Source organism: Triturus cristatus, chromosome 7, assembly GCF_964204655.1.
Source record: "Triturus cristatus chromosome 7, aTriCri1.1, whole genome shotgun sequence".
NCBI lineage: Eukaryota > Metazoa > Chordata > Amphibia > Caudata > Salamandridae > Triturus > Triturus cristatus.
Genome location: NC_140590.1, coordinates 1,230,006,468 through 1,230,150,646, shown reverse-complemented (window position 1 = coordinate 1,230,150,646; position 144,179 = coordinate 1,230,006,468). Strand labels below are relative to the sequence as shown.

Genomic DNA, 144,179 nt, shown 5'->3' with positions numbered 1-144,179 from the left:
CCTACCTGAAACATATTTCCTAATCAGACTCTGAGTTGAACATTATGCACCATCTCCTGCTATCGAGCTATGTAACTTGGTTTCCACCCCTATAGACATTGCTTCCAGAGCTTGAGCATCACCCTAGTCCCCACCTTTTCACTGTCAAGTGTTCTACCTTGGAAAACCAGAAGGCTGGAACACACTAAGCTGGAAACATAGTTTAATGTACAATTTCAAGTCAAGTGGGTCAGGTCAGGTCAAGTGGCTAAAACTTTGCCTTGTTCAACCCATAAAGGGGGGCGTTTCCCAGCTTTGTGAGTGAAGGGTGAATCTTCACCTCCTTCTATTTTCACCAAATGGAGGTCTGGATATAAAGTTCATCCCAGTGCTTTAAATAACTTTACACCTACTCACCCACCAATTACCAAGCACTTCACTAATCTTACCACTGCTTGCAATCAATACTGCATTTTCTATCTTTCACATGGAAATAGTTAGTCTAAATCATGTATTTGCACATGTATATATAGGGGAGTGCAGAATCAGATGATTTTTTTCACTAATAAATATACAAAAAAAGCAAGATTGCACAAAATTGCGTTAATTACATGAAATGCAAATCGCTCACTTTGTACTATGTTGTAGTGTGAAATATGTCAGTTATTGGTGCAAGTACACATTTACACAAATTTAATGTGAACAAATGCTGCTCGCATTCTGTTGTTCACATGCATTTGTGGGAAATTTGTACCACAAATTACAAATTCAAGGGTGCATATTTTCATGTATCAGTCGGGAAATTCCCAAAAATACGTAAATTATGTCATTTTAACTTTGCCCTTGCCTAGTATACTAGTCTATATATCTATATATATATAGGGTAACTTTGCTGTAATAAAATCACGCTTAAAGGAAATATGGACCACGGCGTGTTGTCTTTGAGAGTTTGAGACTGCGCTCTGTTTGTTGGAATTATGAGGGCTTGTGACCCTACCTTAGCCCGCCGTTGCAAGTGGCGCGGGTTCTATCGCTACTGAACTGTTGGATATATATATATATGCACTAATAAATCCGAATTGGGATTAAAATCTAACCGGAGTGCTGGTCCTTTGTTCTGGTTGTGGAACTTTGGAGCGTTATATATATATATATATATATATATATATATATATATATATATATATATATATTCACTGAAAAAACCATATGTTTCAGGGGTGTTATAGTTTTCTGGACTTTTCACTCGTATAAAACCATTGAAATTCCCCCGTTGTTCAGCGTTTTAAGGTTTTTTAAATGCTAATTCCTAACTATAACGTGCCTGAAACCTATGGTTTTTCAGTGAATTTCAAAGGTTTTTTAAATGCTAATTTCTAACTATGCCTACAGAGATAGGACATGTGAAAAAAGAAGAAAAAACGCACAGAAAGAAAAAAAAGAAATGCAGCTTCCGAATCCCCTCTACTTCCACGGACGGAATGATTTCACAGTCACACACGCATACACACATCATACGCTGGTGGGGCCCATTACACCAACATTCACCCTAAATCACACTATCCGTGCCCTGTAAAGGAGAAACACCTTTCACATATGCTCTATCTAATCTGCCTGTATTTTGAGGTCAATGCGACCAGCTGATTGCTGTGGATCTAGCAAAATACATTTCAAAGAATACACAATAAAATCAATAAACATGACCAGAAATAACCACCCGAGACAGGAATTCAAACAGATTGTTCATTTATCTAATATTTCAAGAAAAGCCAATTAAATGTAAATTTCATTTCTCTCATATTTACCTATTCTGTCTAAATGTCAGATCCTAAGTCAGAACCGGTCCTCTGGAGAAAAATTAGAGTCTTCTGTTGTCATGTAGAGTCATCGTCCTCTCCGTCAGCATAGGGACCTCGCATCATCAGCTCGGGAAGAAGTGGCGCTAGACCTCTCTAGTCTACTTATATTTATACTGAAATTTACATTCTAAAAAGTATCATTTCTTTATTCAGAACGGATGAATGGCGGAAATAATGTCATCTTGGTACTTTTTCGATATTTTACGGAAAGTTCTCACATAGATTGTCCCAACTAATGAATAGCAGAATTGAATGTTCATGACTAAATTGCAACATCCACGGATGTCTCTATTAGGTGAATTTGTTGCAAAAATGGGTTCACTCTCAGTTCGTATCAACTTTTCCGTCTGTCAGGGGCTTTTGGCTGTCATCCCAGACTTGTCATCATGCTTATGGCTTTTCAGTTCACCGGAGGTGCAAGGTCACAGGCAGAGCGAAGCCTTTCTGTAAATTTCCAGCAACTCCAATGCAGGCTGCAGGTGGCAGCCATTTTGTGGCAGGCCACAATGGACAACTTAAAGCAAAATAAACATAAAACAGAATTACTGCATAGAAATGATTGAACAGTGTTATTCCCCTGCTAATACCCTTATGTGTGTGTATTTATCTAGCCATTTGCGACATCAGAAACCATTAATGCATATTAACCCCTTCGACGCGCATGACGGAGCGGTTCCGTCATGCACGTCGGTTGGGCTGTGCTTATGACGGAACCGTTCCGTCATGGCCCCGCCCGCGCTCAGAACCTTCAGCGTGGCGCGGAAATCCGCGCCGCGCTGAAGGGGTTAATTATAAGCGCAAAACATCATAACATCACATAAGCAACATCGTTTTCTGTCAGTTCACTCACCAACTTAGTTCACTTATTATTTAGCCATGCAATAGCATTCCCACGTGTAGTTCTCTTGTTAATTAAGTTGATTAGTCAACATTTGACAAACCTTTAATCATTAATAATTAATCAGTTAGTACTTTTAGTTATAACATGCAAAAATGAAACCGGTATTCGGTTTTAGAGTAAAAACCCTGCTCCATCAATCCCCCCTTTGGTGATATATAATCACCACAAAAATCAAAACCCCCCAAAAAAAACTTTAGTTTCCCGTTTTGGAAGAATTTGAAATGTCTTCTTGTTCTTGCTTTTAAACCCTAGTTTCCATCTCATCTTCCTTTTTAGTTTCTATATACATGCTTTCGCTTAGCTCTTCTAGTTCTATTTCTTGTGGATCTCTTTCTGATTCTTTTGTCTCTTTTTAACATTTTCTTTTATGATTTTCTTTTTATTTCTTCTATATCTGCAACACATACATCCTAATCTAAAAATCAATAATGCAACTATTACACAAGTTAATGGAAATAATATCTTACCAAATATGGTACTACCTATCTTAGCTACAAAATTCTTAATAGCAATCATCTTATTAACCATTTTAGTCCAGATACTTTCAGCTTCCAGTGGTACTAATTCTTCATGCAAATCAGTAATATTTTTGATGTAAACTTTTAGATCTTTACTTTCGTCAGGAATGTAAGTGCAACAATGTTGAACTTTCAGCATTCCACAGACTCCACCCTCTTTTGCCAAAAGAATGTCAAGGGCAAGTCGATTTTGCATCGCCATAGCACGTAAAGCAACCATTTCTGTATTAACCAAAAGAAAGCCTCCAGCGGTGCTTGTTGACAAGCGATCCACCACTGTTGACAGTTTTCGAATGCCATATGCATTTAAAGAAATTCCCACTGCTGGAATCAAAGCTCCAAAAATATCACCTACAATTTCTGTCCATGTTTCTCTTCTATAGCGTGTTAATGTGTTAGAATGTTCAGCATCATCTACTCTATCCATGTGAAAAATCTTTGGAAAGACCAGGCCAACATAACATGTACCAAACCAATGGTCAGGCAAACGGTAATAAGCCTTGTTCCCACAAATATAATACACTCCCGGAAAAACTGGATCTTCTCCTCCTCTAAATCCCCATCCGGTTGCAATAAAGTATGTATCATGGCACTCACTAGTCCCTATGAAATAATAATCATATTGGGATCTCTTCCTGGTAATGCACAGTTTTCCTTTCTGTGGGGCATCTATAGCCATGGTTGGACTGGCTCCATTTTTCAACTCCTTTTCTTTCTCAATATCCCACATTGTATCACTCATTTTATGCCCTTCTGCTTTCTTGTGCATGTTCAATCTTCTTCTCTCAACCATGTCTAGAAAATTCTTCTCTTCTCCTTTCAGTTTACAAGTTAAATTGTTTCTAAAAACATAATCTAAAGTTAATTCTTTGGTTTCTAGAAAAATGTCACCTAAAGTGTTAGCATCCTTTGCAGGATTCAGTGCTTTATTCATAGGCAACTGCCCAAGAATATTATCTACATTAGACATATTGTAATCTAATTTCCCTAATTGATAAAAAATACTGATTAACACACTACAGGAAATTCCAAACGTAGCGGGAAGATGATGATAAGTCACTCCTTCCGAAACAGAGGCAGGTAATTGCATGCAGACATAGCAATCCCTTACTTCCATTGTCTTTACGTACTCATACAACAATTTAGAAAAAACATTGCTAGAAAAATCGTTAATTGGCCTATCTTTATGAATATGTACATTACTAGTTCTAGTTGGAACTACTTTTAACGGACTCTTCCCTATATTAGTCTTGTTCTCAGTATGACCTTCTAAAGTGTCTATAGTGACTCTAAATGAAATCAGTAGAGCAAGCACGCTCCAAAGCAGCATTAATAAACCTGTACAGCAGCAGCACATTTTGCACCATCTTTTCAGAAAGGTACATCTACTTTTATTCTCAGTGTTAGCCATCTTGTTAATTTGACCGTGTCTTTTGACTTAGCCTCTTCTACTCCTTTACTGAACTTTTAAGGGCAGCAAGTACCCACCAGATTATTAAACTCTACTAATTTTAGTACTACTTCTTCTTCTCTTTTCCAAGTGATTTTCCTTGGATTTACTCAATTTAGGTTTTCATCACTTTTCACTGTTTCCTCATCATCATCAAACTGTATTAGGTCCTGAACATCCGTCTCTTCTCCAATGTCGGACAAGATAACTCTCAGGATTCCCACAGCTTCTTCTTCTGCAACCTCCTTCAGTAAAGCCTCCTCTGGACTTTCTTGGCTGTCCGCCTCTTCTCCTTCTTCAGGCAGAGCCACATACGTCCATTCCAGGTGACTTGTACCTCTGGTTTGGTTTTCTTATTCTTTTTGCTCTTTCAGGTATCGTTGTTTCTTCTTCTTTGGTTGGGTTTTGACTTGACACTTCGTTCACCTGCTCAGCTCTCGAAGAGTTAACTCGTGTCAGTCTGTACCTCAGTCTCTTTATCTTATTCGGCCAAAGATCTCCTTTAGCATTTCTCTTTTGCTTTCCGTCTTTATTGTTTCTTTCCCCAAGCCAAGTTCTCTTTCTCAGAACTCGTCCTCCATGTATCTCGTTGTCACTTTCATCAGACTCTGTTTCAGTTGCTTCTTGTTCGTCAACAGCTTTCTTTTCTCCAACAACTTTCTTTTCTCCAACAGTCTCTTTTTCCACCACTTGAGATTTCCCTACTTCTGTCCCTCCTCGGGTCTCCGACACGCAATCTTCTTGATGTCTACTTGTCCCTTCACCTAGCTTGTTGTGGATTTTCCCTACACCTCCTCGGGGTTTTTCCGCAATCTGTCCCTCTCTGTCTTCGTCTGTCCCTTCTTCTTCAATATTTATCTCAGGTGGAACTTGTCCAATTCCTTCATGTGACTCAGGTGTCTCTTCTGTTGGAATGTTCTTTTCTTTCTTTCTTTCTTTCTTTTTGTATTGGTCACTGTCAATTGGAACCTCAGGCAATTCTTCTGAGTCTGAGCTTGCTTCTGCAGTTTGCACTGTTCTCTTCAGAACCTCTTCAGGTGGGATGAAAGCTTCTCTTGACTCACTTTCCCAAATTTCAGGATTCTTCTTCCTTCTTACTGCCTCACTGTCTGCATCATCACTGGAATCTGATTCTTCAAAGTATTCTTTTCCAGTACCATCTCTTGGATTTGGAACTCTCAGTGTGTGCCTTGCATGTATCCAATTCTTCACACCAGCGCACATCACAGCAGTCGTTGTGGTCAAAATGACTTGTCTTGGCCTTCCCCACATTGGAACCAGGCAATTCCTTCTTCTGTGGACTTTTATCCTTACCCAGTCCCCTGGGCTCAGATCATGGGCTGGTTTCTTTTTAAGTGTGGTGGCGTCTTCTCCAACCTGGTGAAACACAGAATGAACTGCGTCAGCCAGGCCTTTGCAGTAATCCAAAATCATGTCATCAGTTATATTCATCAGCTTGTTCACTGGTACATATGCATGCCTCATAGCACGTCCCATGATAATTTCATGTGGACTCAACCCTGTTGTTCTATCTGGAGTAGACCTAATGGTCATCAGAACTAGAGGCAAGACATCGGGCCATTACATTCCTGTGGCTAAGCACATTTTGCCAATTCTGTTTTTGATAGTGCCATTCATCTGCTCAACAACCCCAGAAGCCTCTGGTCTGTAAGCACAATGCAACTTCTGCTGTACACTTAATGCTTCACTAATTAGACTGATGATTTCATTATAAAAATGTCCTCCTCTGTCTGATTCAATGGTTACTGGGAACCCGTACCTTGGGATGAACTCTCTTAACAGTAATTTGGCCACTGTTATCCCATCATTTCTTCTTGTCGGGTACGCCTCCACCCATCTTGAGAACAAACAGACCACCACCAGGACATACCTCAACCTGTTGACTGGGGGCATTTCAATGAAATCTATCTGCATTCTTGTGAAGGGTCCCCCCTCTCTGCCTATTGTTCCTAGGCTCACCACTGTTTTCTTTCCAGGATTGAATTGCTGACATATCAGACATCTCTGACAGAGACTTTCTGCTATCAGTCTGAACTTTGGACTGTACCAGGTTTGCTTAAAGGCTCTTATCATAGCATCCCTCCCCAAGTGTCCTTGGCCATGATACATCCTTGCCATTGTTGACAGCATGCTGTTTGGCATGACTGGTCTTCCATCCCTGTAGACCCACACAGGATCCTTTTCTCTGGGTGCACAACCTGCCTTTACCCAATCCCTCATTTCATCATCTTCTGCCTCATCCTGCAGCTGTTTTACTTCCTCCCATGTCCCCACATCATTAGTAAACATTAATGAACAAGAAGACATCTCCCGTTCTTTGCTCCTGTTAATTGAGTGATTGTTCCTTGCACAATATTGTGCTATGTCATTGGCAAACTTATTACCAACTGTTACAAAATCATCACCATGACCATGAGCAGCACATTTTACAACTGCTAGTTCTTTAGGCAGCTGTATCGCCTCTAGCAGTTTTCCAACCACTGCAGCATTCTTTATGGGAGTTCCACTTGAGGTTAGAAAACCTCTTTGTAGCCATAGTTGGCCAAAATCATGGACAACTCCAAAGCCATACTGGCTGTCAGTCATCACAGTCACTCTCACACTCCTCCCAATCTTGCATGCCTTTGTCAGTGCCACCAGTTCTGCCACCTGAGCGGATTTAACTCCTTTCAAGGGTGATGCTTCCACAACCTCTGAGACTTTGCACACAGCCTATGCAGCACTCAACACTCCTTCATCTGTTCTCAGACAAGACCCATCCACGAACAACACATGATCACGTTCAGGCAGTGGCAGATCTCTTATGTCTGGCCTTGGTTTTGTGCAGTAATCAAGTACATCCAAGCAGTCATGATCAACATCATTTCTCACTCCCACACATTCAGCATCAGGTAACAGTGTCGCTGGATTCACATTCACACATCTCTCCAGACTTACATTGGTTGCACCAAGAATGACTTTCTCATATTTAGTCAGCCGACTATGAGACATAAACTGTGTCCGGCTCCTTGTTAAAAGGATTGCCACATCATGAGGTACAAATACCCGTACAGGGTATCCCATTATGATTCCCTCACTTTGTTCCAAACTTTTGCAAGTAGCAGCTACTGCTTTCAGGCAACCTGGCAAACCCACAGCTACTGGGTCAAGAGTTGCTGAGAAGTAGGCAATTGGCCTTCTCAGACGTCTGTGTTTCTGGATTAACACTGAAAGTGCACATCCATTTCTCTCACTACAGTACAATTCAAATTCCTTTTCATAATCAGGCATCTCTAGGGCAGGAGCTTCACAAAGTCTGTCTTTCAGCTCTCTGAATGCAGCCATTTCTTCTGGGTTTAGTTCCAATGGATCTTTCACCTCACTTTTGGTCAATTTAATCAATGGTTTGGCAATCAGGGAAAAATTACTTATCCACTGACGACAGTAACCCACCATTCCCAGGAACATTCTCACCTCTCTTTGTGTCATTGGGGCTCTCATTCCCCTAATGATTTTGATTCTGTCAATAGTCACTTTTCTCAGGCCTTTCTCAATGTTGTGTCCCAGATACTGGACTTCTTTCTTACAGAACTGTAATTTGGCTGGAGATACCTTTAATCCTCCATCTGCCAAGTGATTCAGCAATGCAATGGTATCTACTTCACAAGCTTCACGTGTTTTTGATGCCACAAGTAGGTCATCAATATATTGGACCAAGACTGAATTTTCAGGCATTGTCAGACTTTCCAGAGATTTCTTTAGCAACTGATTAAATATTGAGGGGCTCTCTGTATACCCCTGTGGGATTCGGCACCATGCCAAAATCCGCTCTCCAAATCTAAAAGAAAATATTGGCTGGCTGTCATGATGCAATGGGATTGAAAAGAAAGCATGACACAAATCAATTACCGTGTACCACTCTGCATCATGGGAAATCTGATACAAAATCACTGATGGATTTGGTACAATCGGACAACATGGCACAACAATCTTGTTAATCTTTCTTAAATCTTGTACTATTCTGAACTTCCCATTCGTTTTCTTCAGTCCCATTATCGGTGAATTACATGAGCTGCTCAATATTTCTCTTAACACCCCTTGCTGGATAATTTTTTCAATTAAGGGTGTTATTCCTTCAATTATTTCAGGTGTCAATCTGTATTGCGGTATATTTGGGTAAACCACTCCCTCTTTTACAGTAATCTTTACTGGATCTACATTTCTCATCAGACCCACATCTTCTCCAGTAAAATCCCAAACTGCTGCTTTCACTGTCTGTTTCAACTCTGGGGGTAATGCATCAGGATTAAATATTGCATACGTTCCCAAAGCCTCACATTCTCTGTTATCCATGGTCATTCTGTATAGCACATCCTCATCAGGTGTTTCAAAGGTTATACCATCTGGAGTACAGAAAATAGTGCAATTCATTTTGCACAGTAGATCCCTGCCTAACAAGTTCACCGGACTGGTGTCACACACCACAAATCGGTGCATGTCTGAAAATTTCCCTATTCTAACCCTTACTGGTTCAGTAAGTAGTGTTTTGATCTGTGTGTTGGATACACCAACCACTTGGATTGCTTCATCCGAGAGAGGAAGATTCTTTATATCTGCTGACCTGACAGTTGATCTCGTGGCCCCAGTGTCAACTAGGAAAGTGATATTTTCACCATTAATTTTTCCATCTACAAAAGGCCCTGCCTGGTCTATTTCTAGAGTTGCGCCAAGTACGCACTCCTCCTCCTCTCTTCGGCACCGTCAGAAGTCTCCCTCAGTCACTTCCCTCATTTCTCAGCCAGTACTGAGATACAGCGCTTGCGCGTTTTGGTTTGATTACCTGCTCTTCATCGTAGAACCCTGATTCTTGGCTGTACTTCTGGGATCCTTTTCTCTGTGGCAAGGGTGGTTTTGGCACCTGATTCTGCTACTTATCAGCCTTCTGCTGTTGCCGATGCTGACCACACCCCTCGCTCTGCACCTGCGAATTCAATGATGAATTATCATCGTTAGTGGACGGTGGATTCTTACACTCGGATTTCCAGTGCCCCAATTTTCCACAGTTGTGGCAGGGGAACTTCCTCTATATTCCCTTTTCCTTTTCCTGGCCCAAACCTAGGTTTATTTCCTGGGTTATTTGCCCGTTCAACCAGCTGAGCTTCCTGTCTTTCTGCAACTTTCACCTGTGCCCACATTGCCTTTTCTTTCAGCTTTCTTTGCTTTGCCTCAATCTCATCACTGAAGTATTTTGCATGTCTCAAAATCTCATCAATCTTCTTACTCTGCCAGTCCACGGTATGCTGCTGTATCATTTCACTGATTTCAGGCCGCAAACCATACACAAATCTGTACACAAAATGTCTTAGATCCTTGTCACCCAGGTGTTCATCTCCACTGAACTGCTTAAAAGCTAGTATCAGTCTTTCATAGTAAGCATGGACTGATTCTTTCAATTCCTGATGTGTTCGGTCTATTTTAACCCAGTCTGTTTCCTTGGGGGGTACTTTATTTTTCAAGAAGGCCATAACCTGCTCATACTTTTTCATCACCTCCGGGTCTGGAGCTCCTGTCTTTTGGTCTCTCGGGTATTCCTTAGTGGGCCAGTCTATGACAATTTTACATTCTGCCCACAGGTCTGCTGGTACAATTATATCAAACAGACTATTCAGGTCAATCCACAGTACTTTTGACAGCTTTACAAATCTGTCGACTTGTCTGTACCACTCCACAGGCTTTTCCCTTAATCGAGGGAAATCATTCGTAAATGATAAAATATCCTGTCTGGTCCATGGGACATGTACATACCCTCCTCCTGGAATCTCTCTCATGGGGTAAGCTGTCACTGCCTTCTCTTTTTCTGTCAGGGGAAATGCTGAGTAGGTTCTATCCACTCCATCCTCTCGCTTTCGATACCATCTGTCTTTCCATCTTTCTACATCTCCCCATTTCCTTAACAAGGCAATCATTTCCTTAATCTGTCCTGTTCGGCCTGCATTATTCAGATTCTCAATATCTTTGTCTGAAAAATCCACTCGGTATGTTTTCTGTAAAGCTTTCACCTTATCCATGTCAATTCCCACTTCACTGGCTATTCCTTTCAACCTGTCGTGTATGTTCTTTGCTCTCCATGTGATGCTCTTACATAAAAAGAGAATCTCCCCTTCCTGATAATTCTTCAATGTGTCCGCAGGTATGGTTCCTACTATCAATTCTTCCATTTCCATACGTAGCCTAGCTACATCCATTCCCTGTGACTTTTTCTCCTTTTTCTGCAATGTTTTCAACCAGTCATTCAAATCTTCAGCAGTTATCACAGATTTTTCCGCACCCCCTGGTTCTGCCACCCTCTGCGGTTCCAAAATTGATCCTCTGTTCCCTTCCATACATCCAGAATTCAAACTTGAATTAGTCTGTACACTCATTTCCCCTCCACATACGGTATGTCTCCACTGATTTTCTCCTGTTCTCCACTGAGTTTCTCCTGCTCTCATTTCTGCCTGCTCTGGAGGTACAACTAATCTATTGCCCACGTATGGCACCGTCAAACCATTTTCACCCGTCCTCTGCTTGTCAAAAATCGGCATAATCGGGCCTATTGTCACAGGCACTGTAACAGCCTCCAGATTCTTAGTCAGCTCCCTGATTTTCTCTGTTAGTTCAGATGTAGTTCTTGCTAGTTCTCTGGTCTTTTCATTTTCAAGTTCATTCTCTCTTTCTATCTCTCTCTCTCTCTCTCTCTCTCTCTAACTCCCTTTCTCTCTCTCTCTCTCTCTCGCTCTCTCTCTCTTTTTCTCTCTCTCTCTCTCTCTCTCTCTTTCTCTCTCTCTCTCTCTATCTCTCTTTCTCTTTCTCTCTCTCTTTCTCTCTCGCTTTCTCTTTCCGCCAGAGAACAACCGCTTTTCAGTTCAGGGGCTGTAGCCTCTGTCTTTATAATCCGCAGGGTGTTTCTTATTGGGGTAACTGCTGTTCCTACCTCTGGTTCTCTTCTATACGGGGGTGGACTCTTGTAGAGCATGTCCTCTAAGATATCATCATCAGACTCATTTGCCCCATATCTTCTGGTTCTACATTATGTTGTTTCTCTGTACATTTTCTCCCTCCTGATTCCTCTGCTGTTCTTACAGGATATAATCCCTCAGTCATACTGGCATCACACCATCGTCTCATTCGGTCATGATGGGTTTCGCGATCATATTTTCTACCGAACATGTATCGGTAGTTACCTCCACTCCTCTGCTTTTCTCGCTCATGTACTTCATCTTCCCATTCCACTAATGCCTCGAATTGCGTCGGCCTAGGCCGAGGCTCTAGATTAATCATTTTCTCTCGTAAATTTCTTAACACGGCCAAATTAAATGAGCCCTGTTCCGGGAAAGCCAGAACCCCATCCTCTCTAGTATACTTCGCCCAGTTGTCTAACCAAATACAGATATGATACCCATATTTTGCAACCATAAAGGATGCGGGGGTTCTGGTCGGAGGAAGTAACTCTTCTTCCCTAGTTATGATACCCTTATCCTTGTCGAACCAGGTCTTAACCTTACTGAACAAGGATTTCTTTTTCTTTTCCTCAGCATGGTAATACATTTTCTTATTTTCCACAAGCTGTTTACTCTTCCTACAACTGTACGATCTTTTGTCCAATTGTAGCGTGACTCACACCAATGCACCAATCCTAGAGCGTCTACGTCACTGACTCAGTCCGCGAATCCCAGCGCGACTCACACCAACGCACCAATCCTGGAGCGTCTACGTCACCCTGTAAGTCTCCCAATCCTTGCGCGGCGTACACTAGCACACCAATCTCTGCGCTTCCTCCGTTCTAACCCACTGTCCAATCACAGCGCGGTCTTCCTGACGTCAGCAGTCGCTGCAGTCGCTTCTGCTCCTGTCTCCCGTCTCTTCCGTCTACCCCTCCTTTACAAGACTACTTGGTAGACTTTGTTTCAATCTCTACGAGTCTGTTAGTTACAACATACAAACATCTCCTTTGTCTGCTTCGCTAGCTACAGAACAGCAAAAGACCTTTCCCACGAGAATTCTGCCTTTCCCGAGAACAGCGCTTACCTCTGCCCTACTACAGAATCGCTACTTCCGTTGATAAAGTAGCACATCCCTCTACTTTACCCTTCTAACAAGCATCAATTAACTGTTTCCCTTCGGAATGCTCCTAAGAGTTTTACAATTAACCAGAATGCCTTCTCATTCACGCACTTATACACTAGAAAATGTAGTACATTCACACAGAATTCCGTCTTTCCCGAGAACAGCGAACAGTCTGTCCTACTACAGAATTATATCACACGTTAACAAAGCAGCGCTTACCTCTGCCCTGTCCTTCTAACAAGCTCCGAGAATACCTATTACTTCTCCAGCGGTAAGCTTTAACGGAATACCTTACGGATCCCTGGGACTTAAGACCAGAGTTTCACAGATAACCTTTGCTATCATATACACTTCTCTCACACAGAAATACGTTTCTAATGGCAACACACGGCGATGCTACCTTGTCGAACCCAGACAATGCGACGCGCAACTTCAATTGTCACACGTTTTCCCCTGCCTGCATACAGGGCCAACAATCCCGCCTTTTCCGAGAGCAACACTCCCTCTGCTCTACTACGGAACTGTCACCGACTCCCTACGTCCCAGAAGCCGTTCACAATACATAAAACTCAACACGACTTCAACATATAGTGTTAGTACAAATATCAATCAATAATCAACAAGCCTATATACACGCAATTTCGCTAGATCAAGACAATAGCTAACCATCATTCTGCTACCAAGAAACTGGTGCAGATCAGAGCTTCCGAATCCCCTCTACTTCCACGGACGGAATGATTTCACAGTCACACACGCATACACACATCATACGCTGGTGGGGCCCATTACACCAACATTCACCCTAAATCACACTATCCGTGCCCTGTAAAGGAGAAACACCTTTCACATATGCTCTATCTAATCTGCCTGTATTTTGAGGTCAATGCGACCAGCTGATTGCTGTGGATCTAGCAAAATACATTTCAAAGAATACACAATAAAATCAATAAACATGACCAGAAATAACCACCCGAGACAGGAATTCAAACAGATTGTTCATTTATCTAATATTTCAAGAAAAGCCAATCAAATGTACATTTCATTTTTCTCATATTTACCTATTCTGTCTAAATGTCAGATCCTAAGTCAGAACCGGTCCTCTGGAGAAAAATTAGAGTCTTCTGTTGTCATGTAGAGTCATCGTCCTCTCCGTCAGCATAGGGACCTCGCATCATCAGCTCGGGAAGAAGTGGCGCTAGACCTCTCTAGTCTACTTATATTTATACTGACATTTACATTCTAAAAAGTATCATTTCTTTATTCAGAACGGATGAATGGCGGAAATAATGTCATCTTGGTACTTTTTCGATATTTTACGGAAAGTTCTCACATAGATTGTCCCAACTAATGAATAGCAGAATTGAATGTTCATGACTAATTTGCAACATCCACGGATGTCTCTATTAGGTGAATTTGTTGCAAAAATGGGTTCACTCTCAGTTCGTATCAACTTTTCCGTCTGTAAGGGGCTTTTGGGTGTCATCCCAGAGTTGTCATCATGCTTATGGCTTTTCAGTTCACCGGAGGTGCAAGGTCACAGGCAGAGCGAAGCCTTTCTGTAAATTTCCAGCAACTCCAATGCAGGCTGCAGGTGGCGGCCATTTTGTGGCAGGCCACAATGGACAACTTAAAGCAAAATAAACATAAAACAGAATTACTGCATAGAAATGATTGAACAGTGTTATTCCCCTGCTAATACCCTTATGTGTGTGTATTTATCTAGCCATTTGCGACATCAGAAGCCATTAATGCATATTAATTATAAGCGCAAAACACCATAACATCACATAAGCAACATCGTTTTCTGTCAGTTCACTCACCAACTTAGTTCACTTATTATTTAGCCATGCAATAGCATTCCCACGTGTAGTTCTCTTGTTAATAAAGTTGATTAGTCAACTGTAGGACGGAGGGCGACTCGGCACGGCGGAAGTATGAAGATCCGGACGGAGCCGTGCGGGAAACGCCGGAAACTGGACTCGTTCTAGTCACCCTGGGAACAGGTGACGTCAGGACGCCTGCAGCGGACAAAAGGGGCGGACCCCGGAACAAGGACGAGAGGAGCAGGACGGAGGACGAGAGGAGCAGGACGGAGGATGAGAGGAGCAGGACGAAGAACGAGAGGAGCGGAGGAGAACGGACAGCGGAGACACCGGAAAGGAGGACCGAAGGCGCTGGAGGAGGAGAGACGGAGGTCGGAAACCCAGGCGTAGGAGTCCCAGAGGCCACAACAACCCCAGAGGAGGGATACACTGCGCTCAAGCCCGGCAGCTCACGAGGAGGAGAGGACGCCCCGGGTACGACTGCCACGGCCCGGTACACGGGTCGTGGCCTCAGGCAAGTGCCACTCAGAGGGTCTTTTTGGTGGGGTAGCTGGGACATCCGTTAGGAAGTATACACTACCGGAACCCCTACTCCCTCACACCCCTGTACAAAGTTCCTTGCTTGATAACCCCATACCCTTCCCTCACGTCGTTATGGTGGAGGTGGCACAACCAAGACTAGATCAGGACAATTCCTAACCGGAGTGTTTCTGTTCTTTTATTTTCTTTTGGTGGCCTGGTGAGGAACCCTGGAGAGAATCCCAAGACCCCAGAAGAGGGCGGACCAGGATAACCAGGAGTAGAAAGTGGTAGTGGGACAGCTACTCCTCGCAATCACCAGAATTCAGAAGCCTGATTTCTTGGAGACTGTTATCGTATTCCTTTGAAAAACACTTGGTCACATAGACTTCTTGCCTATTGCTGTGGCGAATAAACAGTACCCCGTATGCAAAGAATAAATTGACTGGTTTCTTCCATACCCCTAGTCTGCCATCGACCATCCTTACAAAGTGGTGTCAGAAGTGGGATAGTTAGTCCCCGTCCCGGTGTGTCGACGCCATTACACAACCCGTGCCTATTGAGGATGTGCTGACACAATTGGCTGAAGGACAAAGACACCTACAGTTGGTGTTTGAACAACAGCTACAGGCTGCTAGAATTAAGAGAGAGGCGTTACAGGGAGCTCTGAAGGAGCAGGCAACAGTGGCTGCCTCAAACCAACAAGTACAGGACACGGCGATCCTACGACTCACGGACGCTATAGTCCATACTCGGGTCCACCCCACGGTACCAAGCACGGTCCTACAGAAGTATAAGGAAGGCGAAGACCCTGACTACTTCTTCCTGAATTTCGAACGAGTGGCGTCCACAGCAGCCTGGCCACAAGAAAGGTGGGGCCAATACATTGCCCCGCTCCTTTCTGGAGAGTTACAAGCCGCCTATCAAGCCGCTAATCCCGATGGAACTACTGCCTATGTGGACGTAAAAAAGGCAATCTTAGAGAGATTAGGGTTCGATCAAGATCACTATCGGAACAAGTTCAGGAAAGAGAAATGGACTGTGGGGGATAATCCTCGGGCTTTGTATTACCGAATAAGAGACTTAGGGAACCGGTGGCTGACCCCGCATATTTCCACCATGGAAGAAGTCGTCGAAAAAGTATTCCTAGAACAGTTTCTGGATGCCCTACCACCCACCACGAAGTCATGGGTGAAACAACACCCGCACCTCACTGCAGCCTCAGCAGTGGAAATAGCGTGTGCCTTCCATAGGGCCCCTGATTTTAGAGCAGGCACCATACGAACACAGTCTCCATTTCCTATCTCACGACCCCAGTTACAGACCTCTACCAGACCGCCCCTAAAACCCGAGCTGAAGCCCTTTTCACCCCTGCGAGTTAGTCCAAAGCCCTCCCCTACTTCTACGGGTACTAGTGGACAAGGCCCTCAGTGTTTCAGCTGTGGTGAATGGGGCCATATAGCCAGACTATGCCCCCAACGGGTATCACCCGCTGAGCCCATGGACGTAGGGTACACCAGAGGCAGGATTTTGTTAGCACAGGGGGGCTCTCAACGCTACAGAACAGAAGTTTATTTAAACGGGAAGAAAAGACAGGCCCTGTTAGATACAGGGTGTCACGTCACAGTAGTTGACGGATCCCTGGTTGGGGAACAGCAGTTGCAGACCACTGAGCAAGTAAAGGTAACTTGCGTTCATGGGGATACAAAGTCGTATCCCACGGCAGAAGTCGTCCTGGACGTCGATAACGACCCACATCTTAAAAGAGTGGGGGTGATCCCCTCTCTACCAGAACCCGTTATCATAGGGACCGACCACCCAAAGTTTGAGATCTATATAGAGGGAACGAAGAAAAATACCCACACATGGCTAGACGAAGCTCCTTTTCATACTGCAGAGATAAAAGCCCTAGAAACTCGAGAAAAGAAAAGTAAAAGGGAAAAGCGTAATGAGAAAAAACAGTTTTATTGTTCGCAAATATCAAGGAGTGCCTTTCCTCTTTCCCTAGCAGATACCGATGGGACACCTCCTTATAGCTACCGGGCAGCCCAACGGGATGACCCCACGCTCATACATGCCTGGGAGCAGGTCCAAGAAGAGCCTCCAAACCAGGTAGGACCCTATTTTCTCCTAAAAAGGGGATTGTTATACAGAGCTGAGCAAAAGGACACAGGCGAAAAGACACAACTGCTTGTTCCCCTATCCTTTCGGGAACACGTGCTCCAGTTAGCCCATAACAAAATGGGGGGTGGGCACTACGCCAAGGAAAATACCCTGAAGTATCTGTTAGAAAAGTTCTATTGGCCAGGGGTCTACAGGGATGTTGCCAGACACTGCACTGCCTGCGTGCGATGCCAATACACGAGCTCAGGGCCCGTTGCTAAAGCACCCCTACAACCACTTCCCATCATAGACATCCCCTTTAAACGGGTAGGAATGGACTTAGTCGGGCCTTTAACTCCCTCATCCCGGGGCCACAGGTACATACTCGTTATTGTCGATTACGCCAGTCGATACCCCGAGGCTTTCCCTTTGTCAGGTATGACTACCCCAGCTGTGGCACAAGCCATGATAACATTGTTTTCCAGAGTCGGTTTTCCCTCTGAGATCCTGACCGACCAGGGCACCCCGTTTGTGTCACGAATGATGAGCCAGATTTGTGGCCTACTCGGAATCAAGAAAATAAGAACTTCAGTGTATCACCCCCAAACAGACGGCCTTGTGGAGCGGTACAACAAAACTATCAAAAACCTGCTCCGCAAGGTCGTCTCTGACACTGGGAGAGACTGGGACCTGAAGCTTCCCCTGGTTCTCTTCGCCTTACGGACGCATGAGCAACGATCCACAGGGTTTTCCCCGTTTGAACTGCTGTTTGGGAGACAGCCACGAACCTTAATGGATATGGCCAGTGAACAGTGGGAGGGGGAAGAAGAGGAAGGGAAGCCCCTACTGAAATATGTTACTGACCTAAAGACATCATTGAACCACATATGGGGACTCGTACATGAAAATCTGCAGGAAGCACAGGGGGCACAAAAGAGGTATTACGACCGTAACAGTCGACTCAGGGTATTTCAACCCGGGGATAAGGTCCTTTTACTACTCCCGACCACAGAAGATAAGTTGTTAATAAAGTGGCAAGGGCCGTATGTGGTGGAAAAACGTATCACCCCTGTCACCTACAGTATACTACTGCCGCATAGAACAGGGGGGAAACAAATATACCACATAAACCTCCTAAAAAAGTGGGAGGATCCGCAGCCACAGGGAGGGCCGAACCCCGCCTTGATGGCCTGCAGCTCCCCACAGCTAGATATACCTCTACCATCGGTGCACAACCCCTCGAGTCCCTCCGTTCCCTTCGGAGAAATACTAAATACTGAACAGAAAGCGGAGATAGGCTCTTTGACACACTCCTTCTCGCACTTGTTTTCCACAAAACCCGGTTTAACATCCCTGGTCCACCATAAAATAGTACCACTGAACCCGACAGTCATAAAGCAGAAACCATACCGTATTCCAGAAGCCCGCAGGGAGGCAGTGGAAAAAGAAGTAGAGGACATGCTCCAGGCAGGGTTCATAGAACCGTCCCGGAGCAATTGGTGCTCTCCAATCGTTCTCGTACCAAAGCCAGACGGCAGTCTGCGCTTTTGTATTGATTTTAGACAGGTGAATGCGATCACAAAGTTTGACACATATCCAATGCCCCGAATAGACGAGATGGTAGAACGCCTGGGATCTGCCTGGTATATGTCAACCCTTGACCTAACAAAGGGGTATTGGCAGATCCCATTGGAGCATGCCTCCAAGGAACTAACTGCGTTCTCCACACCATCAGGCCTATACCACTTCAAAGTACTCCCGTTTGGGTTGCATGGGGCCCCAGCCACATTTCAGAGACTAATGGACCAGGTACTGAAAACACACCAAAAGTATGCAGCCGCATATCTTGATGATATTGTGGTTTTCAGCCACACCTGGGAGGAACACCTAGTACACCTCAATTCCATATTTTTAGCCTTACAGGACGCCGGCCTTACAATCAACCCAAAGAAATCCCTCTTAGGGACTAATCAAATACAGTATTTGGGATATTCCATACAAGAAGGACACATCAGGCCCCAAGTTGACGAGATTGAAGCCATTCGCACCCTTCCCAAACCAGTAACCAAGAAGGACATTCGATCCTTCTTGGGATTTATAGGTTATTACAGGCGGTTTATTCCCCACTTTTCATCCGTAGCCAGCCCACTCACCGAGTTACTGTCCAAAACACATCCCACACGCATTCAGACATGGCACGCAGCACAGGAAGCCAGATTTGAGGCCCTTAAACACGCTATTTGCACCGCCCCAGTCTTGCGCTGCCCTAACTTTGGTCGTACCTTTGTCCTTCAAACAGACGCCTCGGACTGTGGGTTAGGGGCAGTCTTATCCCAACCAGATTCAAGCGGAGAACTGAGGCCCCTGTTGTATCTCAGCAGAAAACTGTTTCCCCGCGAGAAGAACTACTCAACAGTGGAAAAGGAATGTCTGGCTATTAAGTGGGCTATAGAATCATTACAGTACTATCTGTTAGGCCGACACTTCTTGGTCCTTACTGATCACGCTCCCTTGACGTGGCTCGCGCGGAATAAAGACACCAATTCCCGCATTCTACGATGGTTTCTTGCTTTGCAACCCTTCTCATTTCAGACCCTCCACATGCCGGGAATGAAGCAACTGAGTGCGGATTATCTGTCCAGACATCCGAGTGGTGAATGGCCCCATCGTCCATTCCTAAGGGGGGACGACTGTAGGACGGAGGACGACTCGGCACGGCGGAAGTATGAAGATCCGGACGGAGCCGTGCGGGAAACGCCGGAAACTGGACTCGTTCTAGTCACCCTGGGAACAGGTGACGTCAGGACGCCTGCAGCGGACAAAAGGGGCGGACCCCGGAACAAGGACGAGAGGAGCAGGACGGAGGACGAGAGGAGCAGGACGGAGGACGAGAGGAGCAGGACGAAGAACGAGAGGAGCGGAGGAGAACGGACAGCGGAGACACCGGAAAGGAGGACCGAAGGCGCTGGAGGAGGAGAGACGGAGGTCGGAAACCCAGGCGTAGGAGTCCCAGAGGCCACAACAACCCCAGAGGAGGGATACACTGCGCTCAAGCCCGGCGGCTCACGAGGAGGAGAGGACGCCCGGGTACGACTGCCACGGCCCGGTACACGGGTCGTGGCCTCAGGCAAGTGCCACTCAGAGGGTCTTTTTGGTGGGGTAGCTGGGACATCCGTTAGGAAGTATACACTACCGGAACCCCTACTCCCTCACACCCCTGTACAAAGTTCCTTGCTTGATAACCCCATACCCTTCCCTCACGTCGTTATGGTGGAGGTGGCACAACCAAGACTAGATCAGGACAATTCCTAACCGGAGCGTTTCTGTTCTTTTATTTTCTTTTGGTGGCCTGGTGAGGAACCCTGGAGAGAATCCCAAGACCCCAGAAGAGGGCGGACCAGGATAACCAGGAGTAGAAAGTGGTAGCGGGACAGCTACTCCTCGCAATCACCAGAATTCAGAAGCCTGATTTCTTGGAGACTGTTATCGTATTCCTTTGAAAAACACTTGGTCACATAGACTTCTTGCCTATTGCTGTGGCGAATAAACAGTACCCCGTATGCAAAGAATAAATTGACTGGTTTCTTCCATACCCCTAGTCTGCCATCGACCATCCTTACATCAACATTCGACAAACCTTTAATCATTAATAATTAATCAGTTAGTACTTTTAGTTATAACATGCAAAAATGAAACAGGTATTCGGTTTTAGAGTAAAAACCCTGCTCCATCAGTGTTACTTCCAGAGCTGCAAACTTTGCAACTGGGGAACCAGGTTGGAGTTTCTGCTTCAGCTCAACATTCTGTGATTCTGGTCAAATCACTTAATCTCCCCATGTCTACAACCAAAATGAATTTAATCTTGTGTGATGTAACCAAGGCTCATGTAAAGCACTCCAATACCTGACAAGTCTGCACTATGTAAAACTGCAAATACACAAAAAATAAGTGTTTTGCACACTTCTGTCACTGGGCTACATGTGGGCTACATCTGGGTGATATTTGTGCTGCATTTGGGCTCTTTTGTCTCTGGTGGCCATCTTGGGAGATTTATTTGTTATGAAGTTTCCTAATTTCCTCATTTACTGCAGTCTCCTCAGTAGGAAATGCTTTCAGTTTTTTACTTTGATTCGATCAAGAAGGTATTCAGATATGCCACACATTTGCCATAAATTCTGAATGTTAGCACTCTATTTGCTCATTAGATCACTGTAGTAAAGCTACTGCTCACCACGGACGTCTGCTGCTGGTATTAAAAGTGCATGTTTCAGTCTGCATATCAGAATTTTTTTATGAAATAGAAGAGGATTTGAGAAGTCAAAATGTGCCCTAATTTTTCTTTCTGCAGCACTAATCATACTTTCTATGGCAAAATGAACCCCCTCATTTTGTTCCTTTTTAAATTAAATGTTTTAAGAGTTACCACTTTATTCCAGTCAAGATGGCTTCAGGTGTGCAATACGTTTGTCATTAGTAGGACTGTTAGCGCTCTAGTTGTTCTTTAGAACACTCTGGGAAGCTGCAGTAGAACACCAAGGAATCAACTGACAGTCTCTGCCCTTGTTGGATGTACATGTTTTACTGAGAATGTCAGACTTCATTCTCACATGACTGAGAAAGATAATGTGAATTTACAGAAAATATGCTCTCAGTTTAGCTTATAGATCACCTTCCAAGCCTCTGTGGGAAAAGCATGAGAAAATAGTTTTCTCTCAAACCTGATTCATGATATCACAGCAGAAGGCTTTTTCACATGGTAAAATCACTTTAGAACACACCACAATTCCTAAAATGAGTATGGTACCATTAACAAAAGATTTATAATGTAACTAAAGTCTTAAAACCTTCTATTAACTGCAATGCTTTTAACCCCTTGAGTGCCCCGCCCTTTCCACGCCCTGTGCCGGGCGTTTCATTAGCGGGCGGGGCTCATGACGAGATAGTCTCGTCATGGGCACAGCGCAACCGCGGCCCATGACGAGACCATCTCGTCATGGGCACTCAAGGGGTTAATGAGGTGCTATCATGTAAATTGGTCCCAAGATGGCTGCCAACACTTCTTGGGCGAAATACTGACAGCCAATCAGATCTCACGATGAGATGTGTGGTTAGGCTCTGCCCAGATATATCTATCTTTTTAACTCTAATTTTCTCAGGAACTACTGAACTGATTTACACCATTTAAGCAAAAGGCACAAGTCTGAACTGAGGACTACCTCTTTGCCAAATTTGGTGTAATTCCGTTCAGCAGTTCGGGCTGTAGCTGCGTCAACAGGTCCTATGGGAAAATGCATGGGGAAAATGCATTTTGGGACCCCCCTTTTTTCTCGGCCCCCGCTTGACGAATCACCGTGAAATTTTCAGGATAGGAGCGGACTGGAGCTGGCCAAAAGTTTCGAAAATTTCACGAAGATTCGTCAATCGGCGCCAACGTTATTCCAAATAGAATGTTGCGGATTTCATATGGAAAATAGGTCCTGACTATAACTACCTACTGGCGACTGCCAGTAGGTAATATATATATATACACATATATATGGTATTTTTATTTTCAAACCTGGGCAAAAGTATGAAAGGCAAAAATACAGTCAAAATATTGTATTGGAGGAAAAGCTGGCATCTGGTACTAAAGGTGGACTGTTATCATCATGTAGTTTTCTTTAAAGAGGTGTGTCTTCAGCTCTCGCCTAAATTGAAGCATGGTTGGAGTGGTTTATCTGGTTCTAGGGATGTAATTCTAGGTATTGGATGGATAAATGCAATAGGCCTGTGGCATTCTTTTTTTAACACCAGTACATGTCTAGTTGTATGATGTATTGACTGCAGGTGTGTAGAGAATAATTGGAGGTGGTGAGCATGTCGGCCAGATAGGGGGTGATTGCTTTGGAGATTATTCAGTTGACTTTGAAAATGGTATGCTACCAATAGTAGACTATCAGACTTAAATATTAGATTTACGCGTAGACGTTACCAGTACTAAGCACAGCTTACATCGCTAGATTTCAGTAAGTCTCCTAGGAGGGTCATTATTATAGCAATTAGAGGTAGGTCATGATTATAGTATTTTAGCTGACACATGATAGGAAATAGAAGATTGCCTGTACTAAGAGACTGCAGATGCAGCACTAGGAGGCCGTAGATACAAGGTTCTGACATCTACCAAACTATACGAAAGAGTATAGTTAACACTCCTTAAAACTCAACGGTGTTCTAACACAATGTTGTTATATGACTACGAAATAAGGTTCAAAGGTTTCAAATATTTAATGGTTTACTGGAATGCATATGTCTAGCATGACTGCACGGCCTCACAGCTACGTGTACTTCAATATCTCTCATGTTAGAGACAAGTATCTTGTATTAGCATGTATTACTTTATACTGGTACGTAATAGTTCAAACGTAACAGGCGCTCCTCAGAGGAACGCTTTCCTTTGATTTCGTCATGCTTTTTGCTTCAATGGGGGGAGGGGGAGAGCGGGGGATGGGGGATGTCAAGAAGGGTTTCTGTTCCTTTATCTTGTTTATGCTTTACTTTCCTTACTTTTGCTATTTTCGTTATCTTTTTCTTTTTTGTGCTGCCAACCCTGATTTTATCCCAAATCTTCTTTTTCTTTATTTGGCGCCATTGGAACACACACACTACTATGCCTCACTAACATTCATCAAAGAATGAGGGTTCTCCTTAGGAAACCACTACAGACTATAGTCCATGGAAAATATAGCCCAAGTATGATTGCACAGACCACAGGCCCTAGATTAAAAACTTTAAGGATTACGAATTCAAGAACACTGACGTACACGTAAGATGATGAACACAACCCAAGAAAATATTAAAATAATATCACTTAATGTAAAGGGCCTAAACCACCCAATCAAAAAAAAAAGTCCTGGACTACATAAATAAAAAAAAGGCAGACATTATTCTTTTACAAGAAACCAAACTAGACACCAAGCTATCAGAATCCTTCCATAACAACCAATCTACAGATATAGAATTCTCGCCAGCAATTGGTAAGAAAAACGGAGCACTCGCGCTGATAACTAAGAAAGCTAGGACAGTGATAGATTCATCCTCTACCGACGCACAAGGAAGATGGGTGATCTGAAATTGACACTTTATATAGCAAACATATATGCACATACAAGTGATGAACCGGAGTTTTGAAAAGATCTGACAAAACAACTCCATCCCAGACTCTGAAATGCTAATTATTTCAGGAGATTTTAATCTACCTATGGATCCTAACCTGGACAGAAAATCCACATGTCAATTTAGACCAAACAAGTCACATAAGGCATTGAAAGTCCTATGTAGCAAATACATAACACATGCATGAAATTACAAAACCCAACAGAGAGAGATTACACTTTCTATTCCTTCCCACACAACTCGTACTCGTGTATTGATTACTTTCTGACATCAGGCAACGCGACAAGTAGATTAGCTCAAACTACTATAGAACCCAGAATTATAACTGATCACTCTTGTATCACTCTGACCCTTACGGATTCATCACCCCCACTTAAAGAACCCGTTTTGATGTCCTTGATTCGCCACAAGCTAAAAAAACTATTGAGGAAGCAAATAAAAATTACCTAATAGAAAACAAAGAAAACAATATATCACACTTAACCAGATGGGAGGCACTAAAATCCACTGTTAGAGGGGTAATAATCAAAATCAATTAAAAAATGAAGAAAGAAGTTAATGCTAAAATATCGAACTTAGAGAAGGAAATAACTAATCTGGAGAAACTTCATATACATGAAAATGATTTTCTGATCCTGAATAAAATGCTTAACAAGAAATATGAGTATAAAAAAATTGTTAGTACTAAAGCGGGAGTTTGGGTAAATAAAAAAAAAGCCTGCGTCTATGCGTGTCCAATAATGCAGGGAAATCGTTGGCATCATACCTCAAATTCAAGATTCAAAAGCAGGCCATTAATGCCATTAAGGATGAAATTGGTTCCATACAATCCAACCCACATAAAATTGCTGACACATTCAAAAATTTCTATCACAAACTTTACGAAACAATCCCCAACATATAAATAATAGGAAATACCTAGATGGCATAACACTTAAAAAATTAACAGAAGAAGAAATGAATTTGATTAATGGGCCAATCACTCTACAAGAAATCGAGAGTGGCGTTAAGAAAATCAAATCTGGGAAGGCCCCAGGTCCATGGCTTTATTGTCACCTTATACAAAGCTTTCACAGACGCATTAAGACAACCTCTACTTAATCTTTTCGATGAGTTTGCCTCCAGTGGCCAGGTGCCAGGCAACTCAGCCGAAGCCATTACAATGGTAATTCGGAAAGAAGATAAAGACCCTCTTCTCACCAAAAACTATAGACCCATCTTGCTAATAAATATCGACTGGAAGCTATACGCGATGGTACTGGCTAAAAGGATCGAAAAGCATATTTCCAACCTTATCCACCCATCCCAAGTAGAATTCCTCAAACACAGGTTATCAAGCGACAATACAAGGGCCTTCTGCCATGCAATTGAAAAAGCGAAACTAGCAAACAGTGGCCATTAAGCTCGACTCTGAAAAAGCGTTTGACAAAGTTGACTGGGTTTTCCTACACATGACGCTAGAAAAATTTAACCTGTGCAGCCCTCTAATAACATGATCATGGCACTATACAAGGAGCCCTATGCGATGGTAAGGGCAGGAAAAGCGATCTCGTCGAGCTTCTCACTCAAACAAGGAACAAGACAGGGATGCGTTCTCTCACCCTCACTTTTCCTACTGGTAATAGAACCATTCTTACAACACTTAGAGAAAACAATGATATTGCGGGCCTAACATTTGGAGACATGGCAATTAAAGTAGCCGCTTATGCGGATGACGTTCTAGTCAGAAAATGCGGAGGTGGCCATTCCGGCGCTTATGAAGTGGATACAGGAGTTCTCAGAGGTCTCAGGGTATTCATTGAACAAAGACAAAACAGAAGTTAAACCTAGGTAGTAAGGCGATAATAGGGGAGTCAGGCTTGACCTGGCAATAAGGCACAATTAAATAACTGGGGCTGGAATTTATTAACAACCTTCTCACCACTTTAGGTGGAAATGAGAACATTTTATTAAAAAATGTCACTGAACTACTGGAAGGCTGGTCTCCTAAATTTCTATCCTGGTGGGGCAGAATAGAAACAATCAAATTGATGATTACCCTTCTTAATAATTACCTAATCAGCATGCTCCTGGTGAGACTTTCAGATAACTTCCTTCAAAAGATAGAGAAGTTACTAAATATTTTTTTATGGCAGGGTAAGAAACCAAGAATCTCTTTAATTAAACTCAAAAAAGCTACTGACAAAGGAGGGGTGGGTCTTCCAAACTTTACAGCTTACCAAACCGCATTCCTATGTAAACAAGGAGCGGGTTGGTTAATCGAAAACCCTGATTACCGACCTCTATGGTTAGAAGTTGAAAGGAATTTAAGTATGGCTATCCCCCTACCTGCACTCATGACAATGACTACCTCTTCTCTCCCCCACTCAAAACACATCATATAAAACACAAAGCAGGCTCTCTTCGAATTAGAGAAACACTCGCTCATCAAATTTAAAAACACTAATATGACAACACTTTGGCACAACCCCAAAATACGTATAGAAGGTCACACACTACATTGACAGGACTGGTCTCAAAAAGGCATCAATTTTATAAAAGATCTGTACGACAACACGGACCCAAAACCCTTTTCCACACTAAGGTCTGAAAAACATTTGCAAGCAATAGAGCTATACAAATTCTTGAAGCTCAAATTTCAGGTTACCAAACCACCCATAAAACCGGTATCCCTTTCACTTCCTGCCAAATTAGCAGAGTATAATAAAGTGGGACATATGGTTTCTAAGATCTATAAATCACTACTTCCAGAATCTCACAAATCCCACAAAGAGAATGAGAGGAAATGGGAAAAAGAAGGTAACGCTAGCAGGATCAAACTTGTTTGGGAGCAAATCTATAAGGCACCTTTCAGAAACAAAGTCTCACCAACACTCTCCCAGACAAAGTTTATGATCATTAATAGAACATACTGGACACCAAACAGGTTACACAAGCTTAACCTTATAGAGTACCCCCCCTATGCTGGAACTGTAATAAACTGACAGGTGACATTGCACACATGCTATTCTACTGCTCCCTGCTCCAAACATTCTGGGACAAAATCCTTGACTACATAAGGGACACCTTTCACATCAATCAAAATAGAGAATTCTCCTACATTCTTCTGGGACCCCTAGAGCCCTTACTACAAGCGGACAATGGTCGTGGCCTGTTAACCTTAATGCTGACTTTGGCATGCAAAGTGATCTTATATAACTGGAAGAATTACAAAGCATTTCATACAAGATATGGCAGGAGTGGCTAACCTTTCTTAGAGGCGCACACAGCTTAACTCTACAACTCACACCATGGCGTTCCCCCCACACTCAATTGTGGAACGCATTAGACACTTCCAACTTAGTGTTTAAACTAACCCTGGGTGTAGTTTGCGAAGTAGCGCTACGCGTAGCTACGTGAAGTGCACTTTGCACAACGCGAGCTTTGCGTAACTTTGCAAACTGCGTAGTGTACTGTGCAAGGTGCTGTTCGCACTGATTGCACAGTGCCGGATGCTTGTCCGCACTGTGCAATCAGTGCAAACTGCATCTTGCACAGTGCAAGCGGTCGTTTTCTGCCGCTCGAGTAGATTTCTACTCGAGCGGCAGCTTTCTCAACGCGGACTGGTAGTTTCTCATCACGAGCGGTCGGGAGCATATACGCGACCACTCGCAATGAGAAACCTGACCTCCCCGCGTTGAGAAGCTCACCGGGAGGTTTATTTTCCACGCTCGCGATCGGCAACTTGATGTTGCTGATCGCGAACGAGGAAAAAGTCTCGCCGGGATGTCATTTTGCTTGCTCGCGGTCGCCAACTTGACGTTGAGGACCGCGAGCAAGCAAAAATGACCGCTGCACTGTGCCATGTGCAATTCCCGTAGTGCAAACTAGCACAAACTTCGCAAACTACTCGTGCGTAGCGTAGTGCTTTCCCCAGGCTTAGTTTAAACCCCCATGAATCAAAGGTGAGATATCAGTGATAGGTCTACACCTCAGCGATGGAAACCAGGATAACCAGGTCATATCGAGGTTATAAGGGACCCCTCCCTAGTGCAATTGAGCATTGTAATGTTTCAGTGGCCGTCGCCTCCTCCTCCTTTTAGTTTCCCTACTGATTTAATTTTCACTATTCTTTTTAAAAGAAAGACAATTACGAAACCCCCACAAACTCCTTAAGAAGGGAGTATTAATATTCAACCTAGAAAATAAATTATCTCAATGATAGCTTGATCTCGAACTATGGACCACTACCGAATATGGAAATTTGACTTGTGCAACTTTCACGATTTGATTATGTAAACAGGTCCCTGGTTAATTAAAAATGTATGACTATAGCTATGTATCGTTTACCTAGATGATACCCATGACTATGGTGATTGTTATATCTGATGTTGTTTGTATTTTTGTTTCATTTTCTTCTTCTTTTTTTTAAATGTCTTAATAAAAATGATTTGAAATCAAAAGGAAATGGTATGATACATGCTGTCAAGAGGAACCAATGGAGTTCTGTCAGGGAAGGAGGTGATGTCATCATATTTCTTGAAGCCCAGGTGAGGCATGCTGAGGCATTCAGGATGCCTGGAAGGGGGCGGGGGGGGGGGGGCTTGTTGGGGCAGTGTGGAGTCTGGAAGGCCATTGAGTAGGGCTTTACAACCATTTGCATGTGAGAGTGCAATGACTGGGACAGCTGTTCTGAAGTCATTTTCTCATAAGAATGGTTTCACTTTCTTCAGTAAAGAGAGATAGTACCCAACCATCTTGGTTTTCTTAAGGATAAGTAAATTGCAACAAAATTGTAAAATATGATAAAGTTTATTCGCAATTCGAAAAGTGCATATCATTAACATGTAGAACCGTTTCACCTTAGTACATCAGATAATATCAGTGTATTGAGAAGTTCTTTTTAAAAAAGTGGTAGTTTTGGCTTGGGTTTATATTAAGAAAAACCCAGATGAGTTGACTGGGGTAGAGTGCTTGCCTTGTTCAACACTCCGTCCATCATCCCCTTTGGTTTTGCTTTGTTCGTCCTAAGCTGACAGGGTATGCCCATACGTGGGTCCCTAGCTCACTTTGCCACTGGATTCAAGCTAGCCTGGCTGATGATGGCTGATTAGCCAGAAACTGGTCCGAGGGTGCTTGTTTCTGGTCCAGGGAAGACATGGCTTGGCAATTCGGGCTGGACTGTTCCCATGAGGCACAGGGTCAGACTGATTTGCATATGGCCAAGTCTGAACTGGGGTGGTGGAGTGAGCTAAAGAATGATGATGATTAAACCCAGATGAGTTGACAGGGGGTGAGTGCTTGCAACGTTCAACTCTCCGTCCATCATCCCCTTTGGTTTTGCCTTGAGTTTATATTATACATGAACAACATTATTGTATATTAACTCAAACACAGGAGAAAATGTTGTACAGCACACATCCTGTAGTCAAGTATTTCGAGATCCTCATATGTGATAATTTAAAAGGGGGGAAGTGAAATAAAGCAATTGCCTAGGATCACACAATTTAGTTAATTGGATAAGCAGGGATTAATCCCACGTTTTTGGTTTCACATTGTGCAGTTCAGACACTACATCTACATGCTTTGCTTTCCCTACACCCACCTTGTTGCCAATGCCCCTCAACTCCCGACTGCCACCCTAGTGGCATCAATGCGGCCCTTCGTCACATCACAGACCAAACCTTGTGGCCCCTGGGAAAATGTTTGTGAGTACCCATGGTCTAGAGTGAATCCGAATGACTTGGCATGGGTGAATGGTGGGGTTCAAATATGTCCGTGTTCATGTCACTGTGCCAAGTTTGCACTGCTTGTTGCATGTTGTTGGTTGTTTTTGAGAAATAGTGTGAATTGTGTCTTGGTGGGGTTGAGCTTCAGGTATATGTCTGACATCCATATCTGGATGTGACGAAGGCAGTGTTTGAGATGGTATATTTTCTTTGGGAACTGGATGCGTAATGTATTCCTGACATACAGAGATACAACTACCATATTCTTAAAGATATTTTAAAGTTATTGTATTGACAGTATATGCTATATTCATGGCGACTAGAATTATATGATTTTGTGCACCAGTATTTTTCACATTATTATGGATTTGCTATAGTTCCCACATACTCTATCAACTACTGCATAATCTGCAGATTTTACCCAGAAAAATTGTTTCTGTTAAAACGATACTAAAAATGCGACAACACATGTTGCTGTGTAATGGAAGGCCCGTCTTAAAGGTTGACTGGTCATCTTTGTGTTGCTTGTCGCTGTATTTTGGGTGTCAGACTAGTAGTATTGAGTTGAAATCTTTCCCCGGATAGTATTAACATGTGTAAAACTGACAAAGTAATGAGGTAATACTCTATCAAAATGTGCTGCTTCACACTAGATAGTTTGCCTTCTCTTGCTGCATAATTTAGTAAAGCCTGACGCATAATTTGATCCATCCCTGCTGCATAATTCCAGTGGCCTTTAAAGTACATAGAAGGAGACTTGGTGAGAAAGAGGCAGAATTGTACTCATATTTGTCAGCATTCCAGTGTTAGGTATGATGCTTCTGACTTTTATCGAAAAATGTTATTTTACCATTTTCTTGCTTAAACTTCCTTCACTTTGGGTTATTGAAATTCCCTTGATTTTTCCCACATAGCTGCTCTTGCACATGCTTGTGTGCAAACCTTTGACTTGCTTTTGCAGTCCATTTTATTTTAAGCAAACAAAAATACCAATAAACGAAAATATCTATATCTTTGGTGAAATAGTTGCAATTTGTGTATGCAGTTTTATATAGTACGAGGGCAACATCTTTTTTTATGTTTTGCTGATAAGCACAGGTACATTTAGTGATTTACCCAGAATCACAGGATGTTGAGCAGATGCCGAGAAAAAAAAGTTGAGTCTAAAAGCCCTTTACCAAATTGGAACCAGTGCCCTATCCTGTGCCCAAAAATGAGCAACTTCATTACAACTGGGTGTAAAAACCGTTTGGGGAGTGTAAAAACCGTTTAGGGGAGTGTGGTTTTCTATATTTGACCTTTTCAATAAAAATATTGAAGATTTGCTTATAAAAAAAATGCTTGGGGAAATCAGTGGCGGTAGGTGACATTTGAAAATGGTGAGGCATAAAATTTTTGTCGTACTGCACTACGGCGAGGGAGCGTAGCAAGCAAGCGGAACAACCTGGGATCACTCTGGAGAGGTGGGAGGATTTGTGGGAGAGTGGAAGCTGGCGGTGGGTTTGACAGCTGCATGGACGCGCAGCATAAACTGGAGTTCAGAGTTAAAGTGAATTTGCAGGTTCTAAGCTGTTCGGGCTGGTGCAGGGTCAGGGGTACCCTGACCTTGGGGCCACTGGAACAGCAGGGTGGAGGTTTGTCTTTTACGCACCACTCTGTGCTGCGTTCCTGCTGGTTTTAAGAACTGCACTCAAGAGGCGCTGCTTCTCGGAAGGCTGAGAGGATGAAAAGGGATTCCCGGGATTCTCTCCTGTGGCCTGCAGATCATAGCAGATGTCAGCAGTGAGCGTGTAGCTCACAGAACCGTCTTACAGGTATTAATCGCCTCCATTTGCCTGGCTCATTCTAAGACTAAAAGAGTTTGACTCAGCCTGGGGTCTGATCCCTTTCAAAGGTTACATCCCGCTGCTACAATATTCTCTTCCCGGGCCTCCTGGAGCCCCCTGCAGCACAGGAAGACATGCACTAATGGCGCCCTGCCTTCGAGAGCCAGCGCTGCTCAGCCCGCTCTCACTCTAAACGCTACATTTCCCTGAATGTGCGAGGGCTATGGTTGTGAAGCAACAGTGACCTGTTAGGCTCCGATCAGAGGGATCAATCCGTCTGCAGCAGCTGATAATGTATCTCTCGGATGCAAAGTCAGACTCGGCATCTCTCACAGCCCCGCCAGCGCTTCAGGTGGACATGGAGGGGACTTCGGGGAGCTTCCACTCTGGTGGTGACTCTGGTGAGACAATTGGGGGGAAACAGGTGGGGCAGCTTATTGACTCGAGCAAGTGCAAACAGAGTGAGTGCAAATAAGGCCATATAACTGTAAGACCTGAAATCATATTATAACAACAACTCCAAGAGGATAAGAAATAATAACTGACGCCGCAGCCATGGCCGGCATGATCGCGGGAGGCAGGGTGGCACGGGTGGGAAATAAAATTAATAAATAAAAGGTTACCTACCTTACCGCCGGGTACCGCGACGCCTCCTCTCCAGGCGTGTAATGGTGCAGCCGGGTACCGTGTGTTCCTGCAGGAACAGGAAGAAGCCAGCCCAGCAGGCAGCCTCCCTCTCCTACCCTAAGCCAATCACAATGCTGCAATGGCAGCGTTGTGATTGGTGAGGCGCAGCAGAGAGCGCCCCAGCCAGGTGCCTGTTGGGAGGCCATTTTCTCAGAGGAAAAGGGGCGTGTGCATGACTGAGTTGGTCGGCCCTGGGGCCGACCAAACAGTCAGTACCCACAACAGTGGGAAAGCAACTCTCCCACTGCTCTTGAGCAGGACCGCCCACCCGTCCGCCCCCAACCTGGCACTCCAGGCACTTCTGCTTTCTCACAGTGCGAGAAGCAGAAACATAAAATGGTAGTTTAACCATTTTATGTTTCTGCTTCTCGCACTGCGAGAAAGCAGGGGGTGACGCCCCTATGGAGGAGCCACCACTGGGGGAAATACTATTTTTGTACTGTGTGTATTTGTGTGTGATTCCAAAATGCTCCACTGAAAATTGGAAAAAATGCCCTGTGGCAATTGTCTTACATGCATTCCCATCTTTCACTGTTTTGCCAGCACAAGTTCCTTCAGGTACCACCTGGAGGAAATTGTGCATGAGAAAAAACACTGGTTGAAAACAAAATGTTCACGAAACCCTATTTCATATTATGTCAAACAATATTTATGCCCGATTTTAAACTTACATTGGCAATAAATAGAAGTCAATAGGGAAAATACATTCCCCCATTTTTTTCCAAAATCTCTCACTTTCGTTTTTCTAAACTGTTATGCATAAATCCCCCCATTCATTGGCACGCACGTATAATAATGTTTAATTATCTTGGGATTCGGCTCGCCGAGAAAATGCATTGGAGACAACACATCAATAAAATGCTTCTGAGTCACAAACGTGTTGCAGGAGCATTAGCTAGAGAACATCGCTCTTCTCAGAGCCCACCTGAGGCTCCTGCTCTCAAGATCTATGCAGCTAAAGCAGTTAGTTCAGCCCTTTATGGTGCTGAACTATGGGGTTTCGACAATGTACATAAAATTAGTAGATCTGAAAACAAGTTTCTAAGAGATCTAGTGACACTCCCTTGCTCTGTTCCACTAAAACCCCTGATGAGCGATATGGGCAGGCGTTCTTTCAGAGATATAGCTAGGCTGCGGCCCTTGTTATTTTGGGCCCACCTGCGACGGACTCCTGAGCTTACCAGCTACGCCTCCGCATTCACAGAACTGATGGCCCTAGACGGCAACCAAAGAATTAGTTGGTTGCTTAATCTCAAAAAAACGCTTCTTGCACTTGGCTTTAAGGAGTCATGGGATACTCAAATTCCACCTAGGAGGGCTAAGCTCAAAAAGCGATACTGGGCATGGGTTGATGCCCAAGAGCTTAGCGACCTAAGATCAGGAAGACTTACAGAAGAATTTTACCTTCACAAGCAGCGTATATTTTTAGAACCATACTTAGATTTTATCCAGGCGCCACGAGATAAAGCACTTTACATACAGTTTAGGGTATGTTCACTCCCAGTACGAGAACTAACTGCAGAGTGGGGTGCCCCACATCAGACAACAGCGGACTGCCCCTGCTGTAAGGCACCGACTGAGAGTGTGGGCCACCTTATGTTCGCCTGTTCCGCATTTAAGAGGACTAGAACAAGATGGCTCAAACCCATTTGTAGCTAATTGGGCACTCATGAACACAGTGTTGTTTTGCGCATTTTGAAGTCGGATGCTAGGACCCTTTTTGCCTGTGGTGTGGCCAAGTATCTTGGCCGCGTTTGGATAGTAAGGTTCAAATTTTTAAGTGGGACATCCCAATGAATTATCATGGTTTTATATTATTCTTATTCTGAGTTTAATTGGTCGGCTTATTTATATTGCACTGCCACTTTATATAATATTTGCACATAAATTGTAATTGAATTAATCTTACATGTGTATTATGTTCAATTCAATTTTTATTCATTATGATTTGGAATTCCAAAGAATTCCACATAAAATTACATTTTAAAAACACATTACATTCTAAATTCACCTTGTCACTTCATCTAAAAACACAGATGAGCAAATCAGTAGCAGCCATTCTAGAGGTTTTCCAGTGCCAGAAGGGGTAAACATTGAGTAGTCAGATTGCAATACCTGAATTCTTACAGATTTATACGGGCTTATAATCTAATACTATCGTAAGACATTCAAAATTAAAACTTATTGTAAAGTGCAGAGATTTAAAATTCGCTATACAGAACTAGATAATGAACGAAATAACCATGTAATAAAAGATAATTTGTCTGTTCACTAAACTGTACTGTATAACCAGCAGCATAATGACAGTGCAAAGTAGTTCAATACTATAGACTCGCCTTTTTTAGCGTGGAGTATACGATAGTTTAGCAGCAAAACAAGGATTTAGTAAGGTACTTGAGATCCTAGAGAATGAGTAACTAGCAGCAAACTTTTTTTATAAAAGTGCACATGTTTGATTTCAAACATAGTAAATCGGCCTTAAAGACTGAAGGGTCAAGAAAGTGCAAGTGCTCACTGCATACATATTAAAAAGATCGTGAAGTACACGATAGTTTAGCAGCAAAATAAATTTAGTAAAGAGCTTGAGATCCTAGAGAATGAGGAACTAGCAGCAGAAAAAAATTGTAAAAGTGCACATGCTTGATTGTAAACATAGTAAATCGGCCTTAAAGACCAAAGGGTCAAGAAAGTGCAAGTGCTCGGTGCATACATATTAAGAAGATCCTTACAACATTAATATATATTTAAAAATTGTTTAAAAAAGCAAAAAAATGTAAAACACATGAGTTCAGATGGGGGGACAGCAGACAATTTCGGACCTCTTCTGCTGTGGTGATATTATACTTTAAAAAACAATTCATTAGATATCTAAGACGTGTTGATTGTAATACGGAACAAACAAATAAAACATGATTCAGGTCTTGTATACAGGAATTACATAAATGACAATAACTTTTGTGTCTAGGAATACCCTATCAGGCTCCTGTTACAATTCTTAGGGGGAGTAAATTCAATCTCAGTAGCAGAATCACCCTGCGCACTCCATGTTTAAGATTCCATAAAACATAAGGTTGGGGTTTTTTGACAATACTGCTCCCCACAATACAATCAGTATTTCTATTCTCTGAGCACATTTTAATATCTTTCATGAGAAACCCCGTAGATTGTTTTCTTAATTATAATTTTCAAAGCCCTTTTGCAAAGAACCGCCGCCCTATCCTTATCTAAACCAAACATTGTTAATGCTTTTAAATTATTCCTAAAAATAGCACTTTTTCTTTCATATTTACAAATATTGCTCTGTACAGGCCTACCCGTAGCAGGTTCTCAGAGCTATTTAACAATGCATTGCACCATCCTAAGCACGCAGCCATTGATAGCACATAAGTGGAAAGTAGACCAAATTCGAGCCTAAGCGCTGCAATAGGTGCCGCGCAATTCAAATTGCATATTTGGCGCCAGATCTGCCTTTCCATTTTCTCGAATTTGTCCCTCTCTTGTGCATCTATTGTTTCACTGGCGTATCCCAGGGTTGGTGGGATCTTTATTTTAGAGATCGACATAATGTGTGAGAAATGTCTTTTCCCACAGTGTGTGTGCAGACGGTTAATTGCAAAGGCTTGTGAGATTGCTTTGCCTTTGCAATGGTCCATATGACTATTAGCTGAGAACCTATTTGTAAATATTTTTCCTAAATATGGATAACATTTTACTACTTCCAATTTCTCTTTTCCCAAGAACCAATTCAACTTTTTTTCTGACCTTAAATCCTTGATAACTAAAAATCATGACTTTACTCTGAAATATTTACTCTTCTGTCTACCTAAGTAGCTCAGCAAGTCATCTTTGCAGTCCAATTGGGGTTAAATCCATTATTATGGCATCATCTACATATAGCAGACAGCTCAACTCTAAGTTTCCTAATTTAGGGGGATCCCCTTTACTGAGCCCCACTCTTCTTGGCAAATCATTAATATAAATGGAAAAAAGTAAAGGGGCCAAAAGGCACCCCTGCTTCAACCCATTGTTGGTTACTATTTTCCTCGAAAGGCCTTGTCTTCCCCCCAATAAAACCTGAGTCCAAGTGGAGGAGTGGAGAGCAATTATTAATTGTAAAAGATTCCCTGGGATCCCCATGGTGACCAATTTCCTCCACAGCTTCCCCCGATCTACCCTGTCGAATGTTGTAGAGAAATCTATAAAAGCCGAATATACCGGCACACCCTGTCTTACTGGATATTTTTCAGCTAAAGTTTGCAAAATTGTGATATTATCCAGTGTGCCACTATTCTTACGAAATTCTGTTTGTTCCAAAGGGATAAAATTATTTCCAAATGACCACTCTTGAAGATGAGTAAGACTACTCTTTGCAAACAGTTTCCCAGTTGCATCCAGGAGAGAAATCTGTCTAAAACTGGCAGGGGAATTTTTTTGACCCTTTTTATATAGCGGAACCAGTATACTTTCCTTCCAGGATTATGGCATATCGCCATGGATATAACAATGGATGAACAACGGATGCACAAATTTTACCCACTCTTCACAATCCTGTTTTATTATGGCTACTGGTACATCATCTGGGCCCATTGCGCTGGAATATCTTGCCCCTTTAATGTAACCCTCAATCTCCATACATGATGGTGCACCATAGTCGCTCCCCGCAGTTGGGGTAATGCTAAACTCTTGGTTCTGTCCAACTGCGAGAATTGTGGCATAAAGCTGGGAAATATACATGGACCATTCTGCTTCTGGGATTACAATAGGTTTTGACTTCTCTCTCCCATCACAAAATGTTGCTATCAGTGCCCAATACTTCCTAGTGTCCCCAGAAAGAGCCACCTCTCGAAGTCCAACCCATTTTGCGTCTTCAGCCCTCCTACAATCCGATGTTATTTTCCTTTTCCGTTTCAGTCTACTTATTTCTCTCTGCCTTTGTATCGTGGGCTTCCTAAATTGGTCTCTAATTAAACCATTAATTTCCCGATTCAGTTTTTTAATTCCCATGTTATTATTACTAATGGAGTAAAAACAATGACTTGCTTCTTTCTTCCAAAAGTTCTAATTGCAGCCAAGACTCTCTCAAACCTCTGGACCGGGGTTTCTTGGCTGGAAATAAAGGCTGTATTTTCAAAGACCCTATTAAAATTTGGAAGCAAATTATTTGACCAGCAGTACGCCCATTATTGCGATTATATGAGACCTTTTCATCCCTCTGGTTCCAAAGTTTAGGCTTCTCAGTTTCTATGTCCATTTTCACAGCTAAAATACTATGGTCACTCATATTTGTGGTAGATATCTTAAATTGTGTACATACATAAATAGTTGAAGAGATACTGCCATATAATCAATTAAGGAGTGAGCATATACACCCCGGAAGGTATAAGCAATGGGGGAGTCCTCGGGAATCTACCGTTTAACGTTACAAGGTTTAAACTTCGAAAATTTTGCAAAAGCAACAAGCCTCGTTTATCTGACCTTAGATGGACCGGCAGTACAGAATCTGGGATGGCCCATACCTCCTCCAGTTCCGGGTTAGAAAAAGACATAACTGCACTATTGGATAATTTAGTGTTAAAGTCACCCACCATTCTTATACATGAGCATCCTTCATTGTTACTTAACCTTTGCACAAAAGTGCAGATTGAGTCGACCAATGCGTTTGACGCTCTCCCTGGGGGAATAAACACATTTACCAGTAAAAGAGAAATTGCTTGCCCCAAGTTATCTTCACCAATCCTCAACTTTACTCCAATACAGCATTTTGAGGGGTGCTTATAGATCACAGAATCCCATCTTATGTCAGCCAAGTAAAATAGCTAAACCTCCACTTGCGTGCCCTTTTACAAATTTTTTTGCTGTACAACAATACACATACAAATTCTCAAACTGAAACTCCTCCCCCATCCATGTTTCCTGGAGGCAAATTATTTTAGGGTCAAATTCTAATACTGATTTAAGCTTACAACTCGTTTTTCCTATCCCCGCCACATTCCAGGATAGGATATTTCCCAATTGGCTACCCCCGCACTTTGGGCTTTGTGGTAGATATTTTTGACCCATTCAGGGTACCTGCAACCCAGCTCCACTTTGCTACCTCAACCTCCACATTGGGACTACTAGGCCTTCGGGATTCAGGGCCTAAAATGTTAATTTCTCTGTTTCTTAGGCTTGTCCCTACTGTTATTTCGATGTCTTTAAAGTTTATGGGGATTTTTACACCCCTATTGTTAGAGAACCGGTACCCTTGCATCTGATGAATCGTTCCTAAGCTTTCTGATGGGACTCGGCAAGTGGGTACACTAGGGATCACATCTATACCTCTTTTTCTAAAGCAGTCTGCATTCGATATAACCAATGTTGAAACTACCCCTGACAAGAATGCAACTTCCTCCAGTCTAAGTAGACCGTCTCAATATCTTTACTTGTTATTGGACCCAAGTCCTTTATTTCTGTTAACAACTGTAGGAGGGCACTTCTATTCCATAACATTGTTTCAGTTTCAAACAGTGAAACGAAAAACAAGGTCCTGCTCACCTGCCCGACACCTGGCCCTTTATTCCTTATTGGCCTATTACCGGGCTGCCCTAAGACTGAGTCTCTCTCTAGCTTGCCCCTATTACTATTAAAAACTGTGAACAAGTCCCCTACCCTGACTGTGCCCTGGCCGGAATCAAACCATGCTGGGAAAGTATCCCGTCCACCGGGATGGAAAGGGGCACCTCCAGTAGCTGAATATTGATCTATTGCAGGCTCATGTAAGTTTTCCGTTACATTTCCTGATATGGGGTCTCATCTCGTGATTTATCCCACTTTCTTCCTGGCCCTCTTGGCACTGTGGGTGAGTCAGCACTAGGTTCGAACAGATCGACTGGTTATCATTAACTTGCCCTGTCTTTTGACCCGTGTTCAATATGAGTTGCCCCAAAGTCCCTGTGTCCTTTCTACTTGGAGATTTTGTACTATTTACTTCCTCGCTTACTGGAAGGAATAACAACTTTCTGAGCCTGCTGCTGTTTTCGCTGATACGCTTGAGCGCAAACACCTAGATGGCATTACAAGATACTTTATTAGATTTTGTTACAGCTTACTGGGCTCCTTCAGGGAAAAAGGGATAGAAGGGAAATGGGGGTGGAGATTTCAATGCTCTCAGCTGACCACAACTGACCTGTCCTTTACTGACCTTTACCGATCTTTACAGAACAGTACTGGGGAAAAAAAGTTCCATGCCACAAGCCCAGGCCATAGGACCAATGAACTCCACAGAAAATTGCAGAAAAACGCAGTTTCAGGATCCAAGGGTGTTTCCTTATTCACACCTCTCTGACTACGGCCTTTGACCATCACTGACCTTAACCTTTGCCTCCTGCTGCGTACGGGGCCATCTGGGATGTTGATCGCTTGCCTCTTGAACTTAAAGCACAGGTCACACAGCGCAAACAAACAAAAGGCAGGATGTAAAGCTTGCTCCAATGCACCAGCAATCCAAAGCCTCAACAGAATCAGCTGACCTCAACTGACCTGACTTGCACTCAACCAACTGCTACCTCCACCCCCCACCTGCCGCCTCTTGCAGTAGGCGGGAGGGCCGGGAGTGCTGCAGAGGTCACACAGATTACCCGGGATTGATCCGGTCGCGGGGACTGGCACAGGTACTACAGTGGCACGGTAAACAATGTTTACCACAAATCTTTTTCCCCGCAGGGAATCACAACGCAGTCGTTACAATGACCGCGTTGTGATTCCGCATACCATTACTCTGCAAGTCAGAACGACTTGCGATGGGGGGGGGGGGTGTTGGATTTAAAATCCAACACCTTCCCTATTGTCCGCACAGACTGGAGTTGGAATAGTAAATTATACTATTCCAACATCCAGCGCCCCCCTCCGCAAGTCGTTGTTCCGACTAGCGGAGTAATGGTATGCGGAATTACAACGCGGTCGTTGTAACAACCGCGTTGTGATTCCCTGCGGGGAAAAAGACTGCGGGATAAAAACGTACATTCCAGTGGCACTGGTGCAGGAACGCGCTCCTCCAGTCCATAGTTCAGGCACAAATTGTTCAGACTGTGAGGGACTCCCGTTTCTTGCCCGCTCACTCACTCAACTCGGTGCTGCTTCGGCACAGAGTCACAGAATTCAGGGCGGGCGGCATTCCAAACTTCAGGGGCACAGGTCACCCACTCGGTACACCTGCTGCTCACCTGCTCGGTCGCAATTCAGGCCCCAGGTATCAGTCGTGGTCGCAGGTACCCGCTCCTCGTGGGACTTCAGGGCACCGGCCGCGGTCGTAGAGACCTCCGCACCCGCTCACTTCGCCTACTCCGCCTACTCCTCTCTCCACAGCTTGCAACTGCCGCCCAACCTGCCTACGGCCGCGATTTCGGCTTTGGGGTTCTGCCATTCAAACCGCGCAGCAGGCGGCTGGCAGCAAGCGACTATACCAATGCTCCGATACCGCTCCAATGCGGCTCCAACGCGGCACCACTCCTACACAGCTCTTGGACGATGAACGATCTGAGATATGCGCTGTGTATTAAGTTTTATTCTGTGCTTATGGATTTGCACATTTTTATTGCTGCTTTTTGATAACTTGGATTTTATCTATGCTTGTATGAATGTCAATGCTTTTAAGATACCTGCTATCGAATAAAGCTAATATTTGTTTGTTTGTATAATAATGTACACATTTTTTTTTTTACATTTCCTATTTGCACCCATTCCCCTTTCTTGCACATCCCAATCTATACATTACAACACAAGGAAACTCCTGCAGAGATCTAAAACATCGAAAAAATAAATTCTTCAATTAACTTTCATTACAGGCATTTTTAAGTGTAAGAAAAAATAAGATTACTTGTGCTTAAAAAATTAGAATTCTACAAACTAAATCGGAGCGCTCGTTTTAAACCTTACTAAAAAAAAACTCTAGATTTTATGCAGCTGTATTGTGCACGTGCACGCAACAGCTGGACCACCAATGTATAAGTGGCCTAAAGGACGCATGCGTTTTAGCCCGTTTCTAAAGCACTTTGACGCGGAAGGGACGTCTCTTAGGAAGTAACGTATCTTAGGAAGTAACGTATCTTAGGAAGTAACGTCACTACCCGTGCCGACATTTTCAGGAATAGGCGAGGATCGAAGAGGTACATGAAGTAGGAGAATGGGTATATTGTCTAGAGGGGTAGGCGGTAATTTAATTTGCTTCACACGTAGACCTGGCACTGAAATGTTAATGCCGTTGTTGGTCAGTCCCTTCGTGTTAATTAGGCAGTCTTGAGTCTTCCTCTAGTCCACGATCAAATTGTAGCGTATCTGCAACAAAGTTTCACTTAACCGTTTGTGTATTTTTTCACAATTTCATGTTTCCCCGTTTATCGTCGAACCTCCGCACTGTTGTTTCAGGCTGAGATTGGTAGTGCTTTAGTCACTGTGCTTGTCGACTCGGACTGACGCACAAGGAGAAACTTAAACTCGGTTTGGCTTTTTTTTCTCTTTTCCTGCCGCTTACCGTCTATGCTGTTTTCTAGTTGGCCTCTGTTTGGTCGTAGAGGGCCCCCCCTCACTGCTAACTCCCGCGCAGAGCTTTGTGGCGGAACTTCATGGCGGGTGTAACAAGTGGTGGTCGATGAGGCGACCGCCTGAGCGGCCTTTGGGTGGCCAGTGAGTATTAAAAACTTGAAGCCAATAGGCTGTGATTTAGTCATTAAACCAGTGTGTATGTTGGTTTTGGTTAGCTACCGTTACTTTTAAGCCTCTTTTGTGACAGGTAATGCACATACAGTCCAAAAGCCGACATAACCGTGTATGACAAAAGGGAGAGTCTAATGCAAAGACCAAGATGAGAAAAAGGGTTCGACCGTGACCTTTACATACGTAAATTGATGGTGTGGGCGAGTGGGGAACCAGTATAAAGTCGTTTTTATCGAGAACTGTTTAAAGGTGCTTCCCAAACTTTTCAGTGTTGCGACCGACTTTTAGAACACAAACTTTCGCAACCCATCTAAGTTTAATGGACACGAGGCAGGTGAGTTTGTAGTGTCAATAAAGCATCGTTTCGTAGCACACTGTCACAGACAGACGACACCTTTCAATTTAAATGTCCACTAACTTTCCATAGACCTAAAGTTTTGCTGCCAAAACTACACAGCGCACAAATGATAACGTGTTGAATTCTGGTTTCTATAAATATTTATCATTGGTCCATCACAAAGTGAAACGTTTTGATTTGTTTTCATCAGGCTAAAATTTAGTTTCCAACCCACTTCAGAATTACAAAAAAATGCTTTCATTTTTGCTTCTCAAACTGTTGAATGTGTTAAGTTCATTTACAGTTGTCCGCATAGGCTGCAAAAAGAGATCATACTAACTTTCCTTTCAAACTCTATGTATTTCAGCAAGATTGGCACAAAATTCACTAAAAAACCTCTTCCCAATGTGCAGTCAGAGAAAAAGCAAACACCAATCCCTATGTTAAGAGTAAGCAGCAATTTGTAACAAGACCTATCGTGACATTTTACCTTTGCCTTTGAAGCACTGTCAAACATGACCAGCTAAGCACAGAATTTAAAGGCATCTTTGTTGCACAGACTTACCGATTTTTAATCAAAAATCAGTTCGCGACTCAGTTTGGGGAAACGGTGGTTTAGAGTGTTTTACAGCTTTGCCAAGTTTCCCAGGTCATGTGTTACTATCTCCTTCAGGCCAGGCTTTTTCTTTAAATTCTCACTTAGTCTTTTTTTTATTTCATTATAAAAACCAGCACTGCAAATTACACATACAAAAAAAAAAAAGACTGTATCAGCTCATCGCCTAATAGGTTAGGAAACTTGCTAGCTTTTTTCCTTAAGCCTCAAACCTCTTAGAGGATTCTGATTCCAAGCCCATCACGGAGCAGAGCTGCTCTTTGAAGAAGTCAAGGCGATAGGACATGTAAGCTCTGAGACCCCAGAGTGTTCTGAAAGGTTAACTCTTGATTCAGTTAGAGCAAGGGGAGATTCAGCTTAGCTTTCTAATGAAATGACAGATGCTTCAAAGCAGGTTTCTGTCTTACTTAGCAGAGACCACACTAGATTTATATCTAGTTTACTCTCAATTCTGACTCCTTGCGCTTCTAAAATGTAGATGAGCACAGTGGAGTTTGTGTTCTAAGTGTTACATTTCTGGCTCTTAGTCGGCCCGCAGACTACTTGCAATAGAAGTAACCTGTAGTAGTAAATGTCCCAATAAGTATCAGTAATCTTGGATATCTTGTCCTTACTGTGAGTTAGATCCTGTTTCACGGTAAGGCTTCCCATTGAGCGCACCCTGCCTCCCATCTTTCCACACTCAGGAAACCAAGCCGATATATTCCGTGTGCTCAGACTATCAAAGGGACTGGTTCTACCAATCTCAATTTATACCCATGGCTTTAATAAGCAATCGGCTGGGGTTGAGCTTTGATTTTAATGGACAGCATTGGTATTCTGACATTCATTTCATAAATGTTGGCCATAGTAAACTTGACAACATCCATGAAAGTATCAGTGTTTCTTCATATGCTAAAAAATGTGTGGATCAACAAGGTAAATACAAACTGCTTCAAATTATTAATGAAAAAAACAGATTTCTCCGGTGTGTGAAATCATGGGGGGGGGGGGCGGGGAGGGACAATAAGTTAGGATATCAGAAGATCTGCTTCTCATGTAAATAATCAAATAGCAAGCCCTTAATTTTAATTTGGATTTAAATGTTTGGAATGACTGTCAAGACCTGTTTTGGAGGGCTGACTATTATGATTGGGTATTCTGTGACCAGTGTTTAGTTTAAGGAGAGACCTCTTGAGAAGTGTATGTGGCACCAAAAAGACAACCTGTTTTTAGGTGGAGACTTCCGGGGAAGCTGGGTATGAAATTGGGTCAGGATCATAGTCCTACTTTTTCAGCTAACCTCTGGGGATTAGTCGTTATTGGAAAGTTTTAAGCAAGTATTTTGCAACAAGTCGATTAGGGTGAAAGGGATTTGTCATGAAATAAAGTTAATGCAGCAATATTGGTCAAATAAGCTTAGAAATAGTCCATCCGAATGTACAGGAAGTGATTTAATGAAGAAGCTTAATGAAATTTGTAATAAATTATTAAAGCAGTTGATAACTGATCCGTTTTCCCTGAAGTTTCATGGTGCAACAGGAAACGTGTGATCTTCTCTCTTACAAGTAAGAAGTAGTTGGTCATCAAGGCCAGGCATCGATAAATTGCTAACCATTAATAGTTATGCATTTTTTTTTTTAACAATCTTTGTGCATCGTGCCATGAAGTAGAGTTGATCCTTAATTGCTGCCATCGAACTACATTCATCACTCCTGAGGAAGCATTCAAGTATTTGTGAGTAGCATTTGGTTTGACATAAACTACCTAGGTTCTAAAAAAAGCAGATAGATTGTTTGGGATGAAAGAGGCAGTATTTCTTTCCAGGATGATTATTGCAGATTCTTTGGAGGAACTTAATGAAAGTTTGAGTGGTGGTTTAAATTATTAATGAAAGCGCCTGATGTTGCAGATGCAAAAAGTAATTCCTATTTAGGCAATGAAATTACCAAATAGGGAATTAAACCAAAGTTATTACTCAAAGCAATTTAGCAACAGTCTCCATATATATAAAAGCAACTTGCATCGTCTTTAGAATTGAGTACTCTCCTAGCTCTGGGGATTATTCTGTACTAACTGATCCCATGCAAGTAGTGATGAATAAAGGAGTTAAGTTATGTTGGAATGAGAACGCGTAGTATTTGCAAATTGTACAAGTTCCGTTTTTCTAGTGGATGGGTGGATGATGTGGTGGATGTCGTTGCCATCTTTACACAAAGGACCAAAGATAGAGGCTTTTGCTTTGAATGGTTTAACAGAAAGGGGGGCAGAGGTGACATAATCTATCTTTGAAAGAGGCATTCGCTTGTGTGTGACATTTTAGAACTTACATTTTTTGTGTGTGGGTAAGGTCATATATAAAAAGGTCATCTTTAATCCATTTGTGATTTTATTGCCTAGCAAAGGTAAAGCTTTTAACAAGTTGGTTAAGATATTGTCCACATTCTAAGAATGAAATTATGAATCTCTGTATATTGATTGTAAAAAAAATCAAAAGCAGCCTGTGTATTCTACTAATGAATGCCAGTCGGGAAAAATAAACACATTGAGGAATGTGTGATACCTCAGTGATGCTAATAGAATTTAGAAACAGGAGGTCAGTGAAGAGTATTTGGCGTGATCGCTTTTTTCGGAGAAGTTGATTTGTGATGGAAAGCTAGCAGAGAGCTATAGATTGGAGTTTGGAGTTATGAGTTCTTTGGAGTAAATAAGGAGAGTTGTCATGAAGGTAATTCTTTCAGCCAAGTAGACCAGTGTTTTCATACTGCAGCACTTAGAAGTAACAATAATTAAAGCTGATAAGGTGGTCATCTGCGTGAAACTGCAACAAAAAGCACATTGATTGGACCTATATAGATTGCATGTTGCAGAACTTTATTGTAGGTGGGCGTGATGCTTTAATTCTGCTAGAAAACGGAGCCCTTATGCAGATCTACATCCTGATAATGTTCCTATGGATTTTCAAGAGAAAAAGACCATGTTTTGTGAGGGAGTAACCTGAGTTTTTTTGATCAGTGGCTCGGCAGCCTTCTAGGGAAACCTACCAATCCCAGACACTTCTGAAAACTAGGCACCTGGGGGAGTCCAGGGAGGTGTGTCACTTGTGTGGATTCCCCAATGTTTTCCTACCCAGAATCCCCTATTAATACTCCTACTCCTATGCTCCTATGAATAGTCCCAACTTTGCCGAAGCACAATCAGTTCTTCAGCCAAACCTTGGGAATGTTGGACTTGAGCTTGACAGGGGGCTTTGTAACTTGGGCACCCTAAAACACACGCGTCCATGAATAAAACCATCTGACAAGCTAAGAAGTTTTGTTTTAGCGGTTTATCTGGACCCACATTTTAATCTTCTCCTATTTTATCTACATTCACCCATAGGGGCTTTGGATGAGAGGTGGGGGGTCAGGGTGTCTCCTGTTGGCTACTCAATGGTGTCTCCTGTTGGCTACTCAATGAGGACCGATTATTTGGTGACATACTCAGATTGGAAATCAAATTAAAATATACCACTCATTGTCCCACTGTAAATGTATAGGATAGTAACGGATAGCCGAACCTCCTGCAGTTCAATCTGGCCAAGATCACATGCACTAATGGTTTTTCTGTACAAATCAATTACAAAAAATCTGATGTTCAGTGGATAATTTGATTTTCTCCGTTATGCATTAGAACCCAGTTGTGTATACACTCTCTGTGGGAAGAACACAATCTAAAGAAAACCCATTCAATATAGATTGAATTCAGTTATTATATTAGACCGATTTGAGAATTCAAAGCAAGAATCCACATTTAGGTCATGAGTCGGGACTCTGAGTAAGCAGTTAGATTGTAGTTTAAGCCCCACACTTAGAAGAGTTAAAGACCATCTTACAATACATTTGGTAATCAAAGGTTCAGCCAAAGAGTCCTTGGAAAGTTAACTAGGCAAGCGGTTTCCTGCCACCAGAAAGGACTGGGGGGGGGGGGGGGGAGATCAGGGAAAGTTCTCAGCATTAGCATAGGGTTTGGTCACAGTGACAAAAAGAAATCCATGGGCATAAACATAGAGAAGCTGTCTCCCTGTAGCAGTGCAGATCCGCAGGATGGGGTTGGCCTATTCCCAAATTTTTCAACAAAATCGAGATCTTGTTTCCAATGTAGGAAAGAACGGGATGTACAGAGAAGGCAAAGTATATTCTGATGCACAAACGCTGTCATTAACACGTAAGTAATAGGCGTTGTTTAGAAATGCTAAAAGGCTCAGATTTTGTTATACTGCGAATTTTTGCAACATGTGGGTGCTGGACAATGGATATGGGGTGGTAATGTGCTAGTTTTAGGCCGCACCCCATTTGGGTGTTGAAGGGATTAGGGAAATGGGCTTATGAACTTGGAGGCACAACTGCATCACCCCCCCCTCCCCCCACCGAATCAAATGCCATCCATGACTTGATATTGGATGACTAAGGGGGTAAATGAAAATGGAAAGGGATCGGAAATAGCTTTAATTCTTGTTAATTCAACTAGCCATGCCTCATTTGCTCTCCAGTCTTTTTTGGATGTACATTGCCCGTATGATTGTTACTTTATTAGTATATTGCTTTGCATATAATGGCAGCCTGTAAATTTTGCCCGTGAAGGCGCAGTTTTAATACCATATACGCTGCAGCGCTATACTGTCCCTGACTGGTATATCAAGACTGTGCCAATTATCAGCCTCTGAACTAAACTATTCACAAGTACTACTTGCTGCTGGTGCACAGTGGTTGCAGGGCTGTGGTGCTACATTGAAGGCAGCATTCACAGTGTAGATGTGAGATGTTTGTGCTGCACTACTGGGTAATACTGCAAATGTATTTTGCACTCCTGAACTAATAATCAAATGCACGTCGGACAAGATGGAGAACACATTTGACTAATCCTTTTGAATGATAACTGACATGGCAGGTGTCTGGCCATTGGCATTTATCTTAAAGTTCAAGGTGTTTATTGGGTACCTGCTAGTAGAAAACAACAATAAAATGCTTATTGCATCAAATGGACAACAACTTTTTTATTATAGTAGTTGAATTCCTTCAGCTGCTGCCTTTGAGTGGCTCAATTAGGTTTTATTTATACTTTGCATGACCTTTATAGTGATGGTCTTTCCATATTATTGGTAGTTATCCTTTCATAGTTGGTCTCCTTTCTTTGTTATTGCAGTAATGGCGTCCATGTGGTCCACCTCTCCTCCGCCCTGTACGGCTTCAGCATGCTTCACCGATGACTTGATCTGCTCAGTCTGCGATGGTCTCTTCAGAGAGCCAGTATTGCTAAAGTGTGGGCACAGCTTCTGCCGGGTCTGTGTTGGTGGCACCAGTGAAGGCCAGGCACGCGGCATCTGCCCCATCTGCCTGGCCGAGTTCTCCAGGGGGAAGTTCACACCCATCAAGACTCTGGCCAACTTGGTGGAGAGAATGAAGGGGAGTAGCCCAGGGACGGGCAGCAGAGACCAGTGCAAAGCACATCGGGAGAAGCTGAAGCTCTTCTGTGTTGACGACGGCGTTGCAATTTGTGTTGTCTGCCGGGACACTGTTCAGCATGCCAAGCACAAGTTCCTGCCTATCCAGGATGCCGTTGGCATGTATAAGGTAAGCCATGTGCCTATCCTTTTGGCTACAGATTGTACTGGTTTTAAAACAGTAGCACTTTGCCTCATCAAAGTGCTTTTTTTTTGTAATGCTGGGCACCATTGTGTTAATGTTGGACTAATTAATTCCTTTAATACGTTTCCTTTTTTAGTTGAGTTTTGCCCACTGCATAATCACTGCAGCCCCTTCCACTGCTACCCCCACTAGATGCATGCCATTTGAAGTCCCGATCGAGTAGCGAAGCATAAACTAAGGTAGTTCCTACTTTACACCACTTGCCCCCAAGGGCACATTGAAGGTAAAGTGGAAGTTCTGCTTCCATTTTTAATTCCTGTTACATTCTCATTCCTCTGGCCCCTTTCTCTCTTCAGTGAAGCACAGAAGCATGCATTCCTGAAAACTTTCCTAGTGTGGCACAACTTGTTGCCACTTCTCTAAACCTTCTTTAGAGAGATTTTGGAGTTGACCTGTGGACCCAGTTCCAGATGAAACCCTATTCTGAATTATTTGCCCCTCTTCCAAAGCTGTTGGATAATCCGACCTGATGACACTACACCAGAAGCCATTCAGATTCTCACTGACCTTCCGCCCCCTCCAACCCCTCGTCCCCCAAATAATCCTAAGAACCTTCAAGCTGGAACTCTACTCGAGCAATTCCATTGTCCAGGTAGCTCTGTGTCCTGTTTTATCTACTGGCTAAAACACGGACTGGAAAATGCAAGCCTCTCTGTATACTGTGTTCTGGAAAGACCCAGGCACATACCTTAAATGACGTGTTTTCTCCAAGCTTTACATGCTTATAGGCTCTCTTGGTGTCCTGAACCTCTGGGGCAGCCTAATAAGGAGCAAAACGAGAGGTACATTTTGCAGACTGACCGAGCAGCAGCCTCACTCTGCAACCACTTCCTGAGAAGAAGTTGTGCCATTGTTTTAATTAAGCCTGGGTGGAGTTCGTGGAATTCCTTATAGCAGAACCCCGCGAAGTGCAAATAAAACTGCGCTTTGCAGAGCTCCGCATGCGACTGAGTGCGTTAGATAAATGCAGTTCGTTGGGAATTTCAGCACCAGGTGCTTGTCCACACTGTACAATCATCGCGAACAGCACCATAAACGGTGCAAGTGGGGTGCTGCTTCCTTTCTGCCGCTTGAGTAGATTTTTTTTTTTTTTTACTCAAGTAGCGGCTTTCTCCATGCGAGTGGTCACAAGCATACGTAACCCCTTGCATTGAGAAATATCGCCGGGAGGTTTATTTTTCACACTTGCCAACTTGACGTTGACTAACGAGAGAGGAAAAAAAAAAGACGCCCCGCAGAATTTTTCAGAACTCTGAGCTCCGTGTAACACGGAGTGTGGAAATCTCATCAAACTCCGCGAGCAGTTTAGCAGTTTACCACCCAGACTTAGTTTTATTCAGTGTAGTAACACAAATTGAACTCTTGCAGTCATGCACCTTGCATGTTTATGGTACCAGTTCTGTTAACCTTTTGGCACAGCTGCAATCCTGTATTGAACACAAGGAGATGATGGACGGAGTGCTGAAACTTTTCAGACACTAACCCCCAGTCGCAGCTCCGGGTTGAGTCCATCATTCTTTAGCTCACTTCGCCACCCCAGTTCAGACACAGCTATATGCAAATCAGTTTGGACTATGTGCCTCATGGGAACAGTCCAGCCCGAACTGCAAAGCCATGTCTTCCCTAGAACGGAAACCAGCATACTGCGACCAGTTTCTGGCTAACAGCCCTCATCAGCCAGGCTAGCTTGAATCCAGTGGCAAAGTGAGCAAGGAACCCACGCAGAGCACAAACGGGTGCATAGAAGGGTGTCTTAATTTATTGTAGCCATGAACCTCATCCTGAGGAGTCATTAACAGAGTTGAACATCTTGATGGGAACAAAGGGTTGCTCCCTGGAGCTACCAAACACTTATCACCAATGTTATGGTCACCTTGTTGCCTTCCCTCATATACCGGATTTCCATTTATACGTACCATTCATTCGTGCTTCTGCTGCAACGTGGGTGCATTGTATTCAGAGTTTAATTGTAGAGGACATCCGACCTCCCTTTTTCCACCCACTCCTTTGTTCCTACTTTCACATGTCAGACTGGTTCCTTGACTGATTACCTTCTTTGCATCATAAGGTGAAATTTGTTGCATGTGTATGCAAGCTCTATTTCTATAGGAAAAACGTATCCAAAAGGCAGCAGGGCGATGTACATTGTCGAAGACAATCCTATAGTCGCTGAGTAATCGGAGAAGTGGCTGGTGGTTGGAATGATACTTCATTGTGATGTTTTGTCCTTTAAAGAATCACTTCCCTAAATGTAAAGCAGTATTTGGTATTTCTGATGGATTGTGGGGGATTGTTCTGGATCCTGGGAGCCTAGATGGAAGTGGCCTGCCTTTTTTTCTTCACGCTTTCTAGGTTTATAGTGGCCTATTGGACACGTGGCGATTTTGCTGATGCTAAGGATTCTTTGCTTCAGGAGTGGAAAGAATCCAGGGCCTCTGACTAGCTGAAAGTAAGACTATTGCTGCTTTCACCCACCACCACTTGACCTAGAAACGCATCTTGGTTAGGTGTTATTGGTCAATCAATGTTTTGCAAAATACATGATCTTCCCAGACAAGTAGCAATGACATGCTGAAAGTGGTTTGGAGGTTCATTCGGAGCACAAACCGCACAGAGCACTTGATTTAAACTTGATTTAAGTGTGTTCTTAAAGGTAGGGGGTGGCTGTGGGTGGTGGTGGGGTGGTAGCGGTATTGGGGGTGGGGTGGTGGCTAAAGGATCAGTTCATTGGAACATGATGGAAACTGGTTGACAGCCACTTATGCCTGTGACTATACTTATGGGGCAATCAACATTCAGCGCTTCATAAGAGCCGGGGGTACTCCAATTTGGGATTACTACCTCACCAGTACATGTATACACATGCAACATTATCACGGAGATTGCATTGGGGGGTGGGAGATGGAGATGGTGATGGATTTGACTCTACCTACATATTTACTTGGAACAACCATTTGGCAAATTGTGCCTTCCCACCACCTCTAGGTTAAGGACATTCCTTGCCCCTACCCTCAAAACTACTAACATCAGTTACCGCCAAAAGTAAGTGTCATAGACTGTGCACGGAGAAGTTGGATCCACATTAAAAGAAGTATTGCTTTGGGTGGTCTCAAAATCGTAATAGTCTTGCACTCTAGTGGTGAGATACCTCACTAGTAAAGACTCAGGACGCCAGTCAGCCAGACTAGAAACTAGCATTGGCAAAGCCAGTAGTTCTGCCTTTGTCAGCCTGGTGCAATGGTTACATTAGTTTATTATTGCAAGCATATGCCACAAAAGAAAGGAAAAAATGTGATGGCCATAAACTTGCAATCGAAATTTTGAATTTAAAATATTTACACAATTTTAATAGGAAAATATGGAGGCTTCCAAGCAGGAGTTTTTCCAACAGGTTAGAAACTCTGTAGTTTTAATGAAAATGACACCGAAAACTTTCTTATTGGTACTAAGGAAAGGTATTATTGGCTTTGAATTAATATAACTTTAAGATTTAGATTAAACTCTCAAGCTGGTCTACAAAATCATAAAGAATGGGAGGATAAATAATTTGCAAAGTATTGGCCGATCAGCACTGTAGCACACTTCCTTGTAGGTGGATTGGTAAATTCGGTCAGTGGCCACCTACAGTGGAAGAGCAACTGCTTCAGAGAGCAGACCCGTTTCCCCATCCGCTAACCATCGAGGCAGAAAAGCAGGCACAGCTTCATATTCACGCCCTAACTTGGGCACTCCTAGAAAATGAATTTTGCTACATGTCGTACATATTTACAATTGTATAACCTTTTAAAAAAAAAAAAAAATATATATATATATATATATATATATATATATATATATATATATATATATATATATATATATATATATATATATATATATAAGCACAGGGAAATGAAGCGATGTGCCCGGAGCCAGAAGATTCTGTGCCAGGATTTGAAGCAAAGTCCCCTCATCGAAAGTTTGCAGTTTAGTCTCTAAATCGCTCTGTAAATCTACCACTGGCTTTGCAAACTTAAGTTTAACAACCCCAGCCCCTCCAGTCTGTGCACGGCAAAAGGCGTGTTCACTAAAAACCATATTCTTCTCAGTAGCAGCTTACTGTTTGACTCTTTAGTAAGCCCGGGCGGAGCAGGCGTAGTAGCTCTACGTGGACTTTGTAATGAAAGGTATCAGATCTCCCCTGGACCAAGGTATGTATCGTCACTTTCCCGGGGAGAGAATATCCGTTCCAAACTTATGGAATATAACCTATACACAGCACTCCTAAGGTGGGCAAACTTTCAACACTCCCCCAAAGGCAAGGCAAGAAAACAATATCGCATGAGTCTCCTCTAGACCAAGATAACACACACACAACACTTCTCTAGAGTGAGAAGTACTTTGCACATCACTTGCCAGGAGTAGAACAACTTCCTATAACACCATTACCTGCTAGAAGGGAATCCACCCATCCTTCTACAACAGAATACTTGGCCAAGAAGAGTCCACACCTCCTGCTACAAGGAAAAGACGAATTGGTATATCTGGGATATATTTATTAGTAAATAGCACCACACGGTAAGCCAAATGCACCTATCATAGCAGACTCCTACATATCAATAGTATGATTGAAACACAATCAAGGCAAACATGTATGTGTGTATATATATGTATGTATGTGTATATCTATATTCACTTAAAAAACCATAGGTTTCACACGTTATAGTTAGCTGGACATTTCACTCGTAAAAAACCAATGAAATTCCCCCGTTATAGTTAGTTCAGATAACTATAACTCGCACGCAATCCACTGTTCATGACGTCACATATTACATCAGTCATGACATAGTCAGTGGCATCACTCATGACATCACTGATGACATCATCCTTGTGATAGAGTGGCGGTCGCGCGAGTTATAGTTATCTGAACTAACTATAACGGGGGAATTTCATTGGTTTTTTACGAGTGAAATGTCCAGCTAACTATAACGTGTGTGAAACCTATGGTTTTTTTAAGTGAATTTGCAAGGTTTTTTAAATGCTAAGTTAAGTATTTATAAATTTTTTTGTTTTGTTTTTTTTTTTCTCAAGGTTTTTCACCATGCGCGCGCTTTGGGGGCACGGTGCGCTGCGCACACCGTGCGCACACACCGCAAATATTTTAAAAAAAAAAGTTTTTTTCACCCTTGGGGGTCCTTCTGTGACCCCCTGACAAAGGCTAGGGGGCAGGAACTCTCTTCCCTGCCCCCTTTTCACGTTTTCCACCTTTCCTTTTCAGTGTGACAGACGAAATGGCGGCCGACTCTTCCTGATTTAGACCGAATCGAATGTTTACTGACCTCTATCAACCAATCAGAATTTCGCTCGTGCACGGTGCGCACGTATAGATATTTATATGCTTTTAAATGATATTTTCTCAGGAAATACTGAACAGATTGACACCAGACCTGCAAAAGGCACTTCCCTGACCTGAGGACTACCTCTCTGCCAAATTTCAAGTAATTCTGTTCAGCCGTTCGGGCTGTACCTTCGACTAAAGGTCCTATGGAAAAATGCATGGGGAAAACGTGTTTTGGGACCCCCCTTTTTTTCTCGGCCCCCCCCCTTGACGAATCACCCCGAGACTTTCAGGGAAGGAGCGGAGCGGAGCGCCCCATTAGTTTTGAAAATTTCGCGAGGATTCGTCAACCGGCGCCAAAGTTATTCAAAATAGAATTTTGATATTTCCTATGAAAACACGATCCTAACTATAACTAGATTTTTTATATATATATATATATATATATATATATATATATATATATATATATATATATATATATATATTCACTGAAAAAACCATAGGTTTCACACACGTTATAGTTAGGAATTAGCATTTAAAAAACCTTGCAAATTCACTGAAAAAACCATAGGTTTCACACATGTTATAGTTAGCGGAAATTTTACTGATAAAAAACCAATGAAATTCCCCCGTTATAGTTAGTGCAGGCAACTATAACTCACGCGACCGCAATCCTCTGCTGATGCTAATACTGTATTTAGACACTTATTTGCCCATGTCGTCTTCCATAAATTTTTAGCTAAACATATATTACAAATTTTTTTTTCATAAAGACACATATGTCATCAGCAGAAGATTGCGGTCGCGTGAGTTATAGTTGCCTGCACTAACTATAACGGGGGAATTTCATTGGTTTTTTATCAGTAAAATTTCCGCTAACTATAACATGTGTGAAACTTATGGTTTTTTCAGTGAATTTGCAAGGTTTTTTAAATGCTAATTCCTAACTATAATGTGTGTGAAACCTATGGTTTTTTCAGTGAATTTGTACGTTTTTTTAAATGCCAAGTTACCTTACGCCATTCGTGGCGTGCGCGCCCACTTAACGCAGTTCATTCCGTGCGCGCACAGTGAGCACGCGGTGCGCTTCGCACACCGCGCGCCCACTTTACGCAGTTAGTGCCGTGCACGCGGTGCGCTACGCGCACCGCGTGCCCACGTTACGCTAGATGGGCCATGTACGCACGATGTGCTTCGCGGCGTGCGCGCCCATTCGTGGCGTGCGCGCCCACTTAACGCAGTTCGTTCCGTGCGCGCACCGTGCGCGCACAGTGAGCACGCAAGGTTTTTTAAATGCTAATTCCTAACTATAACGTGTGTGAAACCTATGGTTTTTTCAGTGAATTTGTACGGTTTTTTAAATGCTAAGTTACTTTACGCCATTCGTGGCGTGCGCGCCCACTTAACGCAGTTCATTCCGTGCGCGCACAGTGAGCACGCGGTGCGCTTCGCGCACCGTGCGCCCACTTTACGCAGTTAGTGCCGTGCACGCACGGTGGGCACGCACCGCGTGCCCACGTTACGCTAGATGGGCCATGTACGCACGATGTGCTTCGCGGCGTGCGCACCCATTCGTGGCGTGTGCGCCCACTTAACGCAGTTTGTTCCGTGCGCGCACAGTGAGCACGCGGTGCGCTTTGCGCACCGCGCGCCCACTTTACGCAGTTAGTGCCGTGCACGCACGGTGGGCACGTGGTGCGCTGCGCGCACCGCGTACCCACGTTACGCTAGATGGGCCATGGACGCACGATGCGCTTCGCGCACCGTGCGCACATGGACATATGATGCGCTTCGTTGTGAAAGGTAATATTTTAATTTTTCACATCTGTGCTATGCCATGCACAAATGGTGCCCTGCGGGCACCATTTGCACATGGGGTGGGGTGAGTATGGATAATTTAAAAAAAAAAAAAAAAAAAAATTTTACCGTACGCGTACGGTAAGCATAATCGGCGATATTATCAAAAATTAAAATTCCGTTTTTGGCCTTGGGGGATCTTTGGGGACTCCCCCAACATGGCTAGGTGCTTAGGAGCTGTCTAAACAGCCCCTTTACATGTTTTGGTCCTTTGTTTTTTAATCCCCACTCAGAGTGCGAGAGAGAAAATGGCGGCCGCCGCTTCCTGGTTTCGACCGATTCGAATGTTTACTAAGATCTAACAGCCAATCAGAATCGCGCACGTCACCGTACGCGTACGGTAAGCGCACCGTAAGCTGGCTCAGATATATATATATTGATTTAAAGGCTATTTTCTCAGAATCTACTGAACAGATTTACACCAAACCTACAAAAGGCACTTCCTTGACCTGTAGTCTACCTCTCTGCCAAATTTCAAGGAACTCTGTTCAGCCGTTCGGGCTGTAGCTGTGTCTAAAGGTCCTATGGAAAAATGCATGGGAAAAACGCGTTTTGTGACCCCCCTTTTATCTCAGCCCCCGCTTGACGAATCCCCCCGAGACTTTCAGGGTAGGAGCGGAGCGCAGCGCCCCACCTATTTTGAAAATTTCGCGAGGATTCGTCGACCGGCGCCAAAGTTATTCAAAATAGAATGTTGCGGTTTTCCTATGGAAACAGGGTCCTAACTATAACTACCTACTGGCGACCGCCAGTAGGTAATATATATATATATATATATTCACTGAAAAAACCATAGGTTTCACACACGTTATAGTTAGGAATTAGCATTTAAAAAACCTTAGAAATTCAGTGAAAAAACCATAGGTTTCACACATGTTATAGTTAGCTGGACATTTTACTCGTAAAAAACCAATGAAATTGCCCCGTTATAGTTAGTTCAGCTAACTATAACTCACGCGCCCGCAATGCACTGCTGATGACGTCACATATTACATCACTCATGACATGGTCAGTGACATCACTCATGACATCACTGATGACATCTCAAATGACATCACTGATGACCTCACTGATGACATCATCCTTGTGATAGAGTGGCAGACCTCCTCTCACCTTAATGTAAGCTTTGATACACACATTCAAAAATAGAGACTAAAATTTTCAAAACAATGGACATACCAATACCAGTTACAACAACCTCTTCAGTAATTCTAAGATCCACATACACATCCACTCATTCACCAACAGTCCTATACAGTCACTCATACATGTACTCACTCATCATATGTACTCATACACCTATACATCCTGTTACATAATGCCACTCATCCATAGAGTTACTCACACACATAGTCACTCATGCTAATAAAGAATCAAACATACATTCACCTGCATATACAGTTATACACACACCACCACACTTACTTCTACGGAAACTTACACATACTTAGTCTTTTAAACAATCACTTATAGAAACACATACTTATTCATACAGGAACTCTTTCAATCTGTCCCTCTCACATATACTCACATATATACACCAATAGTCACATATACTAGTTTAAAACATATGTAGTTACTCCTGAAGACACTATTGGGACAGTCATTCACTCACTAACACACCCATACACACACTCATCCACCCATACAGTCCTGCACACATGCTGTCTTCAACACATACAAACAGTGAGTCACTCATTCATGCACCTATGCACTACGTAATACCCCCCACCGAACCATACAGACACTCAGACTGATACTCAAAAAAACAACTACTAACCTATATAGACACCCATGTAGCTACTCACCAACCCATGCAGCCACTTATACACAAAGTGAAAGATACACTTAATCAGTCAGTTACACAATCAATTTTTTAAAAACAAATCATCCATTTAGACACTTATATACCCATTTATTCTTCCATCGACCTTGAGATATACATATATAAAACATATTTAATTTTCAGAAAAACACACATTCACTGGATGATGTCATCAGTGAGGTCATCAGTGATGTCATTTGAGATGTCATCAGTGATGTCATGAGTGATGTCACTGACCATGTCATGAGTGATGTAATATGTGACGTCATCAGCAGTGCATTGCGGGCGCGTGAGTTATAGTTAGCTGAACTAACTATAACGGGGCAATTTCATTGGTTTTTTACGAGTAAAATGTCCAGCTAACTATAACATGTGTGAAACCTATGGTTTTTTCACTGAATTTCTAAGGTTTTTTAAATGCTAATTCCTAACTATAACGTGTGTGAAACCCATGGTTTTTTCAGTGAATTTGCAAGGTTTTTTAAATGCTAATTCCTAACTATAACGTGTGTGTAACCCATGGTTTTTTCAGTGAATTTGCAAGGTTTTTTAAATGCTAATTTTTTTTTTATTCTTCATTTTTTTCAAACATATTTTTAATTTAATTTTCTTTCATTTTATAAAGACTATGCTTAAATTTTTAAAATCCTTAAATATTTTTTTTTAATATATTTTTTAAAATAAACATGTAAAATTTATTACCAGATTTTTTTTTTTTTTTAGTACGCGTACCGTAAGCTCACGGTAAGCGTACGGTTTACGCAACGTCCGTAATCTATCTACGCTGCTTGCGTATAGTTACGCAATTTGCGTAGCCGCGCGTACTGCGCGTGGGACGCGTGCGCGCTTACGCCACACGCGCACGTTACGCGGAAGTGCCGGGGAGTGACTGTTATGCGCATGCGCGGAAGCGCGTGTCTTTTTTACGCGCACGCGTACTTTTTGCCGTAAGCGTACCGTAAGCGTACCGTAAGCGTACGGTAGGTCATGTGATCATGAAACACAACTTTTGATTGGTTGAAACTACTTTCAGTTCTAGAACTCTCCTACACCACACCCATTCCCCTCATTTCTGCTTGTGATCCCTTGGGAGAAGGAGCTGGTTTGTCTTTGGGATACGATGGCAGAACAGCAGAGCTCTTCTGAGAGTGAGCCTAGCACCAGCAGCACTGTCTTGAGGCAGAGATCGAGGAAACAAAAGCCTTCTTATGTTTGGGATTATTTTACTTTTCCAGAAGGCCAGCAAAAGGTGAATGCACCCTTAGTTACTTGCTGTCTGTGTAAGCGTGTACTTTCTAGAGGTAATCCTAACAGGAAGTATTCCTTTGGGAATCACACCATGAAGAGGCACCTCCAGGATGTACACGGAAGGACACATGGTCATCTTTTTGGAGGTAATTCTTCAGAAAGACGAGCCAGTACATCCACAGCAGCTCAGCCTGGACCATCATCTGCAGGGCTGACTCCTTCTTCTGCAGGTCAGGTGAGCCCTTCATCTGTGGGGGGAGAATCTCCTTTTGCTGGCCCTCTGGAAATGAACCTTCGATTTCGGAAGGTTGATATTCATTGCACATTTTGTAAAGGTCTAATTTGTCATAGGGAGACCAGTGTTTCCCTAGTGAACAACAAAATAGATCAGCACATTTGTAGCTTTGAATGATTTTCCCATGCTTCCTTTCCTCTGTCCCTGCATGAACACAACGGTTCTTTTAAGAGCCAACCTTATCTTTCATCTTTTTTTTACATATGTTTTTTAAAACTTTTTTTTTTTTTTTTTTACCGTACGCGTACGGTGCGCGTACCTTTTTTTTATTTTTTAAAAAAAACACTAAAAATCAATTATCACATTACAAGGTCCTTGAGAGACTACAATTATTATTATTGACTTACCATACTCACTCAAAAAAATATTTATTCATTTGTTTTTTTAAAAAATAGTTTTAAAAATGGTTGTAGTTTTCGAAAATTTTCTATATCGATCTGAAAAAAAAGAAAAAAGTATTAATATTTTTTTAACAATTTATAATACAGTATACATATTTACATTTTTTTCAAAAAAATATTTTTGCCTTATTTTTGCTGTTTTCAGAATATATTGCATTTCACTATAAATTGTGAAAGCAATTGCATTCATCATTTTACAGCGGGCAAAAAAAAATAACAATCTCAAAGATTGTATTAAAAAAGCCCAGAATCTCTTCTCACTTAAACTTATCATTACAGAAATGCATATTATTCTAAAAAAATATCTAAAAACAATACTTATTTCTTTAAAATACCGTCTGATATGTTTGTTTCAGAAGTATAATCACAATATTATATCTCAAATAACTCCAAAATACATCTGATTTCATTTCCTTTAGGCCAAATAGTATTTTTTTTTTTTTTTTATGGAATAAATTTCCAAGGGAAATCCATTAAAATTCTAAAGTTTAATCTGTCCAGATCTCACCGATTCTCTGTAACATTTTGGTTCACGAAAATTTTTTGAATAATTTATTTAGTCCACAATAGAATTGCTTACTTTTCCACATGGCCAAATAGTAATTTTTTAAATCATTTTTGAAAAAATTTCCAATGGCAGTCCAATAGCATTCCAAAATTTAAAATGTGCAGAAGTTACCGATTATCTATAAATTATTGGTTTTTCAAAATTGCATTAAAAATTAAAAAAGTCCACATTACAATTGGTTATCTTTCCTTTAGGTCAAATGATAATTTTAAAAATATTTTTTCTACAAAATTGCAATGGTAATCCAGTAAAATGGTAAAATTATTTTGTCCAGATCTTGCCAAGTCTCTCTAAAATTTAGGTTTCAGGAAGATTAGATAGGAATTTGCTAAATCAAAAGGCAAACGTTGTTTGAAAATCAATTGGGAATCATTACACAGTGTCCAGCCTTTTTCACATTTTAGATAAACTGTGTAATGTCCAGAAGTAACAGTAGGTCCATCATGGAAAATTATTGCAACAGTTACAAAAGTTTTTCCTGAAATTGATAATTGCTGTCCTGTAAACTTCTTTATTAAAGTATCCAATTTTGAACCATCAGCTCTACATCGTTGCATCATTAAAATTACATACTGTCCGTATTCCCTTAAAATTAATGTTGAAAACATGTCAGATTTACACTCACCGCATTTCATGCTATGATTAGCATCTTTAACTAATTTTGCAAAAGTGACTGTTTTACTCTCTGGCAATGTCAAATAAATAAACCTTTCATTATCAACAATAGAGCCACATATATTATAACAATTATCACAACTATGTTCCCATTTATAAGAGAGACCAAAAAAAATGTCAATGGGAACTCCTTCTTCTTCCACTACCTGAAGAAAATACATCAAAAATTCGTGTGCATCTTGCTGTTCATTTTGAGAAAACTGTGTTCGTCCTGAACATACATCTAAAAGTTTTCTAATATCAGTAGTACTTTCTATTTGAGTTTTATCTTTACTCAGCTTTTGAAAAAGGAGACTCAGCTCTGAACAGAATCTTTTTCCCTGATTTACTATTATCTGCTCTTGCAAACTTTCCAGATAAAATGCAACATTCAGCACTACATTAGCGTAGCAGTTGACACCAGAGCTATTTTCAAAATGACATCCTACAACCTGTTCTTCATTGTCCTTTTTCTTTTTGCTTGCAATTACATCACTCCTCTTTTTTTTCCTCTTCTCTATATCTTCATTACAGATATTCTCATTTCTCCTTTTACGAGAAACTACACGTTTCTCCAACACAGGATACTGACCTAAATGAGGAGCATAGCTTCTTCTTAATCTATTATACTCCTTTACACAGTTTGTATCAGCACTAACTTTTGAGTCATCAAAGTCTATCATGAATAAACCTGATAATGTTTTGACTCGTGACAAAGCTACATATGCCATACCTTCTTTGAACACAGTTGAACCAATGTTCACAAATGCACAATCTACAGTCAATCCTTGAGACTTGTGGATAGTTACAGCATATGCTAGAGAAAACGGAAACTGCTTCCTACGTACATATAAGTCTTTCACAAGCATAAAACGAACTGTACAACGACAAATATCTTTAACTTCATCTATCTGATCAAATTTTATCTGTAAACATTCAATTCCTTCTTTTTTCTGATAATTAATAAAACCCACAACTCTTCCCATCGCTCCATTCACTAAGCCTTTCTCAACATCCAAATTTCTCCTTAAAAATACTCTACAGTTCATGCAAACATATAGATTTTTTTCTAATCCTGCTGTTTTGGAGATGTTCTTCTCTAGTGAGTCCAATTTATTTTTCAGTTTGCCTGTTACTGTGACAGTAATTCTTCCATCCTCAATTTTGTCCACTGCTTCCAATTTCCTGATCTCTTCCTTTTCCAATTTCAAAAGCTCCTCATTAAATATTGAGCATTCACGTAGAGTTGGCATTAAGCAGATGACACTTTTGTTTTCTGCAATATTCTTGTATATTTTCTCTGCAACTATTTCTTCCTTTGGAAATAAATTATGTAGCAGCCGACTCTGTAATGCTTTTTTCCCAACTTCTGTGAGTAGTCCAATTCTGATATCTTTCAGAATACTTCCATATTCTTCATCGTTTGCTTGCCTCATATTAGTTGTAAGTTCCTTGTACTCAAAGAAGGACCAAATATTTGTATTTCCAATGCTTCCCAATGACTTCTTCGTGTCTTCATGTGTCACAGTATTAAACACTGGTTGTCCTTTAACTGGAGTAAGTTGCAAAAGATCCCCAAAAACTATGACGTGTTTTCCACCAAATAACACGTCATAGTCTGTCTTCAAAATTTGCTGCATTCTTAAATGCACAAAGGCAAGCATTAAGTTTGATACCATGCTCACCTCATCAATAATGAGAACTTGCATCTTCTTCAATACTCTTGAAACTTCCAAGGATGCTTCTCCAGTTAGCTTGTTGAATTGTATTTTGTTCTCATGCTCCACTGGTAACATTAGCAAACGATGTAAGGTGATTCCTTTTATGTTATATGCTGCTAACCCAGTTGGAGCAGTAACCACACAAGACAAAGTAGAATCCGTTTTTTGCTTTAGGTAGCTTCTGATGACTTTAATTAGGAAACTTTTTCCAGTGCCAGCTTGTCCGCTTACATACATCCTGATTGGATGAAATGATGTGCATGAGCACTCTTTTTTTATATGTAGAAATCCGTGATCAATTTTGTTTTTGATCTCTTCATAAATGTGTTGCTGCTCTTGATTCAGTTGTCTTTCCAAATTTTGTAAGTCTATAAATTCTTCTTGAGCTTGATTCATAGCCGTTTCCACTTCATTCATGGCTATTGATGCTTCATTTTCAACGATTGGTTGTCCTAGGGGATCTTGACTGTATGTTCCTGAACTTTGGCTGTCCTGAGAACTGTCTCTAGCTATTTCTGCTGCAATTGTAGTTTCCTGTTCAATTTCTTCATTTAACATTTGCAGATAAGTTGAGAATGTACTGCATTGTATGCTGTCTTTGCAAGCATTAAAAGAATCTTCATAGCTCTGGAATTCTCCCAGTAGTTCATCCTCTGTACGCCATGGTTTAAACAACTGTAAAAGAGCCAAGTAGTAAAATTCTTTGTTGTCGGTTGTGTCGCAACTCAGCTTCCGGTGATTTATCAAACTTCCTTTGGTTTGCTTCACCAAACATCCTTCTTCACCAACAACTTTATATTTTCCACTGTTGATGTCTTCTGCAGCTTTCCGTGAATAAATGTAGTTCTGCAGCACTTCATAGAGACACATGTTCTCCAGATGATGACTTCTCTTGGGATAATATGTGTCCAACATGTTGATTTTCAATATATCTGTACTTTCTGGGTCATTCTCGGCCAAATATTCAATTTCTCCAACAAATTTCAGTACCCGATTTCTCATTGCTGCAAGGCCTAAACTTGCCCAAATTATTCTTCTTGACTTCGAGTAGAGACTTGCAGAAGATAACCTATCTGAACATTCGTAGGATCCAATTTCTCGATGCGATAACATCTTCAAACTGAAACTGTACAGCTTCTTACTGACAGTTTTCTCGTGAGAAATCTCTTCCCACATTTCCTTCAATTCTGTTTTTTCTGATTTCGTAATGTAAGACGTTACATATCGTGCAACAGCAATGGAATTGTCAGCTACATACTGTATATCCATGTTAGCGTTCCACATGGATAAAATGACTGGGTTGTAGTCATTTATATTTTTTGATTCTTCTTTTCTTTTAAGGTTGTAGGTATTCTTAGGTGATTTTCTTGTGATAGTATGTCTCACAGCTGACATAAAACTGTTGACTCTTCCATTTGAAAGAACAGGTCTAGGAAATCCAAATCGACATTTAGTGTAGTATTTTTCTTTGCTCTTGTATTTCCGTCGACAGTATTTTCCACACCGATGACTTTGGAAACGTAGAACTTGCTCCTTTAACTTGTTCTCTTCTTTGCTTTTTGGTATACCACATGTTGCATATTCTTCAATGTAAGATAACACTGCTTCATCAGTATCTGTTCCAAACTTTGGGGCATCCTTGATCCACAGCAGCATATGAATATGAGGAGCACCTCTTGCCTGGTACTCTTTTCTCCAAAAGAAATCCACTACTTCTCCAAGGGGTGGATTTTTTTTATTGCAGATGAAGGACATCATAGCCTCAAATCTATGATTGAAATATCTGCAAACATTAACCGGATCCAATGAGCACAGTTCTCCTGCTGTCTTGTATTCGATGTTTTTAATGTTTGAATTGGCCTCTCGTAGAAAATCCAGTAAATCATCCCAAGCGTACTCGGCACAGCTTAGGGTAAGGAACCATGTTGGTGTTCCTAAATTGCGTAACATGCATTTTAGTTCACCATGGCGTCGGTACCAATATTCATTTGTCCCACGCTGACAAGCCATCAGATTGATCAGTTGTGTTTCCAAATGATCATCTCGGTGCTGCACTTTCTCCATAAAATCCTTAGCAGACACATTTTGTAAATGTACTCCACTTTTTAAAATGTGATTTACTGCATAAGACAGTGCAGACAAGTCGCTTTCAAATAAAAGATGGAACAAATAAGGAATACTTTGTCGAAATCTGGGATCTTCAGCATATAGTCTTGTAGTCCGATACTCTGAAGCTGGAATCTGTTCTGGACGTTCATCGTATCGTCCTCCTTTTCCTTTAGGAAACAGCTGGGGAAAACATCGAGCTTCCAAGCTCTCCTCCCATACACTCACGGGATTTCCTTTTGCTTTCTTCATCTGAAAGAGATCAATATTGTCTCCCATAACTTCTTTCGAATGGAGAGGATGTATGCTAAAATGTTCATAAATTTCTTCTTCCTTTGACTTGTCCACTTTTTCAATTTGTCCAGTTGGTGTTTCTGTGTGTTCTTGAAAATCTTCTTCTTCTTCTTCTATATAAATTGATTCATACCATTTGTTATTTTTTTTTCAAATACAAATTTGCTCTTTGTACTTTCCGCACATCTACCAGCTCCTGCCAAATCTTCTTATTCTTTGAGGGTACACCATTAACCAGAATAATTAATGGTTCAGTTTCCAAAGTATCCGCATCAATAGTTTCCATATTTTTTTTCAAATCCAAGGGCAAATACACCACTCTACCTTTTAAACCTCTCAGTAAATCTGAAGGAGGTAATTTACCAGTTTTGGGCTCCATACGTACTATGGTCTGGAACGGATGAACACATTGAATGAGTATAGACTCATATGTATTTAATTCAGAAAGTTCAGCAGGAATAGCATCCAATTCTAAATTATTATGTACAGCTCTGGTCGGCATTCTATTTTCCTCTAACTTGTTGTAACAGTATTTACAAATACGCTGATCTTCACCCAATTCAAAACAATTTTCAAGAAATATATATGTGGCAAAATCCATCCACTTATAATTATCTTCATTTTCACTCTTTCTGTAGAGATCAACATTCCTAGTTTGTTTTCTATAATGAGTTCTGCGGCAACAAATACAAGTAACATTTGGTCTTTCATTAGAGACTATTGCAAATTTTGTTATGTGATCATTAAATGTGTTACTTACAGAGGGTTCTACATTCTCTTCCACTTCTGCCTCATTTACTGTGTCCTTCTCTGCACTGTTTTGTTCAGGACCAAAGTAACAAAACTGAATTTCATCAACAACCTTCTCTACATCTGATACCGTTCCTCGGAACAGAGCCCTATTCAATTCATTTAACTTTATTGCTGGACTTTTGGCAAAATACAACCGTCTCTCAAACTTTCTCATTTCAGTATGATTAACAGCCAGCATCCTAAAATGATGGAAAACACTATTGCACACTTTTCTAGATAGACAAGCAAGAGAATGACCCTGCAAACCAGTATTCTCTCACTCTGCATGGATCCAGACTTTGAAGCACCTTAATCTTTTGTTTTACACTTTTTTTACTATATTCTCTTAGAAACTCTCAATCTGTCAATAGATTCCTGACGCACAGTGCAAATACTACTACAATTCCAAGTGTACACTGGGGCTTTAGGACGTCTCCCCATTGCCTCATCTGCCATCACTTGTACCTCATCTCTTGGAACCATTATCTCCTTCTCCATTATGCAACCATTTTTTACTTCGTATGAACGACCTCTGGTGTCAACTGCATGCAGCAAACTATTACTTTGAAAATAGCTCTCTTCATTAAAAAAAGGTTCACTACTTGAACTATGCATCCACTTTCCTAAAAACACTTTACAAAAGTTTGTTCTGTTCACTACTCTTTTGCTTTTGCTTTGTGATTTCAGTACATTAACCATTGTATCTAATGTACGCATCCTATTCAAAATTAATATGAATAGTTTCCTTTTTAATTCTAATGCTTTTGCTGCAATGGCTTCAATTTCTTTTTTTCTCTTGTAATATTTTGCCTTTTGCTTATATTTATTTACATCCTTTATCAAATTGGACATAACTCTTCTCTGAAACATTTTTCTACGTATCTCTTTAAACGCTGTTTTTCTGTTTGTTAAACTTTTCAATTGCAGAAGGTATATTTGCATTAACTAAATTCTCAATTTTTTGCTGTTCTCTATGTTTTGTTACATTTTTCCGAGGACAGACATTTTGTACATTTTTCTTTGTTTTGAATATTTTGTTAAGAAATTGTTTTTTCTGCTTACCAGAAGATTTTTTCTTTTTCCCAACATGAGCATCTTCTACTAACTTTGGTCCTCCAGTTGTCTTCAAATATAGTTTTTTTTTTAGCGTTTTTTGAGCTCGAGATTTTGTAGGCATCTTAAATTTTGTTCACTGTTCTTCAGCAATACCTGAAAAAAACTAAAAAAAAAATCCTTTATTGTATTTAAATATATTACTACATTTGTTTTCACAATAGTCATAAAACAAAATTTCTTTGCCAATTTGAATGCACACAAACTGCTCTTTTTTTTGGGCAAGTGAAAATCTCTTTTACAAACTGTCACATTATGAAACCACTTTTCAGATTTTTTAAAAAGCCCATGTCCACAGTGCTACACTCCACCAAGGGCAACCAGCCTTAGTGAAGCTCAATGTATTTGCATTACAGACTGAAACCTGAAAACCCCACTGGCTTCTAAATACTGTGCATGACTATACACGGCAAGCACATGGGTGTGTGCTAAGCCTCTGCTTCTTCCCCCAAAAATTCGCTCCCCCTTTCCATCTAATGCAACTGTGAAATCACCAGAGCAAGACGCAATAAATCTCTGCCTATAATTCCTCTATGCACACAGAGTCATGTTTTCACATTAGTCCTAAAACGAAATTTCTTTGCCAATTTGAAAGCACACTTACAGCTCTTTTTTTTTTTTAGGGCCAAGTGAAAATCTCTTTTTACAATTTGAAATCACTTTTACAGACTGACACATTATGAAACCACTATTTTTGATTTATTTAATTGCACGTGTACAAACTGTTTTTTTTTCAGACCACCACCATGTGCATTCTCTGTGACTGCCTACACTCCACCAAGGGCAACCAGCCTTAGTGATGCTGAATGTATTTGCATTACAGACTTAAACCTGAAAACCCCAGTGGCTTCTAAATACGGTGCATGACTATACACGGCAAGCACATGGGTGTGTGCTAAGCCTCTGCTTCTTCCCCCAAAAATTCGCTCCCCCTTTCCATCTAATGCAACTGTGAAATCACCAGAGCAAGACGCAATAAATCTCTGCCTATAATTCCTCTATGCACACAGTCATGTTTTCACATTAGTCCTAAAACGAAATTTCTTTGCCAATTTGAAAGCACACTTACTGCTCTTTTTTTTTCGGGCCAAGTGAAAATCTCTTTTTACAATTTGAAATCACTTTTACAGACTGACACATTATGAAACCACTATTTTTGATTTATTTAATTGCACGTGTCCAAGCTGTTTTTTTTTCAGACCACCACCATGTGCATTCTCTGTGACTGCCTACACTCCACCAAGGGCAACCAGCCTTAGTGATGCTGAATGTATTTGCATTACAGACTTAAACCTGAAAACCCCAGTGGCTTCTAAATACTGTGCATGACTATACATGGCAAGCACATGGGTGTGTGCTAAGCCTCTGCTTCTTCCCCCAAAAATTCGCTCCCCCTTTCCATCTAATGCAACTGTGAAATCACCAGAGCAAGACGCAATAAATCTCTGCCTATAATTCCTCTATGCACACAGTCATGTTTTCACATTAGACCTAAAACGAAATTTCTTTGCCAATTTGAAAGCACACTTACTGCTCTTTTTTTTTAGGGCCAAGTGAAAATCTCTTTTTACAATTTGAAATCACTTTTACAGACTGACACATTATGAAACCACTATTTTTGATTTATTTAATTGCACGTGTACAAACTGTTTTTTTTTCAGACCACCACCATGTGCATTCTCTGTGACTGCCTACACTCCACCAAGGGCAACCAGCCTTAGTGATGCTGAATGTATTTGCATTACAGACTTAAACCTGAAAACCCCAGTGGCTTCTAAATACTGTGCATGACTATACATGGCAAGCACATGGGTGTGTGCTAAGCCTCTGCTTCTTCCCCAAAAAATTCGCTCCCCCTTTCCATCTAATGCAACTGTGAAATCACCAGAGCAAGACGCAATAAATCTCTGCCTATAATTCTTCTATGCACACAGAGTCATGTTTTCACATTAGTCCCAAAACGAAATTTCTTTGCCAATTTGAAAGCACACTTACTGCTCCTTTTTTTTTTCGGGGCAAGTGTAAATCACTTTTACACACTGTCACATTATGAAACCACCATGTGTAACTACAACAAAAACAATTCCCATTTCTATTATTCATTTCTTAAGTTACCACATACATCCCCTCTCAAACTCTAAACTCACCTTTAAAATTAGTTAGTTGTGAAAGAAATGTGACACTCAAACAGCAGATTATCATAGCCAGGATCTCTGTTGTGTTCACCTCTCTCCTCTCAGCAGAACCAGATAATGGCAAACTTTCCCTCTATTTTTCCACACATATACATGTAAGTTTCAAATCTCAGTGCTTCCCCCTTTTTTTCAAATGTAATCACACATTTCTATTGGTTGAAAACCAACCCTTTTCCAAAAGTACCCTGCCCCCAACTTGACTTCTGCCTAGTACCCTTCCCCCAACTTGACTTCTGCCTGCTACCATAGCAACAGCTCATGGAACACTGCTGTGTGCAGTTAGGTCAGAAGTTCGACACACAATGTTTCAATTCCACAGAGCAAGAGTGCTTGACTTTTCAAACCTTACAGCAAATCCATAGTACTGTTCTTTGGTTACACATTTTTTTGTACCAATACAAAACATGCTTCTATTAATTTTCACATACAGCCTAGTTTTTATTCTAGAATGGTATGAAACAGCCAATCAGTTCTTTTTGTTTTAAAAAAATATGTATGCCTCCATTTCCAAACTGTCTTTCTTTTCATATTGCCATTCTACTGAAAGACACCTCCTGAGTGCATCCAGTTCTCCTTTGAAGATGTTCACAGTGTGGATTGTAGGGCACAGCTATGTCTTCTGGAGTGAAAAGTTTGCAGAGAAAACAGATATGGTGAGAGACCTTGCTTTGCCAAATGTAGACATTAAATGGATTGGTCAGAGAGGGTTAAAGTGGCACCAATTGATGCCATTGGTGAAATCCTTCATTCAAATCCAACACCCTGACCTCATAATATTGCACTGTGGTGGCAATGACCTAGGCACTTTGACTGGGGTAGGTCTGGAAATGCTTATGAAGGACACCTTTGCACAACTGTTTACACTTTTCCCTAAAACTGCCTTTGTGTTTTCCAACATATGCCAAAGGCAAAAATGGAACTGGTCCAATCATTTCTGTCCACAGATTGACAAAGCAAGAAAGCACGTCAACAAATCTGTTTCTGCTTTCCTCCGTGACTATGGTATGGGTGCCATTTACCACAACAACTTGCGTTATGACATGCAAGACATTTATAGAGGAGATGGTGTGCACTTCAATGATGAAGGGAACAGAGTCTTCCTCTTGAACCTTAGACTCTGCATCGGTACTTACTTGTAGGTACCACTAAAAAAATGACTTCATAAACACAACAGCTCTTTTTAGAGCTCCCTAATTTCTAAACTCTTAAATCTGCTTTTCATTTATCTATTTTTATTTTTTTTACCGTACGCTTACCGTAAGCTTACCGTACGCGTACCCCGTGATTTTTTTTAAAATCAATAAATGTTTTTTTTGTACTTTTCTGTCCTTCTTTGACCCCCTTACAAATGTTAGGGGGTCTGTAACTCTCCTCATTGCCCCCTTTCCTTGTTTTCACTCTTTTTTTTCAGAGTGAAATACACAAAATGGCGGCCGCCGCTTCCTGGTTTCGGCCGATTCGAATGTTTACTAAGATCTAACAGCCAATCAGAATCGCGCTCGCGCACGCCGCCGTACGCTTACCGTAAGCGTACGGTAAGCGTACCGTGAGCGGGCTCAGATATATATATTGATTTAAAGGCTATTTTCTCAGAATCTACTGAACAGATTTACACCAAACCTACAAAAGGCACTTCCTTGACCTAGGGACTACCTCTCTGCCAAATTTTGAGTAATTCTGTTCAGCCGTTCGGGCTGTAGCTCGTTCTAAAGGTCCTATGGAAAAATGCATGGGGAAAAACGCGTTTTGGGACCCCCCTTTTATCTCAGCCCCCGCTTGACGGATCCCCCCGAGACTTTCAGGGTAGGAGCGGAGCGTAGCGCCCCACCTATTTTGAGAAATTCACGAGGATTCGTCGACCGGCGCCAAAGTTATTCAAAATAGAATGTTGAGGTTTTCCTATGGAAACGTGGTCCTAACTATAACTACCTACTGGCGACCGCCAGTAGGTAATATATATATATATATATATATATATATATATATATATATATATATATATATATATATATATATATATATATATTTCATTCTCTCCTGAAAATAAAGTTATAGTAAGCAAGAACATTAGGAAAACTAGAAATTAATGGAACACCTCACCAACTGTCTGTCCATCCCGTTTCCACTTCGCCGAAGGGGAGTCCGGCTCTTCGGCCGAAACAGGAGACCGTAGTGACACTATACGCCTCACCGCCACAGCTGCACGTCTGCCCTGTGATGAACTTCCACCGAACAGAACCCAGACACCTCCTTTAGTACAAGTGGAGACGTAAGACGAAGCTCCTGGTGAGCCTCGTCCCCTTTCGCATCAGTCCGTACCACTCCGCACCAAGGCCACAGCTTCAACTGGCCAGGCGTCTGTTATGGCTTCAGAGCAAGCACATTCCTCTGACATGATCCAGTTGTTTCTGGTCAGTAAAGTGCGAAAAACAAGTGAAAAGGAAAACATGCCCTTTTCACCTAGTGAAGCTCAGAAAATGGCGACAGCTCAGAAAATGGAGTCACTCAAGCATAAGCCTCCATTCACGCAAAAGAGCAAAATTAGTATGCAAGATGACATAAGATCAGGCCAAAGCCAATAACAAGCACTGCAGTTAAGCAAGATAAAGGCAGAAATCAGAATGACATGAAGCCATGTCAAAGGCAAAAATTCAACACATTATTCACATAACCCAAATAACACTATAGACTTTATCCCTCAGTATGCAACATTGAACACGTGTACACCACCACCCACAACACTACGCCTCAACATCCCATACCTTCTATTCTTAGCAAGACTATTCTACTGAAAGACCCCAAGATTACATGACCGAAGAGCAGCAGATATATGCATTGCCATCCTACGTTAAGGCTAGGGTAATATAACACACTACAGTCAGTACAAAATGGTGGTAGTTGAGGGTCATCATAGGGTGTCCGACACCAACAAAAAAAAGGCTTAGTCACTACATTCTTAAAGAGTTGTGAAAAAACTCTGGAGCTCTTCTCCCTTCCCCCTCCCAAAGTAATTATAATGTTAAACAAGCATTGGCATAGCCAATAGGTCTCGCTTTTGGGACCTTATAAGTGTTTAGACATGCAACAGTTGTTGTTGCACCAAGAATATTGTGCTGCATAACTATTTACTTATAAAGTCCCAAAAGCGAGACCTATTGGCTATGCCAATGCTTCTTAAGCTTCGGTCACAAGTAAGGGGCAGTGGAGAGGCACCCTTCATTGACAGCGTAGACATCACCAGGGCATCGACTAGGGCAGGGTTTGCTTGTCTAGTGAAGAGTGTGTATGAAAGAGGTTAAGGATGGAAATCTGCTAGCCACCCTCCATGAAACGGAGGATATTAGCTTTGGTGTCTCTGGTAGAAGATCCCAAGGCCCTTCTGCCTATATCTGAACCCGTGCCCTTCATGTACGAAATATGACGCAGCCCGCAGCCTCTCTGGTAACAAGCTTCCTTGTCCCTGATCAGTAAGCGCTTATAATAATAATCGAAACCGAGGCTTCAGAGACAAGAGAAGAAAAATGCATTTCTGTAAATGAGGAATAAAACCGCTACAATGCATATTTGGCGTGGAATGTGGTGACTCTGGAGGGCAGTGGTCTTGAACAGAGCACTGTAAGGAGGACACTGCAGTCGGAGTGCTACAACACTACAGAGTGGTTCCGACGGAGGGGGCGGGGGGTCAGGAAGACGACTGTGGTCCCCACATCAGAGCGGTTTTTAGGTCTGGCATAGTTCTAGCTAGAAAACTGGCAGACAAGGTCACAGAAGCCGAGGAGCACGTCTGGGGGATTTCCAGCGCTGTGAAGCACGCCCCTTGTTCCGACAATGTATTGTTCGCAAGTGAAACAAAAGAAGCGACAATGGCCACAGCACTAAGCGGCCCTTAAGGCTTGGCTGGTAGCAACGGCTGGCATGCTTGCAGGAGGGAGGTGGGGTCCAGACAGATGGCACCTGATTGGGTGCTGAAAGCTGGCGGTTGTGTGCGTGCATGCTCGTGTGAACGCAAGTGCTAGGCCAGCCGAAGCGTGGGGTAGCTCTTTGAAAACCCCCTTACTAAAAGTCGAGCATGCAGCGCATGCGCTGCTCTAGGCTTGACCTAAAAAAGGCACTTACCAGTTTTGGCTGCCTCCTCCACGCCATGGCCGCTTTCATTCCTCGCCGTCCTTTTTTGATAACCTCTACGTTGTATATCTTGCGCGTGCGCTGTCCCTACCATTCACAACGGGGGCGGCTGCCTGCTTCCTGTGGCTGCGAGGAGCAGAGACTACACTGGACCAGTTCGGGCCGGCTAAGATACATGTTTTTTTATTTTTTGTTTTAATAAAATGAAATCATTAACCCCACCACCCTGCGAGTTATGACAGCCGCGACTGAGTGACAGTGCTACAGCAGCATGTGATGGACAGAATGCTGAGTAAAGCAAACATTCACCTCCAGTCACGGATCTGGATTAAATCCATTGTTCTTTAGCTCACTTTGCCACCCCAGGTTGCTCTTTACCATATGCAAATCAGTCTGGACCCTGTTCCTCATGGGAACAGTCCAGCCTGAACTGCCACGCCAGGTCCTCACTGCACCAGAGTCAAGACTGACTTGCATATGGCTGGGTCCAACCTGGGGTGGTGTAGTGAGCAAAAGAACAATTGATATAACCCTGATCTATTGACTGGGGGGGGTGAATTTTTGATTCATTTAGCATTTCGTACTTTGTTGCTGTAGCACTTTATATGGACTGGGCGTTTAAGGGAGGTGGTTTCTGGGAAGGCTCTACATTTAAAGGCATTAGAAATAGATACTATAATGCAATACTTTTATCCTCCTCTTGATGACATTTACTTTTTTGTCTGTGCACAACCTGCTTTTCTCTCATCTAGGGCTGAAGTGGTGGAGCAGTTTGTGTTGGGAGGGTTGCAGATATGTTTAATTTTCAAAGTATAAAAGGCACCACTCAATGGGACCATATGTAACTGAATATCATACCTAAACATATCTGTGCGCTTGCTATTCAAGAGGCCTGGAGTGTGTTTTGATTGCTCGTGTTAATGGGCAAAGGTGCCCATGGTAGGTGTGACACAAGCAAGAATTCCAAGGCAGATGATAGTACCCCTAAGGTAGGACCTGGACAGCCCATGGGCAGAGTGCAGTGTATTTAAATGTTTTGACATGTACATTTAAGTTTTACATGTTCTTGTAGTGTAATACGCATACATTTTTCACTACTGCAAGGCCTATCTTTCCCAAAGGATAATATTGATATTGCCTTATTACATTCTATAAGTGTATTTTCCAATGGGAAAGAGATGGTACCCCCAAATTTTGTCTCTGGAATCCCAATTTAAAAACACAACTTATGATTACATTGGTTTTTAAATTGCACTTTTAGAAAGTTATCATAGACCAGAGAACCCAAGGATGTGGCAGGGACCATGGGTAACGTTATTTATAAAGGAATAAGAGGTCCCTTCCAGAGACCTATTGATAACTGTACATATAGAAAACAATTTCTATAGCTGCCTAGAGTAGGCTCGTATTCAGTAATTTTAATAAATATTCAGAACGCAACAAAGCCATTACTTTATACATTGCCTCTCGTTAAGTCTGACTGCTCTGTCCCAAGCTACCAGAGTGAGCACAGGTTAATTTAGGGTGTATATTGGCTTATTACTATGGTCTCTACTTAGACAGGGTACATAACTCTGCCAACTGAAGACCCAATTTCTAACAATAATGCACATTATGCTGCATTGATCTCAGTAGAGGTTCTTTCAGGGACAACCCATATAAGTGATTTAGGGAGTAAATGGGGCACGTGGATGTCTTTAGAGGCCAAATAGATCTCTCTCATTTTGTACCTTGGGCAAGTAGATTAAAAAAAACAAATGTCCTCCCCTCTGATTCTGTACTAACTGGAAGTAATTGCATAATTCAGCCCAGGATCCCCATATGTAAGGCAGATGATAATGGTGCAGAGACCACAATAACCACCGGGTTCTAATTGCACCATAAATAAATAAAAGCTTGTATGATAATACCGTTACTAAACAATCACTATCGCAATGGATAGTGAATATTGTAGGTGAAAGTCCTAATTCAATATATTGACAAATTGCGCACAAGCAAACGTGCTTTCTAAGCATAGACTGTCTGGCTGTAGATCTCACCAACAACCCCTGTGTTCTATAAGCTAGAGATGGCAACTTCCTATACTCCTCCACATCTGAAACTGAACAGCTCTTGCCGCAGTTCTCCCAGATGAGATGTGGTTGGACATAAATTAAAGACACACAAGTGATCGCAAAATGGAAACTATATTTCAATCTCAAGGCCATCTCAAAGGATAGTATGCTTATTCTTGTACAGCCATGATTACTCACTCATCAGCAGAGGACAAAGTCAATGGAGAGATGAAATCCATATTAATTTAAATTAAAATAGGTTTGACACAATAGATACCAAAAAAGATCATTAGACAGCCTTCACTATATAAAGGAAACCATGCAGGAGTATGCGTAGTAACAGATAAATGGTGACAAAGAAGGAAATGCAGTTGTGATGGAAAAACGCCAACCCATGGAAACCCTTGCATCCTTAAGCAACAAAAATGAAGACCTAGAAGTGCGTTCATGCATATGTAACATTCGTGTCACTGCCCTGGTGGAATCAACAGTGACTTGCAGAAGGGGAGGAGCCTAGCGCGCATCCAAGATGGTCGCGTGAGCACAGGGCTCCCCGGACCCTCGCTGCTCCTCGGAATTTATCCTGATTTTATCCTGATATGGTTTACGGAAGCTGGAAGATGAAGGCTGGCTGAACACGGATCTCCTTTCAGAAATCGAATCGGAGTTGGGAATCCTGATTTATCGTGGTCTGAACTTTTGAGACCCACCCGACGGCGGTGCCCGGTGCGAGGGTGAACTGTGGAGCCGGGGCGTAATCGAACAACAGCGGCTGCAGAGCTGTGCCAGTGGCCGCTCCAACACTTTCGGTTTCACTTTTGGACTTCAAAGGGGCTGGACGGCGGAATCGCTTGGAGTGGCTGGGTGTTTCCTTGGCCTCTGCGTGAGGCCTTTGTCTCCGCCTGCTACTAGGGTACCCATTGCCTTTGGTCCCCTCGCACCGCTATACTGCGGACTCTGGGGAGGCGCCCGTCTGCGGTGCCGGTGCCCATTCGACCCTTGATCGACGGTCCCCTTCGGTGAGCGTGGCCCACATGGGGGGCAAAGGGGGCCCCGAGGGGCGTAAGACTAAGGTTTCCCTCCGCGGGGGACCGGTCCAGGCGAACAACATGGACCGCTACACTCATGGCAGAGGGTCCCCTGGAGCGGCCGGTGCCCCCCCCCGGACGACGCCGGTGGTGGCACGTCCGTCTCTCCGGAGCTGTCCCTGCAGGACATCATGGGCGCCATTAACGGCATCAGGGAGACCTTGGCCCGTAAAATCGACACGGTGGCTATCGATGTTACATTAATTCGGGCGGATCTCTCTAAAACCAACGAGAGGGTTCAAGCGCTCGATGTGCGGACTTCCACCCTCGGTGCGGATGTGTCGGACCTGCGGACCACTCTTGGCGACATCAAGATGGCCAACGATCAGATGGCCCGGCGGCTGGAGGACTTCGAGGGACGAGCCCGACGCAATAACATCCGTGTCATAGGCGTACCGGAGTCCTCCGACAGCCGCCCGGTTGACCTCCTGGTCGAGGAACTCATCCTCCAACAGCTGGCCCCCGCTGGCCTAAGCAAGTTCTTTGCCGTGGAGCGGGCCCATCGAGTTCCGGGCGGTCGGCCGCGGCCGGGGGCCCCCCCCCCCGAGGCCTATTGTAGCCAAACTTTTCCACTACAGTGACCGAGATGCGATTCTGCAGGCCTCACGGGTCCACGGCCCGGTTCGTCATGAGAACTCGTCAATTAACTTTTATCCGGACTTCACCCAACTTGTCCAGAAACAGCGGATGGGTTTCCAGGGGGTGAAGCGTCGTCTCCGTGACCTGGGCCTTAAGTACTCTATGCTCTATCCCGCAAAACTCCGAGTGGAACACGAGGATCGGACTGTCTTTTTTGACTCTCCCGCGACTGTGAGTGACTGGCTGGACTCGCTGCCGGACAGGGGTGACCGGCCGGGGCCCTCTGCCGGTACCGAAGGTGACGGGTCCCCTTTGGAGTGACTTTTGGTCCTTGACTTTGCCATTTTGCACTGTTCGGCTGGGTTTTACTTCTTTTGTTCATTTTCTCACCATGACCTGTGTGGGGGGCGGGCGGGGACGGGTCCCTTTCCTCCTCCGGGGTCTTTTCGTAGAATGGGGTTTGTAGGGCGACAGGCACACTGCAAGTTGGGGTGTTTTTTTGGCCCGCAGGGGTGCAGGGTGGGGGGAGTTGGAGTTGGGGGGGGTTGGGGGGTGGGAGGGGTTGTTTTGATGTGTGTTTTTTGTTTTCAGGGCGAGGTACTGATTTTTGTCCAGTTTCGGGTGCTGCGCTACTGGCTGGGGGACCTTTGATCTACTGGAGGGGATGGGGGGGGGACGGGTTGAGATTGATGTCATGGAACGTCAATGGGTTGGGGGACAGTATCAAGCGGGGTGTTGTGCTTCAGTATTTGTGTCGTCTGGCTCCTGATGTGGTGTTTTTACAGGAGACGCATCTGGTTGGTAATGTTTGTCATGCAATGAACAGGGGGGGATACCGCCTCGTGGCCCATTCTGGTTTCACCACTGGTTCTAGAGGGGTGGGCATTCTCCTGCGATCCTCACTTCCGTTAGAGATCACCAGGGTAGTCCCGGATGATAGAGGGCGCTATGTGGCTTTGCTTGGGAGATGGGAGGGGCAGTCACTTTCCTTGGTCTCAGTTTACGTTCCCCCGGGCCTCCAGAATTCCACCTTCTCGGACTTGGGTCGAATGCTGCTTGAACTTCCGGACAGTCTTTTGCTTATGGGCGGGGACTTCAATTCGGTGGTTTCGGGTGACCTGGATCGTCACCCGCCCAGGGCCCTCCCCGCTGCCCAGGCATGGCTCGGCGGACTCTTGGAGACCTTTGGTCTGGTAGATAGTTGGAGATTAATGCATCCGGCACAATGTCAGTACACCTTTCACTCTGGGGCGCATGGGAGTCTTTCCAGATTAGACTATTTTCTTATGCCCGCGGCCCAGACTGCCCGGATTCGAGAGGTTAGGCACCTGGCGCGGGGTATCTCTGATCATTCCCCGCTGTGGCTGCTCTTTGACACCGGGTCGCGGTCTGCAGGGCGGATCGCTCCCATTAACCCTTGGTACCTGCGAGACCCCACGACTCGCGACAGCCTGGTCAAGTCGATTGACCAATATTTCCTTGAAAACGAGGGGTCGGTGTCGTCCGCAATGTCCCTGTGGGAAGCTTTTAAAACCGTGCTCCGCGGACAAGCCCTCTCCCAGATAGTGGTGGCTAAGAAGCTCAAGAATGAGGCAGTGGTGAAGGTGGAGACTGACATATCGGGGCTGGAGTCGGCCTTGGAGGCGGGTGTCACTCCGGATGGGCTCCATGCCCTCAGCTTGAAGCAGTTTGAATACAGGTCTCTTGTTACAGATGCTGCCAAGACTATGTATAGGGAGCAGCAGGGTAGATTGTATGACGCCGGGGACAAGGCGGGTAAATTGATTGCTTGGCTGGACAGGAAGGAGAGAGTGAATCGTGTGGTCCCGGAGCTTCGGGTTTCGGATGGAGCGTGTGTGACTGAGCCTGGTGAGATTGTGGAGTGTTTTGCCGACCACCTCCGGGCCGTGTACTCCCCGGTGACTGATAGGGATGAGGAAGACTCTCGCCTTCTGCTGCGGGATATTGCTCTGCCCGGCTTGTCCGTCGAGGACCGTGAACAGCTGGACGCCCCCTTGTCTGTTGACGAAATTGCAACTGCGATTCGCTCCCTCCGCTCTGGCAAGGCTATGGGTCCCAACGGCCTGCCTATTGAGTTGTATAAATTGCGCCCGGATAAAATCGCGCCTTTCCTCCGTCGTATGTTCCAGGAGTCCCTCGAAACGGGTTCCCTTCCCGCCGACCAGCGTCTGGCTACTATAGTCGTGATCCCCAAGGATGGTAAGCCACGAGACCGCTGTGCCTCCTACAGGCCTATTTCTTTATTAAACGCCGAGCCTAAGATACTGGCTAAAGTCCTCGCCACTCGCTTGCTGAGCGTTATCTGTGATCTGATCCATCCGGATCAATGCGGCTTCATCCCTCATCGTAATACCGCTCTTAACCTGCGGCGTCTCCACGGCGCCCTCGCTAGGGCGGAGTACCTCTCCGAACCAGCCGTACTGGTTTCTTTAGATGCCACGATGGCCTTTGATACCATCGAGTGGCCATTCCTCTGGGCTGTCCTGACCAAATTCGGCTTTGGGGAGGGATTTCTTGGCTGGGTGAAGCTTCTTTACGCTGGACCAATGGCTCAGGTGGTCGTCAATGGGCGGGTCTCTCAGCCTTTCGCTCTCGGTAGGGGTACGAGGCAGGGGTGCCCGTTGTCCCCTCTGCTCTTTGCTCTCGCTTTGGAACCGCTCGCTGCCTGGCTCCGCTGGGAGCCCTCGATCAGAGGGATCCGGTGGGCCCCGGGCTTCGAGGACCGGGTCTCGTTGTATGCGGATGACATTCTTTTGTATCTCACCTCGCCGCGGCAGTCGCTTAATGTTCTCTTTGATGTCCTTACATCCTTTGGGAGAAATTCGGGACTGACGATTAACTGGTCTAAATCTTGCGTGTATCCTATCTCTGGTGGCCCTCCTCTCTTGCCGCCTCGGCTTCCGATCCAACTATCTCTGTCCGGTTTTAAATACCTGGGGGTGTACGTTTCGTTGGACCCGGCGGTTCGCTATGAGCAGAACCTCCTGCTTCCACTTCGGCGTTTGAGGGAGGATACGGCTCGGTGGTGTAAACTGCCCTTGCCCCCGCTTGGTCGCGCAGCTCTGTTTAAAATGATGTCCCTTCCCAGATTCCTTTATGCACTTCAGAACTCCTTCGATGTCATTCCGGTTGCCTACTTTCGGGAGGTGGAGAGCCTGCAGAGGAGACTGGTGTGGGACGGGCGGGCGCGTATCGCTCTGGCAAAGCTCACTCTCCCCTGGTACGACGGGGGCATCGCGCTTCCCGACATTAGAAGGTACTATTGGGCCTCCCAACTATCGGCCATTAACCATGCCACGTATGCGCCCGGCTTGAACCCGGCGTATGAGATGGATAAATTTCTGCTTCCCGGCGGTAACTATAATAGGGCGCTTTACTCCCGCTTGGCTGGAAGGACCCTGACGGGCCCTACTAAGATTGCGGTAAGGATCTGGAAGGCAGCTAATGTAGCCATGGGCTGGAGTGAGCGTTTAACGTGTGCTACTCCTTTATTCGCCTCCGACCGATTGGGTAGCCTCTGGACAACGAAAGGCTTTGAGCACTGGGACACGATCGGTATTAGCAGAGTGGGAGACTTATGGGTTAAGGGCGCGGTTAAAACCTTCGCGGCGCTCCAGAGCGAATACGAGCTTACTGAAAGGGAGTTCTTCCGTTATGCCCAGGTTCGGCATGCCCTGCTCTCTGTCTTTGGGGAAGGGACCAAGGTCCCGGCTTCTTCGCCCCTCGAGGACCGTATACTCGATGGTCACGTGCCCGACAGTACTATTTCTCTAATTTATAAAAAACTGATTAATAATCGGGCTGACCTCTTGGTGCGTCTTCGGGAGGCATGGACGGGAGATGGGGTGGAGTTGGACGACGAGGACTGGCAATCCGCACTGTCGTCCCCTAAGGAGGTGGCCATCCCGGCCCGTCTCCGTCTGGTCCAGCTTAAGATTCTCCACCGGGTTTACGTGACGGGTCCCCGTTTGGTTTCGATGGGATTTTCTGACGACGGGCTCTGTAAGCGGGGCTGTGGGTTTAGTGCCACCTTTCTCCACATCCTATGGGAGTGCCGCGAGGTGGCGGAATACTGGCGCCGGGTGCATGAGGTTATGGGACGAGTCACCGGGGTTGCTCTGTTGCCGGAGGTGCGTCGCTGTGTTCTGAATGTGTGGGAGCCCAATGATTATAACGCGGCCCAGACTCGGTGGGCGGCCCTGGGGAACATGATTGCCAAGAGAGATATAGCGCAGCTTTGGGGTTCCCAGCGGCCTCCCACCGTGTCTGTATGGATGGAGAACATGGACTGGTGCATGTTCAGGGAGAAGACTGTGTATGTGGCTCGTGGTAAACCGGGGGCATGGGGCAGAATCTGGGGGCAATGGAATGAGTATCGGGGGAATATCTGTGCTCCCCCCCTGGTGGACACTTCCGAGGTTGCCTTGTCCCCCTGACCCGTGATGGTTCCTTGCGTATTTGGAATATCCGAGTGTAGACCTGGCTCACCCGTGAACCCCCCCTGACCTCTTAGTCCTCCTTCCCCTTGACCGCCATCTGGTGGTCGGATGTGAAGTCCCCCTGCTGTAGTCTGACGCCCACTTCATGTCACTACGCCTCGCCTTTTGTTTTTTTTCGTTGTTATTTATGTTAAATGTATGTATCCTGATTCCCTTGTGTGTAACTGGAGCTTCTGTAATGGACTGGGCCCCATGGGCCGGTTAATGACTTTAACACTGTGTGATCCTTTTTTTTTTATTCTAGCGGCCGGCCCTGGTGGTTGTAGGCCCATGCTTGTATCCTTTTTACTGTTCAATAAAAACTTTTAAAAAAAAAAAAAAAAAAACAGTGACTTGCAAAAGGGAGGTGTAAAATCTGATTATAGACTTATTTAGGAAGGACCGCTTCATGTTCAGGTCTGAAAGGGCACATGGGTCCCAAACCGCCTCCTGATACGATGGCACATCCTGTAATGGTGAAATTGCTGGATTATAGATATCTGGATTCAGTCTAATGCATGGCCTTAGACACGCACCAAGGAGCGAAGCTATCATTTTTTTTGTAGACTTCACACCAATAGTGCAAGGCAAGTTTTTATTGACCTAGAGTCAATAAAATATGCAAATTTGTAACCAGAATGTGTCTCAGATAGGCATCAGAAACACAGTGGACACAGTCATCCTGTTGAAGTGCCCTGCAATTCTGCGTCAACAAATGAAAGGGGATAAAGAGAACACTAAGACTTGCAGAGCTCTGAAGCACACTTCAGTAAGCCAAAGTTATAAATATGTGGGTTGCACATTCTTGTTGTGTCCCGGCCATACAAAAACAAGCATTAAAAATGCAATAGGTCTCGCCTTTCATTAAGTTAAAGCCAATTGCTTTGCTATACAATACAATACCATTTGCAAAGCAAATGGCTTTAACTTAATCAAAGGCGAGACCTATTGCATTTTCAATGCTTGTTTTTAATATGGAGGGAAAGTAAGAACCAAACAAGCCTTCCCCATTATTATTGCCAAACACCTTGGTGTGTAATGTATTTTGAAGACGACTTAGTGGTATCTGAGCATCCCAAAAAACAAATTGTGTGTTGGCCAATATGACACAAGCATCAATTAGTTATTTATAGGCAAGTATGCACCCATTGGGTATTTAGAATGGGCACACTGGGGGCACCATAAGGAGACACCGACTAACCATTTATATGCAGGTGTCCCCACTGCACACCCATAGACAATAGCACCTCCTGAGCACCCTTAGACAGGAGCACCCCATGGGCACCCCCCAGTGCACCCTCCGATGTGGCCTTGGAAGTGTACTCATTGGAAACCCCGGTTGTGGACCTTCGCCAGGGGGTTACCTGGTTTGGAGAAGGGGCAGTCTGCTTCTGGGGGTAAAGGGTTGCAGTAAAGTCCTGCGGACAGCTTCTCCTCAGAGGTTTCCATGTGGCCCCATCTGCCCCCATTATCTTAGCATTGCCCGCCCACACTCCTGCGCCCTTGAAGCACCTGAACAGTTCCACATGGAAAAGTTTCCCGCACCACTTAACAGGAAGCCGTGCCTGTTTGCGGACGCTCTGTGTTTATTTTATCTTTTTTAGAATGTATATGCGTGGCCTCACTTTCCCGAGGGATGCAGCTCTCAGGCACAGAAACACACCGAACTAAACAGACAGGCGGAAACAAACACAAACAGAAAAAGAATAGGTCTATAGAAGCACATTCTGAAAGTAAAAACACTCGCACGCAAAACCCACACAGAAACGAGTATACCAACAAAACGCAGAGAAACAGGCAAGCATGAACAGACACAGAGAAGCACAGAAATAGAACCAGAAACATGCACACAGAACACACATGCTCTCAGAGTAACAGATCCACATAAGTGGCCACGCAAACATGCTTATGAAACAGACCCCCAGCACACCCACCCATATATATTATATATGAGACATAGAAATGCATACACACAAACTTGCACACGGAAATAGACCCACACAAAAGCACACGCAAATATAGACACGTTCACACAAAAAAGCGTAAATGAAAAATTGAAATACGAAACCATCACCCGAATAGGCAGAAACAAACGCGCTCACATAAACGGGCACTAGCACACAGAAAGATGTGTTCAGCAATAAACACACACACGTATACAAAGAAACTCAAACATCTTTGAACACGTACTTTGTTTTCTGATAACATCCCTATTTGCCTCCCTTCCAGGTTTCAGATTAGAGAATAAACCTTCCAAAACAGCCATGTAATAGACTCCCAATCCACACAACACCCCCAAACAATCACCTCAAACACCTCCTCTCACTAGATGCACATTTTGATCACAAACCGATTTCCTGGAAAAAGGGGATTAATTGTGTTTCTTCGCCCTATTCCAATCATGGGGATGTGCCTGATTGATGCTTCTCACAGGGGTGGGGGTTGCGAGGGGGTTTGATGTGGAGCCTTCTGCTTCAAAACACGAGCAGTGGCGCAGTGGAGAAAGTAACAGAGAAATCAAGGGAGAGGAAAATGTAATGCGATGGCTTTGTAGTATTTTTAAACTTTTGATTCTGTCCAGATGCGACGGGTGTGCGCAGCCCAGAGACCGCCTCTGCTTCCTCCAAAGACAAAATGTAGTTTGTGATTAGAGGAAAGAGGGTGCTGTGTACTGAACTGTGTGTGCTTTTCTTTCGGTTCTCCCTCCGTGAGGAGCGGGGGTGCTGAACACAGCACTGCTATGGCCGGCGCATCGATTCTAAACGGATCGTGGCACAGAGTCCACGCAGCTCTGGGACAGAAGTTTTAGCCTCTTACCTCCTTGCACCCCCTCCCTGTGTCCACACGCAAAGAGACAGACGAGTCAAAAAACCAGCGGTAGCTCATCCATAGTGCTTGAGCGAGTGGAGAGAGTGTGTCTTTTATGCTGAAGTCTCCCCTCCTGTAGCCGGCAGTCATTTGTCCTTCACCCAACAATGCGCAGCAATAAAATGTCTCAAGTTGCTGCGTCTTTCTACTTTCCTCGCGGAGTGTTTTATTTCCCTTCCACATTCAAGAGATCTGTGGTAGTAAAACAAGGCAGCGTGACTAAGCTTCTGATGAGAAGCTTGGTTGCCATGACAATAGAAAGCTATTGTCACAAGATGGCGTCTAACTGTCCGTACGTACGCGTGCATGTTTAGCTTTGGATGATTGGCGAGAGCAGCCATCTTTGTTCAGATCGCTAAAGGCATTCAAATGGAAGAGCAGCGCATGCGCTGCTATCGCCAGGAAAGACCTAAAAACCTCCAATTGCTTTACACACATGGGCAAGCAGCTAGCTCCTAGTCTGTACACTAAGCATGTGGGGTTGTAGCCATCACTCCCCCCTCTCCCCATGGTGTTGCCTTAACTTTTGCATGGTTAACCGGCTTTGCCAATAGGTTGTTGTTAAACTGGCCCTCTTTGCAGAGTTTTCCCCAAACCTTTTGCCTTCCTCTGCCTATTGTTCTGACCTTATTGTTGGCTTTAATACTCTAGCATGGATTGGCAGTGGTAAAGTGCACAAAATGTATTTGCTCTTGCCCCTAAAACATGGTATGATTGGTTTACACCTGTTTGGCGCATTTTGTTTACATTCAAGTCCCCTGTGCAGTGGTGTCCCATATCCCCAAGGCCTGTAAAATAAATGCTGATAGTAGGCCTGCACTTTCAAACCCATTTCAGTCCTGCCACTGCAGCGCCTGTGTGCACAGTTAAATGCCAGTTTGACTTGGCATTTAAAAGTATTTGCCAAGTTCTAAACTCCACTTTTACTACCCATAAGGTAGGCCCTAGGTAGCCCTATGGGCAAGGTGCTGTGTAAGTAAAAGTTGGGCCATGTGCCTTTATTGTATGGCATGTCCTGGTAGTGACAAACAGCCTATTTTGTTTTTCACTACTGTGAGGCCCTCTCCTCTCATAGGCCAACATTGGGAATTCCCTTTTATATATAAAGTGGTCATTCCTGATCTGAAAGGAGTAGCTTTGTTATGTTTGGTAGGTTTAGAATGGTAGTGATAAATCCTGCTTACCGGTGTAGTTGGATTTTTCCATTATCATTTTAGAAATGTCACTTTTAGAAAGTGCAAAAAGGACAATTGATGGACGGAATACTGAACAAACATTCATCCCCAATACCAAGATCTGGGACGGAATCCATCATTCTTTTGCTCGCTGTGCCAATTTGGACTCTGCCATATGCACATCAGTCTTGACCCTGCTCCCCATGGGAACAGTCCAGCCCGAGCAACCAGGCTAGGGACTTCCTGGACTGGAACCTAGCATCCTGAGACCAGTTTTGGGATATCACCCCTCATCAGCCAGGCTAGCTTGACTACAGTAGCAGGGAGAGCATGGAACCCATGTCTGGGCACACCCATCCCACTCGGTGTGACTCTTGCAAATAGAAAATTGATGGATGGAATGCTGAACAATGTCACATTCACCACCTGTACAGAGCAATCCAACAATGGATTAAACTCAGATATGTGATTGGGGTTGGTGGGGGAATGTTTGAACTGTTTAGCGTTCCATCCATCGTTTGGTCTTATTACTTTTAGAAAGTGGCCATTTCTCTGTGCTTATGACTGTGCTTTGCAGCCTGACTCTAATCCATGTCTAGGCCTAGTTGACCGCTACACTTTGTGCATAATCTCCAGACAGTCACAACACAGGAAGCGCTGGGTGTGACTGGGTAACATCTGCACTCCTCTACATATTGATGGCCATCCTGGGCTGGGAGAGGAAGGGCGTTCACTCTTTATAAATGTATAAGCTGTTTCCTGCCTTCACACAAAGGGCTGATTTACCCCCTACAGATGTCTGGGGCGAGGGCTGTGTTAAAAGGGGATTGTTGTACTCTTGAAGGGTTTCTTTGAATTTCCCCCTTGAACAAATACAATTAGGATCAGAAGTACAGGGCTCTGACCCCATGTTTTCAGGGCACTTAGGATCTGGAACTGAACTTTTGTCAGGAGGAATGCTGCACTACTTAAAGGACTCCCCTGGCCTGCTTATCTTTTACCCTCTTGCCTGCTAACTACTGTGCTTCCAAAGGACTCCACTGTAATACTTTTTGGTTGTTGCCCTGTTCTAGCAAGCTGGTTAATTTTTTTTATATAGTATACCAAAAAGAGCTATACTGTGCAAAGAGTTCAGGTATTCCCTTATAAGTTGAACGTGGCTTGCTCTAGCAATCTCAAGGTGCTCTTCTAGAGGGTAGTATGGTCGAGAAGCCTTAGGCTTATCAGAGAGGAGTGTTAGACTGCTACAATACAGTCAACAAATGATGCACACAACCTATTGACTAGATCCACACCAATTTATAAACAAATAATGCTCATCTTTATGTAAATTTTGGTAACGAGATAATCAAAATCTGGTAATTACGTTTCGAGATGGAAATGCTCGTAGGTTTCAAAAGTCAACACTAAGTACGACTTTCAGAGGAGGCAATGTTATGCAATGGAGGAAAAGCATACACTTCACAGTGACTTATGGGACCAATCTCTGGAGAAAGTATGGGGCAAGGTCGAAGGCAGCACCAACAGGTCTCCTTGGGTGGCAGTAGGGTGGCCTGGTGCAGAGGTGCTTTTAAGAATCAGGTGTCCAGTGTTATCCAGTGGGGGAAGAATATGTACTGCTTTCAGGTGACTTGCGGGACCAATTTCTTGGCTTTAATGTGAGTATGGGGTAAGATCCAAAGCCAGACCAACAAGTTACCTCTGGGGCATCTGGGACGGATGCAGAGGTGTTACAACAAATAGAAATAATATTGTGGTGGAAGGCTGGCTAGGCCCAGTCAGACAGCACACTAGTAGGTGGTAGGGTTTTTAGGGGGTACCTCTAAGGTCCCCTCTGGGTGCATGTATCAAGAAATCAATCAATGGAATGTGTGGGTTTATTAATACGAGCTGTTGGATACCAAACATCCCTAGTTACAGTGAAGCCATCCTACAGCTAGGGAACTCTATTTACTAGTGTCAAGCACGTGTCCTTAAAATGGCTTCCCTGGTCACTTGTACTGGCAGTAATGGGATTTGTCAGTACAGGGGCATACCTGCTTGTGCAGTTGTGTCCACACATGTAGTGTAGTGCACCCTGCCTTAGGGCTGTAAGAGTGACTTATCTATGCAACATGCAGTGTCTGCAGGCATGCCACACACAACTGTGACATGTCGTTTGTTTACTTTTATCTGCACTCAGACACGCTGCCTGCAATGGCAGTCTGCATGTGTGTGGCGAGGGGGTCCCATAGGGTGGCACAATGTGTACTGCAACACTTGGGGACCCTCTTCAGCACCCCAGGCTTTAGGTACTAGGAGTGCCATTTACTAAGTACTTACAGAGGGTGCCAAAGGTAATGCCTATTGGGGAAACAATTGTACAGTTTAGGAAAAGAGATCTGGCACTTGAAACCTGGTTAGCAGGAACCCAGTGCACTTCCAGTCAAAATTGCATCGATTACCAGGCAAAAAAATGGGGGTGACCCTGCCAAAAAGGACACTTTACTACACCTGTTGCCAACTGGTCCCTGACGCTAGCTCTACTAACTACACATAGCCAGAGGACTGCTGGGCCCTCAGGAGAAACCACCATTAAGCTATCTGCCCTATGTGCTGGTTTGCTATCTTCCTTTGTTCCAATGTGTTCTCCAGTGACTGGGTGACTTCTCTACTCTTCTGGAATGCCAGCACCTGAAAGGATTCCATTCTTTCCAGCATGGCTGCTGTGACTGGCCGTGGGGATTCTGAGTCTTGCCATTTCAAAATCCCAAAGGGACCGTGTGTGGTAAGCGCTCTTCCCTCCAGTCAGGGTTGGGGAAGCACACCCTCATGCCAAAGAGTTCGTGCGGGTTGGGCATTTTATGCTGGGCCATTTTGAAGGGCAGATGCTGTGGAGGGAGGAGGGGGGAGTTCATCTGCCCCAGTAAATGCTGCGATCACCGCACTAAAACTGAGGACAGAGAGAGATTGGGACTCCAGTCTTGCGAGCAAGGTTCCTCATGTGCTGGCAGGCATAACTCAGCCCGCCTTAATTGTCGGGCTGGACTGCAGAGCGCCTTGTCTCCAAGCGACTGCATTTGGTCCTGGAGGTGTTGGAGAGCAGGGGCCATGATCTCTCCAAGGAGCCTTCGATGAAGCTCCCATTGTTGCGTCCGGTGCCCTGGTCAAAGGAAGACCTCCAGGACCCCTGGGCTGAGATGAGCCACTCTGGGTGACTGGCAGTTGTACTGCCCGCTCAGACTGCTGCCTTCGATTGCCCTCTACGCAAGTGGGCCCAACGTGGTTGCCCCACTGCACCTGGAAGTGTATGTTCCCCATTGGGACTCGTTTTGGGGGCATCGGTTTCTCTTCACTGGTACTCTGGGGGATGCCTCAACTAAGGTTTCTGTTTTGACTTGGATTACCATATACCTACGAATAGGCGTGCAGTTGCTCCTGCTGCTTATGCCTCTGATAAATACACTTGTTGTCTGGGACTCTCCCAAATCTACTGTAATCCTGTTAGTGGAAGTGCAGAGGCACTGGGCCCTACTTCATTTTATTATATGGGGATTTCATGTGGTGGCGTTTAAACAATACTGGATTACCTTCAAAGTATTTATGGTTGTAGTGATCTATGATGACTTGTGTGTTTTCTTTTTATGATAGATTGCGTTTCATGCCATGATGTCATGTTTTGCCTTGCGTTGTCAGGATAATGAGTTCTCAGGATTTGCATAATGTGCACAGGGTTAATGATTCATGTCGTTTTGGTCTGTTATATAAAATACATACTATCTTTTTATATAATTCTTTGTGGAGTCTTGTTTTTGTGTATTTGTGTTTGTGTGAGTATGTATGTGTAAATGCTTTATACATTGCCTCTGGCAAGCCTGCCTTCTCTGCACTAAGCAAACAGAGGGTGAGCACAGGTTATCTTGGTGTGCAACTTACTTGCCCTGGCAAGAGTGGTGGCTTCTGCCTGGCTTAGGTGCATACCTTAGCCAGCCAGAAATTCCATTTCTAACGGTTGTTGTCATAGTCACGAATTGGGGCTCGTCTCAGTGCGACGAGGTACATTAATTGCTAAATTAATGCTGATAAATGAATACTGCCTTTGCTATATCAACTGTAGTCCCCCTAGAGTGAAACCCTGCCTGCAAAGGTGTCAGAATGGCGGCCTTGTCAATCCAATCTTGTAATCTAGTCAAAAGATGGTGGCAGAAAATCTTTTGCAAGTTGTCAGTGAGGCTGATGGACCTATAATTATTTAGTGTGCCTCGATCTCTTTTGATTGGAATGATCTCCACGTTTTTCCTCGATTCTGGTACTTATCTATCTTGCAATATATCATTGTGTCGGGTGATACAGGCTGCCAGGGATTGCCATGGCCTTCCCTGGGGGCACAGCCTGTATAGCTCGACATGTTTCTTGGAGGGTAGAGTGAAGTGGAGCAATCACTGTAGCGTTTTTCAGGTCAAATACTCTTGGCACTGGGACTTCCCACTGGATAAGTGGGTGGTCATACATTCTTGTGAAATAGATCACCAACTGCTGAGGTTGAATAATTCTATGGGGCTGCTGGAGCTAGGGAATCAATGTAAAAAAACTGTGCCAGAACGTTTGTCATTATTACTTGATGCCTTTACTAGTGATAACCAACTCTAATCTACCCAACTCCTGTTTAGTGCTTGTTGTATATCACATTTTTATATTTTAGTCTAGCAGCCCTAATTTCCTTGTGCACTCCCGTTTTAACAGCTTCAATGAGTATGTTATTTGCCTTGCTGCACTCCTTATTGAACCATGTGGAGGACTGTGCGGGTGCAGATTTTTTCCATTTTGGGCCTTGCTGCATAGAGGCTTTAGGGCAGCAAACAGCCCAGAACGGTAGCCTGATAAGAGGTAAACCTCCCCAGGTTGATCAGTTAGTGGTTTGAGTGTTGTATCAAAATCATCTTAGACACCTGCTAAGATGTCCGTATCAAGACGTAGTTTCAGCCATTTATTTGATTTACTGTTCAGACTTATGATGGTTTCCGATTTATCAGCCGGAACCACAAAAGAGGGTCACTCAACTTAAGCCTCAAGGCGTTGTGATCGCTGTCCATCCTTGTCAGGATTTTAAAATCCTGTACCATAAACGGGGCCAAAAAACAATCTATTCTACTTGGAGTACTACCTAGGACAAATGTATGGGTACCTTTTGGTGTCCATTGGGAATCTCTGGTTGTATATGCTGAGGCCACAATTCAAAGTTAGAGTAAGAAGTTTCTTGGCTACCACTGGCCAAGAAGGTAGGTGTTCTCTCTAGTGAGGGAATGCCTCAAGCCTCATCTTCCAGAGCACAGACTGAGACTAAGCCATATAGTGGCTCAAAGGTTGTATTACAATCGCCCACAATTATGAGAGGGGAACTAATTGCTCTTGTGACAAGATGGTGGACAAGTAGGTGTGGTCTCGGATTCCTTGCTACATGATGATCGAATATAAATGTTTTATTGATTCATGGTGCAGCCCTTACCACCCCTCCAGTAACCATCCAAAGATGTAATTGCTGAGGATATCCAGCTTTTTTCTTAGTGAAGTCAATTGTTTTTTTCTTAAACCCATATGTTGTGGCCTCCAGAGGAGCGGCCAGCTTTAGATAGTGACTTCAAATACTAAAGTTGGAATACCCTAGTTTGAAATTTTTCCAGGGCCCATGTCTACTGTAGAGTAACTTGTGTAAATTTATGAATGACCCCATTCAGGGTCCATCATTTTTCTCTTTAAGCCTCCAATTTTCCATAACAGGAATAGAAAAGGGTGTCCTGGCTCATATCTATATCTCCATTCATCCTTCCTAAAGGTAGCTGATACCACAAATGAAATGCAGCTTCCATGTAAAAGCTGAATATCTAAAACACATGGGTAGGCAACTTAAATGTAATCCATGATGGATAGGTCACATGACGATAACCATTCCACTAGGTCAGCCAAAACCTTAAAGTACTATATGAAGACATTAGAACTAACAACCACTGACCCACTACACACAACTCTGCTTTACACAAATTGCTATCCAGAATAGACTTTTCTCCAACATTTAACAAAGTGGGTAGGAGACTAAATATTTGTCACATGCGCTCTTGTCACTCACCATTACGGCAACCCATGAAATTCCTGTCAAACCTCAGTAGAAAAAAAATGGCGATTTCTATCTGAGACTGTCCCACACAGTATGTAAGCCTGAAATAGAAACATTCCAATAATACTTTGCCATTAACACTGGTTTGGTTAGCACATACTTTAAAGATAGGAGGCCCATGAATTACTACTTTAAAAGCCTCCCATAATATAAACAGGCAGAGCTTCTTAAAGTTATACAAGACCAACTGAAGAAGCAAAAGAAAATGGCAATTAAACAAGAGATACCGACTAAACATAAAAGTGATACACTAATAGCAGATTTAAGGTGGCAGGTGAGGAATTTAGGGAAATAGGTGGCATTCCTTGAGCAGAATACCCAGGCAGGAAAATATGGCGGGGAGGCGAGACCACATTTCAGCTTAGTTATTCAGATTCCCACAAACACCTTTCCAGAATGAGGTTGGTATTCCTATGGCAGTTTAAAGCTCCAGCTGAAATTGCCTCTAAATACTATGAAGTACTATACAAGAGATGCAATTAAATAGATAGGACAGGTACAGAAATGCCAATTTATAATAATGCCTAGGGTAGGCAATAAGAGGCCTTAGTAGCCCCAATTAGTATAGAGTAGGATAAATTAAAAATAATTTAGATGGTCTAGCCACCTGTAAATTGCCTGGTTCAGACTGCCCTAGATCTGAGTTTGACAAGACGTAAGTATCTCATCACTCCATTTAATTTCCGGGCACAATGAAGCAGTGGGGTGAATTTCCATGCTCTTGCCTTAATGACTCAGATGTCTGGTAAGGGTCATTTGAATGTCAATAATGTAGGTCATCATCATTTTTAATATTAGAATACTAACATGTGGTGGCCAATCATCTCCTATTAATGGGGGACTTGTTCTCTTAGATCAAACTGAATTAGTCTGGCCATAATGTCTGCACATTATTTGCAGAACTGTCCGCTTAACCCAGACTTTCCAAAACGTCTTTATGGATTTCTAGAAGGAACAAAAGAGTTGATAAAGGCACTGGGTAGGAATGTCGCTGCTTGCCATTAAAGCGGCCTCAATCACATTTTCTCGACTGCATTATAAATGGACCATACACTGTCCATTCATCTTTTCTCCAAGTACTTAACACAAAACTGAGTTCAGTTTTACTACTTGGGATATTTACTTTTAGTGGTACTGAAGTGTTACTTTAGTAGGAACTAACACTTTTATTATCATATTAGATATTACTTCAGTCTGAGAGTCTTCAATTGGACTCTTAAACAAGTAGATTCGTTTTATGATCCTTTATAATAAGCAGACAACACCTAGTGCCAGACCGCAAAATTGGTCTGCCCCATGTACAAACCCTATTTTGCGAGTCGGTAACCTATTACTGACTTGCAAAAAAATAGGGTTTGTGACTTGCTATTAGGGGCGTCCCTTCCTAATAGCGACTTGCACTTCAATGTATGATTTTTTGCAATTGCAAGTGGGTTCTTAACCTTGAGGAAAGTTTGACTACAGGAGACCCACCCTGAACAGACCATGAAGCACGTAGCTAAATAGTTCTAGGTCATCACTAAATCTTATACCAGTTGAGAGGTAGATCCTGTTTATATCTAAGCCCACCCAGCACTTACTAATTGCAGTGTAGGGGCATAGACACCGCCCTGATGAATGATTTAGAACCACGGCTCATTAGAGGCAGAAACATGATGGCATAATTATCTGTACAGTGACGCATACAGGTCATTACCTCGAAGTATGCCTCCTGTATTTACCCCTTGGTAATCTTTTTATCAACCAGGGATACCACCAAATTAAAGGATACTTTAGTGGATTATCCCGTGTTTTTTTTAAAGTCCTAAACTGGACCTAAATCATTGTCCTGAGTGAAGAAATATCTAAGAACTCTCGCAAAAGACCCATTCTGAGGTAGTCTGCCTTGGTAGTAACATCTTACTAGGGTGGGATGAGGTGGCAAATGATGAAGCTTGTCACGTTTTCTCAAAACGATTTTTATTGACTTCAGAGGGTACATAATAAAAACAAAAGATCATTGAATTTGTCCTTGTATTAGCACATGAATATTTGAAGGAGGCCTGCCTCAAATGCAGTACCATACAAATAAATACTATTAATTCTGTAGTGTTGGGGAAAGAGAACGAGGTCCTTGGAAGTGCATGAAAATGGTAAAAGGTGGCGTGGCTTGATGAGGATTGACTGTTATGTGCATCACAAGGTAGGGCGTGATTGCTGTAATGTGTGCTGTTTTTGTCTGACTCTTTTGAGGTGGGTGAGTAAATAACGCCTGGGTGTAGTATAGGCCCCAATAGGAAGAGAAAGGGATGGGTGCATGTGTTGCATACCATAGCATGTGAGCTGGGTGTCCTTCAGGGCGTGAGATCATAATTGAAGCTCATGGTTTTGTGGACAAGGGTCCAGGCAGTCAAGGTCTGCAGTTGGAGCATGCCTTTAACTTAATGGAGCAGTAGACTGGCATCTTTTTTCCTTGAATCTGGGGAACAATTGCATGGTGGTGGTCCACCCTGAGGCTAAATACCTCATTAGTGAGGCTACTACAGAGATGCATAACAATGTTCTCATTAATGGTACAGTGACGCCTGGGTGCAGTATAAATGTAACTTCTTTAGTCAGTTTGCAAATTTGTGATGGTACTAACCAGCTGATGCTCTTTTCCCTGGTACCTACTTATACCTGGTACAGCTAGCAAGCTTATTTCGTTAGCTTGTGATCATTCCTTCTTTAATTGCCTCTCATATCTTTATACTGGTTCCCTCATTCTCTGTTACTATATGATGTGACTTTCACTCTCACCCTCTATGCCCCAATGACCTTGTCTTTCCTTCAATGATGCCCACCTATGATTGTAATTTTATGGCAGGACCGGAGGGTCGGATTTTGCTCTTCTTTCTCAACTTTAATGAACAGCCATTTTGCAAGAACATCAATTACTACCAGTCCCAAGAAACCTTAAGAATGCCAAAGAAACAAATCAAGAAGTCCAATAGACAGTCCCAGGTCCTTGACCAATCGGGTGCTCTGGATCAGCTCCTCAGTCCTTCCTCTGTGTCCTCTGCCTCTTTCTGTGCTGCTCACAGCCGAGATATGTGGCTTTTTCCCTTCTCGCCTGTGTCATGCTTTCCTAGATGGTATTAGTACTTGAATTTGTTGTTTGCTGGCTCTGCTTGATTTTTGCCACTCTCTTATACCATTTCAAGCAGTGTTCTCTTCTGAGTCGCGGGAACACTTTGCGCTTCTTCGTGGTTGTCTGTTGGTGCGGCTCCTCACTGTGGACCTCCCACACCTAGGTGGTGGTTGCCAAGTGCCGTTCTGCCACGCATGTACTTTCTCCACATTCCTCTCATTCTAGAAAAATGAGCTGTGCACCTGCGACCTTGGAGCCTTGCCCACTGGAGAGCTGACTCCGAGGGGGTCTGTATCGCCCAATCTGGTTGTGCTATGTTTTCTTGGACGCCCTGATTGGGTCAGTACTGTTGCTGGTTACGCCTCTCACATGGAGGGCTCGGTATATTATTACAGGTCAGTGACCTGTGGTGACATGTTCCCTGGTAGGCTCCCCTTGATTGGCTGCACTGGGGGGTGTGGTGTCCCCGGGCTTGACCCATTGAGCGTGGGGCTTCCCCCACAACTGATGCCAGTTTGACACCCTCCCATGCATTACAGCCCCCATGTTATACTTTGCTTAAACCCAGCTCCTGGACGGCGGCATGTGCCTGCTACAACACCCAACTGCTCTGAGCACTACATTGGGTTCCCGGGGTTAATTAGCCATAATCTCCCATGGGATGGAGCCCTTCAAAGAGGGCCAAGTAGAGCAGGATCTCCTGGTGTCCCTTCCTTGGGCTGACTAGTTTTACGGTGCAGTCTACGCATCAATTTACCGCACGGTGTCAGATGCCATGGCACTGTTAGAGGAACGTCTCTCCCTCAGGATAGAACAGGCTTGTGCACAGCTGGCGAGGCCCCCATCGGGGCCTGCCGCTCCCGTACCCCTGGATGGGGATACTCTACCCCTGGAGCCGGGTCTACTGCCAGCAAAGTGTCTCCACGAAGCGGGTGTTGACCTGGATACCTTCGACAGGCTGAAATAGGCCTTCCTAGCTAGCAATACCCCTACACACCCTCTGCCTCCCTGGAACCCAGCTGGGTTGTTTACTGACCCCCCCCCCCCCTGCACCCCAAGCCCACCCTGACTGATGAAGCCCATTGGGACCCCAATGAAGAGAGCCCCTCCCGCCCCTGGCTGCCTACCTCCAAACCTCACCCTACCCCGGATTCCCTGGGGGTTTGCCCTGATATGCTAGACCCCTACGAGATTCTCCACCTGACCTCTTCCGAGTGGACCCTGTTGGAGGAAGTGACAGCCTATGTGGCGGGTCTCATTCGGAAGCCCTTGGAGAAGAAATCATGTAATTTTGTTTGGGCGGAGTGCCCCCGCCCCTCCCTGGAGCAGAGGATGGCCCTTACGCCAGAGATTGACCCACAGACATCCACCGTTTTAAGTTTAAGGACTCCAACAAGGGGATAGATCCTAGTGGGTGTGCCAGGGTAAGCCTCTGGATACCCCGGGGGCCCTCAATAAGATAATTGGACATGGCTGAAGAGACCAAATCATCGGGGTCGCTAATCTCCCCCCGACATTCTTTCTGCCTGGGTGCAGCATGCAGTCCTATTTCTAGGGATTGCAAACTGCGCATTGACTACAGAGCAAAGGCGATCCAGGCATGCTTGCATCTCAAGATGCACAATGTATCTACGGTCCAGTACATCAACCATCTGCGGGGGGTACCCGGTTGAAGGCCATCTCCGACCTTGCTGTCAACTTCTAGAAATATTGCCTGGAGCATCAGACCTGTCATGAAGGAATATTTGCCAGGTCAGGACAATCAGGTGGTGGACTTGTACTCCTTCAATTTCTGAGACTCGAGCCTTTAGGAACTCCACTCAACTGCGATCTCTTCCCTCTAGTAGAGGTGGGGGCCTTTTACGGTGGACTTCTTTGCCTCCAGGTTAGACCACCAGATGCCTAGGTTTTTCAGCTGGAAGACGGATCCTCTTGCAGTGACCACAGATGCCTTCCTCCAGGACTGGTCACTGGAAAGGGGGTATGCCTTTCTGCAATCTGCGATTATCACGCGGGTTTTAGCTCTGGCGCCAGCAGGTTGAGTTAGTGATGGAAAAGCTCAAGTCTGGTTTCAGATTCTTCCGGAACTTTCCTTGGATTTTCCAATCCCACTCCCCACCATGCCCCCCGCCCCATCTGTCCAGAGCTTTATCTCAGTCCAGAGAATCTGCCTCATCTGCTGATCCTGGGGAGTTCATTGTCACTCATGGCGTGGAGGATTACAGGGGACGATACTCTGTTTGGGCCTTTTGAGCATGGCTGAAGCGTTCCTCTACACAGCCTGGGCCGATAGCATGATCAAGCGATACAGATCCTCCTGGACCCATTGGTGTGTGTGTGTGTGTGGTTGAGTCTTGGTCCCGTGGTAGCCAATGTGATCCACGTGCTGGATTGTTTGGCCTCTTTGGTGGAGGACGGATTGGCCTATCGGTCAGTCAATTCTTTTCACTGTATCAGCGGTTCCTCTATCTGTGGAAGGCTACCTGGTCGGGGAACATCCCTTTGTGTGCTGGCTATTAAGGGGCATCAGACTGTCGTTGCCTCTGGGGCCTAGGTAGCCGGAGCTTTGGGATTTGGATCTGGTTCTTAATCTTTTCCGGTCGTGGCAACTCAACCGGTTTTTATCCAGAAAGGAGCTTTCTGCTAAGTTGGACCATGCTGCTTTGCCTCCTTTCATGCAGAATTGTCTCAGATGTGAGAGCCCTGGACATTGCCGGGCGCACATTCTCACCCGATGGGGTGCCGTTCACGGTCCGTAGACGGATTAAGGGTGGGATGCGGGTGGTTTCCTACACAGCCTTTCCCGATTCCCCTAAACTGTGCATGGTGGGGTGCCTAAAGGCTTATGAGGAGAAGTCTGCAGAATTCCATCCCCTGGGGGAGTGGCAACTCTTCATCGTGCGGAGGAAACCATAAGGCAGTATCTTCTCCCACTATCGCTTGATGGGTGATGCAAGAGGCTATCGGCCTGTGAATGTTTGGGGTGCTTTCAGCTCATGGTGCAATGGCATCTAAGGCCTTCACTCTAGGGGTCCGATTAGAGGATATCCTCAGTGCTGCTGATTGGTCTTCTGACTCCACCTTTGAAAGGTTCTATTTCAAGCTAGTGCTGGATATGGCTAGTTTGGTGGTAAGTAAGCTTTGAACTAGAATAATCTGAGCCTCTGGTCCTCTCATAGAATGCAATTTTTCCTAGTTTACGTAACAGAAAATTTCAATTCTTTTAAGGACTCTGAGGCGAGGATTATCCCACCTGCGAATTCTGGATTGGAATAACCCAGCTGTGATTAGTAAGTAACGTAGTATCACTTGTTCCTGATGTGAGGATTGCGATATGCTGTAATTGTAATCACTCATGGAGTCGCTCTTTTACCTTCGATTGCCTTGGTTACAGGTTAAACCTTAATCATGGCTGTAGCTAATGTGCCCTTTCTTGTAGGGATGGATGAGAGTAAACCGAATTTGTGAAAAAGGATAAAGTGGCTCCCGCTCGTCGAAAGAGGAAGAGCGGACACACAAGAACTAAAGAGCTAATCCAGAGCACCTGATCGGTTGAGGATCTGGGACTATTAGACTTGTTGATTTCTTTGGCATTCCCAAGGTTTCATGGGAACAGTACTTATTGATCTTGTAAAATGGTTGCTGTTCATTAACAAACGATTAGCATAATCCCTGCCTCAGAGTCCTTAATAGAATTTAAACTTTCTGTTACGTTAGCTTGGGATTGTTTTATTCTGCTTCCTTGCTGTCCCCATTTTCTCTTCTGTTGATGAAAATAAACTGTTGTACAATTGCCCCCCCCACATTTAACTCCACCCCCCCCTCCAAATGGCTATAGAGTCCTTCTCTTCCACAACTTTAGCTCTTTCACTTGGGTTTATTTTCAATTGGGCAGTATCTCCTGCGATGCCATATGAAATAGTGGCATCAGAACTCTTATAATCAGATTATAGGCCAGTTTGCAAAAGAAAGTATTTTGCCAGAGGTCTTCACTGTAATGTATAAGATTTTTCCTAAGGCAGACTGTACTTTGCATTTCAGAAGCAGTTGGCTGAATCAGCGGATCCCTTGAAGGCCACACTAAAGAAACTTCAGGATCTAGAGAAGGCACAAGAAAAGGCTATTGAAGACCACAAGGTGAGCGATTTGTGAAGCGGATTCTCTGGACTAAAGCTTGTAGACTTATGTATTTGCTCAGGTCTTGAATGCCTGTTGCCACAGTTGCTGTTGTGTGGGCGAAGTGGTTAGCAAAGGAAGGACTACCACTTAGATATAGAAATAATGCCTTGGGTATGTTGATCGAGGGGGTGCCTAGTATGGGCTGGCTTGGTTAGTTACTAGAAAAATCTCCCATCCAAAGTGATCACTATATGGTACATAGTTGATTAAACCTAGCTAAGGAGCTCTGGTGATAAGTACTATAGAACATATTACAAAGTGTGGTAGCGTGTTGAAGTGTATCTACTCATGCCTACTTGAAGTATAACATTTTAAAACCAAAAATTCATTGTTACATAATTGGGCAACCAAACATTGCTCCCTTGCCCCTATCCCCGAGATACTAATGCACACAGAATACTGAACAGACTTACTGGTTTTTACACACCATTACTAAGCTAGATCACCTGAAATTGGACCAGGTGCAGAAGAATCCTGTGAGTAATACAAACTACCTTTGATCTTATCAGTGGACTTCTTCATTCCTTCCACAGCTCTGCCTGGTAGCTGCTGCCCCTAAGCTCCCTGCTGCGATATGTCTGGCCCTCTGGTCAGTGGTTTGGGGCCCTCCTCCACCCACTGACTCCTGCCTGTGCCTTATCCCTGGTGGTCGAGCATCTCCGCTCTGCTGCTAGGCTACCCTACGTCTCTTTTCTGCCTCTCTGATTCTTTTCTGTCCTCTCACTTCATCTTTTTTTGCACTTTTTTTCCTTTTCTGGAATGCGTCGCAGGTGCACCAAAGGCAAGTCAGTCTGCGCCTGTCCACGCCTGGACCGTGCCCAGAACCATGGACCCTGGTTCTCGGACCGTCCTCCACTATGACACCAGCACCCTCCACACCCTCAACACCGAACATCACTTTGCTTGCAGCCAGACAGCGACCATGGACACCAAAGGCCTGTTTTCAAGCCGAAATCCTCCCATGCTTTATCTTATTTCAACCTGTTATTTCAGGCTTCTTTATACTGATGATATAAAATCCGTACCTGGTTATTCTCTTGTGGAACTCTTCAGAGCTTCCCAAACTTCCCAGTGACTTAGAACATGTTTTGTCAAACCAGGGTGCTATTAGGCACTCTCTGGCCGATACTGAGCGAGTTAGGTGTTGCTTGATATCTATTAAGATTTTTTCAAAAGCTCCTGATACCTGGGACGGGCAAGCAAGATCTGAGCACACCATTATCTCCGATATACCTGTCTGGGATTTTATTTTATTTCCAATCGATAGATTCCAACTTACCAATAGTCTGTTTAGGACTTTCCCATAAGGATTGTGACTAAAGTGTGTGATCGAATCTCCTGCACAGTCTGTAACCCCGCAAGCCGAGACTACTACTTACTGACCACTCGTAACATTGAAGTCACCATTCCAGATCTTCAGGGGTTTATGGTGCTGCTGACTGATTTCATTTACCTTCATTTCCACTTCAGCCACTACCACCATGTTGCTGAATTGATTATTATAATACTTCATAGTTGCTAAATCCCAGTAATCTTGCCCGTTGCAGGCCAGGATGTGATAATTGTGAGGACAGGTAATGAATTATAAGACCGTAAGGCTGACATTGTTTGCTATTAAGGTGAGTATACCTCCCTTTGCCCTACCTGGTCAAGATGATAGTGTGGGGATTTGAAGATCGATAACTGTCCCAAAAATGTACTCTCTCCTCCCACCCGTGGGGTGATAGTGCGCTTTATAAGTTTGCATTACATTACATTTTTCCCGGAGACATGACATTGAATTGTATAATTTTGTCTTCACACTCCTTATCGATCTTACTCACATTGCCTGCAATATTCAATGATCTCTGCCTCCATTCTGATTTTGCCATTTTTTTTTTCCCCGTAATCTACTATCACTGGTTGTTTACTTGTACTCCTGATTTCCCCCCTTGCATCCCAATCTGGTCAGTCAATCGCACTCTTCTAAGCTTGCAAATGGAGCAAAGCGGTTCCTAGTTTGTTTTTTGGGAAGGACTCTGTGAAGAATAGCTAGCACAAGAAAGGACCGCATCCCTTTCTTTCCCTGTCTGTATCCTCATAATTTCATGTGGTCTATAGAAATACCCTAATGGTATATTTGAGTACCTGTCGAAGGTACCATTGGGAGTTTGGTTAGGTCACCTACTATATGAGGGTTATAGAAATTGAGTACGATGCAATCCCCTGCAATTAATTTTGTGGTCGGGCTAACCCAGGGCATTCATGCCATAATAGTGTCCCTTGACGAGCATACCTGTTCTGGCAAACTTCGTCAGCCAATAGCTGGTTTTGGCCTTTAATTGCTCAGTAGATTCTTGTTGTGAGACTCTTAGCTTTAAGCTGTTAAGCAGGGTTACAGTATATGGGCACGCAGCCAGTAGGAAATTTAAATAATGGATCAAGTGCCCTGCTGCTTGCTGGTGATCACAACTCCTGCTCGCCTTCTCCTCCCACGGTCTTGTTTCACCTTCCCTAGAACGCTCCAGCCTTGATATGAGCCTAGTGGCCAGGGTTGTTATAGGGGTGCTCCTGTGGTTTACATAACGGTCTGACACCTAGATCTAGGATCCCTGGCATCTGTCAACTCTGTTTTCGATTGAGTGCTCATCAAGTTGGACCCTGACTTCCCTACATGCTTTCCACCCCCCCCCCCCCCCCGATTTGCTCTTGTTGCTTTTGAGGCCTATTCAAGGCATGAATATTGTTAGGGTTAGGTACAGTGGGCACTACAGTCTGAGATTGCCCCCCCCCCCCCTTCACGATTAGTTCCAAGCCACACTGTTCAATATTTTCACAGCGAGACAGAGGTCGCATCATACTTGTTAGAACTTACAATATTTCAGGCTTTCTACGTGCAGGCCAGCTTTGTCTTCAGGTGTTGCATTTGCAGGTGTGTGTTCTTTCAAAATTCAGTAAATCAGAAGCACAAAAGTGATTCTGTAAATCTGTATCGCACGGGAGAAGATAGCCTTTCAACTAAAGGTAGCAAAATAGTTACACATCTAAATATGTGTATAGTGCTAGCACGGTGATGGTGAAACACGCAGTCTTGAATCGATTGCAATGCAGTAAATTAAAGGTGCAATAATACTCTGGTAAGTCAAAATAGACCAGTAGAATTAGGACCTTCACCCCCCTGGGACTGAACTTTCCACAACTCCGGGAAGCCCGCTCCAATCTCGGTTTCTCCCTCCCTGGGAACGGCGTGATGTGGGGCAGCAGTTGTGGGTGGTAGCAGATCTGCATGACTCTATGAGCTTCATGGAGGGATCTGCACCGCTCCGTTTTATGCAGTAAAAGTTAGCTTACACAACACCATGTTTCTTTCCTATGCCTGTTGCTCTTGTGGTGTTAAGTCTGATCACTCACCCCTGCTCCTCCTGACTTGTACCAGCTGCATCTTTCACCTTCCCTGGTACCAATCGATCATCCTCCCGGGGCCTTCAGCTACCCCCAGGCGCATCCAATGTCAGTACAGCCTCAACGGTATGTCTCACAGCCCACATGCCTCTGTGTTTGTCATCAGGCTGATAGTTGAGTCTATTGAAAATTACGAGTGTCACAAGAGTCTCTGCTTTCCCCAGTGGTACGGAGGTTTTTCTGAATGCATTTTCACTCCTTAGTACTGCCTAAGCTAGAGAGCCATTTTGTGTTCATATCTTCCACACACTATTCCCCATGTATGACAATTGAGTTGGGGGGGGGGGGGGGGGGGGGGAGTGCCAAGACTACAAATTTCAGGCTTCCTTTCCCAAGCATTGACAAATACACTGTTGCCTGGAAGTAAAGCGTATAAACCATGAGGTTGTCCCCCAGCAAAAACGACTTAAAGTGCAATCTGGACAGAGTGTAAATTGCCTCTCCTCCAAACCAGGCAACATTTAGTGCTGCTAGGCAGCTGATACCCAGCTGCGATTTAAGATTTGAAAGTAGCAACCCCTCTCATTGGTGCTCACTTGGGCCACAGAAGACATCTTACTCAGCACTCTCCACAGGTAAGTGGTACACAGGTCACACCTTCACCCCTTCACCTCTTTTCCGCTCTACATTCAAGCTCTTACCTTGAGGAAACCTGGGATTGCTAGCCTTGGGGTGATCCAAAAGTGTTGGTGTGAACTTTATTTCCCCACAAGGCTTTAGTCGTTTATTTCTTCCAGGTGTTTAGCAGGGAGCACTCAGAATTGCCCAATTGTTTCAACCAAAAATGACGAGTGTGTGTTGGGGGGGGGGGTTATGACGACTGGGGGTGAGACCTGTCAGGGCAAAAGATAATGCTGTGTTAAACAATGCCCATCTAATCTGCTTGGTTTCTTCCTCTGTACTAAAAGCGAACAGTGTCCTCACTGGCCTTGAACACTGCACGCACAACTCCAGTGTGAAGACTGTCAACCTTATTGCAACATACTGATTTTGAAATCCAGTATAAATGCTTACTTGAGGGTTGTTGTATCACTGGAGCCCTGCATGGTCGTCCAGCAGAATTCAAGCCTTCAGATACGGTGAAGTCTGTCAATAGGTGCATGCAAACAGGACTTTCCCAATGTTTGGTTTGAGCGTTGAGGATCAAACTAGACTCTAGCACAGTTGTTACATCTAATCAGCTGGAATCCTGGATCCTTTTTCCATTGATCTAATGTTTTGTTCCAATAGATGAGAATTTCCTATTTTTGCTGGCATTTAAAGGAAGGTGGCAATCTTGATCGCCTCCAAAATCACCCTCGTAATTTTCTCTGCACATTGAGGTTTACCATTTTTCATATCCACATTGCCCATCAGTCCTGATATTCGTATGCTGTTGTATAGTAATATTAAATCTGATGATACTGTGCCATGGTACAGTCTTGTGACGCCATGAATGTACATGCTCTAGGAGCACCACTGCAAAATGAGAACTAGTAAATTGATCAAGATCTGAACTGCAGTGAATGAAGGTTGAAGGCTTTAAGAGGTTCCCTTTCTATTCAGATGAACCAATAAAAGAAGTTGGTGGATTTCATCGGAATCCTATGATCTGTCAGCACCTGTGAAGCTTCACCACGAGATCCCCACCTGGTAACTCTGCCTTTGAAACTACTGTTGCTAATGACCCTGGTAGCAGTAACTCCTGATGGTGGGTTACCAAGTGTTACTCTCAGACCTTGTAATGGGTGCCTTATGGCCTTCATCCAAGTTATTTGTAAGACTGGTAAAGCCCCTTTAAAATGTTGTCCCACTGTTGAAAAAGCATAAACCCTGCAGGATGTTAGTTTTTAGAGAACTTGATTGGATCATTGTGTTTCATCTTAGGAACTGGTTTAAGGAACTGACTGGTAGTGCCTTGGTTTTGTGGGCTGGGATATTGAACTAGTCGTCTTTTTCAGAAGGCAGCTTCTGAAATCAAGAGTGGCATTTCCTCCACATTTGAAAAGCTCTACCAAACCCTGAAGGCAGAGGAGAAGAATACACTGGCAAAGATGACAACCGAGAAAAATGCTTCCCTGAAGGAGACTGAGAAACAGCTGTCCAAGGTGAAGGAGGATTGGTTGAAGATCCAGAAGGCTATGAATGCTGCTCAGATCCGGCTGTGTGAGCAGGACCCTGTGCTGTTCCTCACGGTAAGGGAACACAACTTAGCACAAATTACATTGTTAGCCTGGGGCAAGGAAGAGTTGGGGGTGAGCAATTTACTCAACTTGAGCACTGGATAATTTTAATCTTTACTTAGACGCCTTAAGTGCATGGCTTGAACCATTTGGGTTTTTTCAAATTCCGCATTTATTTGACACTTAATTTAACCCTGTAACGCCACAAATTGAGCAATTCTTTGGTCTTAAAATGTTAAACGTGGCCGTATTAGATTTGCCAATTTTTTTTTAAATCGTCAAATGTAATTTCAATATTGTGAGGAAATGTTTTTTTCTTTCTTGTATTTAGTACTGTAGGAAATAATGCACTTGGGAGAAATTGCCCTCACGGCAATGCCCGAAGAGAAATAATGTATATGGGTTGCATTTTCATTTACATGGGACGACTTGGTTCTTCAGACTTGTTCTGCTTCTTCTGAAGTATGTGGATGCGGACGATTTGTAGGTGGTCTAATGTTGCACAGAAAAGTGTAATGGGATGTAATGCTCTGAACTAGACTATTACCGGTGGAGAAAAAACCTAATGATATGGACTTCTCAGATGCTGAAAGTGAGTTTGCCGTATCTGTATGAGGAAGCTCCTTTAAATTGCTGTTGAAATCTAATTGGCGAAAGCAGTTTCTTGGCCTGGTTAATTCTTGCATTGTCTGGTTGCATTGATATCTCATGTTGGTTCTTTATGCAGCACGTTCATTGTAAAGGTGACTAGAGGTGGGTTTGTGAATGTCACTAAAAGCAAGAACTGCTGATGTATCCAGTGTGAAGTTTGCACTGATTATCAATCCAATTCCCTAGACTCCAGCGCATGGTATTTCACACATGCATTGCATGCACTTCTGGAACCCTACCATTAATTATTATTACCACAGTGACCTAAAAGCTGCAGCTCATTGCATAGCTCGCTTTTTCCCCATGTTTGCACCTGACTCTACCAAATGGAAGTAAAATGGTACACCACAATTGGGGCCTGGAAATGTCTTTTGTGAAGACATTAGATTTGACCATGAAAGATAAGCAAATGACTTGCCAAGTTCATTTATCAGCATTAAAAAATTGGTGGCTTCCTTAAATTATGGGGCACAAGACTTTGATTACTGGGTCATGCTAATGCTGTGCAAGTCTTAAAAGAAAACCTCTTGGTTTTAAGGATGCAAAACCCTCACCCACCCTTGGGTAGCATGCTTCATCATCGGGTTCCTCCTAGGACCACTAGCAAATGTTAGTTGTGTGGACTACAATCTCTCAACGCTGGAGAGGAGCTCTTGGATGATATCTGCAAGCTTACCCCAATGAGTGGTGTATGGTGTGGGTGAGTGTGTGCAGACTGCAATGGAGAAGATTGAAAGTGATCTTAAATGTACCTTGAGGGAGAGAAGGAGGCACGAGGCAAAGAACTTCCTTGAATGGGGAGCATCGCCCTCCCTGTTTTGCTTTATGTGGCAAAAGTTTTAATTGCTTGAACTTCAAATGGCCTCCGGCTCCTATTGGATGTTTTTGATGATTTTGAATGAGCTTATGTTGAAAATCGATCATTCTAAATCTTACATTATGATTGGCCCTAAAAAGACTAGCACCCACTCGCACAACATTGAAGGGATCTCCATTAGTAAACTTCCCAATTTTAACTACTAGGGGTTATATTGTTTAACTTTTTAAATCGGGAAATGCTCTTGAGCCAAAGAGCTGGCAAATTTGAGGGGCAATGGATGCTATTTGTAGATTTTCAGAACGTCTCGGCCATAAGCCCATAAAGGAACTTTTATTGTTGCGTAAGAGCAAATGTCTTTCCTGGGAAACGTATGGGGCTGGTGTTTCGGGCTACATTATGTCTAGCAACCTTCAGGTGATCGAGAACAAATTCTTAGGCAGGTCATTGGCAACGACAAGGAGTGTAGCCAGTCTGGTTACTCATTTAGAGTCTTGCCTCCTCTTTCTGGAAGATCTAGTACATGTCACCCCGCTGCGTTGTGGCTTAAGATCTGTCTCTCACTGCACACCTCTTTCACCCAATTAATTATCGAAGATTGTCTAAGGCAAGGTGTAGTGGGTTCTATCCCCTGGTTCACATAAGTTTGAGAGACTCTCGGATGTCGATGTCAAACCCTTTTCTATTTCCTAAAGAAATGAATGCTCCTTCAAAAAATATGGTAACTCCAATTTCCAATTACTGAATTCAAGCAAGAGTTATTAAAAGTCAAAAATTGTCCTCTGTTCCAAGCTATTTGGATCTAAAGCAACTTGAGGGACCTGAATCTCAACTCTTATGGGTGTCTAAAGCTGAACACCGGTTTTATTTAACTCGTTTTAGACTAGGCACACTACACTTTTGGTTGCTTATCCCCAGCAGGACACCTGGTTTCAATATTTACCCCCTTGCGATGATCTTTTTAAACCATCATTGGAGCACTTTGTTTTTGTAGTGTTTATACTCTGCCTAGACTTAAATTTCTGTGGCCCCTGCTGTGCTCCGAGTTTTCCCATTGATTAAGGGTTTACATAGTCTCTTAATTTTAGAATCTGAATTTTTCTGTATCTGTCTTATGTTTGTCATGCACTTATTCTTAGAAAATCCATGACCTAAAATCGCATTCTGTTATATTTTAATTGTTCAAGAATGCAGAGTTCTTTAATGTTTTATTGGGGCATACAGGGAGCCATGTTGCAGAAATATGTAAGGACTGTAGGTCTGGTGTTCGAATTTCTGGTCTTAATGTTTTTTTTTAAATGTTTATTGAGATTTTGTACAAAGATAAATACAGGAAAACAATAAAATAGACAATGACCTATATTCCAAATGATATCTGCATGTGACAGTGAAATGAACATACATCGTAGCACCAGTGTAAAATTAAAGGACAGTACAGCAAACATGTGGGTGGTCCTGCCCCCAGAATGACCAAGAGCTCTTTATCGCTTGTACCTTTACCTTGGTGGGCAGTACCATGGGAGGCTATGTGGTCAGCATCAAAGAGGGGGTCCCGCTAAGAGGCAGAATTGTGGCCAACTGGAAAAGCCGTTGCAGGAGGTGGAGCGTCGTCGGATTCGGTAGTCTGGATTATACGTCTTGTCATATATAGGGCCCAAAAGTTTTTGGGTCTGTTGTGGGGTGGTAGTAGCTCGCTATAGTTTTCTGTTTGAGTGCAGCAGTACATCATGTCACTGGACCACTGTGCTATTGTAGGAGTCGGACAGCGAAGCCAACAGAGTGCAACGCAGCTATTAGCTAGGAGGAATGCCATGTCCGCTAGACGTGTGTGTGCTTTAGGAAGAGGTTTGGAATAGCCCAGCAGGGCTAGGACTGGGTCTGGGGATAGCGCCATATCCGTGATATGATTAATTTCATTAAAAACATCTCCCCAGAAGCGGGCAACCCCCGGGCAAACCAAGGCTATGTGAAAGAAATCCGCGATTAGCTCCCCGCATCTTTCACACTGAGGTCCCTCGCGCAGGCCATAGCGATATAATCGTTCCGGTGTGTAGTAAACCCTGTTTTAGGAATTTAAAGTGAACTAGTCTATGACGTCCGCTGAGCGAGATTAGTTTAGTACTCGAGCAGCAGTAGAGCCACTTATCATCCGTCCGGTCCACCTGCAAGTCTCGCTGCCATGCCAGTCTTAATGTTATTTTTAACTTTTTATCTGGTTGTTTGTAAGCGTTTATGCTCTTTTATCGAATTGTGCCAAAGCTCTTTGACCGCACACTATTCATTAGAGCTAACTTTCCTCGTGTTTGCACTTACCAACTCTAGGTTTACTGGGTCCAGACCTATTATGATCTTTGATTAGCAGATATCAGCAGATCTTTCTGTAAAATATAATTTTACATATGTAGTGTAAGATGAGTACCCTCTTGTGTTTGATCGAGCAGCATTGTATTGTCTGTATAGTGCAGATATCTGATCTCTTCCCTTCTCCGGGAGTCACGTTCCTTTAGTCACTGATGTCTTACACCACGGGTCTACGTGCACGCATGGAGCAACCTCTCGTTTAAAGAGAGTTGCCCCGCCTCCCCTCCGGTTCCCTTCTCTTGTACGGCGTGAGCTACGGCGGATTTTGGGTAAGTGGCATCAGCACGACAGTTTGCTCTGTGGACCACTTTAGGCCCTTTTCCTTCTACATCAAGTCGGGCCTCATCAAACTTTGCTTTTACTTTAGAGACTGCAAAACCCAACCGGACGACCTTCGGTTTCACCTCCAGGTAATTCTGGGCAGGGCAAACCCACTGTTTTGTCTGTTACGTTTTGTGTGTTTGCAGCATACTACAGGGAGTTTGTTTATATTCTTCCCTAATTTCGTTGGGTCCTGTTATCTGTTTACTTTCAGACTCAAATGGTTGGGCAGACCAACCACGGTGGCCTTTTCTATTGATGTTTTGAAGGGACATGCTAGTGATATTTCCCTCTTAAGTAGGTTGGTTAATTTATTGTTCCCTAGACCTAGCGGCCCACGCATTACTAGAATGCGGTTTCTAGTCTGGCCTTGTTGACAGTCTGTTCATATTTTCTGCTTTAGGTGATTCATGCTCGCTCCGCTCTCAGACGTTTTGAAGCCTACGTGCCCATTATCCCATGATCCCTCGCCGTGAACCCCCTTCACGGTAAACAGTCTCACCTGAGTCTCTTAATTCAATTTCCGTCTTTGACATAATCACAAAGTCCTTCCGTTTTTTTGTTTTTTTAAATTATAGGTTCCCCCCTCTTCCTCATCCCTCCCTGTCATGAGGAAGACCCCTTGTAAGGTTTTCTGATACCTACAACATTGTGGGGTCAAAACGTCGACATCTTCTCAAACTAGCCACCTTAAGCATCAGCAATTCGTGATTAAGACTGTTTCAAGCATGGCTCTGTAAACTTGCATCATTGTTTGGTTCTTACTGTGGCTCCAAGTAAAGCTGTTGATTGTGTTTTTTTTTTTTTTTAATTTTTATGAGGATCACGTGACCCGCACTCTATCCTTGTCTTATACTTGGCCATTTGCACAACAATCACTTGAACCTTCCTGCACACCCTCCCTTCTTTCACTTGGGGCACTCATGTATCCAAATGTCTAACTGTGAACTACATTTATTGCCTCTGTTTAATATGTGTTTTGATTTCGTTAAATATTGTGCTCATTTTAAATAATTTTGTACTGGGACCACTCCCATACTGTACCACTATATACCCAGGTTCCAGGGACACTATTTGGGCTACCCTTACGGTAACCTCTTCCCTCTTTCGGGTGGCGCTGCCTGACTTGGCACTATTGCTGTTCCATTTATACTGTACATAGCTTAACAGGGTACAAACCTGCACCCCTGCTTTCATCCTAAGTCTATATCCTTTTGCTGTTACCATTGCCAGTCTTCCCACCATCTATTTTATTCAATATTAATATTTTTTGCGGTCATCAATGCTTTATTTCCAGTGCTCCAGCATTAGCCAGAGCTTCTCCGTCAGCACAGTCCAATGACTGGGCATAGTCAAGAAAGCAGATGTAATCCAGTCATGAGTAAGGGTGATCTTAGTACATCAGCATTGTAAGGGTAAAAACTTTATCCAATGTCGCTGCCAACTGATGCAGATCTGCTGCAAGCATCACTGACGAAAGGTGGGATGCACCTTGGTCGGTGATTAGTGTGGAATTTTGGTCTTCTTGGGGATAGATAATAGGTGATTAGTAGGGAAATACCGAGTAGTTAAGGTATTACGGTCTACACAGTTCAATGACGTTATACCTAAACCTTTTTTAATCTCTGATCAGACCAAGGTCTGCCATTATGAAGCTGCACTTATGCCTCTTCTGTTGATGATGCACACAGAAAAATCACTCCCTGAAGGCTACAGGCCAACTGTGAGGCTGAAGAACTTTATTGAAAGTTTGTCATATCTCTAGCCGGGCAATGCAGAATGAGCCATACAAACACTTTTTCCTGTAATAATAATCCTGCATGCTGGTAGGTGGCTTACTGAAGACTCCATTCAGACCATTTGAACTTGGAATCCCTCCATTGCTGCTTTCAGTGACTCTATTTCCCAGGCACAGAAACCAATTAGTAAACAACTGAATATGGGCCATAGATGGTGGAAGCAGAGTGGGAGGGCATTTTCAAAATTGCTACCCTGGTGGCATGTTTGGCATTCCTTTTAAACCCACTCCCGGGACTGTTAGAGCTTGCGAGGGTTATAGGTGTTTTATCTCCATGGGCAGATGCAGCAACCATAGCTTTTCAAACATGTTCTGCTTCGGAGTTGTGTGTTGGCCCCTTGAACAATTTATCAAATTTGTTGGGCCATGTCCTCTTGATGACGTTTATACCCTAGCTACGGGAGTACTGTTCTGACCCATGCGGTTGTCTTGGAGATCTCCACATGTGGACTTTGGGTCCCATAAGGTGTGAGTTGAAGAGCAAAGATGGACAATCTCATGAACTAAATCTGGCATTTGACTTTGACCTTGGGTGTGTCCCAGCCCATCTTTCTTGAGCTTAGACACATTAATTCACGGTCCATTTGTTTTCCCCAAAAGCTCTGCCACGCCTGGAGTACATTTCTTTGGCCAAATGAACTGTTGCAATGCTCCATCTGGGAATGCTATGCAGAAACCCTTTTTGTGCTAGGACAGGATCGCTCCCTGGGACCCGAGCTAGGAAGGCTTCTTTCTCTAGGCCTCTAGACGGTGATGAGCTTGAAGTAAGAGGGCAGAGTAAGAATAGGATTTATACCTATGTGTTTACTGCTACCTGGAAATCGCAAACCGTCTCAAACATATATATGTAGAGCTACAGACGGTGCAGGTTTGCATGGATATTTGCCATATTCCCACCTGGATCACTTTGCTGTTGTGCTGTACTCCATAGTGGAGAACTCTCTACAGTCCCTCTGCAAGAGCAGTTTTATTTTGTCTGCAGGGAGAATTTTTTTCATATGTTGAAATTTCTTACCCCTGATCCCAACACAAGGCCTTGGCTGGAGGGAAGTCCTTTCAGGGTCCAAATTGCAGAGTTCGACTAACATCCATGTTTAAAAGTGTTTGGAAGCGTAATCATTACTTGAAACAATCCCACCCCCCTGCAAGAGTGGGACTTTTAGCTGCAGAGATCTGTGCTCTTAGCCAGGGCCTCTGCGCATGTACACAGGCTTATACCTGATAGAAAACCTCTGAATTCCTGTCCGGCTCCAGTAGGACAAGTTTGATATTAAACGTATATTTGCTGTACCTAATCACAAGGGTTAATGTGGATGCTTTGTGCCGACTGCAAAAGGGTTTAAGCTAAATGCCAGATCAAGTAGTAGTAGGGGAGGGGGTGGGGTTGTAAAGTAAGAACAAATGCTAATATTATAGACGTTAGATTTTCATTCTGTCCATTTTTTTTTCTATTCAATAAGTTTTCTATTCTTCAGTGGAAAACCTAAATGCAAAATACATGTATAAAATACAATTACTGTTCTCAGGATAAACATATACAAATGAATTGGTTATGTAACAAACGTATTTAACAATAATTCTGTTCTCTCGTAACTCCCCCCCCCCCCCCTCCCCCCCCCCCCCCCACACAGCCCAGATTCTCCCAGTGCATTCTTCCCTTCTCCCCTTAGACTAGAATGTACCCACGAATAGAGGACCGAGCATATGCATAGGGGTGGCATACATAGCCAGACACTGGCTATTTAATCGGTTTGACAACTATAGAGCCCCATACAATGCTTGGATTACTGAGTGTTTCCTTTGGTCTATCACCGAGATGAGAAGTCTGTCTGGGGCGCCTGTGAAAGGATGGTACTGCACAACTTCTTTTCTTACTCTAGTTTGCTTTTAAGAGGAAGACCTGGGGGGTGTATTGAATGAGATTGACTCTGTCCTATATGTTCCTACCAAAATGCTACGCTATGTAATATGGATAGTGGACTTAATTTGATGTTCTCTTACAGGGCATGTGTCCTCAATCTGTTTGATTTTTGTTGTCTGTTATATACTCGATATACTGAGTTAAAAAAAATAATTCTGTCAGCTGACTGGCAACAACCCATATATTATAAAAAACACTCTAGGTACGAAAAACAAATGTATAAAATTATTGTATTAATGCAAGGAAACAAATGGCAGGCACCTTCCTGTGGAAAAACACTTTCACAACAGTCCGTTTTCCGCTGATGTGGTGGAGTTACCACCATGTTTTGGGGTTGGTGGGGTGGGAGTGCAATGGATTGGTCCTGATATGGTAGCGAGGAAGCTTACCTTGGTGGGTGGTTGGGGAGGCGGTCATTTGAGAAAAATGTCCTGTCTTTCTGACTCGAACACACAATACCTTGCTTAATCATGTTTTCTTTTCCCCGAACAGGGCATAAAATCCTGTTTAGAAACGTAAGTATAAGTTGATCACTTCGCTAATTTTCCACCACTTTTGTGATATCGTGGCACTACTAAATTATTTCTCCCTCGCAAGGTGTGCTAAGGAGCAGAAGCTAGTCCCAGCCACCCAGGTGTCTGAAAGTCCATCCCAGCCTGTGCCCCGGGGGCCTCTGGAGTATATATTATGGAAGCAAGTGATGTCTGCCGTCTTCCCAGGTAAGCAAAGTGGCAAATGATGGGTTTCCAAGGAGGTAATTTAGGTCCTGCAGTGTTGTATGACCACCTCCAATGTGACATGTGGCAGGCCATTCTGCCTTCCCTCCAACACCACCCTTGCACGTTCCACAATGGTAACAGACCTTAGCTGAGGTCACCTAGGTGAAGGCGAGATCAGAGGAGACTCCCTGTCAGAGCAGATTTGACCCATATACTTGTTGGAGCGGTTGATCTGGCCCTAAAGTCTATTCTGCTGTTGACCAGGGCAGGTTGATCTAGATGCTATCTGACAAGAGAATGCCATGTGATCCTGCAACAAGCAGGACGGCAAGGGCTCATGCAGTCTCTTGAGGCACTGATGTTGTAGCACTGGCAAATGCTCAATTAAATCTTACTGTTCGGGAGTCCTCTGAGGGGGGAGGATCTAACAATCAGGGCAGATTAACTTAGCAGGTGTCACCTTGCCAGCCACAAGTGGTGTCTGCACCCAAAAGTGACTCTGGAAGTCTTTGCCTAAAGGAGTTCATCCTGGTTGAACTTATTTGCCACCTCAAATGCGTAGTGTTCAGTGTACACCTCATGGTTCTCTCGCAGTAGTGTCCTGCCTAAAGTGGGACTTTGACCTTCTATGCAAGTTACCATCTCTCTCTGATTCAACCCATTCTGAAGAAAAACCGGCAAGACCAAAGTCTTTCTAGTGTCCCTGGAAAGGGTCTGGTACTCCCAACCTCTGACACAGTATTTGCCTTCCACTTTGGCTGAGTGGCCTTGACCTTCAGCTGGATTGATGGATGTCATTCTGGTAACTAGCTACCATTTTACCAAGCCCATGTATTCAGGCAGTCTGTCTCATCTTCTCCTGCTGCAAGAACCATGTTGACCCTTTACAGTCAGGTGTCTGTTCCACTGTTTTATTGTTCCCACAGCAAAGTCTTGTTCGGTCATTAAGACATTTAAGGTTACTATTGTCTCTGTTGCCCTTTGTCTAGAAGTTTGGCCCTCCAAAAGGTGATTTGAAATAGATCTTTGTTCCTCATTGCAGCTATGAAGCAGATCAAATGGTGTGCACATCAGAGATTCCAGAATAAGCCACAGGGTGCAATCACTTCTGTGCCTCATGTGAGCTACACACTTTGCTGTTTCTACCTTCATGTAAGACCTTGTTCTTCAATTATGTGCATTGTTTCTTCCAAAAGTGGTGTCGACCTTCCACGTGCGACAATCTATTGGCCTTCCATGTTATTTTTCTCCACATTCATCTGAGGAAGAAAGGTTACTCCCCTTGGAACTACATTGTCCCCTTATTTTCTAGATTGATGGGCCTAAGGAGTAACTGCACTGATAAGCTGCTCATTGATTTCTCCCGTGTAAAGACCGGAGAAGCAGTACAGAAGCAAAACCTGTCCCAATCGAATGGCCTCTACTTTAATTGTTATGCCGTGGCAAACGGGAGACACCTTAAGGCTCATTCCACACCATCCATGTATCTAGCTCGGGGTGTTCCACCATGTGCATCTGCCACGATACTACAAAAAATTTCAGTCCATACTTTCACCAGGGATTACTGTATTTACTGTCCGTTCTGCAGACCACCTTTTTGCCAGCTTTGTCCTACAAGAGTTCATAGTATAAGTCCACTCCTCAGATCCGTCTTTGCAGGGATTGAATATGATTCAAAAGTTGTGAAGTCCGTGGGTAGCACTATCCAGCAGAAGAATAAGTTACTTATGTGCAGTGGACTTTCAAGTCTTCTAAGGTTCCAAGTTAAATTAGCTCAGTTACCACTTCAGTTGTGTCACCCACACATCGCGTCGGAGGCATGGAAAATGGAGAACTGATGTCTGCATGCAGTGGTGGCTCCTATGTTACTTCATGTCAGTGTACACCCACCAGTGTGCATGAGTTGCCTGGATTTATTTATCCCAGGTGTAGTCTTACTGAGAGGTTTCAAAAAGTAAGGAATGTGTGGTTACGAAAAGCATCTAGCAGAAAGGGCAGTACCAAAGAGGACTGTTTTATTAATCTCTCCTGGGGTTTAAATAATCAAGATAAAACTGAAATCGGTAAATGGTTCTTACCGGTCCTTAAATAAAGGAATACTCGGCACAAGCTAGAATGTTGCAAAATAATTGGACTCTGTTAAAGTTGTCATCCAGGTTTGCTCACAAAGTTTAAACAATTGATTTGATGAGAAATGCATTTTTATTCATCTGAGATCTCAGGTGTGAAATTCCAGTCTGTAAGTCTCTACCTTTTTTTTAAATTTATTTTAATTTTTTTATCTGTAGTCCAGACTAAAAAGGAAAATACTGAATCAGTACCTTGCCATCTTCCAGACAGACGTCAGTGTACTTGTACCCCATTAGCTATGGACTATTTTCTTCTTGTGGCGAGTTGCTTTTAGAAAGCTTACTTCTTCCACAGCATACATTTCCCCATATGGTCATTTGGCATGTAAATGTACATGGTAGCCGTTTACTTCTAATGCCTAGTACTATGAAATCTGGACTGGAAAGCCTCCGAGCAGTCAGACGTTACTGAGCCCAAGTTTACAACCAGGGCCCTTCACGTCTGGTGTCTGATTCCTCTGAACTTTGTATACTGAAACTGAGAAGCAAGCAACTTTTTAGCTTGTACATCTCAAGGAAACCAGGCCGAGTACTCCAGGCTTAGTAGGTGCTGTGAGCTAAAACTTCAGGACTTCCCAGTGCTAATAATTAAATATCCAGCCTGTTTTTCGTTTTTAATACACACAATTAAATACTACAGGCAAAATTAATAATGTTTAAAATGGCAGGTGGAAAAAAGTAGGAGGAGAACCCTACTGAATGGCCTCAAACTGCAGGGCCAGATCACTAAAGAAAGATGGGAAGTGAACTTGCTCCCAAAATACAGATTAAACCCCGGGGTGCATGGCTTGGAGCGTCAAGATAGCAATCTCACTCCTAAGCGTGCTCTGGACCTCTCCGTCATCCGCTTCAGTATCCAGCGCCATCAGTGGCTACTTTTCCCCCTTTTGCTAGTTACCAGTGCCTGGGTACCATCCTGCCTACCTGCTAGTGCCGTGGAACTGCAGCGGAGACCATCGCCGCGGCGCTACTCCTGTCTCTCAAGCCACTCGCAGACAAGATGGCGGTCCGTGCTGGGCCTGGGAGCTGGACTCCACTGCAACGGCTGGTTGTCTGCGACTGAGTCCAGAAGACGCCAATCCGTCTGGGATACCTGCAGGCTGCATGGCTGCGCCACCAGGCCCGTATCCTGGGCCTGGAGCCGGCCAGCGCACACTCCCCCGCGACTGCTGGCTTCTTTGCCGGACTTGGTGGCCGTACCGAGGAACTGCTCTCCCCGCTGACTCCAGATGCCCTCCTGAGCTGCAGCTGGCGCTAGGGGGGAAGAAGCTTAAACTGCCCCAACTGGCTCTCCGGTTCGCGGGGGCGGGCTGGTGCCTGCGGATCTGCGCCTTGTCGCGGTGGAGGTGGGGGCACTGGCTGCTGTTCGTGTAGCGGGCCCAGAGTGGCACCTGCTGGTGAATTCTGGCTGTTACAAGCAATATCTCTTACCAAGATGAAAATTTATGAAGGATTTTGGTGATCTCTCGGCCACCAGGAGTGCTACCTAGAGGCCTTCTGCCTCAAACTTCAGGTGACTGCTCTTGATTCCTTAACTTTGTCATAGCTCCTTGCCACACTTGCTTGCTCTCTAGCAACAGGGAGTGTAACTATCTGAACCTTCCCTGCTGTCCAGTTCTTGGTAGTTTCTTTTCCTAGGATCTTCTGCAGCATTACCCTACAGTCCTCGAGGCAAAATGTATGCTGTCTGCCCTCCCTCTTCACCCAAAGCCTTCTACAGGGTGCCTGTGCCCAGCAGGAGGTTATGATACCCACTCTGAGGGCATCCAAGACCAGTCCACATAGTTCAAAGATGACCCACTCTTCTTTAAGGGTCTCCAGCAAGTCCTCTAATGACCCCCTAGATAAAGCAGTGTCCAACAGTCCCTGAAATAACATTTCAATGTTCATGCACTTTGTGTGTCCATCTGTCCACTTATTGCCCCTCTTTTCAAAAGATCTTCTCTGTGCAAGGGTTTAAATAAAGGTGGAGAGTTGCTGAAGTCCTACCTTGACTCGTCCCTCTATGCCTAACTGGCACAGCCAGGGAGCTGGGCCCTGGCTATCCAAACCCAATGCACAGCAACATTCTAAGCAGAGTCCAAATAAAAGATTGGATCAGAGGGATCTCTCCCAGTTTCCCTCAAACTCCACACACCTTGATCTGTTGTCTCTCCAAGCTTCAAAGAACCCCTTGAGTGTTCAATGGGGTGAGTGGTGTCAAAGACCTGTCAGCCCTCCCTTTGTTCCAGGTAGGAGCACCTTGCCAGTGTTTGTCAGGCAGAAGCAATAGATTATCCTACCGAGATTTCACCCTACCCCCTTTCTCTGGCAGTAGAAGGCAAATGTCCTGGGATGGGTATATGCTAGCTGATCAGCAAAGTAATGAACTATCTCAAAGCATGAATTCCAATTAAAACTAGCTCTGTGAAATAGACCCAGTTTTATTAGTACATAAACTAAGGTACAGAGGGAAATCTAGACATGCCATGGGAAGGACAAACGAGATTGTCCAGCTGGGACATGAACAAGAATCAGACAAGTGAGTGACAGGTGAGCCATCCAATGGTAAGTAGCAGATGGGGCTCTAAGCAACAAACTACCCATGCGTTGTCTGGTAAGCGAGACCTAAAAAGGTTATAGAGCTTGGAAGGGTATGGGAGGGAGACGGTACGCATAAAGCATATAAAGATGGTGGCTGGAATCCAATGATCAGTGTGCAGAAGCTTAGGCTACCATAATATTTCTAAACCGCTCAAATTAAAAATATATGCACATGGGCAGAGACCTATGTATGCAGTGTGTATGATCACAAACGGTTAATTAATAATAGCCTTTCAATGGTTAATGTATCAAATGATAAACATTTTTTGACCAAAATGGAGACTTGCACATCAATAGGACTTTAAAAAAAAAAAAAAAACTCTGGGTGATTCAATCATACACCTTCCTTTCATGTCAGCATTTATTCTCTAACCACACACACTAGAAAAAGAGTACAGAGAAAGGACATCATTGGAATGAATCAACAGTGGAGTATTGTACAGAGAATAATATTTAAACATAAGACTAGAAACCATATGCACGGTTTAAATGTATTAATCCAATGTACTTTTTTGATACATCTTTGTGTGGCTTGTGTTCAAGTATCTATGCGCGTTTCAGCATAGCGCCTTCAGGTATGGAATCAACAGACTGGAGCAGGAGAAGCTGGTGTGGATGGGAACCTAGAGCTTTCAGTGCTGGGCAAATTGGTCAGAGGAATGAGCAGTAAGCAGCCTGTTTTATCTGCTCTTACTGTTGTCCCCATTTACTGAAGTAAGGAATTTGCTGCAGGATACTAACAGTTAAATGTGCAGTGGGCTGAACAGGTTTGTTTAGGGCCAAAAATGGAAGGAACCAAGACGCAGGGTAACCCTTTGAACAGCCATAATGGGTGCCTCCAGTCCCTTTAATCACAACACATGTCTCAAGTGAGCCAGTGGAGAGTGCCTCTTGGAATGGTTAAAGCCGTCCTGGTCCACATCAATGCAGCCTTGATTCACTTCTTGTTGCATCTCAACTGTTGATTGTGCCTCTCTGAAGAAGAGTATTTTTTTGGTGATCTTCTGAACAATGATGCATTGTAGCGGAACTAGTTTGAAAAACAGCACGAAGAGGCTAGCTTCACATTTAACAGACCTTCAATAAGATTGTAGTTGTGCCTCTGACTCATTGGAGAGTGCAAGAAGGAGATGGCAATTATTAATTGACTGTCCACATCACAGGGAACTACATATTTCTGCTTTTAAGACCAGCTTCTTAGGTTGCAGGAAAGTGTTAGTACCAGATCATAGGAGCTTGTGAAACCAGTAAACATAGGCTTAATTTTGCAACTGTACAATTAAGATACAATTCTCTAAATTTAGAGAAACCGTCCTTAAAATAGTCAGTTTTCGCAAATATATAAATTGAATGGAAAAAGTAACATTAAAATGACAGCAGTATAAACTGGTTTTAACTCTCAATTTAAAGTCTGAACATTGGAAACATGACTCTAAATAATGTTTTTCTTCTCTCTGTTAGCTCCTTCCCGTTTGACTCTGGACCCCTTCTCTGCGCACCACAGTCTGGTGGTATCTGAAGACCAAACCAGTGTGCAACACCGAGGACGAGGCATGTGTCCATCCGGTGACCCCACGAGGTACAACAAGGCGCCTGGAGTCCTGGGATTTGAAGGCTTCAGTTCGGGGGTACACTACTGGATAGTGGATACCAAGGGGGCATCTGTGTGGACTTTAGGTGTTGCCGAAGACACTAGAAGATGGACTGGCAATACCCAGTTGCCTCCTAGCAGTGGGATTTTTGCATTGCACCGTTTTGGTGACACTTTCGTGGCTTTGGAAAACCAGCCTAGGAATCTACCCGTGGCAGAGAAAGCCTGTAAAATTGGTGTACTGCTGGAATATCAGGAGGGACTTGTGTCCTTATACAATGCCGAAGACTTGTCCCTTCTAATCACGCTCAAATTTCAGAGTTCTGCAACGATCTACCCTTTTTTTAACCCATCTAAACGTTCCACCCAACCTCTTACAATTTGCCATGCCGGTGTCTAGCACCGCCTCATTGCTGTAGCCTCCAAGATGACCAGGGTCACAAAGTTTTGCCTGTGTTTCCTGTAAGTAACTTGTTTGCTGGTTCCTGGTGATGGCACAATTTCGAAGCTCATTTTTGAATTTCTGCTTTGGAAGTTTTGTGTGGGAAGAACCCGCTATGATAGACTTCGAAATTGTTTGTAAATGTCAAAAAACCAAGGTGCTCTTATCCTACTGAAGACCTCTCCCAAGAAATCAGAATATTGACAATATATTTGTACAAGTGTCATGGGTGTGCAGCTAAACAAAGGCAGTGGTCTGATACTTTAATACTGTTTTGTCTAATTTGTTCTTTATTTTATTATACTGTGGCTCAAAATAAAGTCTATTTTTTATACGAGCTTCAGGCTACCCTCCTTTATTCCTTTCATTATTGGGGGGTGGGGGATAGTTCTTTTAGGGGTGACCAACCGAATGCTGCTTAACATAAGCTGCTGTGCACTAAAGTGGATAATGGTCTGGGGTGCCAGTCCTCAGTCATAAACCTTTTGAACTTGCCCTGGCTGGTCATTTAAAATGTCTCTTGGAGAGAGGAACAATATTAGCTTTTTATCTTCCTTTTTCCATCAACAGATGGCAGTATAATTCACTGCAAGTAGTGTTGGCTTCATCTAGTGGTTGATCAAGATTGTCATTTCATGGGGGTCAATGTTTGCATTGTTAGGCATTCCGTCCATCTGTTCTTTTTGTCGCCCTAAGTGGGCAGGGTATGCCCAGACGTGGGTCCCGTGCTCCCTGTGCCACTGAATGTAAGCTAGTCTGGCTGAGGAGGGGTGATACCCCGAAACAGGTCCCAGGTTGCTTGTTTCAGTCCAGGAACGTCGTAGCTTGACAGTTCAGGCTTGACTGTTCCCTTGAGGGGGCAGGGTCAAGACTGATTTGCATATGGCTGGGTCCAAGCTAAGGTGGCGTGGGGAGCAAAAAAAGATTGATTAAACCCAGATCTGTGAGTGGGCGGGGGTGAATGTTTGCATTGCTCAGCATTCGGTCCATCTGATTTTTGCTTCTATCAAATACCTGGAAAATGCATTTTCTTGAATACATTTTTTTGGGGCAATGTACAGATGTCCAGAGGCGTATGGTTTGCAATCCGTATATAGGAGCAGTTTGCTTTGATTATACTTGTATCAAGTTTTATACAAAGTATAGACCTTTACATGTTTACAGAGGAGATGCTTTAGAAGCCTAGTCCAAGAACATCACTGGCATTATTATTCCACTGTTGTCCCGGACACTTTCACAGTCTCGAGCAGCCTCTACAGACCCTCTTATTTGACCTACTAAAAAAATCTATGGCAGCCAACTTGTCTTAAATACGCAGATGTGGTGCAAAGGCGTAGTGTGTGCAAAAAACATATATTTTAAAATTAATTGTGTAAAAACAACTCGCTTAAATCCAAATGCAAAAGAATCGAATTGGGGTATATAAAAAGTAAAATCATGTGGATAGGGCTTTCTAAGCCTGATCTGAAAAATGTGTTGGCATTATTAAATTGTCTTCCCCATCGCTGGAGCAGTAGCGCCTAAGTTTATCTGAATTTTGCTTTTTTAAACATGGGCCGCAAATGCTTTTTCCTTAAATGCAAAAGTTTAGGGCAAATAGATAAAACTTGCAGAAAGGGTTCAGTTACATGCAGAAAGTGGTTTTATCTTTCAAATCTGGGTTCCATTTTCCTTTTTAAATTCATAAATCTGGATCTAAAACGATCCACCTTGGATTTCATTTTAACATACTCAGGCGAATTTGACCCTAGATATTCTGAACTCTTCAAAGAATAGGTATCAAACACTAAGTCCATACTGTTGTATTGTTTGCCCTGCGCCAAGTCAGAGTCCCTCTGTTTGAGAGTGAAAGTTCCAAGGAGTAGGTTTTTCTGGGCCAGTTGATTTATCTGTCCCCATGTTAGGTAGATTGTAAATTTCTATGTTTGTGGGCAAGGTGTGCAACTCAGTCTTGTATGTAGTTTTTCTCACTTCTGATAAATGAAGTATTTTAGTGATGTTGGATCTGCTTTTCCGCAGTCACAGAAGTAAATTCATGGTGCTTCTGTAGTGGAGTGAGAGATTTTAGACTTCATTCTAGCCTGATGATACAGTGAAAGGTAGCTGTATGGAGATCTATCAGATTGTGTACTCTTTGAATACAAATTTTATGAAGACCAGAAATGATTTCATGGTTCGGCGCGTGAGATGCATGCAGCAAGTATGGGATCAGTTTCATGTCTAGTGCTTTCAGTGATGTCCTGATTGCTTTCCCACCAAACAGATTAGCAAATGTGAGCACCGATCTGGTGATCAAGCTTTCTAATGGCTAGATGGCTGGACCATGATATCTTGTCAAATATCACCTGAGAATTATTATTTGACCATTTCGATTGTAGTATCACCTAGGAACCACCCCACAAATTTAGTTTTCTTTCCAAAGGTCTTGCCTTTCTGGTAGGCTTTGGCCAAAAAAGCAGTGTGACGCAGTCTGGCTTAATGCACTTTTTGTACTTTGTGTATGTGCACTGGTTGCATTATAAACTTGTATTTCTTGTCATGCTGCACTGGAACCATGCTGCTATACAACATGGCTCCAAATCATTACCGTAGTCGGCAATGCCATGCTGTACAGCATGAACAAAAAGCAATGGCAGAATAACTAGCCTCCAAGGCGAGACCCATTTTCTTTGGCAATGCCAATTGTCTCAGCGCAACACCCCTGTGATTATGAACAAATATGTTTAATCTCCCCAAGCATGTAAAATATTTGGCAAAAAATACTATTGCATAAAGAAAGCCATTACGTTTATGTCTTGCCAAATACACATGGAAGCAGATGACATCTGTTTTCGCAAACATCCCTTTCGAAGGAGGGCTTCTTTAAATACCCCCCGGCATCGTTGAGCATGGCTTCAAATGGTAAGCAGTTCATCAAGCACAACATAGAAGAAAAGCTCAAATCAGTACCTTAATCACAGTGGAAGTACAGCATTCAAGTTGAAGCAATTAGTATTTGGTCAATGCTCCAGTTGAAAGAGGAAGTGAAGCTAGCACGTGCTCTTCAATTAGAAGGCAGCAAATAAGAGACAATGAAGCCAATGAATGTTAATTAATGGCCGGGCTGCAAGCCCCTTGTGGTATAGAATATCTCTCGTAAGTGCAAATGCATGCTCCATCTCAGGAGAGACCCCAAAATACTGCTTGCAGTGGCACTGGCTTGGGTGTCTTGGGTACACTGGCTTGGGTGTCTTGGGTAATTCTGCACAGGCAATCCCGTCTGCACAAAGTGAAGAAGGTCCCCAATTCCAAGGTCCAGGCTTGACCATCCTGTCCTGGAATGTAGCTGGCATCTCAAGTAAGGTGGATACCCCGGAGTGGGAAATTTTGGTCAGCAAAAGTGACATACTCCTCTTCCAAGAGACATGGGCTAGGGTACCACAGCTCAGGAGGGGATATGACATATTTGAAATCCCGGCAAAGTCGAATGGGAGAGGGAGACCTTCGGGAGGTTTGGCAATCTGGGTGGCGAGCCACATTGGGTGTCGGGTGGATGGAATGGACACACTTTCACCGGACATTCAGTGTGTCCTCCTCAGATGGCCTGACAAAAGTATATGGGCTATTGTTAATGTCTACTCTCGACCAGTCGCTGTGGGTAAAGAATCCCCCACCTTAGCTGATCTCTCATCTTTTTTTAGGGCAATTGACAGGTAACCCGAAAATAGTGATGGGAGGAGATTTTAACTGCCACTTCGAACCCCTGGAGGGCCTAATGGAGGGTGCCTTTACTGCCGAGGACGACCATTGGGGAGTCCCTCCTTCTTCATCACCTCACCCCAAAGTTTGGTCTCCGTTGGCAGTACAACTTACCTCGCTCACCCTGAATTTTGCACTGAGGGCGTGCAATGGGCGCACCCCTTCTGACACTCCTTCGGTGTGCACCTTCAACAAAAAGGGCCATGAGTCAAGGTTGGACTACATCTTTATAGATATTTCCCTGTGGCCCAAAGTCTTAGATTTTAGAGTGATCCCGAGGACAGATAGTGACCACATTTCCCTTCTCTTGGAGATCCAGCACCCAGCCCCTGCCATAGGGATGCTAACTACCGATTCTGTAATCGACCAGGGAGACACATTACTCACTACAAGTAGGCGCCGAGTGAAATGGGGGAAGATAGTTGACAAAGAAGAAGCTTTAAAAAACCTCTATGGTATAGCACTCCCTAGGTTCCAGGAGGTGGATGCCCTCATTAACCAATCTAGACCCCCAGATTACAACGACAGACTATTTGGCATTCACCAGGCCTTAGTAAGAGACCTTGCAGATGTCTTCAATCCGGCCCTGCCTATTAGAAGGAAAAAAACTCGTGTTCCGACTTGGTACACCTCCACTTGCAGGAAAACTAAGACCGAGCTTCTTTCCGCAATTAAAGAGGGTAGTGACAAGGTGAAGATTGCTGCCCTTAGGAGGGGGTACAAGTTAGTACTGGCCAACGCAAGGGCAGAGTGGGATTGGAGTCACTGGCATGACCTGTCTGAAGCCCTTAAATCTAAAGATTTTAGAAAATTTTGGGCTTTGGTTAACAATGGAACAGGGGATCTGTTATCCGCAGTAGAACCCAATATTGCCCCCTCTATTTGGGAGTCTCATTTTGGGTCACTATATCAAGAAACCACTCTCTGGCCGGAAGGGATGGTGGTGGAGCCCCCCTGTCTGCCAGTTGTGGCCTTGGAATTTTCCCTGGGGGAGGTGAAGCTGGCACTGGAGGGCTTAGCACTGGGGAAGGCACCGGGGCTGGACAAGCTACCCGGCGATCTATTCAGATACCACCCTGACATTTGGGCCCCGTACTTTCTTGTTCTCTTCAATGCTATTCTGGGAGGTATGGCGATTCCTTCCTCTTGGTTAGGGGCTGAAATAGTCCCGATTTATAAGAAAGGGTCCCCCTTGAGTCCTGTAAATTATAGGCCTATTAGCCTGATAGATGTTCCCCAAAAGCTTTTTGCGCGTCTTATTCTGAACCATCTATTAGACTGGGTGGAGGAAAATGACATCTTGAGTCCCCTGCAGGCTGGCTTCAGGAGAAACACGTCGACCATGGACCAGATCTTCCGCCTAGTTCTCCTCTACTGGAAGACGGTGAGGATCGAGGGCGGGAGATTGTACATGGTCTTCGTGGATCTGAGGTCAGCCTTTGACCTAGTCCCGCGCAGGAAACTTTGGGAGGTGCTGGAAAAGTTAGGAATCCCCTCCCAGCTACTTAACATCTTGGTCAGGCTGCATGAGAACAACTATGCGCGAGTTAGGTGTGGGAAAGATGGTAGACTTTCACCCAGGTTTCCTGTGCGTCGAGGTGTGAGGCAGGGTTGTGTCTTGGCACCGACCCTGTTTTGTTTATTTATCAATAATGTCATCTCACACCTGGAAAACGTCAAGGACAACGACGCCCCCTGTTTGGCAGGTAGGAGGGTACCGGCAATTATGTTTGCCGATGATACCCTCCTCCTTTCAAAATCCCCTATGGGGATCCAGAGGATCCTGGATGGATTTGGTCTTTTCTGTCATCAGCATGGGCTCGAGGTGAATACAGAGAAGACCAAGTTCATGATCTTCAACCCACCAACTAAAACTAGGCCTAATCCTACCCTGGGGACCACTAGCCTTGAGAGGGTGTCCACCTTTATATATCTGGGGGTTACACTGCAGGAGAACTTGGCATGGGATCGACAGATAGTACGATCCAAGGCCAAATTATCCCAACTGTCGGGTGCAATCCTGAAAGTGGCTAATACTTCTTCCTTCAAGCCCATAAGTCCGGCCCTTGAAACTTACAAGACCCAGGCCAAGGCTGCGGCCATGTATGGCAGTGAGCTATGGGGACATAAAACGGTGAAGGGCCTTTCAATAGTGGAAAATAGCTTTTTAAGGCTCCTTCTAGCCCTTCCAAGTGCCACCCCACTTCAGCCTCTAAGAATGGACATGGGTCTCCCCCCTATTGCAGAGGAGCTTGTGTCTAAGCCAGTGAAGTTTTGGCACAGGCTCTGGTCTACGGACGAACTCTATCATTATAGGGAGGATCTTACCCATGTCATGAGTTTAAACTCCAGTGGCAAAATCCCCTGGCTCAACTTTGTGGAAAACGAATTGTCTGCCATTAATCTCCGTGTCCTGTGGGAGGACCCTGCACGAGGTTGCCGTACAATCTCGCGCAAAGCTCTGGCACAAATCTACAAAGCCAAGTCCCTTGCACATTTGATGGACGCTCAAAATAGCGGCACCCTAACCTTGCGATTTTTAGAATCCAAGAATTCTTATGTTTTTGAACCTTTTATGGATTTTATCTTTCCCATCCTGGCAAGGAAACTGTATGTTCAATGGAGGCATAGCACACTACCTATCAATTCATACACCTCGAAGTGGACAAATGGGGGCAATAAAACATGTCCCTGCTGTAACAACTATGTGGAAGACGACCTCCACATCTTGTTTGTGTGCCCTGCATACCAAAGGCCCAGAAAATATTGGATAGCACCACTCTGTAAGAACCTGGGGTTCAGAGAGTATGCACAAGCATACAGGATTTTGAAAACCAGTACCCTGGGCCACATTGTGTTCGCTGTTTCCAAATTTCTTATGGCCATATGGCTGATTAGAAAGAAAAAATCGTCTGAAGCCCCCTGAACTTTTTAAAGAACATTTTAAATGTAATTTTAAAACTATTCCTCGCTGGGAGAGTCGTTTTTATTCAAATGTATTTTAATATGTTTTAATGTTTGTAATGTTTTCATTGCATCTTTTATGGTCTATATGACCGAAATAAAGAATTTTTGGAATTGGAATTGGAATTGGTAATGATTTGAGGGTTCATGGTGTTTTTGCTTTTGAATTTCCCTTTGTATCTGCTTTTATTTGAGTGGTATTGGGGGGTTGGTTAACTTGGAATGATATTTCTAAATAATAATGTGTACACCCAAGCCTCAATGTCATTATAATTTTAGTGGTCCTATAACATTAATCTTCTAAACAATAGCATAGTAGTACTAACACATGTGCATCAGTTATTTAAGCTTAACTACGAAATTGATGTATTTTTTTTTTTTCCCCAACTCTATATAGTGGCAAAGTAACCCCCTATAACTCTACTGCTCGTGATTGACCGTATAGATTCTCAAAAGATCACATTTCTGAATTTTCCATTAAAAACGGGGAAACAGATTTTTTGATTTCATAATTATTTGCATTTTTGTCAATGTATACTGTAATCAAGAACCATAAAAGAAAGACCACCTCCCACCACTTCCCGTCCCTCCCTGTGACAAGTCACGTAGGGCCAGATGCACAACGCTTTTTAGCATGCGCAAATGGGTCTTAGACCCGTTTGCACATGCCAAAAAGCATGGCCCATGTACAAACAGTACTTTGCGAGTCTCAAACAAATTGCGCCTCGCAAAATACTGTTTTGGGACTTGCAATTAGGAGGGGTGTTCCCTTCCTAATAGCGACCGCAAAGCTATGTACCAATGTTTTGCGACCACAATTGCGGTCGCGAAACAGTTGCAGATTACCACCTACTTCAAGTAGGTGGTAATATATTTTCCTACTCCGTTGCAAATGCATGCAATATTATTGCAGGCAGTGGTCACAGGGACCACTACCTGCCCTTAAAAAATTAAACCAACTTTTTTTTTTTTTTTTTAAATGTAGCCCATTTTCCTTTAAGGAAAACGGGCTGCATTTAAACAAAAATAAAAACAAAATAAAACACTTTATTTAAAAGCAGTCCGCGACAGGGTGGTCTGCTGAGCACAGCAGGCCACCATCCCTGGGAGGGCCTGTCATTCCAGTGGGCTCGCAAATTGCGAGAGGCTCATTAATATTAGTTCGCAAACTGTTAAACACACTGTTGTACATGTCAAATAGCGCCTCACAAATTGTGAGTCGCAAATACACCGCAATTTGCGAGGCGCTATTTGGCAAGTCGTACATCTGGCATCAAGTCTCATACAAAATTCAACTCTGCTATGTAGGTAGTTGGACAAAACTAAGTTCGCTCACCTTTTTCTTGAAATGATATCCACTTCATATCGTGGCCAGAAGTTTCAGTGCTTATAGTGTCATTTGGCTTGTAAGTCCTCTATAGTTCTAGTTGGGGTCTGAAAATTCCATGAACGGGAAGCGGGGTGGGGGGGGCGGGGATTGGGATCTGCAAAGATCTTATCCATACTAGGGGTGGGCGGAATTTGCGAAATTCACTTTTGCAAACTATCGCGAAAATGTTAATCTCCGCAAACACGTGGAAATATCGCGAAGACGCGGCCGTTTTTGTCCCGCCCGTTCGTGGTATTTTCTGTGTGATCGCGGCTTGCCAACTTACTCATGCGGTTGCTCACGGGCGCGAGATCTCAATCATCTCATACTCTCGCGGTGCATGATCGCGCGACGAATGATGTGATCGCGCGACGAATGATGTGATCGCGCGACGAATGATGTGATCGCGCGACGAATGATGTGATCGCGCGACGAATGATGTGATCGCGCGACGAATGATGTGATCGCGCGACGAATGATGTGATCGCGCGACGAATGATGTGATCGCGCGACGAATGATGTGATCGCGCGACGAATGATGTGATCGCGCGACGAATGATGTGATCGCGCGACGAATGATGTGATCGCGCGACGAATGATGTGATCGCGCGACGAATGATGTGAATACGGGCACGAACTGTCGCGAGACAGCGCAAATGGCTATCAACAATCCAATATCTCGTGGAGAACGCGACCGGATCGGGGGAACTTGTCGGCGAACGCGGGGATTCAGGTAAGGCGCACGCGAGAATGTATTTTTTTTTACAGCACGAGCAAGAAAAAAATTCCGGTAAGATGCGGATTGCGGAAATTTTGACATTTTCGCGCTCTCCGCAGAACGCGAAAATTATCGCAATTTCTGCAAGCGGAACGGAATTTTAGCCCAGGCCTAATCCATACCAGAACATTAGGAGAGTTTTGTTGTGGTTTTTTGTTGTTGTTGCTTTTTCTCAATCCCTAAGATGATACTAGAAGCTGATAATACTAATCTTGTTTAAGGTACCTAATTTGATCCTCATTAAAGAACGTACTCAGAAAATGTTAGTCCCTTTCTACCCACATCCTTTGCAGTATTGGTACTATCTTTTCTTGCATGTGAAGCTGATCGGTGGACCAATGCCATTTCAGGATTTTCGCAGCGTCTCCCTCCACTGTATACAGGATCCTCTTGCGTGTAATCAAGCAAGTGGTTATACCGGAGACCTCTCAATTAACGTGTGTGCCCAAGGGTGCACATGAATTGTAACCCAGTCAAATTAATCTAAAAACAAAAGCATGGATCACACAAACACCATGGCAGGTTAATCAAATTATACTTCCGGGTGCAAAATATATTTAAAACGGAGAATCGGCAAGTAACCACTCCTGAGTAAAGGGCGATAGTAGGGAAGTGTACGTTTCCCACCCATCTGCTATTTATTTAGAAGTTGCAGCAGATACAATCATTTGTGCTTTTTCTTCTCGCGTTTATCACTGGAGCGCTCCCGTCCTTGTATATTTTCAATTCTGAAATACATTTTGATTAACTATGGATTATGTGCTGAATGCTTTGCTTGGGAATCATTTGACTGTTTTACAATTCATATGTGCCCTTGGATACAAAGGTTGATTGAAAAATGGCCTCAAAAGAACCACAGTGTCTTCTGTTTGGATTACCCTCAGGTTCAGATCATTATTGGGGTGCCCCTTTTCATCTACTTCCCCTTATGATTTGGTAAGAATATCCAATTGTTTCAGTGAACTATTGGCCTAACTCTTATGTCCACCCACTTTTTGAAGGATTTCTTCTATCCTTTTCCAGTACAAGTTGATATATTCATAAACTTGCATAGATAATTCCCGGCTGCATGGCCTTCCAGACTCCACACTGGAAGTTCTTGAGGGCATCCCATATGCTGCTGAAGAAATATGATCCCATCACCCACCCCCCGCCATCTTGATGGAATTACATTGGGCTGCCCTTGCCAGCATGCACCATCTTCAAAAGCAGCTGCATCATTTACATAGCCATCATGACTAGCAACACTGGTCGTCTTGAAGACAAGCTCACCATCTCTGGTAGCTCTCGGTGTATAAAATAAAGGCAGCAGGCCTCTTCTATTTATGCACCCAGGATCTGGAACATCCCCTTAGCCATAAGGCCGCCTCCAACACTGCTCCAGTTTAGAGTTGAGCCCACTCTTTGAACAATACATCACAATGCAGTAACAATCCAATAACCAGGTACCTCTCCTATCACTGATTGCATTTGACCCATCTCTTAAGACCTGTAACTTCGACTGAACCTCTGCGCCCAGTAAGACCCGCAGCCCCTCGCGACATGAGACCCTAGTGGGTGAGTAGTCATGCTTAACAAATACTGATTGATCCTGTATAGTATCTGCTATTTTTATGGCTTGGTTTGCGCTAATTGCTCAAACATGCTGAGGTGAGTGCCCTTAGACAATTTCCTAAGAAGATTCTCCAACAGCATGAATAGGCATGTTGACGCATCCTAATCTGGGAGGATAGAAACCAGTGTCTTTTCTGTGTGCAATATATAGGTCGATTTCCATATAATTTAATATTTTAAATTTGTACCACAAACTTCCTTAACCTGTTGGAGTCCTTTGAGAACGCCATGAGCAAGTCCCTAACCTTTGTTCAGTGGATCTCCTGCTAAGCCCTCAGCAATACTCTTCCAGGAATTAATCTGAAATTGCCCGACAGCTGCATGTATGAAGAATGAAGGCAGACTATCATAAATTACTCCCACCTTGTCCCACAATTCTAGTGTGGCGTTTGTAACTGGAGAATTCGCCGTACTCCCTGGTTTATCTAGTACATCTAACCAGGTCACTTCCCATAGCGGCCTACGTGCCAACATGTCCTTTATGAAGCACTAGTGCCTCTCGGTTTCTTCCTTTAACCACTCCAGCAAAAACCTTGTGTTCCTTTGTGTTAACTAGCATTAGCAAAGCCAATAGGTTTTACCTATGCAAAATGTATTTGGTTTGTCAGTTTATTTACATGTTGCACAGCAGTTTATCTGCTGTGCAACATGGCTTGAAGTAAAAAACAATTATATGACTCGGTCAGTGCTGGCCACATCACAGTGCTTCTTTTACTGCATAATCTTTTTTTTTTTTTTTTGCTTTAACCATGTTGAAGAGCTGATTGTTTCTTTTTTTAATATTGGCGAAGTCACATGATAATCGCAGAGCGACAGACCATTTGGAATGTGTGTCCTATTAGCCAGTGCATCAAGTCATTCAAAATAATTCAATCTGCATACAACTTTATATTTTCCCACATGAAGCTTAGCAGCCACACCTGGCACTCCATACTTTACTGGTGTAGGATATTACTTGCCATACACACAGTAACTGCAAAGCAAAATAAAAAAAGGTAATAGATGCGTATAAATTATCTTAGTGTTCAATGATAATGTAGATTTTCCGAGTAACTTATGAAGGAAAATTTTATAGTTTTAATAAAGACACACAGGCGAGTATTATGCTTTCTCTTCTTTCTTTTTTTGAAAAGCAGCAGTCAAGAAGTTGAGGAAATGAGCTTGCAAATCTCAACAGGCTTGAGAACAGTCAGCTAATGGGAAGCAAACAGTAGTACCCAAATCTACCAATCTGGGCCGAGGTGCCCCTTCTAATACCTAACTTGACTGCAAGCAGCCCTCTTTTCTTGTGCAGGATGTTATGAGTAACTATCGAACAATAAACCCAATTGAAAAAGCCAAAATGAATGTAAAAATCTTGACCTAAGTCTTGAACATTGGGTCCCAATGGTAGCGAAGGTGGCATGGAAGAACTGTAGGGCAGGAAAGGAGAATTTCCCTCTGTAGGATCCAAGGATGTAGACTTGAGTGAATCCGTATTTGTTGTGTAGATGCACTAGATTTCATAGATGATACGGTTGGGGCGGAAAAGAACACCGGGTTAATACAATGTTGCAGTTGGAAAATACTTGCTTCAGTGTCTAATAAAATTAAGAGTTTCCTACATAAACTGCTAGGAAAATCTACATTTTATGTCCAGAACAGAGGCTTGTATTGTGATTGTTTACAGCATATCAATTACTACATAAGAGGAAGTGTTAATAGGTTTACAATAGAAAGTGCGGAAGGTAACAGTGTTATACTAGTCAGTCACTCTCAGAATATCCTACAAACGAGAACCCCCCCAGAAGGATTTGGAAGCTATGGCTCCCCGGGAGGAATGGGTGCCAAATATGGTGATACCAATTCCAGTGTGAAACATAACCAATGTAACCGAGCAGGCAAGAGTCCGGGAGGAAACTGGTTTGTGGAGGTTCTTAAATGAAATGCTGAGTTGGCAGACAGAGGATGTACTGAGATGAATGGTCTTAGGTTTTGAGACAATTACCCATGCATAATTTGGGTTGACTGGTAAAATAAGGGTAGAAAACAGAAGTTACATTAGTTTTCATATGTTGACTTATGTTGAAGAGAATGCCTGTAGGAGTAAAATGGCGAGAAGAAACCTATAAAGATTTCACATCTGATAGACGTTAAATTAAACACCATAACATTAATTTGGCTGCAAGCATTTTTAACAAGAGACACATTATCAGGCCAAAAAATAAACATTTGCAAAATCACAATGACATCCCATAATTCACTCTACTTTGAAATAGGAGGATTAAAATTTTTTATTCCTTTCAATCGATAGATGAGATGGTGTTCCCCCAACAGGTTTTCCATTTATATGAGGCTGATTCAAAGAGCTTGCCGAACCATACAGGTTTACTGTGCAATAGGTTTTTCCTCCACTAGCTTTGCAAAGATTAAAAGTTGAAAATTAAAGTGTTATCTGCTGAAAACGTATTAGCATATTTTCCCACACACCAGCTTGACCAAACAGACCAGGCTGATTTATAAGCTTTGGTAGTGCCTGGAATACAGGATTTGTTGACCTACTCAAGCTTCCGCTGAAATGCCTGGATATGGTTGGGAAGACCCGCTACCTTCGAGGTGGAGAGGGAAAGTGTTGTGCATGATTAGTTTGAGCCTGAGCTTGCCCATGCAGATCCTATAGTAGTTCAGGGAAGGACAGGAGGAGTATGGGCTCACCTATTGGCAGTACTAGGAGGGGGACCATGTGATTTCCAGAAAGGGACCACAATGACTAAAGTAATGTTCGTACGATGGACTCTGATCATTAGAAAGACGCATGGGAAAGCCTAGTTGGTGGACTGCGACCAGTCCTGAAGAAAAACATCCATCGCTAGGGCTTATGGATCTGGACGGCAACTGAAAAACTGTGGTAGATGGTTGTTGTCGAGAGGTAAATAGGTCTATTTGATAAGAACCCCATTTGTGATATAGCACATTGAAAACGGGGGATGGAGTCTCCAGTCATTGTAATCGTGGAGAAAACAAGAGTGCCAGTCTGCTACAGTGTTGACGTTGCCAGGTAGATATTCTGTTGAACGGGGATAAGAATTGATTTTTCTTTGCTTGAGAGGAACCCTAGATCTGAAAGGAGAGAACAGGTGATAATAATTTGAGATTGTAGAGTCTAATGGTTCTGACACATTAGAAGAATGTCATCCTAATAAATAACCTGATACCGAAGGTGGGATATAATTGGTTTCATACGTTTTGTAAAGCACCCTGGCGCAGAAGAAAGACGCATAGGAAGAGAAGAAAACTGATATCGTTTGCCCTGCCGTTGAAACTGAAGATACTGGACAATGAGTCGGCCCATTTCAGCAGCTAGCCAACTTCACTGGTATGGCATTCTGGTCTTTCACAAGGAACACAGCCCCATGAAAATAAGTTGCCTTTAGTGCTATGGACTAATATGGCAATGTATGCTTTTTGAGACCCAAAATGTTTTTGGTAATGTTATATTTTCATTGACGAGGTCCCAGCAGGTCCCTCAAAAGTTTCTACAAAAGCCATGACAAAATAAAACAAGCATTGACAAAGTCAATAGGCTGACAAAATATAGACCCATTGGCTTTGCCAGTGCTTGTTCTAGACAAAAATCTAAACATGACCTTAAAACAGCTGTAATGTCCTTGACGTTTTTTTGCGATTTGGTGTTGGCTCAAAAGTCAAAACTGACTTGGAAGTCAGTTAAACACGACAAGAATGCTTGGCTACCATGCCGTGACTATTCCACCCAGTAACCCCTCCCCCACTATCTACACTGATTGAATGGGAGAGACACATAAGGCCACATTTGTTTCTGAATAAATATTTTTGTTTTCAACAAATTCTGACAGAATCGGAGGTTAAACTATTAAAACTGTACATTTAAACTCAAGATTATTAGAATTGTCATGGTCTCTCCTCCCATTTATTCATCCCCCCCTCCCCTGCACATTTACAAAGTGGACTGCCCCTTCAGGTATTGTTCCCAGCAGCCCATGCCACCCTGAAGCACTAACCTCACTCAACAAAGTGCTCTGAAAATGACAGATGGCCCAATGGGCAATCTGGCCCTAGGAAAATTGGTATATTGGACACCCTTTACAGAAGCCCCTAGCTTGCTGTCGATCCCGGTTGCATGGCTTGTCTGCTTCCAAATAGTTATCGCTGCCTGTCCTGCGCTTCCTTGCTGTGCAGCCTCTGCTCCATCTACGAAAAAAAGCTGGTGTTTGCTTGTATAGCACTGATTGTTTACTTTATAGTTCTTCACCTTTCATGTCTAACCTTTCCTATCTAGGCATCGACGTCTGTTGTCTAGATGAATATGATGTAGCTAAAGAAGGAACCACGAAGTCTGCTGAGTAATCGCCTTTCTCCCTTTAGGTCGAGCCTGAGCCAGCGCGCATGCACTGCTCTGCAAGATTTGGTGTAGTGGAGCAGGGAATAGAAGCCTTGCACACTCTCCGCGCATATTTGCCATTGGATTGTGTCATTGCCCACCCTTAATGCTCCTATGGCGACTGGCCTTTTTACTTCGGTTGTTACATGGTACCGTCATTTAGTCTTTAAGCACTATTTTCTTTATACAGGTTCTCTTACTGCAGGCAAGATGTACTTTGGTGCCTTCTTTACCTTCCCCGCCCTCCCTCCCGTGTCAATGCCTTCTTTACCCCCCCAGCCTTCACTCTCGTTTTCCCCTCCACTCTATCTGCCTTTTCGCCACAAAAAAACTCCCCTTCTGACCAAGCCTTCTCCCTGCTGCACAGTGCCACATTGAGACCTGTTAGTCAACAAACATACGTAAAAAAAGACCAATGTTTCACTTTCATTTCTGCTTCTTCCTACAACTGAATAGCCGTGGAAGGCAGGCTACAGTCGATGAGAACTACTGCCTGAGGTCAGGGTTAGGCCCACTTTTTGCTTTATTTTTTCCTCATGGACGAAGTCTTGCTGTTAAAGAGGTGAGCATAAAAAGGGAGTAATCAGAGCGGAGCGGGAGGGCACTGTGGGAGCAATGTGTGAGATCTTATCACATATTTCATTCCCTGTTGCATGGGTGGCAAGACTGCTGACATGTGGCCCCTTTGGTTGACACCCACAACCTGCCTTGTATTTTAGTCCTCAGCAAAGCTGACTCTGTAATGGTATAAACAGAACTACAAATCTCCGAATGCCCTGCAATAATATGAGCTTCCCACATGTGGCCCTGGGAAAATTAAGCCCTCTGCATCGCCCTTGGCACTCAAAGGCAGCCATGACCCTATATTCTAGTCATGGACTTTCTTTTAATAGCCCAAAACGTGCTGGAAATTCTAGTCCTCGTTAAGCCCAAGCGATCCATTTGGACGGTTAAAGTCTGCGGAAGGGATCATGTTGGCCATTGTACAGTAGAGCCGAGTGATACTCGTTTTGACTTATGTTCCTATAAGCCGCTCCATTAGAAGCACTGTTGGTTAAAACACTAGTTACATTCTTGCCTCCGATGCCTTGGAACTAATTTTCTAGCATCTGAGACGCTTCTGTTGCTGCGATGAAATGTTCTGAAAAGTGCGTTGCTAGGAGCAGGGAGTGGCCATGGCTGACTGCAAACATGCCTCTGGTCTGTGAGTGCATCGGAGGTACCTCTGAACTGCTCTGGGTGGGTCTCAGGTTGCAGTCACTGTATATTATCCGACACTGAGGCCTCATCCGGATAATTAGTGTCTCAAGCCAACCCCCTTCCTTGGCGTGGCCTTCAGTCCCCCTGTCTCTCCTGGGAATATAATAATCTCCATAGCTCATCTTCATGTGACCGCAATACACTATCTTCAAGAACACAGTCTGAGCGCAGCCTGCCTGGCCCAGAGAGTAAGTGTCCTTGTTTAAACCCACTCTTATCATTTCTAAGGGTCACCTCATCTGCAGAGATATTAAAGTGCAGACAGTCTTGGGCACAGAAACATTACCACATTTTAACCATTTCCAGACACCGACGTAGAATTTGATACCACTAACTAACCACAGGCGTGTTATTTCGAAGCTCAGTAAATATTGCAGTTATCATCTACACTCCAAGATTTCCACCGTGAAATCATAAGAACTGAAAGGTGAATCCGCTGTGCCATTAATCGAACCTGCAGCTCACTGATTGTGTCAAGAGCTCAGCAGTATGTACCGGGACCCACCACGTATCTTACCGCTCAACCTATTTGCCAAGCAAAATAAAACTGATAAATGAATTTTAAGAAACATTTCATTATGGTGCAACTCAATTCAATAAAGTTCTTCGTTCCAGAGACCGCGAAAGTCAAGGCACAACAAGCAAAAGAGATGCCAAGCTATAGTACACACTTCCCTAAATCAGGCACAAGAGTTACCGGTTGAAAGCGGTCAGCACGCGAATTCGCCAGAAGTAGGCCCTGGGAATGGGCTTGCTGGAAATAAGGAAAATGCGTGTTCTCTCTAAGTCATCTGAACACACACGAACCTGATCATGGTGGAACAAACATTCTCCCGTTAATTTCAACATCATCAAAGACAACCAGTTATAAAGTCTTTCGGCCATCACTCCTCTCCAATAAAGTCCAAAAAGAAGATGGCTACTTACTGCAAGCGCCTCGGTTAGAACAACCCAGTATATCTCAATACTTTCCCAAACAATTAAATGTCCATAACAGAAAAACATCGGCTGAATTGCAGCAATCCCCAAAAACCAGGCAACTCCGGGTAACCCAGACTGATCAATCCCCTCTATTAGGAGAACAAGCTGAATCTCAGAACATAAATATAGAAGCGATAATAACTTGTCCTCAAATTCAAACTGAAGGGAAAACGCCTTCAGGAGAAAATATATTTAGTGGAATTTCTGCAGGATTACATCACCATAGAGCCGATTCTTCACTAAGCAATGATGGTCAAAAAATCCCAGAAGGCTTATTAACGTTAGAATGGATTCCACACTATAATTCAAGAGGACGCCATGACCTTCTCAACCATAGCGCAATACTAAAGCTTACAAGTTCCATTGAAACATTAAAACATCTAAATACAAATCATATTGAAAGTGTACAATTCAAACCACTCCCAAGTGCAGACGGTCGTAACCTGGTGCGATCCAAAAATCATGATGGAATTTTGGTGCCACAGAGATTTTTTTGCTAAGTGGGTGATTGAAATAAAAACAACAGAAATAGAACGGTATCCTGGCTTGCTATATACAGACGAGTTAAAATCGTCAACAGCCAGCGGACTACTCCAGGGGGCAGTAGGATCCACTGACAGCACCCAGGAGAGCTGGTCTAATCTGCGTATTAGCCACCAGGTAACAATCGAAGCAGCCAGCAAAAGCCGGAAGGTTCTTTTTTCCAACCAGCCGGGTTACTGCGATCAAGAAAAATGAGGCATGAAGAAGCAACTTAAAATTGTGCTCTTGGAACATTAAAGGGTTCGGCAGCGAAACAGAGGAGGCGGACCTTCTAATTTTTCTAAAAAATATTGATATCTTACTTTTTCAGGAAACTTGGTCCATGGCACCTACATCGATCAATGGCTTTAAAAAATTTCATCGATACGCCACCAAGAGAAAAGCATCAGGCAGAGCATCTGGTGGCTTATCATTTTAGCTCAGCACTAACATACCATGGATTTATGAATTAATTGAGCTAGGACAAAACTTGATCCAATGCATTAAAATGTATTACCCCAAGATCCTCCAAATGACTTGCTGCGAAACCATGAGAAAAATTAATTATTAATATATAATGTGTGTATCCCCCCCAGGATCAAAGGCAAAACAAGACAAAATTGTGACCCTGTGAGAAGCACAACAGGGGGGAAGATAGAATTCAGACTACCTAAGAGAAGGACCCCGAGTCAATAGTCAAAAGGAGGCAGAGGTGTTTATTAATCAAGGTCCAGTTCAGAAAACGAAGAATAGATGAACACTGAAATAATAGACTGTCTCCACTTCTGGGGTCTCGTAGGATTCTGGTCCGGTGCTCGCCTTGTCATCAGGGAGGTTCCAGACGTAACGGGGCTGGGTTTCAGCGACGACTCTCAAAGAAAGAGAAATAAGAGAACTGGGGTTAGTCCCAAACCGGGACTTCTAAGATACAAGGAGGAGGAGGGGAAGTGACGGGAACACCAGGGACCTTCACCGGTATAACACGCTCGTGTAGGGGGTTGTGCTGATTGTGAGAGGCAGGTCAGCCACGTGGGTTGTGATCCCTCCCGTCACCCACCCCTATCGGGTCCCTCCCCGTGAGAAGAGGAGCCCTCCTAACTTGGCCCGTACCTTGTGGTGCCACACTTCTCCTGAAGTGTGGCGGGGCGGAGAGCGATCCCGTGGGCCTCCAGGCTTCCCCTCGTTCTGGAGCGGCTTGACAGCGGGGCTTCCTCCCGGGTCCTTCGTCGGCGATACGTCCACCTTTGCTTCCTCCGGCTGGTCAGTGAAGTCTTCGGTATTCCTTCGGGGCGGTTTCTTCTCTCCTTCCGGCGTCGCGCTGAGATCCTCCGAACGGCGCTCTAAGAACTCCCCCAAGACATCCGAGTGGCTGACGAGTAGTGACGTCAGAGGCGGGGACACCTCCTCCGGGAAATCCTGTTCCAGCTTAAAGGGGTCGTGTCCGTCCTGTATACGGGGCGGAAAGGAATAGGGATTAAAGTCACTCGGTTCGTGGCAGGCAGGGACTCCCTGACACATCCTTCCCCCGGGATTTCCCCGATCGGGGGAAAAAGGAAACCGGGAGAGAAAATCAGCGTTTCCTTGGTCCCGACCTTTCCGGTGGCGAACCTCAATCTGGAAGGGTTGTAGAGCCAGGAACCAGCGGAGGATGCGCTCGTTATGACCTCGGTTCCTCTGGAGCCACGTCAACGGGGCATGGTCAGTGTATAACACAAAGGGCCGTCCCTCCAGATAGTAACGGAGTTTGTCCACACCCCAACGGACTGCCAGGCACTCCTTCTCAATAGTGGAGTACGCCACTTCCCTAGGGAACAGTTTCCGACTGATGAAGACAATAGGTCGTTCCAACCCCTCCGGATCCGCCTGAGAGAGGACCGCCCCAATACCAACTCCTGAGGCATCGGTCTGGAGGATGAAGGGTTTGGAGAAGTCAGGAGATGTTAACACGGGTGCCGAGGTCAGTACTGTTTTTAGGGCCTGGAATGCTTTGGTTTCCCTGGGAGTAGGTGCCGGTAACCTAGGTGATACCTGCGTTTTCTTTAAGAGGTCAGTGAGAGGACCGGCTAAGTCAGCAAACTGGGCAATAAATCTCCTATAATAACCCACCAAGCCTAAGAACGCCCGTAGATCTCTTTTGGTTTTGGGATACGGGAGTTCTAAGATAGCCTTCACCTTTTCGACTTGTGGTTCGATTTTCCCATCTCCTAGGACATACCCTAGATAGTTCACTTTCCTGAAGGCTACTCTGGTTTTCTTGGCGTTTATGTGAAAGCCTGATGACCTCAAACTGCAGAGTATGTTTTCCAAATGGACCAGATGTTCCACCCAGGTCTTGCTATATACAACAATATCATCCAGGTATGCGGAGGAATATTGAGTGTGAGGGGCTAACACGGTGTCCATAGCTCTCTGAAACGTTGCCGGAGCCCCGTGGAGGCCGAATGGGAGGACCGTGAAGTGAAAATGGCCAGAAGGTGTAGAAAATGCAGTTTTCTCTTGGTCTGTGGGATTAAGAGGAATTTGCCAGTATCCCTTGGTGAGGTCTATAGTGGTGATATAATGAGCCTCCCCAAGACGTTCTAGCAACTCGTCCACGCGCGGAAGGGGATACGCGTCCTGTTTAGACACCCTGTTTACCGCTCTGAAGTCGATACAAAATCGAATGCTGCCGTCTGGTTTGGGGACGAGTACAACCGGAGAACACCAGTTGCTGTGAGAGGGCACTATCACACCAGAGCGCAACATCTGGTTGACCTCGTCCTGGAAGGCCTGTCTTCTGGCTTCAGGGATTCGGTAGGGTTTTTGTTTGACGACTGTTCCAGGAGAGGTTGTAATGGAATGCATGGCTATATTTGTTTTACCAGGTTGGTCTGAAAAGACGTCAGGAAACCTGAGAAGAAGGGACAACACGTCTTCTCGTTGTTCATTCGTGAGGTCGGGATTAATGGGGGTGTCATGTACGGTGTGATTGGCAAGGGTAAGGGTATGGACGGTGTGGGGAGGTTTTCCCAACCACCGTTTTAGCAAGTTTATGTGACACATTTGTGTCTTGTTACTTTTGACTTGCAATATATAGGTCGTCTTACCGATTTTTCGCACGATCTTGAAAGGGCCCTTCCATTCTTTTCTTAGTTTGTGAGTCGACGAGGGCAACAACACCAGTGCCCACTCGCCGACGTCCAACTCTCTCCACTTCTTGCCCCTGTCATAAAACGTCTTTTGTTTCGTCTGGGCAATGGCCAGGTGTTCATGTGCCATAGTTCTCAGTTTATGTAACCTGGTCTGGAGTTGTCGGGTGTAATCCAATAAGGCTTCTGCCTCCTGTACTCCTTCCCTTTCCCAGCTCTCCTTGGTGATCTCTAAGAGGGTTCTTGGGGTTCTGCCAAACAACAATTCAAATGGGGAGGTGCCAAGACTGGCTTGTTTTTGGCTCCGAAGGACAAAAAGAGCCAGGGGTAGTAACTGATCCCAATTTTTACCATCCCCAGACAGAAGTTTCTTGAGGGTGAGCTTTAGGCTGCCGTTATACCGCTCTACCAATCCATCCGTCTGGGGATGATAAACCGATGTTTTGATATGAGTGATATCGAGTTGTTTACAGACTTGAGTCATTAAGCGGGAGACAAAAGGAGTCCCCTGGTCTGTGATGATTTCGCGAGGAAAACCCATCCGAGCGAAGACCTCAACGAGTTTTTGGGCGATGGCTGTTGACGTAGCGGCCCGGAGGGGAAAGGCCTCCGGGTATCTGGTCGCATAATCAACTAGGACTAACGCATATAAATGGCCCCTAGCCGATTTAGGCAAGGGACCGATAAGGTCCATGCCTATCCGATCAAACGGTTTACCGATGATAGGCAAAGGATTGAGAGGTATCGGCGGTGGGACGTAAGGATTTTTTCGTTGGCATATCTGACATTCTTGGCAATAACGTTGAATTTGGGCATATACGCCCGGCCAAAAGAAATGTTGCAGAATAGCTTGTCCTGTTTTCTCTACACCCGAGTGCCCCGCAAGTAAATGTGCGTGTGCAAAAAACAATATTTGATCCCTGAAGGCAAGCGGTACCAGGAGTTGAGGTGTAGAGTCTGATTTGGCCATCCTATACAATAAGCCATGTCTCTCGATAAAGGTGGGATAGGTCACAGGATCTTGACTTGAACGGGCTACCTGCCAAGCGTTAGTAAGGGAGGCATCGTTGAGTTGTGCGGTCCTAAAATGAGTGTCCCTGGCCCAGGGTTCAGAGGCAAGAAGAGAAGTATGAGGGACACTTTGTACGGCATCAGACATGAGGGTGACAAAGCCTGGATTGTCTGTCCCTATGATCACAGGTTCGGGTAATGCAGGAACAACCCCAACGACTACTTCGGTTCTGGTGCCAGCGCTAGTGCAAAGGGTGACACGGGCTACGGGATACTCCCGTACATCCCCATGTACGCATTTTATGCGGACTATTTTCCCTGTTACGAGGCAGGAGGGGGGGACCAAGTCTTTCCTAACCACGGAATGTCTACACCCTGAGTCGAGTAATGCCCGAACCACCCTCCCATAAATGGTTACACTCACATAAAAGATCGGACCGGTTTCTCCGGCATACAGAAGGGAATGGGGGGCATAGCTCACATCCATAGGCTCTTCTTCCTTTTCCTTTCTTCGTCGGCAATACCTGGCTATGTGGCCCCACTCCCCACAATCATAGCATTGAGGACCGGAAGTGGATGGAAAGTCCGGTTTCGGTAGACGTGGTCGGTGGGGTTCAATTGGGGGCTTTGTATATTTTTTTTCTGGCTTCCCCGGGATGCTTTTGTTGGTTCTTTCTGTATCTCTTACAGGTGGCCGTCCCTGGGCTCTTGCATACGATGTGGCCATTTCTATGGCATGTTCAAGCGTTAGGCCAGCATGCTGCCTTAACCAGCGTTGAGTTCCATAAGGTAGCGCTTCCAAAAATTGCTCCAGGTATATCTTATTCATTACTTCCTCTAGATTGCCCTCCTGTGGCTTGAGCCAAAGGTCGGCAGCAGCTTTTAATTTATAGAAAAGGGTTTTTGGAAGGTCGCTGGGAGTGCCGCGTTCTTGGCGGAATTTGAGTCTATGTGTCTCTTCATCCACCCCTAGTCGATCGAGGACATACTGCTTTACCAGGGCATACCCTGACGTACCGTCTTGATTGATCGTTTGATATGCGGCTTGCGCCTCCCCTGTTAGAAGAGGGGCAAGATAAAAAGGCCACCTTTCACCGGGCCAAGAGCTTGCCCTAGCGGCTCTCTCAAAGTTCAGAAAGAAAGCCACTGGATCATCCCCCGGAGTGAATTTCTGAAGAGGGACCACTGTTCCTGGGAGAGGGGCACTCGTTCTCCCTTGACCTAACGCGGCCATGAGCTGGTTTTGACCTTCTGCCAGCTTCACTAGGCTGTTAGCTTGGGTTTGTATGGCCGAGGAGAAGGCCGTACGGTCTGCCTCGGCTTGAGTGGAGGTCTGTCCTATCGCCCACTCGAGTTTATCCTGTCCCTCTTTCATTTGTTGAATGAGGAGTTCCATCTTGTATCGGTGGAGGGTCACGTAAAGCTCCTATCTGGCTCGCCACTTGTGAGAAGCACAACAGGGGGGAAGATAGAATTCAGACTACCTAAGAGAAGGACCCCGAGTCAATAGTCAAAAGGAGGCAGAGGTGTTTATTAATCAAGGTCCAGTTCAGAAAACGAAGAATAGATGAACACTGAAATAATAGACTGTCTCCACTTCTGGGGTCTCGTAGGATTCTGGTCCGGTGCTCGCCTTGTCATCAGGGAGGTTCCAGACGTAACGGGGCTGGGTTTCAGCGACGACTCTCAAAGAAAGAGAAATAAGAGAACTGGGGTTAGTCCCAAACCGGGACTTCTAAGATACAAGGAGGAGGAGGGGAAGTGACGGGAACACCAGGGACCTTCACCGGTATAACACGCTCGTGTAGGGGGTTGTGCTGATTGTGAGAGGCAGGTCAGCCACGTGGGTTGTGATCCCTCCCGTCACCCACCCCTATCGGGTCCCTCCCCGTGAGAAGAGGAGCCCTCCTAACTTGGCCCGTACCTTGTGGTGCCACACTTCTCCTGAAGTGTGGCGGGGCGGAGAGCGATCCCGTGGGCCTCCAGGCTTCCCCTCGTTCTGGAGCGGCTTGACAGCGGGGCTTCCTCCCGGGTCCTTCGTCGGCGATACGTCCACCTTTGCTTCCTCCGGCTGGTCAGTGAAGTCTTCGGTATTCCTTCGGGGCGGTTTCTTCTCTCCTTCCGGCGTCGCGCTGAGATCCTCCGAACGGCGCTCTAAGAACTCCCCCAAGACATCCGAGTGGCTGACGAGTAGTGACGTCAGAGGCGGGGACACCTCCTCCGGGAAATCCTGTTCCAGCTTAAAGGGGTCGTGTCCGTCCTGTATACGGGGCGGAAAGGAATAGGGATTAAAGTCACTCGGTTCGTGGCAGGCAGGGACTCC

General features: G+C 44.0%; 1 protein-coding gene across 9 annotated transcripts; it reads left to right on the top strand.

Moving 5' to 3' along the window:
• The first annotated feature begins 41,648 nt into the window (after positions 1-41,648).
• On the top strand, positions 41,649-120,429 carry LOC146811682 (zinc-binding protein A33-like). 9 transcript variants are annotated; one of them, XM_085618653.1, is made up of 9 exons: positions 41,660-41,774; positions 44,927-44,990; positions 47,397-47,459; positions 48,438-48,865; positions 99,019-99,114; positions 104,538-104,771; positions 113,121-113,143; positions 113,226-113,347; positions 119,521-120,429. In XM_085618653.1, exons 3-9 carry the CDS (start codon positions 47,408-47,410, stop codon positions 120,048-120,050), a joined length of 1,485 nt encoding a protein of 494 aa, XP_085474779.1. In that variant the 5' UTR covers positions 41,660-41,774; positions 44,927-44,990; positions 47,397-47,407; the 3' UTR covers positions 120,051-120,429. The 9 variants fall into 9 exon arrangements, with proteins under 9 accessions (XP_085474781.1, XP_085474779.1, XP_085474782.1 ...); XM_085618654.1 differs by lacking the exon at positions 41,660-41,774 and adding an exon at positions 42,306-42,655 and having other exon boundaries at positions 104,541-104,771; XM_085618652.1 differs by lacking the exon at positions 41,660-41,774 and adding an exon at positions 42,308-42,655.
• The last annotated feature ends 23,750 nt before the right edge of the window (positions 120,430-144,179 follow it).

Excerpts from the sequence above, each read along its gene's own strand:
- LOC146811682 (XM_085618653.1), top strand. The coding sequence starts at position 47,408 with ATGTACAGAGAAGGCAAAGTATATTCTGATGCACAAACGCTGTCATTA. Across the intron at positions 48,866-99,018 it reads ATGCCGTTGGCATGTATAAG|AAGCAGTTGGCTGAATCAGC; the intron begins GTAAGCCATGTG and ends TTTGCATTTCAG. Across the intron at positions 113,144-113,225 it reads ATAAAATCCTGTTTAGAAAC|GTGTGCTAAGGAGCAGAAGC; the intron begins GTAAGTATAAGT and ends CTCCCTCGCAAG.